Here is a 144,179-nt window from a genome sequence, read left to right as displayed (position 1 = left end):
GCAGTTTGCTGACAGTGACCACTAGTATATATAGCAGTACGGTACGGAAGGCCACTGCTGTACCTACCTTTCTGTCGTCAAGTATACTATCCATCTACATTCTATGCCTGTGGTGCATTTCACTTGTGCAGTTTGCTGACACAGTGACCACCATTATATATAGCAGTACGGTACGGAAGGCCACTGCTGTTCCTACCTCTGTGTCGTCAAGTATACTATCCATCTACATTCTATACCTGTGGTGCATTTTAGTTTTGCAGTTTGCTGACAGTGACCACCAGTACATATAGCAGTACGGTACGGAAGGCCACTGCTGTACCTACCTCTGTGTCGTTAAGTATACTATCCATCTACATTCTATACCTGTGGTGCATTTCAGTTGTGCAGTTTGCTGACACAGTGACCACCAGTATATATAGCAGTACGGTACGGAAGGCCACTGCTGTACCTACCTCTGTGTCGTCAAGTATACTATCCATCTACATTCTTTACCTGCGGTGCATTTTAGTTTTGCAGTTTACTGACAGTGACCACCAGTATATATAGCAGTACGTTACTGAAGGCCACTGCTGTACCTACCTCTGTGTCGTCAAGTATACTATCCATCTACATTCTATACATGTGGTGCATTTTAGTTTTGCAGTTTGCTGACAGTGACCACCAGTATATATAGCAGTACGGTACGGAAGGCCACTGCTGTACCTACCTCTGTGTCGTCAAGTATACTATCCATCTACATTCTATACCTGTGGTGCATTTTAGTTTTGCAGTTTGCTGACAGTGACCACCAGTATATATAGCAGTACGGTACGGAAGGCCACTGCTGTACCTACCTCTGTGTCGTCAAGTATACTATCCATCTACATTCTATACCTGTGGTGCATTTCAGTTGTGCAGTTTGCTTACAGTGACCACCAGTATATATAGCAGTACGGTACGGAAGGCCACTGCTGTACATACCTCTGTGTCGTCAAGTATACTATCCATCTACATTCTATACCTGTGGTGCATTTTAGTTTTGCAGTTTGCTGACACAGTGACCACCAGTATATATAGCAGTACGGTACGGAAGGCCACTACTGTACCTACCTCTGTGTCGTCAAGTATACTATCCATCTACATTCTATACCTGTGGTGCATTTTAGTTTTGCAGTTTGCTGACAGTGACCACCAGTATATATAGCAGTACGGTACGGAAGGCCACTGCTGTACCTACCTCTGTGTCGTCAAGTATACTATCCATCTACATTCTATACCTGTGGTGCATTTTAGTTTTGCAGTTTGCTGACAGTGACCACCAGTATATATAGCAGTACGGTACGGAAGGCCACTGCTGTACCTACCTCTGTGTCGTCAAGTATACTATCCATCTACATTCTATACCTGTGGTGCATTTTAGTTTTGCAGTTTGCTGACACAGTGACCACCAGTATATATAGCAGTACGGTACGGAAGGCCACTACTGTACCTACCTCTGTGTCGTCAAGTATACTATCCATCTACATTCTATACCTGTGGTGCATTTTAGTTTTGTAGTTTGCTGACAGTGACCACCAGTATATATAGCAGTACGGTACGGAAGGCCACTGCTGTACATACCTCTGTGTCGTCAAGTATACTATCCATCTACATTCTATACCTGTGGTGCATTTTAGTTTTGCAGTTTGCTGACACAGTGACCACCAGTATATATAGCAGTACGGTACGGAAGGCCACTACTGTTCCTACCTCTGTGTCGTCAAGTATACTATCCATCTACATTCTATACCTGTGGTGCATTTTAGTTTTGCAGTTTGCTGACAGTGACCACCAGTATATATAGCAGTACGGTACGGAAGGCCACTGCTGTACCTACCTCTGTGTTGTCAAGTATACTATCCATCTACATTCTATACCTGTGGTGCATTTTAGTTTTGCAGTTTGCTGACAGTGACCACCATTATATATAGCAGTACGGTACGGAAGGCCACTGCTGTACCTACCTCTGTGTCGTCAAGTATACTATCCATCTACATTCTATACCTGTGGTGCATTTCAGTTGTGCAGTTTGCTTACAGTGACCACCAGTATATATAGCAGTACGGTACGGAAGGCCACTGCTGTACATACCTCTGTGTCGTCAAGTATACTATCCATCTACATTCTATACCTGTGGTGCATTTTAGTTTTGCAGTTTGCTGACACAGTGACCACCAGTATATATAGCAGTATGGTATGGAAGGCCACTGCTGTACCTACCTCTGTGTCGTCAAGTATACTATCCATCTACATTCTATACCTGTGGTGCATTTCAGTTGTGCAGTTTGCTGACACAGCGACCACAAGTATATATAGCTGTACGGTACAGAAGGCCACTGCTGTACCTACCTCTGTGTCATCAAGTATACTATCCATCTACATTCTATACCTGTGGTGCATTTTAGTTTTGCATTTTGCTGACAGTGACCACCAGTATATATAGCAGTACGGTACGGAAGGCCACTGCTCTACCTACCTCTGTGTCATCAAGTATACTATCCATCTACATTCTATACCTGTGGTGCATTTCAGTTGTGCAGTTTGCTGACACCGTGACCACCAGTATATATAGCAGTACGGTATGGAAGGCCACTGCTCTACCTACCTCTGTGTTGTCAAGTATACTATCCATCTACATTCTATACCTGTGGTGCATTTTAGTTTTGCAGTTTGCTGACACAGTGACCACCAGTATATATAGCAGTACGGTACAGAAGGCCACTGCTGTACCTACCTTTGTGTCGTCAAGTATACTATCCATCTACATTCTATACCTGTGGTGCATTTTAGTTTTGCAGTTTGCTGACAGTGACCATTAGTATATATAGCAGTACGGTACGGAAGGTCACTGCTGTACCTACCTCTCTGTCGTCAAGTATACTATCCATCTACATTCTATGCCTGTGGTGCATTTCAGTTGTGCAGTTTGCTGACACAGTGACCACCAGTATATATAGCAGTACGGTACGGAAGGCCACTGCTGTACCTACCTCTGTGTCGTCAAGTATACTATCCATATACATTCTATACCTGTGGTGCATTTTAGTTTTGCAGTTTGCTGACAGTGACCACCAGTACATATAGCAGTACGGTACGGAAGGCCACTGCTGTACCTACCTCTGTGTCGTCAAGTATACTATCCATCTACATTCTATACCTGTGGTGCATTTCAGTTGTGCAGTTTGCTGACACAGTGACCACCAGTATATATAGCAGTACGGTACGGAAGGCCACTGCTGTACAAACCTCTGTGTCGTCAAGTATACTATCCATCTACATTCTTTACCTGTGGTGCATTTTAGTTTTGCAGTTTACTGACAGTGACCACCAGTAAATATAGCAGTACGTTACTGAAGGCCACTGCTGTTCCTACCTCTGTGTCGTCAAGTATACTATCCATCTACATTCTATACCTGTGGTGCATTTTAGTTTTGCAGTTTGCTGACACAGTGACCACCAGTATATATAGCAGTACGGTACGGAAGGCCACTACTGTACCTACCGCTGTGTCGTCAAGTATACTATCCATCTACATTCTATACCTGTGGTACATTTCAGTTGTGCAGTTTGCTGACACAGTGACCACCAGTACATATAGCAGTACGGTACGGAAGGCCACTGCTGTACCTACCTCTGTGTCATCAAGTATACTATCCATCTACATTCTATACCTGTGGTGCATTTTAGTTTTACAGTTTGCTGACAGTGACCACCAGTATATATAGCAGTATGGTACGGAAGGCCACTGCTCTACCTACCTCTGTGTCATCAAGTATACTATCCATCTACATTCTATACCTGTGGGGCATTTCAGTTGTGCGCAGTATATATAGTAGTAGGCCATTGCTATTGATACTGGCATATAATTCCACACATTAAAAAATGGAGAACAAAAATGAGGTTAAAATAGGGAAAGATCAAGATCCACTTCCACCTCGTGCTGAAGTTGCTGCCACTAGTCATGGCCGAGACGATGAAATGCCATCAACGTCGTCTGCCAAGGCCGATGCCCAATGTCATAGTAGAGAGCATGTTAAATCCAAAAAACAAAAGTTCAGTAAAATTACCCAAAAATCAAAATTAAAAGCGTCTGAGGAGAAGCGTAAACTTGCCAATATGCCATTTACGACACGGAGTGGCAAGGAACGGCTGAGGCCCTGGCCTATGTTCATGGCTAGTGGTTCAGATTCACATGAGGAAGGAAGCACTCATCCTCTCGCTAGAAAAATGAAAAGACTTAAGCTGGCAAAAGCACAGCAAAGAACTGTGCGTTCTTCTAAATAACAAATCCCCAAGGAGAGACCAATTGTGTCGGTTGCGATGCCTGACCTTCCCAATACTGGACGGGAAGAGCTTGCGCCTTCCACCATTTGCACACCCCCTACAAGTGCTGGAAGGAGCACCCACAGTCCAGGTCCTGATAGTCAAATTGAAGATGTCACTGTTGAAGTACACCAGGATGAGGATATGGGTGTTGCTGGCGCTGGGGAGGAAATTTACAAGGAGGATTCTGATGGTGAGGTGGTTTGTTTAAGTTAGGCACCCGGGGAGACACCTGTTGTCCGTGGGACGAATATGGCCATTGACATGCCTGGTCAAAATACAAAAAAAATCAGCTCTTCGGTGTGGAATTATTTCAACACAAATGCGGACAACAGGTGTCAAGCCATGTGTTGCCTTTGTCAAGCTGTAATAAGTAGGGGTAAGGACGTTAACCACCTAGGAACATCCTCCCTTATACGTCACCTGGACCGCATTCATTAGAAGTCAGTGACAAGTTCAAAAACTTTGGGTGACAGTGGAAGGAGTCCACTGACCACTAAATCCCTTCCTCTTGTAACCAAGCTCCTGCAAACCACACCACCAACTCCCTCAGTTTCAATTTCCTCCTTACACAGGAGAGCCAATAGTCCTGCAGGCCATGTCACTGGCAAGTCTGACGAGTCCTCTCCTGCCTGGGATTCCTCCGATGCATCCTTGAGTGTAACGCCTACTGCTGCTGGCGCTGCTGTTGTTGCTGCTGGGAGTCGATCATCATCCCAGAGGGGAAGTCGGAAGACCACTTGTACTACTTCCAGTAAGCAATTGACTGTCCAACAGTCCTTTGCGAGGAAGATGAAATATCACAGCAGTGATCCTGCTGCAAAGCGGATAACTCAGGCCTTGGCAGCCTGGGCGGTGAGAAACGTGGTTCCGGTATCCACCGTTAATTCAGAGGCAACTAGAGACTTGATTGAGGTACTGTGTCCCCGGTACCAAATACCATCTAGGTTCCATTACTCTAGGCAGGCGATACCGAAAATGTACACATACCTCAGAAAAAGAGTCACCAGTGTCCTAAAAAATGCAGTTGTACCCAATGTCCACTTAACCACGGACATGTGGACAAGTGGAGCAGGGCAGACTCAGTACTATATGACTGTGACACCCCACTGGGTAGATGTATTGCCTCCCGCAGCAAGAACAGCAGCGGCGGCACCAGTAGCAGCATCTCGCAAACGAAAACTCGTTCCTAGGCAGGCTACGCTTTGTATCACCGCTTTCCAGAAGAGGCACACAGCTGACAACCTCTTACGGAAACTGAGGAACATCATCGCAGAATGGCTTACCCCAATTGGACTCTCCTGGGGATTTGTGACATCGGACAACGCCACCAATATTGTGCGTGCATTACATCTGGGCAAATTCCAGCACGTCCCATGTTTTGCACATACATTAAATTTGGTGGTGCAGAATTATTTAAAAAACGACAGGGGCATGGAAGAGATGCTGTCGGTGGTCCGAAGAATTGCAAGCCACTTTCGGCATTCAGCCACCGCGTGTCGAAGACTGGAGCACCACCAAACATTCCTGAACCTGCCCTGCCATCATCTGAAGCAAGAGGTGGTAATGAGGTGGAATTCAACCCTCTATATGCTTCAGAGGAAGGAGGAGCAGCAAAAGGCCATTCAAGCCTATACATCTGCCCACGATATAGGCAAAGGAGGGGGAATGCACCTGACTCAAGTGCAGTGGAGAATGATTTCAATGTTGTGCAAGGTTCTGCAACCCTTTGAACTTGCCACACGTGAAGTCAGTTCAGACACTGCCAGCCTGAGTCAGGTCATTCCCCTCATCAGGCTTTTGCAGAAGAAGCTGGAGACATTGAAGGAGGAGCTAAAACAGAGCGATTCCGCTAGGCATGTGGGACTTGTGGATGGAGCCCTTAATTCGCTTAACCAGGATTCATGGGTGGTCAATCTGTTGAAATCAGAGCACTACATTTTGGCCACCGTGCTCGATCCTAGATTTAAAACCTACGTTGGATCTCTCTTTCCGGCAGACACAAGTCTGCAGAGGATCAAAGACCTGCTGGTGAGAAAATTGTCAAGTCAAGCGGAACGTGACCCGTCTACATCTCCTCCTTCACATTCTCCCGCAACTGGGGGTGCGAGGAAAAGGCTAAGAATTCCGAGCCCACCCGCTGGCGGTGATGCAGGGCAGTCTGGAGCGAGTGCTGACATCTGGTCCGGACTAAAGGACCTGTTAACGATTACTGACATGTCATCTACTGTCACTGCATATGATTCTCTCACCATTGAAAGAATGGTGGAGGATTATATGAGTGACCGCATCCAAGTAGGCACGTCAGACAGTCCGTACGTATACTGGCAGGAAAAAGAGGCAATTTGCAGGCCCTTGCACAAACTGGCTTTATTCTACCTAAGTTGCCCTCCCTCCAGTGTGTACTCCGAAAGAGTGTTTAGTGCAGCCGCTCACCTTGTCAGCAATCGGCGTATGAGGTTACTTCCAGAAAATGTGGAGAAGATGATGTTCATCAAAATTAATTATAATCAATTCCTCCGTGGAGACATTCACCAGCAGCAATTGCCTCCAGAAAGTACACAGGGATCTGAGATGGTGGATTCCAGTGGGGACGAATTAATAATCTGTGAGGAGGGGGATGTACACAGTGAAAGGTATGAGGAATCGGAGGATGATGATGAGGTGGACATCTTGCCTCTGTAGAGCCAGTTTGTGCAAGGAGAGATTGATTGCTTCTTTTTTTGGTGGGGGCCCAAACCAACCAGTCATTTCAGTCACAGTCGTGTGGCAGACCCTGTCGCTGAAATGATGGGTTCGTTAAAGTGTGCATGTCCTGTTTATACAACATAAGGGTGGATGGGAGGGCCCAAGGACAATTCCATCTTGCACCTCTTTTTTCTTTCATTTTTCTTTGCATCATGTGCTGTTTGGGGACAATTTTTTTGAAGTGCCATCCTGTCTGACACTGCAGTGCCACTCCTAGATGGGCCAGGTGTTTGTGTCGGCCACTTGTGTCGCTTAGCTTAGACATCCAGCGACCTCGGTGCAAATTTTAGGACTAAAAATAATATTGCGAGGTGTGAGGTGTTCAGAATAGACTGTAAATGAGTGGAAATTATGGTTATTGAGGTTAATAATACTATGGGATCAAAATGACCCCCAAATTCTATGATTTAAGCTGTTTTTTAGGGTTTTTTGAAAAAAAAAACCACCCGAATCCAAAACACACCCGAATCCGACAAAAAATGTTCAGTGAGGTTTTGCCAAAACGCGTCCGAATCCAAAACACGGCAGCGGAACCGAATCCAAAACCAAAACACAAAACCCGAAAAATGTCCAGTGCACATCACTAATTTTGATAATATGTTGCTGTTGGGCTGTCTGCCAATGCCTCCCAGCATGACCTTGGTGCTGTCTGCCTGCAGCTTAACAAACCCATCAGTTTTGCTTCCAGGGCACTAACTGAGACTGAGTTTCATTACGATCAGATTTAAAAAGAACTGTTAGCTGTAGTCTTTGCTTGTCAAAACTTTCACAAGTTCATCTATGGGAAATCTGTGCTGGTTTAGACAGATCACCCAACCATTACCATTCTCTGCCTCAGCACATATTTAGTTTTTCAAACTCAAGCTCAAAATGTTCCATCTGAAAATTAAGTGCAAACTCTAGTTTGCTGATGCCTTACATGCTTACATCCAGGACTCAGGTGTCTGATGCTGATGGTGACCTGGCTGTCATGGAGTTGGATGTTCACTTCTGTCAATGGTTTTCTCATTTTGTCCTGCATGATTGATTTTTTTCCTCCAGGGAATTATCTTGTGATCTCAAGTCTTTGTTCACCTGCTATGATTAACTAACCCTCCCAGCTGACATTCTCTTGTGTTGTCAGTGGTGCATGATACTTGATGCCCTTCAGGGTACCTATACACTGCAGGCCCGCTAGGGGCACACTGGGCATAAGGCCACCATATAGTGGGCTAAATATGCCCTGACATTGAGAAGGTTTTCTCTACCTGTGCTCCCTGCAATGCTTTATGGTCTCATCATGCCAAGGAACCTCTTATTTTCTATGAGTGTCCTGACCTACCTTTGTCCACCATTGCTGCAGATCTCTTTGAATGAAGAGGAATGAGCACCTTGTATTAGTGCATTCATAGTCTGGTTGGTTTGAGTTAGATTATCTTCCCAAATTGATGAGGGCCCACGGACTCCCACAAGTTTGAGCTTAGCTGTGCCAAATGTGCAGGTCACTCTCCCCTGACTGAGTCTCCCAGTACTGGTGCCAAAATAACATGGATGAATGGAATAGAAAGAACCAGGGTGGTACTGGATATCGGATTTGATCCAATGGTATTGGGTATCAGACTGCAACCAATGATAGAGGATATTGGACTGGAATTGGTGGTACAGGTTATCGGACTGGAACCAATGAGACATGATATCGGACTGGAACCAATGGTACACAATACTGGACTGGCACTGAAATCAATGATACAGGATATCGGACTGGAACTGTTTGTACAGGATATCTGACTGGAACCAAGGATTCAGGATACTGGACTGGAACTAATGATACAGTATATTAGACTGGAAACAATGATAAAGGATATTGGACTGGGACTGGGACCAATGATACAGGATATCAGACTGGGACCGAAGGTACAAGATAATGAACTGGAACTGATGAGGGAGCCAGAAGTACAGGGAGATGGTAATCTTCACTAGAAACACTGAATAGGATTAGTATCTGCGGAGCTCCCATAGAATCATGCAGTAAGGCTGTGGACAACATTGCAATGGCAGGTTCTGTGTGCAGAGATCTTCCTTATATACCCCTGGGAGAGCAGGAATTGGCTGCAAGTGTCAGCAAGCTGGTCTCCCATTGGTTGTTGAGCAGTCACCTGATTCAGACTGTCATGGCTGCACTCAGCAGCCAGTACTGAAGGGAATGCTGCTCATGGAAGTCAGCGAATATGACAGAAGCTGCACTGAGAGACTCATTCAGGTGCAGTTTCAAAGCTGCTATTGTACGCACATCGGTCAATGTTTTCTTACTATGCATGCATTTGAGCCACAGTGTTCACAAGCAGCAAGTGAATTGTGATTGCGGTCGCACAGAGAAATAAGTTGCAAAGTGAATTACAGGAAGACAGCATTTGCAGTGGTAACTGGGAGTGGTCGGCTAAACCCAGGCTTGTCATGGCCGTTCAGGTGCCATTTTGTGGCATGCATAAATAAGCAGTTGCGATCTTCTACTGGAGAGACATCTGCATCCTGGGAGTGTAGCTCAGTCGAAGTATCCTCAGAACCACTCAGGTCTCTTTAACATGTCCCAATTTGTGACGATGGTACCGATGTATAAGCATTTTACACCGTCGGGCGGAAATGATGCAATAGCAGTGGGTGTGCCAATGCTCAGGTTAGCTTCTGTCCATATTAGCATATAATCATAATTGCATACAGCAAAAGATAATAACGGCAGCAGCAAGAACAATCACACCTGCATAAGCCACTGAATACCAGGAGATCTGTCATGGAGCTGGATCAAGGAACAGGGAAACAAGTATGTAGGCCTTCGGATGCACAACATTGTGACAGACACTTTCAGCACATAATGGGGCAGATGAATGAAGATGAAGCCTGGAGAAGTGATAAAGCAGTGATAAAGAAGTAATGAGTGGAAGATGATAACGCACCAGCCAATCATTACAGGTTTGAAAAGTAGCAGTTAGGAGCTGATTAGCTGGTGCTTTATCCCGTTCCACTTATCACTTCTTTATTACTGCTTTATCACTTCTCCAGGCTTAATACATCTGCCCCAATGTAAAATGCAATTTACTTACTGACAATACCGTGCAGTTCATGAGTTGTGAAATAGAGTATCACCAGTGAATGGGACATCTCACAAATTGCCAGCAGTCCTCACTATCCACATCTCAATGGACCAGTAGAAAGGGCAGTACGTTCTGCAAAGCACTTGTTAGACAAATGTTATACAGATGGTCCTGGCATGTTTATGGCACTCCTCAATTTAAGAAATATTTTTTAAAGATGGACTTCCTCCACACCTTGCACCCATTATAGAAATGCCAGTGCAGTCATGATAAAACACCCCATCACTTAAGACCATTGTTCCCTGGCAGCAGGGTTTAAAGTGGTCCTAGAGAGGTGATGTAACTCATTTACCCTGCCACCTAACCCCCCTCCCCTTACCTTAAGCAGAACCAGGGCCAGTGCTAGTTTTTTTGGCACCCCCCTGCAATTTAGAAATTAGTGCCCTACTTCTCATACTTTATAAAGGGACATTGGTCTCATAAAGAAGCAGCATGGTCACACAATAGTACCCCTAATTCAAATTACACCACACAGTAGCACAATCTTTATTCACATTACACTGCATGATTCATATTACACCACATACTAATGTCCCTTATTCAGGTTATGTCACTCAGTAGTGCCCTTTATTCACATAGCACTACACATTGCACATAACTATACATGTTATGCCACACATTAGTAACTCTTATATACAGTGCCCACAGTAGTACCCCTTATACAATATTCCCACATAAATAGTGCCCCTTACACATAATGCCCACAGTTGTAGTGCTCCTTACACATAATGACCACAGTAGTGCCACTTATACACAAAATGCCCACAATAGTAGTGCCCCTTATATACAGAATGCCCACAGTAGCAGTGCCCCTTACACATAATGACCACAGTAGTGCCCCTTTTACACATCTCTGCCTTTGTCACTCCAGAAGCTCACTGCCTAATGACCACAGTAGTGCCCCTTATACACATCTCTGTCTTTGTCACTCCAGGAGCTCACTGCTAGTGTCCCTCCAGCAGCTCCATGCCCTGTGTCCCTCCAGCAGCTTCCCCACCTCCCTTGTCCCCACAGCCCCCTCTCATCTTGTCTTCAAGATACAAAGAGCCTGCTCCTTTCCACAAGGGCCTGAGGAAGGGTGGGGTAGCTGCAGCTAATTAGTAACACTAGCGCTGCCTGCATCATCTATTGATGTAGGTGATGGGTCAGGTTTTTCTGTTGGAATTACTGTGCAGGGCAATGGAGGTGGTGGAACTAGTTTCCCCTACCATTACAGGTGGTGGAACTCGGTTTCACCCCATTCCCCCTCACTTTAACCCCTGCCTGGCAGACTGCCCACATATAGCACCTGTAAGGTTTAAAAAAGTTGGGACTGCTGTGCCCCTGAAGAAGTACCTGTTGGGGTGTTGGACAGTTCCACTCTTTTACTTAATACCTTACCCAATTTGAGCCTATTCAGCTATTGGACACATTATTAGGCCCTTACTTTCTCACAAAGTTTGGGAGAATTTCAAGGCTTAATCCAAACATTCAGGACTATCCTCACATCAAAAAAATCACACTGTCTTACACCCACACACCTGTTTATTGTTCTTGATGTTAAAAAATCGGAATATATAGTCTGTATGTGGATGTCAGAAGTTTCATCATTGCCATCCACTTTGTCGTACAGTAAATGTTTGTAATACAGGAAGTGCCTCTGCAGCCATTGTTCAGCATGACTGTAGTGAACAAAGACACACGTATGCACTCTCCAGAGTCCTTTCTGTGGTAATTTACGCACAAACCACTTTACAGTCCAGTTATTGATTAGTCAGATATTTGAGCCACATGCTGCATCTTTTTCAAATGATTCTGCTTTTTTGTGTGTCTTCATGCTTGAAAACTCCCCATCAGTGTTAACTGAATTTTTACATTTTATAATGAGTCATTAATTCATTTGTTAAGACTGTGATTATGCTGACTATTGAAAGGTATAATTATACTGATGAAATATTAGTGAGATGTTAATATTGACCATAAAATAATTTAATAAAAAAAAACATATCTTCTCGAAAATTGATGTGGCAGCCGGTTAAGGAGAATGCTGATTTTTTTGGAATCCACTAGATAACTCCAAAAGGATATTATATATTTCTATAAATGGCCTGTTTGGATAGTAATGGAAAACTAAATTGTCATAGCTTTTGCATCAGCTTTGATGCACACATGAATTTCAATGGAGAGATTAGCATACCCTTTAATTTATTTGTTTGTACATTTGGTGATTTACTAAACTGATCATCAATTCATCTCTTCTGTATTTAACATGCGGAAATAGCTGATTTCTGTGATTTTGTGAGATCTGGAGAATATCTTATTGAAGTTTTGGAAAACTGAAGATTTATTTGATGTTTTATTCTAATAGAGTAGATGATCAGGCAACAGATTTGCAAATCACTACAGTTTTTTTCATAATTGTACACTATTTTCACAAATTCCCATTTACCATAGTAAACCACCCAAACACTGTCTTAACCCCACAATTGTTCAATAGAATAAAAGTCAGATTCACATAGAAGAAAACACTTCCCTAAAATGATGATATATTATTGACCTGTCCTGAGAATTGCAACACATATTTTACTAATTGAATCTGCTACCTGGTCTTACAGTGTGGAAGGTATATAGAAATGTATCTGAAAATATTGTACATATCTAAACAGGTACTATCATTGGAAGAACATAAATCAGTAGAAAACCTTTTGGAAAGGTTAAAAGAGCCATCTGTGTCTGTGTACTATTTCAGAGTTGTCTGAAACACAATGAGGAATTTCTTGGTTGATTAATGCAGTGAAAAGGGAAAGATAGGCTTGTGTAGATATCTTCACTTGCAGTGTTGTATATGTAACATGATTCTGTGTATCATACTAGAGAATATTATCTTGACCACAAAGCGCACATTTGTATTAGAAGAAAATTATTTATATACAAAATAAATAAATTAACTTTGATAAGCATTCAGTACCAAACATATTATACTGTTATTTCTAATGAAGGTATATATTACACATTATAAGTTAGCCAACAAAAATTAAGTTACACTTTCATTTCAACCTGGTAATTAGACTATTAATAGAAAAGTTACTGGTAATGTAACTGAACAAGCTAAATATTTTTTTCTATTTATTTAATTTGTATATCAGTGTACAAGCAGTTACTGTATTTCAATTCATACTGATCAATATTTATATCTATATATAAAATCAGGTGCTGGTGTAATGGTTAGCAATATTTTTGTAGCATTATGTTTCTGTAACCAAACCTTGGACACATTTTTGTGATTAAAATACACTTACTCTAGAGTATTATATGTGTTTCTTGTGGAACTCACAAGCCTGAGAGGCCAAAGCTGTGTACCTATGTGTAAGTAAGTGTGAAATATTAATATTTGGGAGGGAAATGTAAAGTCCATGTATGGTGGCAGAAGAGAGTTTGCATTTACCCTAAGTGACCAACGTGCAAAACCATCACAGCCTAGCTGTCTTAGATTGTGGTATATGAGGACAGGCTGGGAATCATGACAGGAACATCACTGAGAAAAGAAAAAAGCTGGGTGCATACTGTTACTATCACTCTGCTGATTGGGTTAATGCTCCAGATCAGCAGAGCAGTGTGTTCCCTGTCGGCCTCCTCACAGCAGGGATCAGGAGGTTGGTCAAATACTAAACAGTACATAAGATGTGACCTTATTGGCTAATGCTCCTGCAATGGTACAACCTACACACCTATACAAGCATCAGCCCGCTCATCCGATATATATGGTGATCAGGCCACGGATTGTTTAGGCGTGTAACCATCTTTAATAGGCTTAATTTGATAGCATGCTAGGAGACATTTAAGAAAAGAAAAGCTGTGCATTGATTTGTAGTTGTTGAGTAGTGTTATTATGTACATTAGAATCTATATACATTTTGGAAATCACCTTAGATGGCAATCTGCGATCTGACAAGCATCTGCAAGCTTCTGACATTTGGAATAACCTGGTGCTGGAAAAATTAAAAGGTGTATTGGAACCAGAGAGTCTTGGTGTAGATCACACTTTCTTTGCAAGGAAGCCCCAGTGTTATGGAAATAAGTACCTACAAATGGAATTGGTCTAAAAGTAGACGAGCTTCATCCAAATACTACCTTGTACCGTGGATGGTATTTGTATGACGGACCTCTGGAGCTTATTTGTCTCAGCATGGCTGAGAGACCGATAATGGTGGTGACTATTTGCAGAACTCTGGGGCCCTAACATTCTTGTGGGATTTGTTAACTGAGTAAATAGTTCAAAATGTTTAGAAGTTAATAGACTTACATATTTGCACGCTGTGATGAAGATGAGGTTGTGCAGTGATGTGAGATAATTATGCTATGATGTATAGTGCTGCCTCCATCTCCAGCTATGTAACTGTTGTGTACAGTTGTGAATTTATGTAACAATTTGAATACAAGCATTAGTGTCAGTTATTGGAAACTTCACAACTATAAATTGAAGTTAAACAAAATACTCTAATTCCCAGCATACTGCCACACTAGTATTTTCTGAGCTCAGCATATTTCAGCCACAGAATTAGGCACAAGAAGTTATCCATTCCATTTATTTGCACATCGCCTGCAAAGACAAACAGTTCTGTAATGTGTGCATTGCTGGCAATTGGTTTGTGAGCACAGCAGATCACATGATTGAATGACATACTTCATCACTCAGGGATTTATTAGTGAGTAGTTCCTTTACTGACTAATTCTCAAAAGAACTGTATTAAATGTTAGATTTCTAAGAAATATTGCTGTAAACTGGATTGATAATAACTGCAGTAAATTTTGTTTCTGTGATTCACATTATTTAATGTTTTATTGATACATTGTTTTGTTAGCTGTGCAAATATTTTTGTTATTTTATAGTATGCATGCATGCATGTTTTAGTTTAAATTGTTTTAGTAACTATGTTATAAAGTTAGTCTTGAGCATATTTTTCTTTATTAAATTATGAGTTTTATAATAAATTGATTTGTCTGTTGCAGAACCGTACCTTCAAGCCTGGCTTTGTAAATAGTCTAAATGCAGCAGGGTATTTTCCCACAAGATTTTCTAATTAACATTTTGAAAAGTAATAATGATATATTTATGGTACATACTACATTCTATAAACATATATGGATTTTAAGATTATTTACAATTACAACTACTGTCAATAACCATCCATTACTGACCACTCATACAGATGCTACTTGGAAAAAAAAAGATATTTAGCAAACTCGGGCAAATTTATTAAGCTCGGTGAAGTGATAAATTGGAAGGTGATAAAGGACCAGACAGTCAGCTCCTAACTGTCATTTTTCAAACCCAGCCTGTGACTTGGTAGTTAGGACCTGATTGGCTGGTCCTTTATCACCTTCCACTTTATCACTTCACTGAGCTTAATATATCTGCCCCTAAGGGCCTTATGGACTGATTTAGGTGATAGCTATCCGCGATCCAACTGCAAAAATTACTAAAAGGATGCAGGTGTATCCACTTGGCCCATCCTGCAAATGCGCCCGCATTTACTGCGGGGACCCAAAGAAAATGCGAACACCTCTGCCTGTCAATCAGGCAGAGGCACTCGTGGGGTGTGGGGGGACTCTTAATTTCTTAGGCGTAGACAGAGCATTGTGGAGATGTGGCTTCAAAATGGGGGCATGGTGGCATGAACGGGGGCATGATCGAGGCGGCTGCGTGATTGAGGCGGCTGCGTGACATAATCAAGACTGCTGCGATCAGAAAAATGGCGATGGACCTCCTGCGGGCACCAGCAGGCAGCTACCCCATCTTTTGCGATCAAGAAATTGCAGTGCGATTGCAATTTCTGCTTGGTCAAAGGGGTGCGGACTTGCCCTGCTATGAGTGGCCCCCAGCATGCGAACACAAGGGTTGCAAATTCTGCTATTAAGCATAATTTGCAATCCTTACTTAACTTGGACCTTATTCAGGTTTGTTAGCAAACCAAAAAAGTTATCAATTGGAGAAATCCACATTGCACTGCTGGGGAGACAGATGTAACAGGTGCAGAGATTAGATTTGGATGGGATGTGTTCAAACTAGTGATGTGCACCGGAAATTTTCGGGTTTTGTGTTTTGGTTTTGGATTCGGTTCCGCAGCCGTGTTTTGGATTCGGACTCGTTTTGGCAAAACCTCCCTGAAAATTTTTTGCCGGATTCGGGTGTGTTTTGGATTCTGTTTTATCCCATAGTATTATTAACCTCAATAACCATAATTTCCACTCATTTCCAGTCTATTCTGAACACCTCACACCTCACAATATTATTTTTAGTCCTAAAATTTGCACCGAGGTCGCTGGATGACTAAGCTAAGCGACCCAAGTGGCCGACACAAACACCTGGCCCATCTAGGAGTGGCACTGCAGTGTCAGACAGGAAGGCACTTCAAAAAAATCGTCCCCAAACAGCACATGATGCAAAGAAAAAAAGAGGTGCACCAAGGTCGCTGGATGGCTAAGCTAAGCGACCCAAGTGGCCGACACAAACACCTGGCCCATCTAGGTGTGACACTGCAGTGTTAGACAGGGTGGCTGATTTAAAAATAGTCCCCAAACAGCACATGATGCAAAGAAAAAAAGAGGTGCACCAAGGTCGCTGGATGGCTAAACTAAGCAACCCAAGTGGCTGACACAAACACCTGGCCCATCTAGGAGTGGCACTGCAGTGTCAGACAGGATGGCCGATTTAAAAAATAGTCCACAAACAGCACATGATGCAAAGAAAAAAAGAGGTGCACCAAGGTCGCTGGATGGCTAAGCTAAGCGACTCAAGTGGCCGACACAAACACCTGGCCCATCTAGGAGTGGCACTGCATTGTCAGACAGGATGGCTGATTTAAAAAATAGTCCCCAAACAGCAAATGATGCAAAGAAAAAAAGAGGTGCACCAAGGTCGCTGGATGGCTAAGCTAAGCGACCCAAGTGGCCGACACAAAGACCTGGCCCATCAAGGAGTGGCACTGCAGTGTCAGACAGGATGGCCGATTTAAAAAATAGTCCCCAAACAGCACATGATGCAAAGAAAAAAGAGGTGCACCAAGGTCGCTGGATGGCTAAGCTAAGCGACCCAAGTGGCCGACACAAACACCTGGCCCATCTAGGAGTGGCACTGCAGTGTCAGACAGGATGGCCAATTTAAAAAATAGTCCCCAAACAGCACATGATGCAAAGAAAAAAAGAGGTACACCAAGGTCGCTGTATGGCTAAGCTAAGTGACTCAAGTGGCCGACACAAACACCTGGCCCATCTAGGAGTGGCACTGCAGTGTCAGACAGGATGGCCGATTTAAAAAATGGTCCCCAAACAGCACATGATGCAAAGACAAAAAGAGGTGCACCAAGGTCGCTGGATGGCTAAGCTAAGCGACCCAAGTGGCCGACACAAAGACCTGGCCCATCAAGGAGTGGCACTGCAGTGTCAGACAGGATGGCCGATTTAAAAAATAGTCCCCAAACAGCACATGATGCAAAGAAAAAAGAGGTGCACCAAGGTCGCTGGATGGCTAAGCTAAGCGACCCAAGTGGCCGACACAAACACCTGGCCCATCTAGGAGTGGCACTGCAGTGTCAGACAGGATGGCCAATTTAAAAAATAGTCCCCAAACAGCACATGATGCAAAGAAAAAAAGAGGTACACCAAGGTCGCTGTATGGCTAAGCTAAGTGACTCAAGTGGCCGACACAAACACCTGGCCCATCTAGGAGTGGCACTGCAGTGTCAGACAGGATGGCCGATTTAAAAAATAGTCCCCAAACAGCACATGATGCAAAGACAAAAAGAGGTGCACCAAGGTCGCTGGATGGCTAAGCTTAGCGACCCAAGTGGCCGACACAAACACCTGGCCCATCTAGGAGTGGCACTGCAGTGTCAGACAGGATGGCCGATTTAAAAAATAGTCCCCAAACAGCACATGCAGCACACATATGGATAGTATACTTGACGAGGTAGAGCAATGGACTACTGTACCGTACTGCTATATATATACAGGTGGTCAGCAAAATTCTGCACTTTCCTCCCACTATATACTGCGCACAACTAAAATGCAGCACAGGTATGGATGCATAGTATACTTGACGACACAGAGGTAGAGCAGTGGACTACTGTACCGTACTGCTCAGGGACGTGCAGTCAGGGGAGGCAGTGCCTCCCCTGTCCTTAATGAGTAAGATAATGTAAAGAAGATACTTATGACACATATTCTGTGTCATAACTATCCGCTTTAGTCTTTACATTATTCTAATCTTTTAGATTTATGAAAAAACTGTCTATAATGTGATTCAGAGGCACTGCTGCCAGTGCCTCCCGCTAGCAATGATAAATGGCCGGAGGCTGGGGGCGGGGCTAAGCTTTGGGCAGTAAAAGCCCATTAAAAGAATCATCAAAAGCGGCACTTACTATAAGTGCCTCTGTGACAGGAGGCGTGCTTTCTGCCTAAATGAAAGCACGCCCCTGTCACTAACAGTGATGTCATTAGACAGTCGCCGGGATGGAGGGGGACGGATGGACGGACGTCTCGTGTATTTTAGTATACTTCTACACCACAAGTGCGGCCGCCTGTTATCTCCCCGCCCTCCCAGCCCCAGGTAATGCAGTCCGGCCAGAGGCAGAGAGACAAGAGCCGCCACTACGATACCCTTTTCATTCGGCTAACCCCCCCGCACGGCGTCCTGACTGCTCGTCTGCCTGGTGCGAGGCAGCCAGAGCAGAGGAGCCTCACACCAGGCAGACGAGGAGTCCGTGCGCCGTGCAGGGGGGGTGCGCCGTGCGGGGGATTGGTAGCCGAGTGGAAGGGGTATTGCAGTGGCGGCGGGGAGCTAATAGGCACATGTACATGAACTATGAAAAACGGCAAATAGGAGGGAGAGATCGCGGCCGGGACCGGGAGCTACAGGTGATGGGACATTGATGTTTAACTGCCTGCTCCTTCCCAGCAGTGCTTCCATCCTGTCCCCCCCCCACCCCAGCTCAGCCCCCCACCCCAGCTCAGCACCATTACTCCCTTCCTGCCCCCCCTGCTCCATACCACTACTCCCATCCTACCCCCCTGCTATGCACCACTACTCTCATCCTGCCCTCCCTGCTCCACACCACTACTCTCATCCTACCCCCCTGCTATGCACCACTACTCTCATCCTGCCCTCCCTGCTCCACACCACTACTCTCATCCTGCCCTCCCTGCTCCACACCACTACTCTCATCCTACCCCCCTGCTATGCACCACTACTCTCATCCTGCCCTCCCTGCTCCACACCACTACTCTCATCCTACCCCCCTGCTATGCACCACTACTCTCATCCTGCCCTCCCTGCTCCACACCACTACTCTCATCCTGCCCTCCCTGCTCCACACCACTACTCTCATCCTACCCCCCTGCTATGCACCACTACTCTCATCCTGCCCTCCCTGCTCCACACCACTACTCTCATCCTGCCCTCCCTGCTCCACACCACTACTCTCATCCTACCCCCCTGCTGTGCACCACTACTCTCATCCTGCCCTCCCTGCTCCACACCACTACTCTCATCCTGCCCTCCCTGCTCCACACCACTACTCTCATCCTACCCCCCTGCTATGCACCACTACTCTCATCCTGCCCTCCCTGCTCCGCACCACTACTCTCATCCTACCCCCCTGCAATTGCACCACTACTCTCATCCTGCCCTCCCTGCTCCGCACCACTACTCTCATCCTGCCCCCCTGCTATGCACCACTACTCTCATCCTGCCCTCCCTGCTCCACACCACTACTCTCATCCTACCCCCCTGCTCCGCACCACTATTCTCATCCTACCCCCCTGCAATTGCACCACTACTCTCATCCTGCCCTCCCTGCTCCGCACCACTACTCTCATCCTGCCCCCCTGCTATGCACCACTACTCTCATCCTGCCCTCCCTGCTCCACACCACTACTCTCATCCTACCCCCCTGCTATGCACCACTACTCTCATCCTGCCCTCCCTGCTCCACACCACTACTCTCATCCTGCCCTCCCTGCTCCACACCACTACTCTCATCCTGCCCTCCCTGCTCCGCACCACTACTCTCATCCTACCCCCCTGCAATTGCACCACTACTCTCATCCTGCCCTCCCTGCTCCGCACCACTACTCTCATCCTGCCCCCCTGCTATGCACCACTACTCTCATCCTGCCCTCCCTGCTCCACACCACTACTCTCATCCTACCCCCCTGCTATGCACCACTACTCTCATCCTGCCCTCTCTGCTCCACACCACTACTCTCATCCTACCCCCCTGCTATGCACCACTACTCTCATCCTGCCCTCCCTGCTCCACACCACTACTCTCATCCTACCCCCCTGCTATGCACCACTACTCTCATCCTGCCCCCCTGCTATGCACCACCACTCTCATCCTACCCCCTTGCTATGCACCGCTACTCCCATCCTACCCCTCTACTATACACCACTACTCCCATCCAACCCCCTGCTATGCACCACTACTCTCATCCTACCCTCCCTGCTCTGCACCACTACTCCCATCCTACCCCCCTGCTATGCACCACTACTCTCATCCTACCCTCCCTGCTCCGCACCACTACTCCCATCCTACCCCCCTGCTATGCACCACTACTCTCATCCTGCCCTCCCTGCTCCGCACCACTACTCCCATCCTACCCCCCTGTTATGCACCACTACTCTCATCCTGCCCTCCCTGCTCCACACAACTACTCTCATCCTACCCCCTTGCTATGCACCACTACTCCCATCCTACCCCTCTACTATACACCACTACTCCCATCCAACCCCCTGCTATGCACCACTACTCTCATCCTGCCCTACCTGCTCCGCGCCACTACTCCCATCCTACCCCCTGCTATGCACCACTACTCCCATCCTACCCCCTGCTATGCACCACTACTCCCATCCTACCCTCCCTGCTATGCACCACTACTCCCATCCTACCCTCCCTGCTATGCACCACTACTCCCATCCTACCCTCCCTGCTATGCACCACTACTCCCATCCTGCCCTCCCTGCTATGCACCACTACTCCCATCCTACCCCCCTGCTATGCACCACTACTCCCATCCTACCCTCCCTGCTATGCACCACTACTCCCATCCAGCCCGCTGCTCCACACTACTCCTCCGCCTCATCGTACTGTGTGATGTGACCCGATGACGTCACACCACTCGAACGGCCGCTCACCTGCCCGTGTTCTCCTGCTGGACCCACCACTGATGAGGCTGAGAGACAGTGAAGGGTGGGTGACTGAGAGGCATAGACAGAAGGGTGGGAGGCTCAGAGGCACAGAGTGAAGTGGGGAGAATGAGAGACAAAGTGAGGGGTATTGCGAGAGATTCAGATGGGAGATGATGGTGTGGCTGAGAGACGACGCAGGGAGGAGATGATGGTGTGGCTGAGAGACGACGCAGGGAGGAGATGATTGTGTGGCTGAGAGACGACGCAGGGAGGAGATGATGGTGTGGCTGAGAGACGACGCAGGAAGGAGATGATGGCGTGGCTGAGAGACAACGCAGGGAGGAGATGATGGCGTGGCTGAGAGACGACGCAGGGAGGAGATGATGGTGTGGCTGAGAGACGATGCAGGGCGGAGATGATGTTGTGGCTGAGAGATGCAGGGAAGGGGTAATGGTGTGGCTGAGAGATGCAGCGGGTAGGAGGTGACACGAGTCTGGGTGAATCTTTGTTGATTACATTGCTTATATTCCTACACAAACAGGCATCTTCCGGATCATGTGATCTCCTACATGAATAGTGATTACCGACTGAAGACGCCATCTGCCCAGGGAGGATACATTTCTTCAGAGGTTCCCCGTTATGAGAAGTCACCATATAGGTAAGGTGCATATCGAATAGAAAAGAATGGCAATAGGCGGTGCTAGACATGTCCGATAGGTGTTGCTAGATATGCCCAGTAGTTAGGTGGTACTATACACGCCTCTACAACGGTGTACCCCCTAATAAAATGTGCTGCGCACACCTATGTGCAGCGGGGGATGCGGTGAGGGAAGAGTGGCAGGTACTTTAGTTTGTAATGGGCTGAGCTCACCCATGCTTTATCAGGGACCCAAGGCTCAGGGCTGTACTCCTTCCGTTGTATTCTATATTGCTGGTAGAGTGGGACAGTAATGTGCTCTCCCTGGCGTCACCCTCTTCCTGTCACCCACAGCTGGCACAGACTGCTGGTATCCTCTCACTGTCACCCTCTCCCTGGCGTTGCCCCCTCGACATCACCCACAGCTGGCACTGACTGCTGTCACCCTCTTCCCGTCAGCCACAGCTGGCCCCGACTGCTGTCACACTCTCCCTGCCACCCTATCCCTGGCGTCATCCTCTTCCCGTTACCCACAGCTGGCACGGACTACTGTCACCCTCTCCCTTTCATGCTCTCCCTGTCGTCACCCTCTCTCCATTACCCACAGCTGGCACAGACTGCTCTACCCTCTCACTGTCACCCTCTGCCTGGCGTCAACCTCTCCTTACCACCCTCTCCTTGTTGCCCACAGCTGGCACTGACTGCTGTCACCCTCTACCTGGCGTTACCCTCTCTCCGTTACCCACAGCTGGCGCCAACTGCAGTCACCCTCTCCCCTCTTCCTGTCACCAACTCCCTGGCATCAACCTCTTCCTGTCATCATCTCCCTGTGACCCATAGCTGTCACAGACTGCTGTCACCCTCTCCCTGTGACCCTCTTGCTGTCACCAGCTCCCTGGCATCATCCTCTCCCTGGCATCACCCACTGCTGTCACCCTCTCCCTGTTACAAACTGCTGTCATCTTTTCCCTTGCGTCACCCACTGCTATCACCCTCTCACTGGCAACACCCTCTCCCTAGCATCACCCACTGCTCCCTGGAATCGCCCACTGCCTTTCTTTGTCTCCCACTGACCCAGGGACAGCGGTGGTAGCAGGCATTGGCTTGGGTGCGGTGGCAGGCATCGGCGGGACACAGCAGACATTATGGCTGCAGTGGGAATAGTGGTGGTGTGGACTAGATGGCGCTATCGCTCAAGCAGTGATGGTGAATGTGAGAGTGTTAGAACAAATACTTAGCTGGGTTGTCTCCAGACGAAAGATCGGGTACAATTTAGGTCCAGTTTCTGATGGGTACCTCAGCCATATTGAGAGAAAAAATAGAAAAACAATGTGTAGCGAAATCGCTTCAAATGGGAAAGATGTAAAGCTGTTAAAGCTGTGATTATTTCGTCAATAAGGACTGAGGATTTTAACTAGGTGATATGAATAATCGGAAGATTATATTCAAAGACAGTCTCCTCATATGAACACACCTGACTTACTCAAAGACAGGTGGTAACAGGTCCATAAAGGTATCTTTTAAAGATGTGATGTGCTCTTTATCAATAGATGGTTTAGGTGGGCGTACCTAACACTCACGTGAGGGACAGTAGATATCCTCATATAACGGTTTCTTTCTGTGACATCATTCCACAGGGATTATCATGGTAGTTGGATGTTCAATGACGGAATGCTCGATCATATATGGAATGTGAAACATAAACACACAATATGTAGCATGTTCAAAAAAAAGGGGGATATCCTAGATGCTAAATATAGGCGTACCTAAGTATCTTTCTAGGCTGGTAGTGCAAACATGGAATTCTTGTAAACACACCTGACTTACATAGAGACAAGTGCCTGCATGCCCATAACGGTATCTTTCGTGAAATATGCGGTTCTCTATCAGTCAATAGTGAGTACCAATTTCATAATGGTAAAAGAGGCGTACCTCACACTCACATGCAGTGCCTCACCAGCCACTGAGCTCACCGCACGCCACTGGTACTGCTATATATATACTGGTGGTCAGCAAAATTCTGCACTGTCCTCCTACTATATACTGCGCACAATTAAAATGCAGCACAGGTATGGATGCGTAGTATACTTGACGACACAGAGGTAGAGCAGTGGACTACTGTACCGTACTGCTATATATATACTGGTGGTCAGCAAAATTCTGCACTGTCCTCCTACTATATACTGCGCACAACTAAAATGCAGCACAGGTATGGATGCATAGTATACTTGACGACACAGAGGTAGAGCAGTGGACTACTGTACCGTACTGCTATATATATACTGGTGGTCAGCAAAATTCTGCACTGTCCTTCTACTATATACTGCACACAACTAAAATGCAGCACAGGTATGGATGCATAGTATACTTGACGACACAGAGGAAGAGCAGTGGACTACTGTACCATACTGCTATATATATACTGGTGGTCAGCAAAATTCTGCACTGTCCTCCTACAATGCAGCACAGATATGGAGCGTTTTCAGGCAGAGAACGTAGTTATTTGCCGCACACTGAGCACAGATATTTGCAGCACACTGAGCAGAGATATTTGCAGCACACTGAACACAGAAACTGAGAGAACGCAGCCACGTACTCTCGCTATCATCTCCAATGCATGAGTGAAAATGGCGGCGACGCACGGCTCCTTATATAGAATACGAATCTCGTGAGAATCCAACAGCGGGATGATGACGTTCGGGTGCGCTCGGGTTAACCGAGCAAGGCGGGAAGATCCTAGGCTGCCTCGGAACCGTGTAAAATGGGTGAAGTTTGGGGGGGGTACGGATCCCGAGGAACCGAACCCGCTCATCACTAGTTAAAACTGAAATCTAAATTGCAGCCAGTATTTACCCAGCACTGAAGCAATATAATCCACCCAAATCTAACTCTATCTGCCCCACCTGTAAATGCAACATGGTTTTGCCGAATTGATAACTTTTTTGGTTTGCTAACAAACTTGGTTAACCCCCTAAGTGTTGGGATGTTCTGCTCCTCCTTCCTGATATCTTGTAGATTCCCTTCCTGTTCCCTCCTCCTTATTTGCACCTCTTCTAATCTTCCCCTACTGTATCTCCATGCAAATTCTCTTGTTTCACAATTCTCCTTCCCTTCCCCATCATCCAAGCAGATATAGGATCAGAACTAGCTGCTGGGTTCTTGAGTGTGCAGTTATCATGCGAGAATGAGTCAGAGAAGTTAGACTTCCACAGCTATTAATAATATGTGCATCAGGATTCTAAATGTATGTGTGCCTATAGGTTAGCAATATAAGGTTTGTTGGCGCTGCGCAGGTGGGTATATATAAGTATATATGTATAAAAACTAGTGATTAGCGGGTTCGGTTCGTCGGAATCCGAACCCCCCCCGAACTTCACCCATTTTACACGGTTCCGAGGCAGATTCGAAATCTTCCCGCCTTGCTCGGTTAACCCGAGCGCGCCCGAACGTCATCATCCCGCTGTCAGATTCTCGCGAGATTCAGATTCTATATAAGGAGCCACGCATCGCCGCCATTTTTCACTCGTGCATTGGAAATGATAGTGAGAGGACGTGGCTGGCGTAAAACAGGTAACAGGAAGTTCGTCATCAGCGCGGAGATTGGCGCAAGTGACACAGCTGCCCGCAATTGGAGACCTCGCTATGGGAAATCTCATGGACACACCGGCCTGGACTTATGTATTGGGACTGTGCAATAGTTAGGATAGGCACTGAATAGTGGTTAGTTGTCTATGTCTGGAATTAGGATTTACCAAGGATAGGTATAAAAACCTGCCACCATTACAACCTCATTATGCTCTGAAAAAGATACTGGGAAGTATCGAAACGCGTCGCACTGAGGTTGAAGGCAGGAGTCTGGACTACCACCGCGTCGGATAAGAGCTTGCAGGGACGCCTGTTTGTGTACCATCTTATAACTGTTTGTCTACTTTTCGGAGTGGACCAATCCACAGGGTGAGAGTCTAGTACGACTGCCTTTCTTGCACATTTTTGTATGTTTTATTGTGATTAAATTTTATTATGCTATGGCGGCCTTTTTCTATTATTTTTGAGGAAATCCAGCCGAGCATCTATGGTGGGGAAAACCATCTAAATACAACTGCACATTTGTCTACTTGGACGGTAGACCAATATATAGGGTAGGAGTCCATCATAACACTGTTGATGCCCATATATTGGAAGTTGATTGCCCTATGATGTGTTTTTATTGTTTTTGAGGATACGCGGCTACCAATCCATGTGTCACAACTGAGGGCCTGAGCTGACGGGAGGCAGCCTCAGTTGTAGGGGCTGAGGTGTAAAGGAACCTGGGAGGTTGTATCAGACCCCTAGACATGTAAGTTACATGTAGAAGAATTGCCCAAAGGCGTGACCACGACAACCAAAGTAAAAGTCAATGATGTTTATTATGACATACTCCGTAACACAGTAGCAGTAAAAGAAAACATAAAATCAGCAGAGGATAAATACAGTTCCTGGGTACTACAGAGTGGCAAGGCCACAGGGCCCTGGTAGTGTGAGATAGTTCTTATAATCTTCTAGTTGGAAAGTCCTTTACCAGGCCCGACTGTAGCAATGGAAATAGCCCAGGATCGTACCAGCTGGTGTTCCAGGAAAAGCTGGGCTACTGTGGATAAAACGGCTGCTGTGGATACTGGCTGGAACCAGACTGATGTTGGCACGGAGTGGATACTGGCTGAAACCAGTTAAATAATAAATGTAGCTTGAGAGCGATGAAATATGAAATGATATATGGAGCTTGAGAGCGGTGAAATAATAATACCGGTGATAAATGGTAATCTGTAGAAAAGGGTACCGGTACTTTAAGAAGAGCTGATCTCTGCTGGAAGCTGATTGCTGTAAGCAGGTGGATCTGTAGCTGGAAGCAGATGAATCCAAATGGATAGGAGAGTCAGGCTACACCGCAGGTGGAATGCTGGTGCGGGTCTCTTTAGTGGAGGTTTGGAGATAGGAACTGGAACCTGGAAAACAACCACAGGAGAGAGACAAACTGGAACTAGGTTTGACAACCAAAGCACTGACGCCTTCCTTGCTCAGGCACAGAATACTTATACCTGCAGCAAGGAAGGGATTGGCTAGGCAATTATGCAGATTTACAATGGTAACAACAGATTGGTGGAAATGAACAGGTGACAGAATCCAAGATGGCTGCGCCCATGCAGACACTTGGAGGGAAGTTTGGTTTGTAATCCATGTGGGAATTAAAACAGTAATGGCGGCGCCGGCCACAGGAGACGCCAGACTGATAAGTGCACACTTAACCACGCGGGCACAGCGGAGGCCGCGGCTGACGTAATCACCACTCTGACACTCTGCATGCAGAAACTCAGGAACAGCGGCGGAGGCCGCGGGAGACGCCATTCCGGATGTTACAGGCGTTGCGGTGACCGCGTCTCAGAGTGACAGGAGAGGAGGCAGGAATGTGGACATCAGTATGACAGATGGGATCCGGTCCTGGAACGCTGAGCCAGCCTTAGAAGGCATCTGAAGGGTAAGTAATGGCGTCCAGATACCCGGATCGTGACAGCACCCCCCCCCCTTTAGGAGTGGCCCCAGGACACTTCTTTGGCTTTTGAGGAAACTTGGAATGGAATCTCCAGACCAAGGCAGGAGCATGGACATCAGAAGCATTGGTCCATGAGCGTTCCTCGGGGCCGTAACCCTTCCAGTCAATAAGATACTGTAGTTGACCGTAACGGTGACGTGAGTCCAGGATCTTGGCCACTTCATACTCAACGCCTCGTTGAGTTTGGACTTTCGGAGTTGGAGGAAGTGAGGAATGAAACTGATTCAGGATCAGCGGTTTCAACAGGGAAACATGGAATGTCCTGGGTATTTTTAAGAAGGGAGGTAACTGAAGTCTGTAAGCAACAGGATTGATGACTTGCTCAATTTTGAAAGGACCAATGTAGCGAGGTGCAAACTTCATACTGGGAACTCTTAACCTCAAATTCTTCGTGGATAACCATACCCGATCACCCACCTTGAGAGCAGGAACCGCTCTACGCTTCTTGTCCGCAAACTTCTTATACCTGAACGATGCCTTGAGCAGAGCTGCTCGTACACTCTTCCAGTTGTTTGCAAACTGATGCAAGGTGATATCCACTGCTGGAACAGAAGTTGCTGGGAGCGGTTGGAATTCAGGGACTTTAGGGTGGAATCCAAAGTTGGTGAAGAATGGTGTTGAAGAAGATGAGGAATGATACTGATTGTTATGACAGAACTCGGACCAGGGAAGTAATTGAACCCAGTCATCTTGAGAGGAAGACACATAGATGCGGAGGAAGGCCTCCAAGTCCTGATTCACCCTCTCAGTTTGACCATTGGTCTGAGGATGGTAAGCCATGGAAAACTTTAGTTTGACTTGGAGGACTTGACATAAACTTCGCCAGAATTTGGCTGTGAATTGAACTCCTCGATCTGAGATAATTTCTTCAGGCAGACCGTGGAGTCGGAAGATCTCTTTTTATGAACACTTGAGCCAACTTGGAAGCTGACGGAAGACCGGTGAGAGGAATGAAGTGTGCCATCTTGGTGAACCGGTCAACTACCACCCAGATGGTATTGAACTTGTTGCACATGGGTAAGTCTGTAATGAAATCCATCGACAAATGGGTCCATGGTCGACGGGGAACGGATAGTGGAACCAGTTGCCCCGCAGGCGACTGGCGGGATACTTTATGTTGGGCACACTTTGGGCAAGATGCAATAAACTCCATGACGTCCTTTCTCAGAGTTGGCCACCAATAGGACCTAGAGATAAACTCCAGGGTTTTTTGGTTACCTGTATGTCCGGCAAAACGGGAAGCATGGGCCCAATGCATGAGCTTCTTCCTCAGTACCGGCTTCACAAAACTTTTCCCTAGTGGGGGCGTAGAGTCCATCCCTACCGTGGAGAATGCCAACGGATTGATAATAGGATGCTTGTCTGAAGACTCTGACTCATTTTCTTGCTCCCATGAGCGGGAAAGGGCATCGGCCTTGCGATTCTGAGAGCCCGGACAGAACTGGAGTTTAAAGTCGAACCTGGAAAAGAAAAGTGCCCATCTGGCCTGACGAGGGTTGAGACATTGTGCGCCTTTCAGATATAAAAGGTTCTTGTGGTCTGTAAGTATGGTGATTGAATGAGAAGCTCCCTCCAACAGATGTCTCCACTCCTCTAGAGCGAGCTTGATGGCTAGCAACTCCTGGTCGCCAATGGCATAGTTGCGCTCCGCTGGGGAGAACTTCCGGGAGAAGAAACTGCAAGGATGTAAATGGCCATCTTTAGCCCTCTGAGATAACACCGCTCCTACTCCAACGGAGGAGGCATCCACCTCTAAGATGAAAGGAGAGTCGATGTCGGGCTGTTTCAGAACTGGTGCAGAGATGAACCGTTGTTTTAAGAGATGAAAAGCTTGCGTAGCTTCTTCAGACCACTTGGACGGGTTAGCACCCTTCTTAGTTAAAGCAGTAATAGGCGCCATAATGATGGAAAAGTCTCGTATAAACTTTCTGTAATAATTGGCGAACCCTATGAACCTCTGGACCCCTTTGAGGGTTAAGGGTATCGGCCAATTCTGGATTGCTTGTAGTTTCTCAGGATCCATCTCTAGTCCGGAACCGGACACAATGTAACCTAGAAACGGAATGGACTTGACTTCAAAGACGCATTTCTCTAATTTGCAATAGAGATGATTGACACGGAGACGGGACAGAACCTCTTTTACCCAAAAACGATGTTCCTCTAAATTGTTGGCAAAAATGAGGATATCATCTAGATAGACCACGACATGACGGTATAAAATGTCTCTGAAGATCTCATTGACAAAATACTGGAAGACAGATGGAACATTGCTCAATCCGAAGGGCATGACGAGGTACTCATAATGTCCGTCACGGGTGTTAAAGGCGGTCTTCCACTCATCACCCTCATGGATCCGGATGAGATTGTATTCACCTCTCAAGTCCAGCTTTGTGAAGATGGTAGCTCCGCTAACTCTATCAAAGAGCTCAGTAATCAGGGGTAGTGGATAGCGGTTCTTGATGGTAATGTCGTTCAGACCTCTGTAGTCAATGCACGGCCGCAGACCACCATCTTTTTTCTTTACGAAAAAGAAGCCTGCGCCGGCTGGAGAAGAGGAAGGTCGAATGAACCCTTTTGCTAGGTTCTCTTTAATGTATTCCTCCATAGAATGCGTCTCAGGCAGAGACAACGGGTAAGTTCGGCCTCGAGGTGGAACCTTCCCTGGAACGAGATCAATCGGGCAGTCCCATTCTCTATGAGGAGGAAGGATATCAGCAGAAGCCTTACTGAACACATCCGTGAAATCTTGATATGGAGGAGGTGGAACATCAGACGACCTGGGGGAGGAAGAACAGACAGGCAATACTTTAAACAAACATGTCTCAGCACAGGAGGGACCCCATGCCAGAATCTGCGTAGTCGTCCAATCAATAGATGGATTGTGAAGACGGAGCCATGGAAGGCCCAGGACCACAGGATGTGTGGCTCTTGGAATCACTAAAAAAGAAATAAATTCGGAATGAAGAACTCCCACTCTCAGACGAACTGGTAGAGTCCTTAGGGAAATAACTGCATCAAAAATCTTGCTGCCATCCATGGCAGTTAAGGAGATGGACGAAGGAAGTCTCTCGGTGGGTAGGGACCACCGTTTAACATAGGCTTCGGTAATAAAGTTCCCAGCTGCTCCGGAATCAAGGAGGGCAATGACGTTCCGATAACGTTGAGAAATTTGGAGCGACACTGGGAGATTACAATCATGAGGAGATGGAGAGGAGATCATTACTCCTAGCTGGCCCTCTCCTGGGCGAGCTAGGGTTTGGAGTTTTCCCGGACGTTCGGGACAGGCATTGATGGTGTGAGACGGAGCTGCACAGTAAAGACAAAGAGACTCAGAGAGACGTCTTCGGCGCTCAGCAGGAGTTCAACGGGAACGGCCAATTTGCATGGGCTTGTCTTTAGATGGTGACAGTTGGCGAGGAGGAGGAGCAGAAGATTTTGGAGCAGATGATCTTCCACGCTCAGTTGCTCTCTCTCTGAAACGTAAATCAACTTTCGTGCAGAGTGAGATTAGCTCATCTAGCTTGAAAGGTAAGTCTCTGGTAGCTAACTCATCTTTAATATGCTCAGATAAGCCATGCCAGAATGCAGCATACAGGGCCTCGTCGTTCCACGCCAGTTCGGATGCCAGGATCTGGAACTGTATCAGATATTGTCCTACAGTACGTGATCCCTGGCGTAAACGGAGAATCTCAGATGAAGCTGAAGTTACCCGGCCTGGCTCGTCGAAGATACGCCTGAATGTTGACACGAATGCAGTGTAGGAGGATAGCAGGGTGTCGGACCTCTCCCATAACGGTGATGCCCAATCGAGGGCTGAGCCACTGAGAAGAGAGATAATGTAGGCAATTTTTGTACGGTCACTGGGAAAATTGCCAGGTTGTAGCTCAAACTGAATCTCACACTGGTTGAGAAATCCCCTGCAGAATCTTGGAGATCCGTCAAATTTTGCTGGCGTTGGAAGATGAAGACGTGGAGCAGAAATGGGTAAGGTGGGTGGGGTTATAGCTGGAGTCACTGTGGTTGACGCACCGGACGCGTCTGATCCACGGAGGGTTGTCTGAATCCCATCCAGCCGAGTAGAGAGATCCTGGAGACAGCGGACAATGTGGCCCTGTGCAGCCTCCTGATTGTCACAACTGAGGGCCTGAGCTGACGGGAGGCAGCCTCAGTTGTAGGGGCTGAGATGTACCGGAACCTGGGAGGTTGTATCAGACCCCTGGACATGTAAGTAACATGAATAATAACTGCCCGAAGGCGTGACCACGACAACTTGGATAAAAGTCAATGATGTTTATTATGACAACTCCGCAACACAGCAGCAGTAAAAGAAAACGTAAAAGTCAGCAAAGAATAAATACAGTTCCTGGGTACTACAGGATGGCAGGAGCCACAGGGCACTGGTAGTGTGAGATAGTTCTTATGATCTTCTAGATGGAAAGTCCTTACCAGGCCCGACTGTAGCAATGGAGATAACCCAGGATTGTGCCAGCTGGTGTTCCAGGAAAAGCTGGGTTGCTGAAGATAAAACAGCTGCTGTGGATACTGGCTGGAACCAGACTGTTGTTAGCACGGAGTGGATACTGGCTGGAACCAGTTAAATAATAAATGAACTTGGGAGCGATGAAATATGAACTGAAATGTAGAACTTGAGAGCGGAGAAATAATAATACCGGTGGAGAGTGGTAAAGTGTAGAAAGGACACCGGCCCTTTAAGGGAAGCTGTACTCTGCTGGAAGCTGAGCTGGAAGCAGGTAATGTTGTAGCTGGAAACAGATGAATCCACAATGGATTGGAGAGTCAGGCTACACCGCAGGTGGAATGCTGGTGCGGGTCTCTATGGTGGAAGTCTTGAGACAGGAGCTGGAACCTGGAAGACCATCACAGGAGAGAGACACAAACAGGAACTAGGTTTGACAACCAAAGCACTGACGCCTTCCTTGCTCAGGCACAGTGTATTTATACCTGCAGCAAGGAAGGGATTGGCTAGGCAATTATGCAGATTATCAATACTGAGAACAGATTGGTGGAAATGATCAGCTGACAGAATCCAAGATGGCTGCGCCCATGCAGACACTTGGAGGGAAGTTTGGTTTGTAATCCATGTGGTAATGAAAACAGTAATGGCGGCGCCGGCCACCGGAGACAGGAGGCGCCAGGCTGACAGATGCACATCCAACCACGCGGACACAGCGGAGGCCGCGGCTGACGTAATCGCCACTCAGACACTCTGCATGCAGAAGTTCAGGGACGGCGACGGAGGCCGCGGGAGACGCCATGCCAGGTGTAATATGGCGTTTACTGTGACAGCGTCCCAGAGTGACAGGAGAGGATACAGGAATGTACACATCAGGATAACAGATGGGATCCGGTCCTGGAGCGCTGAGCCAGCCTTAGGAGGCATCTGATGGGTAAGAAATGGCGTCCAGATACCCGGATCGTGACAGCACCCCCCCCCTTTAGGAGTGGCCCCAGGACACTTCTTTGGCTTTTGAGGAAACTTGGAATGGAATCTCCGGACCAAGGCAGGAGCATGGACATCAGAAGCATTGGTCCATGAACGTTCCTCAGGACCATAACCCTTCCAGTCAATAAGATATTGTAGTTGACCGTAACGGTGACGTGAGTCCAGGATCTTGGCCACTTCATACTCAACGCCTCGTTGAGTTTGGACTTTCGGAGTTGGAGGAAGTGAGGAATGAAACCGATTCAAGATCAGCGGTTTCAACAGGGAAACATGGAATGTCCTGGGTATTTTTAAGAAGGGAGGCAACTGGAGTCTGTAAGCAACAGGATTGATGACTTGTTCAATCTTGAAAGGACCGATATAGCGAGGTGCAAACTTCATACTGGGAACTCTTAACCTCAAATTCTTCGTGGATAACCATACCCGATCACCCACCTTGAGAGCAGGAACTGCTCGACGCTTCTTATCCGCAAACTTCTTGTACCTGAACGATGCCTTGAGCAGAGCTGATCGTACGCTCTTCCAGATATTGGCAAACTGATGCAAGGTGATATCCACTGCGGGAACAGAAGTTGCTGGAAGCGGTTGGAACTCAGGGACTTTAGGGTGGAATCCAAAGTTAGTGAAGAATGGTGTTGAAGCAGATGAAGAATCATACTGGTTGTTATGACAGAACTCGGCCCAGGGAAGTAATTGAACCCAGTTATCTTGAGAGGAGGACACATAGATGCGGAGGAAGGCCTCCAAGTCCTGATTCACCCTCTCGGTTTGACCATTGGTCTGAGGATGGTAAGCCGTGGAAAACTTTAGCTTGACTTGGAGGACTTGACATAAACTTCGCCAGAATTTGGCTGTGAATTGAACTCCTCGATCTGAGATAATTTCTTCAGGAAGACCGTGGAGTCGGAAGATCTCTTGTATGAATACTTGAGCCAACTTGGAAGCTGATGGAAGACCGGTGAGAGGAATGAAGTGTGCCATCTTGGTGAACCGGTCAACTACCACCCAGATGGTATTGAACTTGTTGCACATGGGTAAGTCTGTAATGAAATCCATCGACAAGTGGGTCCATGGTCGACGGGGAACGGATAGTGGAACCAGTTGCCCCGCAGGCGACTGGCGGGATACTTTATGTTGGGCACACTTTGGGCAAGATGCAATAAACTCCAAGACGTCCTTTTTCAGAGTTGGCCACCAATAGGACCTAGAGATAAACTCCAGGGTTTTTTGGATACCTGTATGTCCAGCAAAACGGGAAGCATGGGCCCAATGCATGAGCTTCTTCCTTAGCATCGGCTTCACAAAACTTTTCCCTGATGGGGGCGTAGAGTCCATCCCTACCGTGGAGAATGCCAACGGATTTATAATAGGATGCTTGTCTGAAGACTCTGACTCATTCTCTTGCTCCCATGAGCGGGAACGGGCATCGGCCTTGCGATTCTGAGAGCCCGGACAGAACTGGAGTTTAAAGTCGAACCTGGAAAAGAAAAGTGCCCATCTGGCCTGACGAGGGTTGAGACATTGTGCGCCCTTCAGGTATAAAAGGTTCTTGTGGTCTGTAAGTATGGTGATTGAATGAGAAGCTCCCTCCAACAGATACCTCCACTCTTCTAGAGCGAGCTTGATGGCTAGCAACTCCTGGTCGCCAATGGCATAGTTGCGCTCAGCTGGGGAGAACTTCCGGGAGAAGAAACTGCAAGGGTGTAAATGGCCATCTTTAGCCCTCTGAGATAACACCGCTCCTACTCCAACGGAGGAGGCATCCACCTCTAAGATGAAAGGAGAGTCGATGTCAGGCTGTTTCAGAACAGGCGCAGAGATGAACCTTTGTTTTAAAAGATGAAATGCTTGCATGGCTTCTTCAGACCACTTGGACGGGTTAGCACCCTTCTTAGTGAAAGCAGTAATAGGCGCCACAATGGTGGAAAAGTCTCGTATAAACTTTCGGTAATAGTTGGCGAACCCTAAGAACCTCTGGACCCCTTTGAGGGTTAAGGGTACCGGCCAATTTTGGATTGCTTGTAGTTTCTCAGGATCCATCTCTAGTCCGGAACCGGACACAATGTACCCTAGAAACGGAATGGACTTGACTTCAAAGACGCATTTTTCTAATTTGCAATAGAGATGATTGACACGGAGACGGGACAGAACCTCTTTAACCCAAAAACGATGTTCCTCTAAATCGTTGGCAAAAATGAGGATATCGTCTAGATAGACCACGACATGACGGTATAGAATGTCTCTGAAGATCTCATTGACAAAATGCTGGAAGACAGCTGGAGCATTGCTCAATCCGAAGGGCATGACGAGGTACTCATAATGTCCGTCACGGGTGTTAAAGGCGGTCTTCCACTCGTCACCCTCACGGATCCGGATGAGATTGTATGCACCTCGCAAGTCCAGCTTTGTAAAGATGGTAGCTCCGCTAACTCTGTCAAAGAGCTCAGTAATCAGGGGTAAAGGATAACGGTTCTTGATGGTAATGTCGTTCAAATCTCTGTAGTCGATGCACGGCCGCAGACCACCATCTTTCTTTTTTACAAAAAAGAAGCCTGCGCTGGCTGGAGAAGAAGAAGGTCGAATGAACCCCTTTGCTAGGTTCTCTTTAATATATTCCTCCATAGAATGCGTCTCAGGCAGAGACAACGGATAAGTTCGGCCTCGAGGTGGAACCTTCCCTGGAACGAGATCAATCGGACAGTCCCATTCTCTATGAGGAGGAAGGATATCAGCAGAAGCTTTACTGAACACATCCGTGAAATCTTGATATGGAGGAGGTGGAACATCAGACGACCTGGGGGAGGAAGAACAGACAGGCAATACTTTAAACAAACATGTCTCAGCACAGGAGGAACCCCATGCCAGGATTTGCGTAGTCGTCCAATCAATTGTAGGATTGTGAAGACGGAGCCATGGAAGGCCCAGGACCACAGGATGTGTGGCTCTTGGAATCACTAAAAAAGAAATAAGTTCGGAATGAAGAACTCCCACTCTCAGACAAACTGGTAGAGTCCTTAAAGAAATAACTGCATCAAAAATTTTGCTGCCATCCACGGCAGTTAAAGAAATGGACGAAGGAAGTCTCTCGGTGGGTAGGGACCACCGTTTAACATAGGCTTCGGTAATAAAGTTCCCAGCTGCTCCGGAATCAAGGAGGGCAATGACGTTCCGATAACGTTGAGCAACTTGAAGCGAGACTGGGAGATTACAATCTTGAGGAGATGGAGAGGAGATCATTACTCCTAGCCGGCCCTCTCCTTGGCGAGCTAGGATTTGGAGTTTCCCGGACGTTTGGGACAGGCATTAATGGTGTGAGACGGAGCTGCACAATAGAGACAGAGAAACTCGGAGAGACGTCTTCGGCGCTCAGCAGGAGTTAAACGGGAACGGCCAAGTTGCATGGGCTCATCTTTAGATGGTGACAGTTGACGAGGAGGAGGAGCAGAAGATTTTGGAGCAGATGATCTTCCACGCTCAGTTGCTCTCTCTCTGAAACGTAAATCAACTTTCGTGCAGAGTGAGATTAGCTCATCTAACTTAGAAGGTAAGTCTCTGGTAGCTAACTCATCTTTAATACGCTCAGATAAGCTATGCCAGAGTGCAGCATACAGGGCCTCGTCGTTCCATGCCAGTTCGGATGCCAGGATCTGGAACTGTATCAGATATTGTCCTACAGTACGTGACCCCTGGCGTAAACGGAGAATCTCGGATGAAGCTGAGGTTACCCGGCCTGGCTCGTTGAAGATGCGCCTGAATGTTGACACGAAGGCAGTGTAGGAAGATAGCAGGGTGTCGGACCTCTCCCATAACGGTGATGCCCAATCAAGGGCTGAGCCAGTGAGAAGAGAAATAATGTAGGCAATTTTTGTACGGTCACTGGGAAAATTGCCAGGTTGTAGCTCAAACTGAATCTCACACTGGTTGAGAAATCCCCTGCAGAATCTTGGAGATCCGTCAAATTTTGCTGGCGTTGGAAGATGAAGACGTGGAGCAGAAATGGGTAAGGTGGGTGGGGTTATAGCTGGAGTCACTGTGGTTGACGCACCAGACGCGCCTGATCCACGGAGAGTTGTCTGAATCCCATCCAGCCGAGTAGAGAGATCCTGGAGACAGCGGATGATGTGGCCCTGTGCAGCCTCCTGATGTTCTAGTCGGGCTGCCAGTTCTTGCATCGGCCTGGCCGCTTGATCCTGGTCTCCGGCTGGATTCATTAGGTCAGTGCTTACTGTCACAACTGAGGGCCTGAGCTGACGGGAGGCAGCCTCAGTTGTAGGGGCTGAGATGTACCGGAACCTGGGAGGTTGTATCAGACCCCTGGACATGTAAGTAACATGAATAATAACTGCCCGAAGGCGTGACCACGACAACTTGGATAAAAGTCAATGATGTTTATTATGACAACTCCGCAACACAGCAGCAGTAAAAGAAAACGTAAAAGTCAGCAAAGAATAAATACAGTTCCTGGGTACTACAGGATGGCAGGAGCCACAGGGCACTGGTAGTGTGAGATAGTTCTTATGATCTTCTAGATGGAAAGTCCTTACCAGGCCCGACTGTAGCAATGGAGATAACCCAGGATTGTGCCAGCTGGTGTTCCAGGAAAAGCTGGGTTGCTGAAGATAAAACAGCTGCTGTGGATACTGGCTGGAACCAGACTGTTGTTAGCACGGAGTGGATACTGGCTGGAACCAGTTAAATAATAAATGAACTTGGGAGCGATGAAATATGAACTGAAATGTAGAACTTGAGAGCGGAGAAATAATAATACCGGTGGAGAGTGGTAAAGTGTAGAAAGGACACCGGCCCTTTAAGGGAAGCTGTACTCTGCTGGAAGCTGAGCTGGAAGCAGGTAATGTTGTAGCTGGAAACAGATGAATCCACAATGGATTGGAGAGTCAGGCTACACCGCAGGTGGAATGCTGGTGCGGGTCTCTATGGTGGAAGTCTTGAGACAGGAGCTGGAACCTGGAAGACCATCACAGGAGAGAGACACAAACAGGAACTAGGTTTGACAACCAAAGCACTGACGCCTTCCTTGCTCAGGCACAGTGTATTTATACCTGCAGCAAGGAAGGGATTGGCTAGGCAATTATGCAGATTATCAATACTGAGAACAGATTGGTGGAAATGATCAGCTGACAGAATCCAAGATGGCTGCGCCCATGCAGACACTTGGAGGGAAGTTTGGTTTGTAATCCATGTGGTAATGAAAACAGTAATGGCGGCGCCGGCCACCGGAGACAGGAGGCGCCAGGCTGACAGATGCACATCCAACCACGCGGACACAGCGGAGGCCGCGGCTGACGTAATCGCCACTCAGACACTCTGCATGCAGAAGTTCAGGGACGGCGGCGGAGGCCGCGGGAGACGCCATGCCAGGTGTAATATGGCGTTTACTGTGACAGCGTCCCAGAGTGACAGGAGAGGATACAGGAATGTACACACCAGGATAACAGATGGGATCCGGTCCTGGAGCGCTGAGCCAGCCTTAGGAGGCATCTGATGGGTAAGAAATGGCGTCCAGATACCCGGATCGTGACACTGATGTTCAAGTCGGGCTGCCAGTTCTTGCATCGGCCTGGCCGCTTGATCCTGGTCTCCGGCTGGATTCATATGGTCAGTGCTTACTGTCACAACTGAGGGCCTGAGCTGACGGGAGGCAGCCTCAGTTGTAGGGGCTGAGGTGTAAAGGAACCTGGGAGGTTGTATCAGACCCCTAGACATGTAAGTTACATGTAGAAGAATTGCCCAAAGGCGTGACCACGACAACCAAAGTAAAAGTCAATGATGTTTATTATGACATACTCCGTAACACAGTAGCAGTAAAAGAAAACATAAAATCAGCAGAGGATGAATACAGTTCCTGGGTACTACAGAGTGGCAAGGCCACAGGGCCCTGGTAGTGTGAGATAGTTCTTATAATCTTCTAGTTGGAAAGTCCTTACCAGGCCCGACTGTAGCAATGGAAATAGCCCAGGATCGTACCAGCTGGTGTTCCAGGAAAAGCTGGGCTGCTGTGGATAAAACGGCTGCTGTGGATACTGGCTGGAACCAGACTGATGTTGGCACGGAGTGGATACTGGCTGAAACCAGTTAAATAATAAATGTAGCTTGAGAGCGATGAAATATGAAATGATATATGGAGCTTGAGAGCGGTGAAATAATAATACCGGTGATAAATGGTAATCTGTAGAAAAGGGTACCGGCACTTTAAGAAGAGCTGATCTCTGCTGGAAGCTGATTGCTGTAAGCAGGTGGATCTGTAGCTGGAAGCAGATGAATCCAAATGGATAGGAGAGTCAGGCTACACCGCAGGTGGAATGCTGGTGCAGGTCTCTTTAGTGGAGGTTTGGAGATAGGAACTGGAACCTGGAAAACAACCACAGGAGAGAGACAAACTGGAACTAGGTTTGACAACCAAAGCACTGATGCCTTCCTTGCTCAGGCACAGAATACTTATACCTGCAGCAAGGAAGGGATTGGCTAGGCAATTATGCAGATTTACAATGGTAACAACAGATTGGTGGAAATGAACAGGTGACAGAATCCAAGATGGCTGCGCCCATGCAGACACTTGGAGGGAAGTTTGGTTTGTAATCCATGTGGGAATTAAAACAGTAATGGCGGCGCCGGCCACAGGAGTCAGGAGACGCCAGACTGATAAGTGCACACTTAACCACGCGGGCACAGCGGAGGCCGCGGCTGACGTAATCACCACTCTGACACTCTGCATGCAGAAACTCAGGAACAGCGGCGGAGGCCGCGGGAGACGCCATTCCGGATGTTACAGGCGTTGCGGTGACCGCGTCTCAGAGTGACAGGAGAGGAGGCAGGAATGTGGACATCAGTATGACAGATGGGATCCGGTCCTGGAACGCTGAGCCAGCCTTAGAAGGCATCTGAAGGGTAAGTAATGGCGTCCAGATACCCGGATTGTGACACCATGGTGGGAATACCCTCTCAATAAATCTGTTTATTTGTCTACTTTTACTGTAGACCAGCACATATGGTAGGAGTCCATCTTAATATGGAATATTTGGTCCTTTGAGAACAAACGGTTCTGCCCTATGAAGTGTTTTTTCTTCCTTAAAGGAAATACACAGGACAAAGTGAACACTTCTTTGGGATAAGAAATCTCATTCATCAGAGTTCTCTAGCGCCGAGGGATACAAGATTGGTGAAATTGTTGTACATTGTGTTTTGTTTTAGGAGTGTTGGTGACACTCTTCATCAATTGTATCACACAGGCTGCTTGTTGCGCAGGAGTGGGGCTCATAAAGTTTTTTTCACTAGAACAGTTACATCTTGCTTGCACTTTAAAGTCTTTTGTGAACTTACCATGATGCATGTCTGCTGTTGAAATAAAATATAATATTAGAAAAAGCTATGTAAGCCTAGGTGTGGTTCTGATGCTTGTACTAAACCAAACGCTAATTCTCAGACCATGCTAAAACCACTGCTTAAAGTGGTCCTAGAGAGGTGGTGGAACTCACCACCCCCCAGCCCCTCCCTTGTGGGTGTTACATCACAAGCCCCTCCCGATCTTGCCCACCTTGAAAACATTAATCTGCTGCCCCACTCTGTTAGTCCCTCCATTGGCTGCTTGTATTTCACCAATTTCCATATAAAATACTTCTGACACAATTCCATTAACAGAATTACACCAACATACATCTCTTTCCTTATCTTATAACTCTCACATCCGTTCTGCACAAGATCTGCGTATCTCACACACACATTACCTGCTCTCAGTCACAGTTACAGGACTTTTTTCATGCAGCACCCATGCTCTTCCATTCACAAGACTTTCTTCTAGACTTCAAACCTTTAACGTTCTGAGAATTCACATCTTCATGCAGTATATCATATTGGTGAGCCACCAGCATAACCTCCATAAACTATTCTACCCATATGACCTTCTACACAGTCCAGACATACCTTTTCATATTTTCTCTTTCTACACATCCCGCTGACCCCAGGCTGTGTAACAGCCCTCCAAAACCTCTAAATCTGGCTAGACTTCTGTCATGTGGAAGACGGATCTAGGCTGGAGCAACACCCAGCCAAAGGGACCTCCAATATACATAGCTTCATCAATTAATCTCTCAGTGGTATATTTAAACTGTAAAGTAGGTTACTAAGGCACCTGTCGTTTTTTCTCACTAATCCTTGTTACAGGAATTTCCTTTAGATAAAATTTTTAGGGACTACACTAGAAAAATCAGTCCTGGACCATTTTTCTAATCCCGGGATTGTAAAAATCTAAATCCCGGGATTGAAGAGCATGCTCTAAAAAAAAAGAAGATGGCTAGTACACAGACCCAGGAAAATGTGTCAGTTTATCCCTCACACACCTCATCCCCAACACTTATTATCCCTCACTAAACTCTCCCACCCCAGCATTTATAATCCCACACAAAGCTCCCCTACCCCAGCACATATAATCCCACACAAAGCTTCCCCACTACAGCACATATAATTCCACACAAAATTCCCCCACCCCAGCACATATAATCCCACACAAAGCTCCCCCACCCCAGCACATATAATCCCTCACACAGCTCTCCTAACCAGAACATGTGACCCCACATACAGCTTCCCCCCAGCACATGTAACCCCACATACAGCTCCCCCCAACACATGTAACCCCACATACAGCTCCCGCTCCAGCACATGTAACCCCACATACAGCTCCGCCTCCAGCACATGAAACCCCACATACAGCTCCCCCAGCGTAACACATATAATCCCTCACACAGCTCCCCCAACCCAGCACATGAAACCCCACATACAACTCCCCCCCGGCACATGTAACCCCACATACAGCTCCCCATCACATGTAACCCCACATAAAGCTCCCCTTCAGCACATGTAACCCCACATACAACTCCCCCAACACATGTAACCCCATTATACAGCTCCCCCTGGCACATATAACCCCACATACAGTTCCCCCAGCACATGTAACCCCATAAACAGTTCCCCCAGCACATGTAACCCCACATACAGCTCCCCTAGCACTTGTAACCCCACACACAGAGCCCCCCCCCAGCACATGTAACCCCACAGAAAGCTCCCCCAGCACATGTAACCCTGTATACAGCTCCCCCCAGCACATGTAACCCCTCACACAGCTCCCCCCAGCACATGTAACCCCATATACAGCTCCCCCAGCACATGTAACCCCACATACAGCTACTCCCCAGCACATGTAACCCCACATACATCTCCCCCAGCACATGTATCCCCACATACAGCTCACCCCTAGCACATGTAACCCCACTCACAGCTCCCCCACCGCAGCACATATAATCCCTCATACAGCTCCCCCACCCCAGCACATGTAAACCCACATACAGCTCCCCCAGCACATGTAACCCCACATAAATCTCCCCTCCGGCACATGTAATCCCACATACAGCTCCCCCCAGCACATGTAACCACGCTTACAGCTCCCCCCAGCACATGTAACCCCAGATACAGCTGCCCCCAGCACATGTAACCCCACATACAGCTCCACCCAGTACATGTAACCCCACATAAAGCTCCCCCCAGCACATGTAACCCCGCACATAGCTCCCCCACAGCACATGTAACCCCGCACATAGCTCCCCCACTCTAGCACATATAATCCCTTACACAGCTCCCCCACTCTAGCACATATAATCCCTCACACAGCTACCCCACCCCAGCACATGTAACCCTGCACACAGCTCCCCCCAGCACATGTAATCCGACACACATCATCTCCCCCAAGTGGCTCCCCCTTGCAGGTCTTTCCTAACTTTTTTGCCACTTGCCCATCATTGACAGGTTAACACTGTCCGCATGGGCCCTTGTTTTGTACAGCGCGCCAGCAGCTCCTCACCCTTACGCGGCAGGAGAATGGGAAGTGACGGCTCTGAGTCATCTCATTCCTGCTGCCAGCGCAAGGGGCACAAGTACAGGTGGGGTAAAGGAGAAACTGAAAGCCGCTGACCACCCTCCTCTATTAATGTGGGAGGCGCTGCACAGAACATTGACAGTGGGGATGACCAATTAATAAGATGGCACCGCCTGGCCCCATACAGAGTCCAGTGGCCAGGCAATAGGTGGGCTGGAAGTGGCAGAACTCGTTCCGCCTCCCAATACAAGTGACGGAATGCAGTTCTGCCCCATTCTGGCCCAGTTTAACCTCTGGCTAGAACTGTTCCTTCATCACTTTACTTAGTTCACATTTTAATTATACCATTAATAAATGGTACCACTCATTGTGGATCTATCTAATGTGTAATTTATGCTGACTTCCTAATATTTGACATGTTTGCCCAACAAAATGTGTTCCTTTGTCACTTTCAATCATATATGAAATGCAATAGCTACACACAAATTTATCAGTTGTTAATACAGCTACACATCTTGTAGCTAAAATTCCTACACTCCAGCTAGAACATTTACATATGAGAACATAGTGAAAATTGCAATGTTTTGGATATCGAATTAAGTCAATCTTTATTACCTGTAGTAGGAATGTGTGATGGTTCTGCTGATATTTCTTTACCTGAGTTTTACCTCAAACATGTAAAGGAAGAAGTTGCCTTTTTAGCTGATTGAAAAGAGTAGCCAGGCACACACCAGTAGGCCTGTATATGTTTACACATAATAGCCTTGACCAAATAAGTCAGCCTATTGGCTACCTCTGCTAGTGCTGGTAGATAAGATTACATGCCATGGGCTCATCATTTCCATCTCTCTACATACCAGTGACAACTATTGCATATCCATTTGACTTCCAGAAGGATATTTCTTGAGGAGAACAACATTTATTTATATTGGATTTTTTTATTGTTAGTAATCAACTGAAACAACATTAAGTATAAATGCTGTGAAAATAATTTAGCTTATAAGCATATATTTGCTATATCTTTGACTACCTCATTTGATCTTCTATTTTCACATATCAATTGGGTCATTGCTTGACATTTAATCACTGCTAATTTCTATAGTAACTGAATAGCCTTCAACATGTTCCTTACATGCTATAAAACTTTATGCTGTATTTAGAAAGACTCAATGCAATAATTGGCCAAAATCATGATCAACGCTATAAGTATACCTAAAACCAGGGTAGATATTTACTGTACTCTTTAACCCTGTGTGAACACATGCTTTTGTAAGTTCCACTAACTCAGGTATCTGGAAAGAATGAGGAGGACCTAAAGCCTGTACTTAACATTATCTGATATGACTGCATATCCAGTACACAATTATTCAGTCTCAGTTTGCATGTAACAGTTACCATCTATGTACAGAGTAAGATCTACTTCTGATAAAGATACATTTGTAATGTCATATCTAACATCAATCATAACTGGGCATCATAATTACAGAAATCATACACACAAATGGTAAAAAAATAGCAGTATTAAGTGTATAAGTGTTTTTGCCCCTTGTACCACCTGTATCCTTCTCCACTAGCCTGATACATCTCATCTTCTGTCTACCATCCTTGTCTCTGCTTCCCTTCTCCACATCTCCTGTAACCCCACTGTCATTCACTGTTTCCGCAAACCTAGCACTCTACCCCACCACTCAGTCCTGCTCTTTCCCAGTCACCTCACCACTCCTCCACCCATATCATACTGCAGTCCCTCCATGCCCCACTCTTGCAGTTTCTATTCCTAGCCCAGGACCCAGCACAAAACCTACAACCTCTATGTCCCTTCCAAATTAATCTCACCTCAATGCTACAGCAACCCTGATAATCTCATTCACATTTCTCCCACAAAATCACACCCCCTATCCTGTGCCCTAAGAAATTCCAGATTTGTTTGTAACAAAGTGGTTCCCACTCATGACCTTTTCATTTCCAAGTCCCTGCATCTCCTAGCCATCACTGAAACCTGGATTACCCCTTCTTACACTTCTTCTGCTGATCTATCTGCTGGGGGCCATACATTCTCACACACCATTGACCCAGGGATCACCATGGTTGTGTTGTTGGGGTCCTTTCACCCTCTAGCTACTCCTGCCAACTCATACCCCCAGAACAGTCCCTCACATTCTCAGGTTCATGCTATATGCTTCTAACAGACTATCTTTGAGTATCTGTCTATTACCATCCCCCTGGCATTTCCTCCAAATTCCTCGACAATGTTGCTTCCTGTGTTACCCACTTGCTTTCTTCCGACATTCCCTCCATTATTCTAGGTTATTTCAACATCCCCACAAAATCTCCTGCCTTTAAGCTCCTTAACCTCACCTTTTTACTAGGTCTCTCCCAATGGACCTCCTTAACTTTCCATTTAAATGGGTTTTCACTCACCGCTGTGATATTTCTGATTTCTCCAACTCCCCATTCCCCATCAATGACCACCTCTTGCTCTATTTTAACTTTTCTCTCTCTGCATCCCCATCTCTAAGTCTGCTTCTCCATCATCTTACCAATTACTAAGTGTAACATTGAGGCTATTGACATGGGGGGTCATTCCGAGTTGTTTGCTCGTTGCCGATTTTCACAACGGAGCAATTTAGTAAAAAATGCGCATGCGCATGGTTCGCAGTGCGCATGCGGTTAGTATTTTAGCTCAAACTTAGTAGATTTACTCACGTCCTAACAAAGACTTTTCATCGTTGAAGTGATCGGAGTGTGATTGACAGGAAGTGGGTGTTTCTGGGCGGAAACTGGCTGTTTTCTGGGAGTGTGCGGAAAAACGCAGGCGTATCAGGGAAAAACGCGGGAGTGTCTGGAGAAACGGGGGAGTGACTGGCCGAACGCTGGGCGTGTGTGTGATGTCAAACCAGGAACGAAACTGACTGAACTGATCGCTATTTGTGAGTAAGTCTCGAGCTACTCAGAAACTGCTAAGAAATTTCTATTTGCAATTCTGCTAATCTTTCATTCACAATTCTGTTAAGCTAAGATACACTCCCAGAGGGCGGCGGCTTAGCGTGTACAATGCTGCTAAAAGCAGCTAGCGAGCGAACAACTCGGAATCACCCACATTGTATCCCTATACTCCTTGTTCAACTCACTTCTCTCCTATTCTCTCTCTCTCTCTCTCATGCCCTGGACAAGCCACTTCCCTATACAATGCATCCCTTACTTTTGCTCTTAACTTTGTCGCTCCACTGACCATCTTTGCAGACTAAAACCTCATCTCTGGCACACCAAATGCAACAGATATCTGCAAATATCCTCACATACTGCTGAGAAACAGTGGAGGAAATCAGACTCTAAGGCAGACTTCCTCCATTTCAAACTTATGCTCTCATCCCACAGTGCGGCCTTTCTCTCGCTAAGCAGTCATTCTTCAAGAATCTTATCTCCTTCCAGTCTCTAAACTCCCAGCACCTCTTTACCAATGTCAATTCCCTCCTCTGCCCACCCCAACCTCATCTCCCCTATTCACTGTCTGCTCTGGACTTTGGCACTTATTTCACATCCAAGACTTTATACATCAGGATATCACATCCCACAAGACCATCAGCAACTACCCATCTCCTATCCCTTACCACTGTCCCATCTCTTTCACCAACTGTGACATCTTTTTACCATATATCTAGTGAGGAACTCATGGCCCTTATACCTTCCTTCCCCCTCCACCTCCCCACTTGACCCAATACCCTCTCTCCTTCTGGCTGTTCCAATTTTGCCATCTTCTTTCTAAATCCCTCCTTCTCATCAGGCACTGCGCCCTTTGCCTTCAAGCATGAACTTCTATTCTTAAAAACCTACCCATGATCCAAACACCCTCTCCAACTACTGACCCATCTCTCTCCTCTTTTTTGTCTCCAAACTCCTGAAGTGTATTGTCTACAACCACCTTACTGCCTTTCTTTCCTCCCACTCACTGCTTTTCCCATTCCAGTTTGGCTTCTATCATCTCTCATCCACTGAAACTGCCCTCACAAATGTTGGAAATGACCTCCATGCTACCAAATCTAAGGGCCACTACTCTTTACTTATTTTTCTTGACCCATCTGCTGCCACCCTCTCCTTCTGCAAATCCTTCGCTCCATTGGTCTGCATGATACTGCCCTCTCCTGGCTGTCCTCCTACCTCTCTGACCATTCCTTCTCTGTCTCCTCTAATGACTCCACCCCCTCACTTTCACTAACTGTAGTGTCCCTTAAGGATCTGTTCTTGGTCCTCTCCTTTTCTTTTTCTATAAGTCCTCCTCAGGTTCAACTCATTAGCTCATTAACTTCCAATATTATCTTATGCTGATGATACTCAAATCTACCTTTCCTCCCCTAACCTTTCCCCTTCTCTCCTCATTCATATCTCCAACTGTCTCTCTGCTATGTCTTCTTGGATGTCCCAGTGCTTTCTTAAACTCAACATGTCTAAGACTGAGCTGATCATCTCCCCACTCTCCCACACAACCTCATTGCCACAATTTAATTATCTATTGATGGTACTGCTATCTCCTACATTATGGCCCCCAAGTGCGCTGTTTTGGAGTAATCCTTGACTCCTCTCTCTCCTACAAACAACATATTCAGTAGCTCTCACAAACCTGTTGTTTTCAGCTCAAAAATATTTCCAGGATAGGACCCTCTCTCACCTAGGATGCTCACTTGTCATTTTCAGGCTGTACTATTGTAATCTCCTCCTAACTTGCATCCCTGACAAATGTCTATCTCTTTCTATCTTCAATGCTGCTGCATGCCTCATCTTCCTCACCAAGTCCACCTCCCCTCTCCAACAAGCCCTTCACTGGCTTCCCTTCCTTATCAGAATCCAATTCAAACTTCTCACACTTACTTGCAAAGCCCTCACCCATCTATAGCTCTGATTTTATCTCCCTTTAAACTCCCACCTGTCCTCTTCACTCCTGCCTACTGATTACTTCCTACCACTCCTACCTTCAAGAATTATCAGGTGCTGCTCCTTTCTCTAGAATTCTCTACCTCTCCCCTCAGACTCTCCTCCTCTCTACAAATCTTGAAATGGGCTCACAAGACCCTATTATTGACCAAACCCGGTCTGATCTCATCCTAACTCTCTGTTTCACACTCACTGTCTACCCAATCTGTGTCACCCATCTGTCTGCCCCTCCTCTTGAGAATGTAAGCTCTCACAAGCAGGTCCCTCAACCCTCATGTGCTTATCCTTCTCCAACTTAAACCATGTTTGATGCCACTAAATCCTGCGGGTTTCTTCCACCCTGATACTTATGTCAGTATCATCTGCTGATGTAGCTTTGTTTATTTATTCTGTACTTGTCCTATACTATCTTCACTATTTTCCTGTTTTGATTATTCGTTTATGTAATCTATAATTGTGTGCTGAAAATCCCTTGTAGCACCATGTAAATAAATAATAATAATAATAATAATAATAATAATTATTATTATTATTATTATATAATGGCAGCGGCAATTAAAGTCATCTTCCACTATGTAAAACTGGATGCAAAAACAAATTGCAAAGTTCCTAAATGATAAGACATAAAATCACATGACTGAACACTGTATCCTTAGCCGTACCCACTTGTAGCAGCATGGCTGGTACGGCACATAAAAAGGCTGCCAAAGAGAAAACACCAGCTTCTAATTGGGCACTATCATAACCAATGGGTCTTTTATGAGCACAATACAACATTCTGACAGCAACATCCATTGCAATCATCTCTGTAAGAGCTGATTGAGAAAAAAACAGCAATAAGTCTCAAATAAATTAAATGAATATAGAACTACATAGAACAGAAGGTTGTGTACTCAATACCCTGACATGTACTGGCAATGATTGAGTTAATGAAAGAGGACGCAGTGCACCAGAAATTCCCTTGGCAGATGTGAAATGTCCCTACAGTGGTGGACCCTGTATCCACTAAAAGCAAATGTTTTTCTTTTTTTTTTTATATCATAAAAAATCTTTAGTATATTATCTGCAGTGGTAGTAGCATTGAAACCCTGAAGTTATAAGTTTGATCTACCCAGAATTATTAGCAAAAATAATGCTATTATAGTACAGATATATGAATCTGTTTTGCATAACAAGCCTGTATTTTCTCATGCTGATTGATATTTGGAAAGACAAAAGGCTTGAGAGGGCAATTGACCATCCATAGTTTGCAACCATAGATAGTCTATGACTGGCAGCAATTCTTTTTGGCTAAACCCTTTGATGGCCATCACTACAAAAGGCATTGCATGAGGGATGTAGGGATGGGTGAGGGCCTATATAGCACCAAACTGAGAGTGATATTACTTTATATGCTGAAATTCACTTCATGGTAACTAGTCTTTCTCTTTTATATACATTTATGGATTTAATAGTGCTGTACAGCTGGTAACATGTACAACATGGGTAAAAATGTGAGTGAGCCTATTTATTTTTATTTCAAAATTTGGCATAGTGATATTATGGCTGCTTTCAGATAAGGCTAAAAAAGGACAGTTGGGTGTGGGTCACAAAATGTGACCCTCTCTATCTTGGAGGTGAGTGCATGTAACTGCAGTGTAATGATGTGCTGAGCATTTATGCTAGTATATGGATATGCATAGAATTGTGGTCCCTTGATAACTGTCTGCAAGCCTAAATGTTTTGATCAAAATATTTATAAAGTCCCCATGTTACAGTCACAGGCTGATCACAGATGCCTGCTCTAGCTCTTCTCTTCCTGTCAGATATTAGGAAGGGCAAAGCAAGACTACAGAAAATGAACCAATGTCTCCAATCATGTCATCTGAAGATGGAGTTACAGTATTTTAGAAGTGCTTGGCCCAAAAACATTTAAGGATGGAAGTGTTTTAATTCTGGGCTAATCAGAGGTTTGGCACACACAATCCACATGTAGAGATTATGCTCATTTTAGAGTATGTAGGAGATTTTTATGAAATCTGATTATAACACCCTACTGCACGTCCTCCCACAATTGGTATATACGCATAAAACAACATCTATTTGGAATTAAGTCATATTCACTGTAGATGACAATGTAGTCTTGTGACCCAGAAACCATTTAGTGTGAGGTGCTGTGTATAGTAATAACAGTGACTTGTCTGGTACCGAAACACATGACCTGCTCAACAAATAGAATGTCTCTTGTGCTGAATAAAGGAGACATGAAGTCACATGGCCCAGGTAACCAATCAGTTTAAGGCAGGAAGTCCACTGTGACTGTCCGGTTTCAGGCCATGTGACACATGCAGCCAACGACCCATCTCCTCTCTCGAATTTGGAAGCCAAACCACATAGTGTAAAAAGTCTTCACTTGACTGTACATAGCGGCTATAGTGGAATGGACCTGATTGAATTCATGTTAGATAAACTCACTTAAAAACTCATTTCTCAGCATCACTTCAGTCTACAGTATAAATTCCTTCTATAAAGTCTAAAAGTCTAAATAATGGTAGCAAAAACTGGTAAGAAGATAATTATATTAAAAAAAGTATAAAAAGTTTATTATATATAGAGCTTCTTACCAGTTTTTACCACTATGGCTACTATGTACAGTCACGAGAAGACATTGTGAAAGTACCTAAACCCATGAAAGAAGCATTATTTGTATTTAAAATCTGTGTAATACTTGGAGCGAAATAATGGAGAGCAATGCTTATATTTGATTTAGAGTCAGTGTAGGGACTGACTAGAAAGGGAGAACTTGAAATGGTTGGTCAGGTTGATAAATGATTGCTATATTTTGGATAGTGATGTGCACCGGACATTTTTTGGGTTTTGTGTTTTGGTTTTGGATTCGGTTCCGTGGCCGTGTTTTGGATTCGGACGCGTTTTGGCAAAACCTCACCGAAATTTTTTTGTCGGATTCGGGTGTGTTTTGGATTCGGGTGTTTTTTTCAAAAAACCCTAAAAAACAGCTTAAATCATAGAATTTGGGGGTCATTTTGATCCCATAGTATTATTAACCTCAATACCCATAATTTCCACTAATTTCCAGTCTATTCTGAAAACCTCACACCTCACAATATTATTTTTAGTCCTAAAATTTGCACCGAGGTCGCTGAATGGCTAAGCTAAGCGACACAAGTGGCCGACACAAACACCTGGCCCATCTAGGAGTGGCACTGCAGTGTCAGGCAGGATGGCACTTCAAACAAATAGTCCCCAAACAGCACATGATGCAAAGAAAAAAAGAGGCACACCAAGGTCGCTGTATGACTAAGCTAAGCGACACAAGTGGCCGACACAAACACCTGGCCCATCTAGGAGTGGCACTGCAGTGTCAGACAGGATGGCACTTCAAAAAAATTGTCCCCAAACAGCACATGATGCAAAGAAAAAAAGAGGCGCACCAAGGTCGCTGTGTGACTAAGCTAAGCGACACAAGTGGCCGACACAAACACCTGGCCCATCTAGGAGTGGCACTGCAGTGTCAGACAGGATGGCACTTCAAAAAAATTGTCCCCAAACAGCACATGATGCAAAGAAAAATGAAAGAAAAAAGAGGTGCAAGATGGAATTGTCCTTGGGCCCTCCCACCCACCCTTATGTTGTATAAACAGGACATGCACACTTTAACGAACCCATCATTTCAGCGACAGGGTCTGCCACACGACTGTGACTGAAATGACTGGTTGGTTTGGGCCCCCACCAAAAAAAGAAGTAATCAATCTCTCCTTGCACAAACTGGCTCTACAGAGGAAAGATGTTGACATCATCATCATCCTCCGATTCCTCACCCCTTTCACTGTGTACATCGCCCTCCTCACAGATTATTAATTCGTCCTCACTGGAATCCACCATCTCAGATCCCTGTGTACTTTCTGGAGGCAATTGCTGGTGAATGTCTCCACGGAGGAATTGATTATAATTCATTTTGATGAACATCATCTTCTCCACATTTTCTGGAAGTAACCTCGTACGCCGATTGCTGACAAGGTGAGCGGCTGCACTAAACACTCTTTCGGAGTACACACTGGAGGGAGGGCAACTTAGGTAGAATAAAGCCAGTTTGTGCAAGGGCCTCCAAATTGCCTCTTTTTCTTGCCAGTATACGTACGGACTGTCTGACGTGCCTACTTGGATGCGGTCACTCATATAATCCTCCACCATTCTTTCAATGGTGAGAGAATCATATGCAGTGACAGTAGACGACATGTCAGTAATCATTGGCAGGTCCTTCAGTCCGGACCAGATGTCAGACTGCCCTGCATCACCGCCAGCGGGTGGGCTCAGAATTCTTAGCCTTTTCCTCGCACCCCCAGTTGCGGGAGAATGTGAAGGAGGAGATGTTGACGGGTCACGTTCCGCTTGACTTGACAATTTTCTCACCAGCAGGTCTTTGAACCTCTGCAGACTTGTGTCTGCCGGAAAGAGAGATACAACGAAGGTTTTAAATCTAGGATCGAGCACGGTGGCCAAAATGTAGTGCTCTGATTTCAATAGATTGACCACCCGTGAATCCTGGTTAAGCGAATGAAGGGCTCCATCCACAAGTCCCACATGCCTAGCGGAATCGCTCTGTTTTAGCTCCTTCTTCAATGTCTCCAGCTTCTTCTGCAAATGCCTGATGAGGGGAATGGCCTGACTCAGGCTGGCAGTGTCTGAACTGACTTCACGTGTGGCAAGTTCAAAGGGTTGCAGAACCTTGCACAACGTTGAAATCATTCTCCACTGCGCTTGAGTCAGGTGCATTCCCCCTCCTTTGCCTATATCGTGGGCAGATGTATAGGCTTGAATGGCCTTTTGCTGCTCCTCCATCCTCTGAAGCATATAGAGGGTTGAATTCCACCTCGTTACCACCTCTTGCTTCAGATGATGGCAGGGCAGGTTCAGGACTGTTTGGTGGTGCTCCAGTCTTCTGTACGCGGTGGCTGAATGCCGAAAGTGGCCCGCAATTCTTCGGGCCACCGACAGCATCTCTTGCATGCCCCTGTCGTTTTTTAAATAATTCTGCACCACCAAATTCAATGTATGTGCAAAACATGGGACGTGCTGGAATTTGCCCAGATGTAATGCACGCACAATATTGCTGGCATTGTCCGATGTCACAAATCCCCAGGAGAGTCCAATTGGGGTAAGCAATTCTGCGATGATCTTCCTCAGTTTCCGTAAGAGGTTGTCAGCTGTGTGCCTCTTCTGGAAAGCGGTGATACAAAGCGTAGCCTGCCTAGGAACGAGTTGGCATTTGCGAGATGCTGCTACTGGTGCCGCCGCTGCTGTTCTTGCTGCGGGAGGGAATACATCTACCCAGTGGGCTGTCACAGTCATATAGTCCTGAGTCTGCCCTGCTCCACTTGTCCACATGTCCGTGGTTAAGTGGACATTAGGTACAACTGCATTTTTTAGGACACTGGTGACTCTTTTTCTGAGGTCTGTGTACATTTTCGGTATCGCCTGCCTAGAGAATTGGAACCTAGATGGTATTTGGTACCGGGGACACAGTACCTCAATCAAGTCTCTAGTTGCCTCTGAATTAACGGTGGATACCGGAACCACGTTTCTCACCGCCCAGGCTGCCAAGGCCTGAGTTATCTGCTTTGCAGCAGGATGACTGCTGTGATATTTCATCTTCCTCGCAAAGGACTGTTGGACAGTCAATTGCTTACTGGAAGTAGTGCAAGTGGTCTTCCGACTTCCCCTCTGGGATGACGATCGACTCCCAGCAGCAACAACAGCAGCGCTAGCAGCAGTAGGCGTTACACTCAAGGATGCATCGGAGGAATCCCAGGCAGGAGAGGACTCGTCAGACTTGCCAGTGACATGGCCTGCAGGACTATTGGCTTTCCTGGGTAAGGAGGAAATTGACACTGAGGGAGTTGGTGGTGTGGTTTGCAGGAGCTTGGTTACAAGAGGAAGGGATTTAGTGGTCAGTGGACTGCTTCCGCTGTCATCCAAAGTTTTTGAACTTGTCACTGACTTATGATGAATGCGCTGCAGGTGACGTATAAGGGAGGATGTTCCGAGGTGGTTAACGTCCTTACCCCTACTTATTACAGCTTGATAAAGGCAACACACGGCTTGACACCTGTTGTCCGCATTTGTGTTGAAATAATTCCACACCGAAGAGCTGATTTTTTTTTGTATTTTGACCAGGCATGTCAATGGCCATATTCGTCCCACAGACAACAGGTGTCTCCCCGGGTGCCTGACTTAAACAAACCACCTCACCATCAGAATCCTTCTTGTCAATTTCCTCCCCAGTGCCAGGAACACCCATATCCTCATCCTGGTATACTTCAACAGTGACATCTTCTATTTGACTATCAGGAACTGGACTGCGGGTGCTCCTTCCAGCACTTACAGGGGGTGTGCAAATGGTGGAAGGCGCAAGCTCTTCCCGTCCAGTGTTGGGAAGGTCAGGCATCGCAACCGACACAATTGGACTCTCCTTGGGGATTTGTGATTTAGAAGAACGCACAGTTCTTTGCTGTGCTTTTGCCAGCTTGTCTTTTTATTTTTCTAGCAAGAGGATGAGTGCTTCCATCCTCATGTGAATCTGAACCACTAGCCATGAACATAGGCCAGGGCCTCAGCCGTTCCTTGCCACTCCGTGTAATAAATGGCATATTGGCAAGTTTACGATTCTCCTCAGACGCTTTTAATTTTGATTTTTGGGTCATTTTACTGAACTTTTGTTTTTTGGATTTTACATGCTCTCTACTATGACATTGGGCATCGGCCTTGGCAGACGACGTTGATGGCATTTAATCGTCTCGGCCATGACTAGTGGCAGCAGCTTCAGCACGAGGTGGAAGTGGATATTGATCTTTCCCTATTTTAACCTCCACATTTTTGTTCTCCATTTTTTAATGTGTGGAATTATATGCCAGTATCAATAGCAATGGCCTACTACTATATATACTGCGCACAACTAAAATGCACCACAGGTATAGAATGTAGATGGATAGTATACTTGACGACAGAGAGGTAGGTACAGCAGTGGCCTTCCGTAACGTACTGCTATATATACTGGTGGTCACTGTGTCAGCAAACTGCAAAACTAAAATGCACCACAGGTATAGAATAAAGATGGATAGTATACTTAATGACGACACAGAGGTAGGTACAGCAGTGGCCTTCCGTACCGTACTGCTATATATACTGGTGGTCACTGTGTCAGCAAACTGCAAAACTAAAATGCACCACAGGTATAGAATGTAGATGGATAGTATACTTAATGACGACACAGAGGTAGGTACAGCAGTGGCCTTCCGTACCGTACTGCTATATATACTGGTGGTCACTGTGTCAGCAAACTGCAAAACTAAAATGCACCACAGGTATAGAATGTAGATGGATACTATACTTAATGACGACACAGAGGTAGGTACAGCAGTGGCCTTCCGTACCGTACTGCTATATATACTGGTGGTCACTGTGTCAGCAAACTGCACAACTGAAATGCACCACAGGTATAGAATCTAGATGGATAGTATACTTGATGACACAGAGGTAGGTACAGCAGTGGCCTACTGTACCGTAATGCTATATATTATATACTGGTGGTCACTGGTCAGCAAAACTCTGCACTGTACTCCTCCTATATAATATTATACTGGTGGTCCCCAGTCCCCACAATAAAGCAGCACACTGAGCACAGATATGGAGTGTTTTTCAGGCAGACAACGTATACTGGTGGTCACTGTCAGCAAAACTCTGCACTGTACTCCTGCTATATAATACAGCTGCTCCCCAGTCCCCACAATTAAGCAGTGTGAGCACAGATATATGCAGCACACTGAGCACAGATAAGGAGCGTTTTTTTTCAGGCAGAGAACGGATAAAACTGGTGGTCACTGATCAGCAAAACTCTGCACTGTACTCCTCCTATATTATACAGCTGCTCCCCAGTCCTCCCCACAATTAAGCAATAAAGCACAATCAAGTTCAACAATAACGGAGAGGACGCCAGCCACGTCCTCTCCCTAACATTTCCAATGCACGAGTGAAAATGGCGGCAACGCGCGGCTGCTTATATAGAATCCGAATCTCGCGAGAATCCGACAGCGGGATGATGACGTTCGGGCGCGCTCGGGTTAACCGAGCCATACGGGAGAATCCGAGTATAGCTCGGACCCGTGTAAAAGGGTGAAGTTCGGGGGGGTTCGGTTTCCGAGAAACCGAACCCGCTCATCACTAATTTTGGATACTTATATTCCTTGATTTTAGAAGAAATACAGTTTGGAATGTAATTAGTGCATGCTGAGTATGTATGATATATATATGAATTTGCCCACAGCTTCGCTCACATGGATATCTGTTATTGCTCAGCAGAACTTATTTTACAGACACAAGTGCTATCCAATATTGTGATGAATACTTCATATTGTACACTTTGATCACAAATTTCTTTGTATGCTATATTTGCAGTTTTTCCTTCAGGGATTAACACAAAAAGATGCTTGGGGCTACTAACTTGTGAGAAGGCCACATAAAGCTGTCCATGGGAGAAGCAGCTGGCCCTGAGATCTATACCTGCAGCCTTGAGTGTTTTTTGGGGTGTGCAATATATATAGTATATTTATATACATATAATAATTTTGGACTAGAGGAGCCTGCACACTGCACATGCCAAGTGTAAAGTATCTGTTTTTTCCTTTATTGCTCCTCTCCCTGATGTCACATCGAGATCATACATACTGTACCTTAGTGTCATTCTAGGTCACTAAGCTATACAATAGTGAAAACGCGATCAAAATTCATCCAGAATTATTTTTTCATCTCCATGCTACATAAACAGTCCCTGAAAGTACATTTCTCAAAATTGCTATGTACATACACAACCCTTACAGTTTTATTGTATCTGTACATATATATATATATATATATATATATATATATAATTTGAAAGATGACTGTGTCACTCAAAGGACTTTACTCGTCAGTACATACAGGCGCTGTACGCCACTGCAGGTTGACGTTTCAGTTTATTTTAAAACTTTCATCAGACGAAAGTGTTAAAATAAACTGAAACGTTAACCCGCAGTGGCATCCAGCACCTGTAAAGTCCTTTGAGTGCCACAGTCACCTTTCAAATTTTGCACAGCATTGCACTGGGGGCACCGAGGCATCATTTTCACCTTAAGGAGACGGAGTGCCGGTACAGCATCTACATATATATAAATAAAGAAGTTTGTAGACTGGCACTCTGGTAGTCAGCAGTTGCCATTCCCAATAGAAACAACTACTGGAAGAGACAATAGGGACGGCACTCCATGGGACTTCCAAAATAAAGAAACTAGACCAAGGGGTCAATTAACGTTTCAGTCTTTATCAACTTTCGTCAGAATTGGTCATACAAAAGTATAGTGCTTGACTAAATAGACTTTTTCCTTCCAGACCCTGCTGCCGGCATCCGTCACCCGGGGTCGGGGTTTGCTGACGTCATCACTGATGGCGCGCGTCTCTCATGCTCCCCTCCCACTTGGTGCGTTGCTTGGCAACCCGGTCTCTGGGAGAAGAAACAGACACAAAGTAAAGTAAATGGTGCATGTAACATACATTAAAGAACAACAACACAATATACAGCAGTATAATATTCAGAATAAGTTTAGAATATAGTGTAAAAATGTTATAGCAGAAAAACAATTATGGATGTAGACCCGCCTGGAGCTGCTCTATCTGTGTGGAGTTTGTAGAGACTCCCATGCTGCATATATCATAATAATACAGCAGAGAACTCATAAAGGCTGATACAATTAAACAAACTATGTGTCATACATTAGATCACAACAACCGATATATGCTACACTCTGAAGGTATATGCTACAAAAGAATGATGGATACATGTCATAATGATATGCTAAAGGAAATATGTCCGTCAAGATAATAATATGTTTATAAAAAGCAACTAAGACTCAAATGCTCATTCAAGCCGTGTGGAGACACTGTGTTGAGCCGATATGTCCAGCGCGGTTCACTTTGTAATAGTGCCTTGTTCCTATCACCGCCTCGAATATTTATGGGCTCCTGATCTATTATTTTATATCTCAAGGTTGCCATTAGATGGTTATGAATTTTGAAATGACGTGCCATGGGTTGGGGAGATGGATCCCCTTTGAGTGCCAAACATAATGCATATCGATGGAGGGCCATTCTCTCGCGGAAGGGCCTTACCGTCTTACCCACATACAGTAATCCACACGGACACCTCGGGATGTAGATAACATGTGTACTCGTGCAAGTTAGATTATGTTTTATGGGGATTTGTTTCCCTATATGAGGGTGTGAGACCGTATGCACTCAAGTGGGTGGGCTGTGGCTGTCCCCTTTAAGACCAGGACATATTACCACCTGGTGGCAGCCTTGATGAGAAAGGGAGTCTAGGCAGCAAGGTGTATCCATGTCTAGATGATGGCTGTGGTCACAGTGAATAATCACCCACTGAAAACAGCTTCATTGCTCTAATGGTTTAACTTCTCCATTCAGACTATATAAACAGGGTAATTTATTTTGGCTGGTAATTTTTTTAATGGATTTTATTAATCATTTTACACAGTATGTACCTAAAATTTAAAAATATATAATCTAGAGACATATATTTCTGGATTTCAATTGAAAGTCTATATTGCTTTACAGGTGCAGTTAAGATACTTTACAAGCAAAAAAAAAAAAAAGAGTCATGCAGAGTATCAATAATTGTTCTTGTTTTTACATTTTACTTATTCTGTTTCCTTTCAGTTTGAATTTAATTTGTGGGAATTTATGGGGTTTATCTAACTAGATTTTGCCTGAAATGTCCTCAGATCTACACTACTAATCGGAGACTTATAGATTTTCATCTATAGTAAAATAAAAGATTTTACAATTTCCCACAGAGCCACTGAGAAAACCAGCAGCCAGGTATTAAGATTGTATAAAATGTTCTCATTAACCATTACTGATTGACTATAATTGAGGCACAGAAATGTTGTATCTTTATGTCTCTTAGATTTTTATATTAATTATGAACCATTTAGCTAAACATGTGCAGGTGGCAAGTGGACATCTGCAACTGGAAGACTCTCATTTTCACATTTAGCACATAAAGAAGCTCTTCACTGTAAGTGTGGTAAGACTTACAGGGGACACTGGAGTGCTCTTAATAATGGGTATAGAGTGTGTGCAAACTGGGATCTGACACTTTAATAATTTAGAAGTGCAACTAGCTCCTCCCCCACTATACCCCTCCTACAAGCCAGTCTTAGTAAACCGTGCCCAAGGAGAGCTGGAAGAATAAACTTCAGAGGAGGAGTGAAACTAGTACACACGACGAACACAACACAACAGGTGTGAAACATAAGGAAACAGTCAAAAGAAGAACTGAAAACAGTTAAACACATATTGACAATAACCATGGCAGGAAGGAACAGCGCAGGGTGGGCGTCCAGTGTCCACTGTGGAATCGGAAAAAAGGAATTTACCGGTAAGTACCAAAATCCTGTTTTCTCCTTCATCCACTAGGGGATACTGGAGTGTTCTTTACAATGGGGAAATCCCAGAGCTCTCATCATGGAACCCTGCAAAACAGTGGCTGCTCGGCAAAGTTAATTCATGGAAACGCTGCGAGCATCCACCCAGGAGGGACCAACAGAGAGTGTAGAATGCATTATAATGGAAGCCAGAAGCTCCCTGGATAAGGCCTGTCAGATGGCCAGATGTATCCATAATGCGTCTGCTTTGGTGCAGGCCAACCAGGCCGGGCAGCATTATACAGGACAAACAATGAGTCTGATTTCCTCAGAGAAGCAGTCCTGTCCATATAGAGCCTGAGAACCCTGACAATGTCCAGAGATCTGGAAGCAGGAGAGTCTTCTGGAAGAACCGGTACCACAAGAGATGTGTGAGTAATATATGTGCGAGTGCAAGAGTGTGTAATAAACTTTTACTTTCTACGGTGTGTCCTGTAATTTTTTATATTTCTTTTACAGTAGGACTACAGGTACCAGTGGGCTCTTTAATGTCCCACATGCTCGTACTTGTGGTTCTCCAAGTACAAGCATGTGGGGGAGACTTGCTGGAACCTGTGTATTATTTCTAAGATTTACACTGGAAAACCATTATATTGAACCAAGTTTTGGGATAAACTTGCACATTAAAATTAGTGAAAAGGTGTGAGTTTGTCCTGGACCCTATTACATTTGGCCCATGGTTAACACACTTTTCCTAACAACTGAAATTATTAGCCATTGTTTTTACAGAATGCCATCTATAATGTCATTAAACACACTGGAACTCTGCCTCTGTTAGAGACACGTAACAATTACAGCAGAATTTTGAATGGGCAGGTTGGAAATGATACATAGTTGACAGAAGATCAAATTAGTGGCTATTATTTAAATAGCCAACAAGAATGTTAGATGTAACAAACTGACATTGTGTCTGCTTGGTTCAACAGTCAATGATCTGTCAAGCAACCATCCTATCTATGTACAGTAAAATTGGCCATTAGGATGACTGAATACGTAGTACTGTATGGTTACTTTTATGTTACTGTAGTAGTGGTTAATATATACAGTGTTTTGGGTAACTATATCTATCTTTATAAAACATACTTTTTTCAGCATTTTTCAAGATCACCCTACCTCCCTTCCCCAAGCTGTATCAGATAGGTTAAGCACAGGACATAGTACCCCCCTCTATTCTTTGCACTTTTCATTTAATGGTGTTGGTGACCTTACTTTAAAAGAGATAGAAGTAGCAGCGCTCATGAAATTAAAAATGTCTCCTGGCAGCTCGTGCTACAAGGTAATATTTAAGCCATAGTTTGTACTCTATTATAGAAACTATCAAAATGAATAACATTGGAGGGGAAAAGGGTGGTGGTGGGGGGAGTGGAGCAATCTGTGCATAAGCTAAACACCTAGCTGATTTATATGGGATTTGAAAATGTTATAATATATACACAATTTTAGTCGAATATAGAAAGTCACTGTTAATAGACAGAGGTCTCTCATGTGGAGGTGCACCCCAGAGAGTAATTGTATACAAAGTCGCAGGGGTAAAAAAGAAGAAAGGAAAGGTACTCTTGTTTTGGTTTTGGTTTGTTTGTTTATTTTTTTGGGGGGGCACTCTTAATTAATAAATTGAAACTTAACTTTTATTTTTACAATAATAAAATCAAAGTAATGCTCATTACATATTACAACACTATATGGGACAGAAATCAACAAAGAATTCTTTGTTGATTTGTTAATTTTTGTCCTGTATGTTGTTGTACTACGCAATGAGCATTACTTTGATTTTATTATTGTAAAAATAAAAGTTAAATTTTAATTTAATTTAGATTGTCTCCCATAAAAACAAGAGAACCTTTAAATTCTTCTTTTTTCCCCATGCTAATGGTATCAAAATTTGCAATGAGTCAAATGTCCAATATATTGCATCACATAAAATTGGTTTTAATTGCTTATGAAACTGACAAAACAATCAGAATATGCCATAATATGTTCTATATGCAAAGAGGTATATTCACAATATACAATAAAAGAAGTAGACCCAAATAGTGTGCTGTGGCTGTGTCACCTGAGCAAAATGAGTGGAATTGAGACTTGTATAGTAAAGCTATATAAAATGAGAAAGAATAGTACTAAAAAAGTCTCAGTATACCTTGGATGACTCCTTAGATCTCTTGACATCTGTACTTATGGTATTCGTCACATATGCAGACACAAGAAAATATAGTGCAAAAAGTCACAAATTTATTTTTTAAAGAAATAAAAAATATTAAATATCTAATAATAGTATAGAAACAATATTAATATGTCGGCAACAAAAGGCAAGTTGGAGGTTTGCCAAATTCCCATGTAAGATAGGTGTGTCAATATTAATAGAGGTTCAGGTTCCGGAACTGGTCTCTATGCCACCTTCCTCCACCGGAATTTGGATCCACTCTTCCTGGTGTCTACAGATAGCACTGCTGTCACTGCTGCAACGCGTTTCGGGAACAAGCTTCCCTTCCTCAAAGCAGTATTTACAATGTAGTTTCCAAGTTTAGGGAGTCATACAACCTGTCAGTGTAAACAAGACTGGGTAATAATGATGGGCCCTACTATACCTACACCTGTATATGCATGAAAGTTTGATTGATGACACACATATTCATACCATTTAGTTAACATGACTGTTTGGAGGGGGTCAATGTGTTGTTTGACACAATTACTGCATGTCCTCATTGTTATGCAATATGAAGAATTCTTGTACATTTTATAAACATTTGTTAAGGTAATTTAAAGCCAGTATATATGCTGTATATTAACTGCTCATAAATGACATGTTTCTATTCAAATAAAAAACATACTGTAGCCAATTAATATTTTTCATGAAGAAAATGGTAACAGCAAAACCAACATATATTCAGACATGAGAAAGTTGTCAGACAGTATCCCTGTCCATTAGCCTGCCATGTTTAATCAAAATACTTAACAATTCTATATAATACATGGAGCATAGGGGACATTATTGATACTCCATTAGCCTTTGTAAAGCATATTATCAATCGCATATTACGTAATTCTGCAGTTGATAATAAGTCAGAAATAAAATAGCAGGAACAATATACAATTATTTGTCTCATGGTGGTTGATGAGAGTCCAGGACCACTAATTTAGTATTGATGGATTGCTTCCATAGGTCATGTGTGGTGAATTCTACAGCATAACATGACCTATGTATAGCCTACAAGTACATCTCTAGCAGAACATGCTAATCTTACTATATTTAGATAAAATATACTGTTAAGATTATTTGCATATTTAGCTATGGTCAGTGTGACTCTCATATGCAAGGAATAGCAACCTCTGTGACATTAATGACATGCATATTCTCCTATGGCACATTGGGGAAAGGAAAGAAAATCTTAATTGGCTGCCTTTTCAATATCATCTAAAGGGTCTAGTTTCCTATAACTCTCCGGTGGAGAAGGTGTTGTGTCAAAGTCTATTACCTTGCTGGACGCCTATCCCTTAAGTTACAAAAAAAATGGAACCATCAGCGGAGGTTCTAAGAGGTCGATAAAGCTTTTAGATTTGGAGATGTTTTCAGGGGAGCCATTTCCTGCGGCTAAGAGTTGTTAATGGAGCTTAAGGAATTATCTTATGACTCGGGCTGTGAGAGCAGTTTATTTCTCCGCTGCTGTTCCCTTGTCGAGGCTGAATATGCTGCTGTCAGAGTCGCTTAATGAAAAGTAACGCGTCGCTGATTACAGTTTTATTTGGGCTCTATGTAAAAAGCGCTGTTAATTTAGCATCTTCTCCTCTGTGTATTTGAATTTGCCATGGCTGAGTGATTCAGAGTCTCTCGGTTTCAAACTCTGCTTCTTACCACCTTCGTCTTTCTTATTCTTTATTCAACTCTGAAAATCTTGTGCTATGAGCTGATATTTGCATACCAGCTCCACAGTTATATGGGTACTATACCATAGAGCCCTTCAAATCAGTGTCAGCACTGGCATCAGCAGAATGAGCAGCTATTGATTCTAAGTAATCTATGTCTTGGGTCATTTTGCACTTTATGCGTTGGGTCATTTTGCACTTATTAGATAGATAGATAGATAGATAGATAGATAGATAGATAGATAGATAGATAGATAGATAGATAGATAGATAGATAGATAGATAGATAGATAGATAGATAGATAGATAGAACTACATGAAACTATTCAAGTTTTAATTTGAGGCTATATATATCATTTAATTCTCAAGTTTGAATGTGCGAGTAAGACAGCAGCAACTTATTAATTGATGAGGGACAAGCTTATGGGCCGTAAGAGATAGTATATAAACCCAGAGCTCTATTTAGAAATCAATAAAATCCCACTGGTTTAATATGAGAAGTTTTTCTAAATGAAATTGCCCGATGTACAGTAGCTATGAGCTTTGCAGGGTTATGAGGGTGGGCGAAGAACTATATGTATAAATACATGTAAGTTTATTAACACGTAGCCTATAACTGAACGCATCTGTCAAATAATATTCTAGTAAGCATTCAGCTTACTTACTCTGGTTATTAAATGTTGTGCTTTATTTCCGTCTACTATCACATGGGGTTTAGAAAGTAATCTGTATATGAACATTGTATCACTGTTTAATATTGCTTTTTATATCCGAGGCGTTTTCATCTTGCAGTTATAATTGGGTAAAGCGGTTATGATAATATAACTGTAAAGACTCATTACCAAGAAAGATTGAGGACAATAGAAACATCTGCAAGGAATGAAGCAATTATACTCAGATGTTTCTTAGTGCCTTTCCGATTGGAACAGAGTAACTCTTGTGCGCTCCAAACATTATATAGGGAGCAACGTACTGCTTTTCTTCCATTTCTATGCAGCATATACATTTAGAGAATAAACAATGGATATTTGACACAACAGGCCGATGTACAGAATTTGTCATTTTTTTTGTATGAATATTTGGAGGGCAGGAAGCAGAAGGATTTACCAAGCATAAATACACACACACACACACACACACACACACACACACACACACACACACACACACACACACACACACACACACACACACATCTGTCTTTGGGAAACAAATTGATACATTATGTATGTATATACGTTAAAAATCTAAAGGGATTATACACACACCCACACCCACGCACACCACACACACGCAATTGTATATTCCAAAGGCAGCAGGCCTGGCACGAGTGAGTGGCCAAGCTGTGATTGGATTCTGTGCACTACTGACCAGGTTAGCATTAGGATTGTACTTGCCCAAGCAGCCTCCAGCAAGCCCTCTTCTCCCAGGAGAGTACACTTTTTGCTATTACTGTCAAGTACCCTTGACTCTCTTTTTGCCCTTTTATCTATTACAAGAAATTCGAGTTCTACTGCCCTTTTCACTTGAAGACGTGGCTTTCTGTAAAGCCTCCTCCTGCCACTGAGATCACAAGGTACAGATCCTTTAGAAATTGAGGGGTTTACTGTCAAAATGAAAATTTCACTTCAAATTATCTTGGCTGATGCACGTTTTCCAGGGCCGGGGGCTTCTCCCTCAGCCTTTTGACAGCTAGATCAGCGGAGAGGTTCAGTGATCTCGATAATATCATCCAGGGGAGCGAAAGTCAATACAATGACAGCTTATATGACTGCATACAATCCAATTACAGCTACCTGAACACAAGTGGAAAGAATCTGATCTACTGCTACCAGCTAGATTCTTTAATTGCCAGTCACAGATACATGGAAAAAAGTCTTCCCAAATCAATGTAGTTATGTGAGTAAGCATTGTCACTTGCAATTAAGTGTATATGCCCCTCAGTGTAGATGCAATGTCTGTCTGTCTATCTATCTATCTATCTATCTATCTATCTATCTATCTATCTATCTATCTATCTATCTATCCATCTACACACACACACACACACACACACACACACACACACACACACACACACACACACACACACACACACACATATCATAATGTTTCCTGAAATTAATTGTTCCAGACATTCTTAATAACATAATATAATATAGATCTATATTGTATCTACACCTTGACAATATAATGGTTGTCAATGTGTATATAACATCTATATGTGTACGATGCTTACTTGTATGTGTGCATTATACTTTACCATGCTTAAAAGGCTCAATGTGTTCTCAGATTATTAAGAAACTTGGTGATTATCTCCAGTCACTCGTAAAAAAAAAAAGTAGGAAAGGAACACCGCAGCCTTCCCCTCTCTCTTGGCTGCACTCTTATTTTAATGTCAGAAACGGTAAATCATCTATCCTGAAGTGTTGAAATATTCATGCAAGTTCATGGAAACCCCATATAAGCTTAGGGAGGCATTAGACTCAAAACGGTGGTAAAAACATCACTTTGGGAGATGCGAAGACATTGTCAGGCACATCTATAGAGAGACAGAACTGTGCGGGCACTCGTGAAAGATAAAAAGTATTCAGTTGCACTGCATATTTACACACTAAAATACATCTGAAAAGCGTTGGAATATTGTATGTTATACGTGTTTACAATACAAAACGTAACAATAAATAGTGTGTGTGTGTGTGTGTGTTTCTATCTATCTATCTATCTATCTATCTATCTATCTATCTATCTATCTATCTATCTATCTATCCACTTTTGTTTAAACATTTTCAGAAGCATGCACACACCACCATATGCTCGTCCATTCTCAGTCCCAGTAGCGCTGCTTTTCAACAATATCACACTGTTGCGCTATTGCTGATAGACAAACGTTGCCCTTTGTATCTCAGAAACAGACAATTTATTGGAGTGAACAAATAAAAATGCAATTCCTTGTACGCCCAACATGTGCATTTGTGTAAACTTGAAAGGAGTGCAGATTGTGAATCACTAATGACGAAAACCGGAAGAAAACGTCTTGATGATTAATTTACTAATCTAGCATGCTCTTCAAATGGTATGACCACTGGAATTTAATTTCTTTTTGCTATTGTAAACTTTTGAGTTGTAAACTGCAATTACTCCAATACATAGCATAGTCCATAGTTTTAGATATTAATATAATTGTCACAACAACGAGACTGTTTAAGAAAAGGATTTAAACAAAAAATAAGGGTTGAATGTAAATAGAAATAACAGTCAATTTGACGGGTTTACTTAATAACAATCCGATTTGATTGTAATGTTCTCTGCTAGAAAGTCTCATACAGTAGGTTCAACTTTTGTAGAAAGTTATGTATGTTATGAGCAAAACATTTTGCTTCCAGATTTGGGGAATGCGATAAATTCCTTGGTTGTGTCATGTCCTTTAGTCATATTACCAGGATTCCCAACAGAACGTCCTAAAGAACCAGCTTCAAGAATGGTTCCTTTGGTGGTTGCCCAAGAAACGGAGGTGTTGGTGAGTGCCTGGTTCAAAGTACTGTGTCTAAACAATGGGTCGTGAAAAACTCCATCAACCCAATTTCTGAGACTGGTTACAGGGGAATCCTGGCGTCTGTCAATAACACAAACTGGGGTGGAAACAGCCGAAGAAGAAGAGGAGGAGGATGAAGGAGAGGTCACTCCCTGGTGTTTTAGCATGCATGATGGATACTCAGTTTGATTTAAAGAAGTGGCTGTGTGAGCAAGGGACCATATTCTTGGTTTGGAATCCAGAAGTTGACTTTGTTGCTGAAAGCACAATTTGGTTTCACAACTTCTCTGTCTAGATCTCATTAAGTCTTGCTCACATTCATCAACAACACTTTTGAGGCAGTTTTTAGCCCTGTCAAGTTCTTGGTCTACTGAAGAAGCTGTTAAAGGCATCTTCAAAATAACATCTTTGCAATGGTCATTGGCACAATCTCTTGTCCTCATTTGGTGTCCTTCTTGAGATTGATGGTGAAATGGCAGCTTTAACTCACATTCAGAGCTTTCAGACTCAATTGTATCAAAGTCATCAAGGTCACTGATTTCTAGGTCCTTGTCTTCTCTACCAGCGCTTTCTTCTGCTTGAAAAGAAAACAGTTGCAATTACAGCTCCATTAATACTACTATTTTGCATTTAGAGCAAATCATCATTTTTATTACTTTGTTATAAGTTATGGTGTGCACATATTGAGAATAGTTAACCATTCACATAAATCCCTGCCCCAGTGGAGTTTGCAATCTATGTTTCCTACCACATGTACTGTATGCACACTACTACACAGGTTAATTTTTAATTGGGAGCCATTAAACATCTAATATATTTTTGGAGACTGAGAGGAAACCTGAGCACCCAGAGGAAACCCATGCAGGCATGAGGAGTATATACAAACTCCACACAGTTAGGGCCATGGTGAGAATAGAGCCCAAGTTCTCAGTACTATGAGGCAGTAATGCCAACCATTACACCCTTTGTGAATCATTACTTTATGTGGCACCACAAAACTCCACAGCACTGTACAGTTGGCATAGCAATCCATACAGAAACAAATTCTACATAAAACAGAGCAAATGATGGTGCAGACATGAGAGATGGCAAGATCTTCTCACTCATGAAAAATGTATAATCTGTAGCAATTTTACAGAGTCATTGTATGATATATAATTATGTGTTTGAATATACATTAATTACATTTTTATTAACCATACAATAATATAATTTTTTATTAACCATATTAAAATTTGGATGATGTAAGAGGAGTACACAGTGTAATGATAAAGTGGTTTGATGTACACACAAATAACAGATGTCATGTCTACTTTACATAGTATAAAAGGTACAAACCTTCTATCTTTTTCTCATTCTTTATGTTGTCCTTTGAAGGCTCATCTTCCTCATCTTCTTCTTCATCATCATCATAGGGTTTCTTCTCATCTGAGGACTTGTTTCTGGGTGGCCATGTCATCTTGTTCTCTTTCTTCAGCCTCCTTCTGGCATTGGCAAACCAGGTGGAGACCTGGGTGAGGGTCATCTTGGTGATAATTGCCAGCATAATCTTCTCGCCCTTGGTGGGGTATGGGTTCTTCCTGTGCTCCTGCAACCAGGCCTTCAACGTGCTGGTGGTTTCACGTGTGGCATTCTTCCTGCGAGTACCTCCATCAATTGTACCATACCTGTATAACACATTATCAATACGCATATTTAACATACAGCTTTCTCACTTTTTAGTCTATACTAGGTATGTGCTAGAAAACACAATGACAATATTGCATGAATTATTGCAATAAATCCATAAAAAAGTAATATACTGTATATAGCCTATTAAAATTTTGTGTAACAGTATGGTTAATATCTTAAAGAATGTATGTCACATTTCCTTGGATGTCTGAAGCCTGTTTTAAGAGGATAAATTTGAATGACCTCAGGGTATAACTGTTAATATAAATATTTTCCTTTGTGCTCCTTTATTAGCCATGTCTCAGGCTTTTGTTGATGAAATTGTAAAAACGTATAAAGACAGTGGATTGCAGCTGAATATTTAATGCACACCATACTGAAAGGTCACCGGCACTCATGTGGTCTTAAAAAAAAGGTTGAAATGGCTTAAGTGGTTTTGTGCTGCTTTAGGGATAATAGACGCAGCAAGGTAAAACTGTTTTATATCCCTTCAGGGGTAGCAGATGCAAAGCATTGCATAGCACTGAACATATAAGATTGCTGAATTATGATTCACCTAATACAAAGGCATTAGATGGAAGGTGAGAAGTGTTAAAGTGCCAAGCATTCATACTGTATTATGGTGTTCCCCAGCCATTAGGAGTTCTTACTGCGTGCTACGAGAGGTAGTCAATACCCTGTGAATTTCCAGGAATTAGTACTTTTTTTTTTTGGCAGCAAATGGAGCTATATTCGACATTCAATATAAATTTGTATAACATGAGATAAATATAGCAAATTTTGAACCTGCTAGCAAGATATAATAATTGTGGAAAAGCTGAAAAAAGAGATAGATAGATAGATAGATAGATAGATAGATAGATAGATAGATAGATGGATGGATGGATGGATGGATGGATGGATGGATGGATGGATGGATGGATAGATAGATAGATAGATAGATAGATAGATAGATAGATAGATAGATAGATAGGTTATGCATATAAAATTCCAAAATGTTTTTTTCGAGATCCTCTTGATGCCATTATACATATCACATGGATATACACGAGGTGTAAAAGTTTGCACCTGCTGATGGTAAGAGTTGAGCAGATTAGCGCACATCTTGCTAATACAGAACAGAAAACAGTGAAAATGCAGGTGCACGCTCTAAATACTAAATACTACTAATCAGAATAATTATAATAAACTCTGCAATACAAAAGTAAATTTGAAGTGCATAGCATAATTTTGGCCAAAATATGTTTTTGGTCAAAAGTATGCTTAGCACCTCAAATTAACTCTGTTATATTGCAGAGTTTATTATAATTATTCTAATTAGTAGTGTTTAGAGTGTACATCTGCATTTTTTCTCTTTTTTCTTTATGGAACTACAAGTCTCAGCATGGTAGCACCTCTCATTATGCTTAGAATTAGGGTGTGCAGTCCATGGACCCCCCAATATAAATACAGTACAGGCATGGAGTTTTACACAAAAGAAGAAGAAGAAAAAAGCTTTAGTTTTACAGGAGTGGGATATGTAAAGGACGTGTTGGAGATGAGAACACATATTAAATGCAACATTCCCTATTTGACTGGTGGACATACAGCATTTTCTTAATGCAGAATGATCCAATTTTTCCACCTGTTGAAGATGATGTTGTGAACCAGGCCTTGTTCCATATATTTTTGGACATAGTAAGAGTTACATATAGGTCATCTGAGTTGTATGCATCTATGCAATTGCAATATTCAGACCTACACACTTGCTGTTATAGGCCCTCATTCCGAGTTGATCGCTAGCTGCTGTTGTTCGCAGCACAGCGTTCAGGCAAAAAAATCGTCTGTTCTGCGCATGTGTATGGGCCGCAGTACGCACGCGTGAAGTACTTTCACACAAAATTATGCAGTTTTACACAAGGTCGAGCGACTCTTTTCAGTCGCTCTGTTGATCGGTGAGTGATTGACAGGAAGTGGGTGTTTCTGGGTGGTAACTCACCGTTTTCCGGGAGTGTGCTAATAAACGCAGGCATGTCAGGTAAAAATGCAGGCATGCCTGGGGAAAAGGGGGAGTGGCTGGCCGAACGCAGGGCATGTATGTGACGTCAAAACAGGAACTAAACTGTCTGCAGTGATCGCAAGGTAGGAGTAGGTTTGGAGCTGCTCAGAAACTGCATGAAAAGATTTTCGAGCAGTCTGCTAACCTTTCGTTCGCACTTCTGCTAAGCTAAGATACACTCCCAGAGGGAGGCGGCTTAGTGTTTGCACTGCTGCTAAAAGCAGCTAGCGAGGGATCAACTCGGAATGAGGACCATAGTCATCACCATTGTCAATGTGCACAAGCTCTGTACCTGTTGCAAGAGATCCATTTAAAAATGGTTCTCTGTGTATGTAATGTTTTTTCAAAGACATTCTCAATCAACTTAGTTTATGTAAACACACGCCCTGTTGCCCTGTTATGCCCCATCCTTCACAACTGGAGATTGTGTGAGTAACAGAATTGCAAACACAGCTTGATCACCAGTAGCTCTGGACCGTGGGGGTCATTCTGACCCATTCGCTCGCTGCTTTTTATCGCAGCAGAGCGAACAGGTACCCACTGTGCATGCACCGGCGCCATAGTGCGACGGCGCATGCCAGACGGCCGAAGGCTGTAGCTGGGCTGCGATCGCCTTTTTCTGATTGACAGGCAGAGGCAGTTACTGGGCAGGAGGGGGCGGTACGGCAGTGTTTGGCCGCCATTTCGTGGGCGCGGTCTGGCCAACGAAAGCGTGGCCGGACCATGCGGGGAGTGGCCCGCAGCAGCTGCATGACATCATACGCAGCCGCTGTGGGCCGCGGAGTGACGAGTAGCTCCCGGTCCAGCACATTAAAGCTGCGCTGGTCGGGAGCTACTCTTGAAGTGCAAAGGCATCGCCACTGTGTGATGCCTTTGCACTTCTTGGGGGGGGGGCGGCACTGACATGCGGGGCGGGATAGCCCTGTGCTGGGTGTCCCCACGCATGTCAGTGTGAATGATCGTAGCTGTGCTAAATTTAGCACAGCTACGATCATCTCGGAATGACCCCCCATGTGCAGTCTAAAAACACACAAGATCTTCCTTAAGTACGGACTTGCATGCAACTCTGCATCAGCCGCTTATTGGGATATATAATGCGCCTTTGATGAAAAGGTAATATCTAGGCTCACTTCAACAAAGGAAATATGACCCTTCAGTAAAGACAGTCAAAATGTCCACAGACTCATGGTTTATTTACGACATTACTGAGTTTAATTCAAGTAGCATGTTAAGAGAAAAATTTTACATTTTAAATTAATGTAGCACGTGGGCTTAAAGTGGGGGTGTACTGTGGTCATAATGATGACATTTACAATGTCAACATTCATAATCTCAACACCACAATTTCAACAGTTATGATGTTGATATTGTTGAAATGTTGACACTGAACAAGTTGGTATCTACAGAATGCTGACATGTTTACAATGAAGACATGTGAAATGTCGACATGTGAATAACAACATTCTGCAGGGAATGGAGGGTTGGTTTTAGGATGCGGCAGCGGAGGGTTAGGGTTAGGTTATGGGAGGGTTTGCTTAGGTTAGGCACTATGAGGAGAGTTATGGTTACTCCACAGGAGAGGGGATTAGGGTTGGGCACTAGTGGGAGGGTTAAAGTTATACCCCTTTTCCACTAGTGATGCGGGTTGCAGCTGGGAGCCTGACACGGGTGCTACTCGGCTGCGACCCACACCAGAGCCCCTTTCCCACTGCACTCACCAACCCTGCATATTGCCGGGTTGGTGACGCTGCTGGTAACGTGGAAGGGTCGGCGCTGGGAGATCACATGATCTCCCTGTGCCGCCCTTCCATACACTGTGAAAGAGAGCCATTTCGCATCGACACGGCTTCTGTTTACACTGCACAGCTTACTGGATTGAACTCGTGTTCAACCCGGTAAGCTACCCGGGTAGGATTCCCGGATCACTTGATCCGGGTTTTTGCAGAGGGAGCTGTTTCCACTAGCAAAAAACACGTGTAAATGTGCGCCCCCGTGCAATTACCCGTGTTTTTTGAGCTAGTGGAAAAGGGGTATTAGGGATTAGGGATATATTCACTCCTAGAATTAATGATGAAGGATCCACCGGAAGTCATCAGGATGTCACAGCTGGACTCAGAAGATACCATTAGATCCACCGGACCCGCTGTACCAGATAAGTCATCACTATACCACCAGAGATATTTTATTGACATTCTAATCATGTCGACTTTTCATTAGTTTTGACTTGATGAATGTCAACATGATCAATCCTACCATGCTGCATGTTGACATTATGACTATGTCAAAAACCTCATGTCAACATTATGAATGTTGACAGCTTGAGTCTTAAATATATATATATACGACACCCTTAAAGTGGTAGGAAGTTGGACTTTAATATAATTATATATATAATATATGAAGTAATCTCCAAGTGCCAGGACAGGAAAGACCCAGGTCCAGCCTTAAGTGTGAATATAATTTCAAGCTGCTGTAACACGTCTTGTAACTGTGTTCAGTCACCCAGGTCAGACCATGGGTTTTTTTTGGTTGTGAGGGGGGTTGGTAGAAAAGAGGTATTAGACAGCAACATGTGTGGCCATAGTAGAAACAAATCATTCACTGCTTAGGATGACCAACAGGATTGGCTCATGTGTGGTTAGTGTAATTGGTCAAAAAACAAAGGTATGGAGACAAAAGATGCCATATTTTGCACCCCAGTTGTGTCCATTAGGGAATAAATTAAAGGCCATTGCTTGTATTTTGGATTTCCTTTATTTTTTTACACCTGATTTAACATCACGATAACAGATTATAATTAGAGATGAGCGGATTCGGTTTTACTCGGTTTTACTCGGTTCTCAAAACCGAATCTTATTGGCTATCCAAAACACGTGACATCCGTGTAAGATGTCGTTTTGAGAACCGAGTAAAACCGAATCCGCTCATCTCTAATTATAATATCTGTAATTTATACAGTTGTTACAATGTCTCTCTCTGATGTAGCTCAGGATTTGTGTTCACAACTCCTTAGCTGGCAAGCAAAGAAAATATTATGTAGTATAAAATTTTGAAATAGTAAAATGTACATTTTGTACAACCCCCACAACACATCACATAGTGCAGCACATGTTGAAAATGCTCCACTTATTTCCACAAGAATGAAAATGTACTGAACATTTACCAACCTGTGGTATATTGTATATATTTACCAAATGATAAGAAGATATGAGGAGGTTATTTAATAAAGGACATAACGTGTGGATCCATGTTCATCTCCATCCTGACCAGTCATTTATATTTCCCAAATTTGTTCTAATAGTTTGGAAGTGAAGACAAACCCATATAAATGTATGTCTTTGAGAAAGAGCATGCCTAGTTGTTATAATATAACATTGTCAGATATGTTATATTACCCATCACACAGTATCTTGCAGACATTTGTAGACTATGAAAACTATAAAATATGGAAAACATATGAAGTAGAATATATATTGGGCTCCTTTGCGGGCTTTATTTGTACAACAGTTTATAAGGTGCAACCTAAATTGCACAGTTTCAGAACAAATATTTATTTCCAATCTTAATAATAAATCACTGAAAGAACTTTAGAAATCCTGACAATAACAAGGATTAATTGGTGAATTTGTAAGGATATAAATCAGCCTCAGCTTAGTACAGTGCTTGGTGTGGCCACAGACATGGAGTTATTTGTAAATATTTTGTCTAACTTGGACGCATTGTCTGACAAAACCACCATGCCAAAGTAATGGTTATCATTGCTCCATGTACACAAATGTGTTCTTTCTGCACATGTGCTTAGAAATAGAACTATGGCCCTCATTCCGAGTTGTTCGCTCGCTATCTGCTTTTAGCAGCATTGCAAATTCTAGGCTGCCGCCCTCTGGGAGTATATCTTATCTTAGCAGAATAGCGAACGAAAGAGTAGCAGAATTGCTACTAAATATTTTCTTGCAGTTTCTGAGTAGCTCCAGACTTACTCCTAGATTGCGATCAGCTCAGTCCGTTTAGTTCCTGGTTTGACGTCACAAACACGCCCAGCGTCCGGCCAGCCACTCCCCCGTTTCTCCAGAAACTCACGCGTTTTTCCCTGACACGCCTGCGTTTTTTAGCACACTCCCGGAAAACGCTCAGTTACCACCCAGAAACGCCCCTTTCCTGTCAATCACTCACCGATCAGCAGTGCGACTGAAAAGCGCCGCACAGACAACAGCAAAACTGCTAAGTTTTTAGTTAAATAACTAAGCGCATGCGCATTTAGCAACAAATCGCAGCATAGCGAAAATTGTCAACGAGCGAACAACTCGGAATGACCACCTATGTGCACTCTCACATATTCACACTACAGAATAAATAATGTTTTCCATTGTTAAAGTGATAGGTGCATATCTACTATGAGCATAAACCCAAGGCCTCTATCCACCTCTCTTACTACCCCTCCCCCACTCCCATGCGCTCCCAATGCCTGGCAGCTGTCACTGTCCTCTCCAACATTGTCTGCACGAGCAAGCATATAATGGGCCTGATTCTGAGGTGGGAGTTCAGCGAAAAAGGAACTGTGCATCTGGACAATTCATTTTACAATGGCAGAGGTTCAAATACATTATTTCTTGCAGGGTAAATGCTGGCTGTTTTTGTATGCAGCCCACAAACAGAGGGCAGCTTTATTTTTACACTGCAATTTAAATTTGAGTTTGGATTCTCAAATCTGAATCTCTGCACATTTTAATCTGACCAACCTACAGTGCAACATGGTTTTTACCGAGATGCACAGTTACCTTCTCTGTCTTGCATTCCTCCCAACTCAGAATCACACCTAGAGTCACTGTATGAGGAGTACAGTGATACAGTATGTGTCACCATGTGCTTACTCCTGTTCCAGTAGCAATTACTGGGGTAAGCAATGTGATGTGGGGCAGCTGTAGTACAGGGCCAAATAAGTCACCCCACTGTTATAAGTTATTCATTTAACCCAATTTGCAGACCACTAAATTATAAAGTTTAAGAGGTTTACTGTTAATGTGCTAAGGGTTTCTCTGCTAGTTAGTAATACTCCAATAATTCTCTAAGTAGTAGTTGAGGTTGTGTTTGATTGCTTCACATAGCTTTAACTATGACAGTAATTTGAAAAACAGTAAATGTTGATGTACCCACTGCTAAAGGCTGTGAAATTACACTTTAGTGCCTGACTAGACTACACAACTCAAGGAGTGTGACAAATAACCAAATATATTGGGCAGCACAGATTGTGTAATGGTTAGTATTACAGCCTCACAGCACTGAGGTCATGGGTTCAGATCCCACCATGGCCCTAACTGTGTGGAGTTTGTATAGTCTCCCCATACTTGTGTGGGTTTCCTCTGGGTATATGAATGTGTCTGTGTGTACATGTGATAGGGGCAGGGATTGATGGGAATGGACAAATATTCTCTGTAAAGCACTGTGGAATATGTCTGTGCTATGTAAATAACTGGTAATACATAAATAAATATTGGTGTGTTGGTCATGACTAAAGGTGGGTACACACTAATAGATATATCTGCAGATCAATTGATCTGCAGATATATCTATGGACGGATCGGGCAGTGTGCTGTGCATACACACTGCCCGATCCGTCAGGGACTGACGTCATGAACTGGGCGGGCGTGTACACACGCCCGCCCAGTTCAGCTGCCAATCACCACCGGCCGCCGCAGCATGTGCACGGGCAGTCGGCCGACCGCCCCGTACACACACTTCGACGCGCCAATATATCGGTAGATATATTGACCTTCGGCTGTGCTGTGCGGCTGACGCGATACGTCTGTGAACGATGGAGTTCACAGACGTATCGGCCGTACACACTGGCCGACGGTCCCGTGATATATTGGCCATTCAAGAGAACGGCCGATATATCGACCAGGCATCACAAACATACAAATGCATACAGATGCACCAGTGCACTAACAAAAAGTGTGTAGTGCTATTGTCTAGTGTCACAGATAACATTTCACTGGGATATAAAACACATATTTCTGAGTCTAAAAGAAGTCACGTGTCCCTTAAATACATGTGTTAAATTATTTCTCTGCCAAGCTTATTCTCTGTAACAGAAAAAAATAATATATGTTTGCATGATTTATTTGCCTAATATAATGGTTCTTAATATCTGAGAACTGTTTTGTTCAAAGCTGATTGTTTTGTGAAAACAATATCAGCTTTCCAGTATTTTACATGGTAATCTGGCCACTGGGTGGTTCAATTCTCTTGAATGGGGTTTCATTTTAATTGGCAGTAAGCAGCCCCACACTGGGAAAGCTGTTTATTTTCTGAATATAAGCTTGGACTATATGTTTAATTCAACATTTATAAAATAACTTAGGTGACAATACTATTTATAAAAAAATAATAATAATAATATATATATATATATATATATATATATATATATATATATATATTTATTTTATTTTTTTCCAACCTGGTTTCATTATGTAATTCACCTAAATTGCCTTAAATAGTGCATAATAATCATCTAGATAATAATATACTGTATACATGTAAACACTGGTAATACTAATCTGTGCAATCTGCAGCCTATAGAATTGGATGCAAAATCTGGGAACATGTTCTAAAGTTTCTGACATTTTCACTTTCACTTTCTAATTTGACTTCTTGTTCTTAATTTGAAACAAAATTATATAATTTATAGAACAATTAGATACTACTGTAAAATGAAAACTCATGAAGTGGGTGAATGTCATGGGCCAGTCATGTACGCAGTCAAATAACTGTTTGTTACATTATGTTCAAATGATTAATTGGAAGCAGTGTGATCAGCAGTAGGGAAGTGAAAGCGACCTAATGAGGTATATATATATATATATATATATATATATATATATATACACGCACACACATATATTACACAGGGGAGGGGGTCGTGTGTGTGTGTATATATATATTCACACACACACACACACACACACACACACACACACACACACACACACACACACACACACACACACACACTGTATACACAAACACAGATCCTCCAGGCTGGGGAAAATAATCTCTGAGTAAATCATAAATCACCACAGTATATTTAGTTTTGGTAATTGCATGGCAGATAATGGTGTATTCAGTCACAGTATGATGAGTGCATTGTTTCACATGATATAGTGCAATAAGTAATAGAATATATAAGTGAATGGTTTACCTGTCATACTGGTACTGGCTGAGGGTGTGATCATAAGGATAGTAAGCAGCAGTCTGGGCAATACCCGCATGTGCAGATCCGGTGCCATCTTTTGAATCCAATGTGTTCTGTAACATTAGTTCAGGTATTCTTTATATGACAGTATACATACACAGGGTATACACTCTGTTTATTTACCTAGCAGTAGCAGTTATCATCTACTTTTCTATTCAGTTTTCACTGTTATCAGACCAACACAGACACTGTTTAATAATGTTAATATAACACATGCTGCTAAATACATGACAAATTAGCTCATTTTTGTGACACAATTGTATATTGCTTACTGCTCCTGTGGATATATAATAAATAGATGCATTATACATCCTCTTCCAAAACTCATTCTATTGTTAATATGTTTATAGATAAGAGAAACAATTCATACACATTTAATACATATTCTGCACTACAAAAAAGATAAAAGAGCTGACAACATCCATCTCATGCTGTCATTTTGTGTTTATCTTTTGAGAATAGAGAAGATAAATACTCTATGCTAATCTGCAGAATAGCTGTAATACCAGCAGATAAACATAAGAGCAGACGGGGTGTTCTTATTGTTAGATCTGCTCTGCAATAACTGCAAACGTACTTGTATGTCTGCTCGCTCTCTCTCTCTCTCACACACACACACACACACACACACACACACACACACACACACACACACACACACAGTCTCTCACAAACACTCTTACACACACACACACACACACACACACACACACACACACACACACACACACACACACACACACACACACACACTTAATGTCTATCTTTCAATAAAAGAACAACAAAAAAGTTCTATTGACCTTACCAGTGAGTAAAAAGCAGATGCATCTGCCCCATATGTGACATAGTTTCCATAGCCCTGAGAGCCTGTATAGGGGTTCCCGTAGACTCCTAATGCAGCTGCAGAGTTCAGTTCATGCCTAGCCGTGGCCAGTAACCTGCTCTCATACACAGGACAATAGACTGGAGTCTGGGCAGAGGCTGCAGCAGCTGTATCTGAGAGAGTTCTTCCACTGGATTCACAGCAGGTAGACAATGAATTGGTGGTCATCAGTAACTACAGAGAAATGCAGGCAAAATCAAAACGAGGGGAAAAAACCAGCTCTAGCCACGAACAAATCTCATGTAATCTTTCTCTTTTACAAGAGCAAAAATAAAATTCTGTAAATCTAAATAAAGTGATGTGTTATGATTTACAAATGATGGCAAATATATTAAAATGATAGAATAAAATAAAAAAGTTGCATCTCCTCGCAATGTATTTCTCCTCTTAGATTTGCATAGCATTGACATAGCATGGCATAGTGTAGTACTGTATAATATACTATTGTAGATTAAAGTCTTGATAAAGAATTGTATATGCGTCTTTACAAAATGGATGTACTCCCTTGTAGGACATGAAATACTTCCTAATGCAGACACGACAGCATTGTCCCACAGTACATAATCACTCTTTTCCCTATCTCATCTCTATAACCATAGATAGCTCTATCTCACTACCAGTGCTCTACTACAGCTGCTGTGCAATATTTCAGCCTACACAGTCCAGCAACGGGTCTTACCTGTGGCGTGGAGGAGTACGGATACCCAAACTGAGGATATGACATGATACATAAACTCCCGAATCCTTGGAAAGACAAGAGAAGTGGATTCTGTGGCTTAGCTGTGCTCTCTTCTGTAACAATTGATTGGTGACCACAGGTTCCCAGATGCTTATAGGAGGAAGAAGAATACCATCTTTAATTTTTTTTAACCCCTTTAATTCAACAGCCTGCACAATGTGCGCCTAAATATTTCTTCTGACGTCTTGAATTAAACTGTTACTGTATTTATTAAAAAGTCAGGTATATTGCAACAACACGATATGATGTAAATAAAGCAAGAAAACATACATACAAAAACCTTCAAAGGAAATGCAAGAAGCTTTAAAGAGTGCTAGTAGTGACGTCATAAAACCCTTTACTTCCCAGAACTCTTTTTTCTTATATACTTGGACGCTGTGCATCCAAGGGTGCAAAATACTGATATACAACGATTGCTTTTATGGATTGCTCAAGTAATCTTACAAGCTAATTATAGGTGTTCCTACAGCACTTGTGCAACTTGAGAAAATGAATGATTTGATTTAAACAATCACTGAAACACACATTAATGATTTTTTCCCTTACTCACTGAAGGGTGGTAAGCACTTTTAATTAGAAATTAATTAATGAGCATCTGTTTCTTTCCACTTCACACTAATAATTAGTCTCAATTACAAATGAGAGCAATGTTGGGGCATAAGTGTGATTTTTCACTAAACTCCAAGGGCTGCAAAACTGAACTCTGTAGACACTTGGCATCTGACGCATTCAACACACTCTGTGTGTGTGGCAAATGCGCTCCTCTTTCATTTATTCACTGATTGATTCAAATTTAAATCCACCTAATGAAACTGAATTCCAAATTCTAGAACATTAATCATTTTCATCTGTTTGATCAGTGTATTTGAATACTGAAAAAGAAAGGGAACCTATATTTGCAGGCGAGAATAACCTAAATTTAAGCAACTTTATGGTTTGACATTAATGCATTGGAATATAGGGGACTTTATAACGCTGCTTAAGAAGTAATATCTGATTTATGCGTTTGTTTTCTATTGCATAAACTGCTTACACTACACTGTTCTAATTTATTTGCAAAAAGTTACATGTTAAATTCATGATTTGGGTCTGACATAATGGTTATTGGATAGTTTTCAAAGTCCACTATAGAAAAGCCTCTACTGTAAAACGTTATCACACGATATAATAATAATAATAATAATAATAATAATAATAATAATAATAATAATAATAATAATAATACAACATTTGGAAATAGCACATGCAATATTACTTTTAATACTATGTAGGCGAATGTAAAAATAACACTTGCTATGCGATTGCTACAGTATATGGAAACTTTACTGCACAGCCATGGCAAACTATAAGATAAGCATGTAAAAGATTTGATTGAACTTAAGCGTGCAATGCCTTGCAGTGAGATCTGTCGGGGAAAGGGTTACCCATGACGCAAAACAGACAAATCAAAAAGTCAGCATAATTAGTGAAAGTCATGTATGCCCTGACAGGATGGACCAGTACAGTGGAGGTACAATTCTTCTATCCAGAGTGTGCTGACTTGCTCAGATAGCTTCCTGGGTTCAGACATGTGGATAGCCCCAGGGTCACACTCTAATTAATGACGGTGTTCTCTTCTTTTCCCCAGCTGGAAGACTGCCTCCTAGAAACGAATCTGCCCACTCTTGACAGCTCGATTGAGGGTGATTGATGACTATCTGGAGACCACTGTACACCTAATATAATATATACTTCTTAATTGCTTTAATTTACAGGCTAAAATACTTGTCCCCCGATTACATTTAACTATATAGCAACATGAAAGGATATCAATTATATTAGTAATGCAATTAATAAACATGTACTTTAACAAGTTCAATGGTCGTAGCTATGTAGCTAGTCAAGTTGAAAGTTCAGCTATAGGAATACATTATTCACTATACTCTAATATATAACTGAAAATGTCCATCCATTATTCCATAAAAATTGCACACATACTATGTTTACATAAATGAACAACCTTATACGTATGTTTGTATATAGTGTGTGTGTGTGTGTGTGTGTGTGTGTGTGTGTGTGTGTATGTGTATATATATATATATATATATATACATACATACAGTATATATGTAATGTTGGTAGTAGTGGATCAGAAAATATTTAGCATAATTTATGTCTGTATTACACTTGATTCAACCAAAGCAGCAGGGTCATTAACATTTAAAGTGACGATACGATAAGAGATCCTATTCTGAGACCCCTAATACAATTGACTCCTGATAATAGCATATGTAATCAACACAGCTGACAAGCATGGCATTTTAATAAGTGTCTTGCCAGGCTACAAACAATCTGATCTACATAACAAACCCTGTCAAATAAAAATTCATTGAGAGGCTACAAACACTGAAATAAATACTGAGTGCTAGTATAGCACTAGTATAACATATTCACATTAGATTTTTCAAGCTCAATGTTAAGTTGACACTCAAGATTATCAGTGATAAATACACTTTATCAATATGGGTGGTCCCATAATCATTGCATGGTAACTTATGTTAGGAAAGAAACTTTATATAAAGATGTCTGATACTGTTTCCAGGGAACGATCATGACAAAAACTAGACCAAGTTGCCATTTAGCCTTTCATTTTACAAACATATGGCACATTAGAGCATGTCAATGGCACAAAGGCATTTGGCTAAGGCCTTTGAAAACTTGTTACCCAGAATCACACTAAACAAATGTTGTATTGGATACTTGTATTTAAGGCACTTTAGTTCTGTAAACACACATCTTAACCTTTCCTCTGTACACTTATCTTGATAACACATTTTAAGGTACTGAGTGTCCGTAATGACATGTGACTGCACCTTGCAGTGTGGACAGTCCATTTACAGTTGAATACGATGTGAAAGTGTGGCTACTTCTTATCGGAGTACAGAACACAGCACATACATAATCTCATATGCCGACAAATATGTAAATTCCAGTGTTCATTCCAAGATCAGGCTGCAAATACTTGTACCCACTAGTACGTACAAGCAATAATCGCTGCTTATACTCTGTCTTGAGGTTTCACTTTGACAAACATTTGCTCACTTAGCTGAGACTAGTAAAGTTGCTTCAGGGTGCTGACAGTATGCATTTTCAGACTGCATATTCATTTATATAAAATACATAAAGAATAGGCATTATCATGGCATAAACATATACAAGTAGACTAGATATTGAATGTTTCTTTCATTACTCCATAGCCTAGTGTGAAGTATTAATTACGTGAACATCATCAAAGTCTTATAAAGTTTCCACGTGAATAAATGACAGACTGGAGTATAGTCACTTTAGTAAATTATCTATCTTTATATCTGTTTTCACCAAACAATAGTCTTTCGATCACAATAAAATATACGCATAGCCCTTAAATTCCATGAATGAGACTGAAGTGTAATCTATATCTTCTTCACAGTCACTGACACTAATATTTGCATTTTCCATAAGAGTAAATAGGTAAAGAGCTTCATTAAGGTTACAGTACTGTAGCAAGATATATAAGAGATAATCTGGTGTCATGTGTCTGATTACACTAGATTGCTGATTTGAATCTTCAGCTCTATAATCACTTTTGCTATTTTAAAGTAGCGCATGCATTTCACTTTACCTTTGATTGCTGCAGATTGTATCTAAATCCTCCTCCTTGCTTGCTTTCCGAAGACTACAGCTTTCTTCTCGCCTGCACCGTCTCACTTGGTAGGGAGCTGCATGGGAGTAATGTAGACATTTCTGTGTGTATCATACCTGACTAGAGTGGAGTAGTGCTCTCAGTCCCCAGGCACCGCAATCACTTCACTAACCCTCTGTACTGGAGTGACGTTAAACTGAACAGCTCCACTGAGCACAGTCTCCTCACTGATTAACGCTTCTCAGCACCAGCACAACATCACAGTTCCTGGGCAAATATTCAGCTACAGTATAAAACTTTTCTGTCTTTTAGAAGATCAGCAAAGTCGCTTAATGCACTATATTGAACAATCAATATATCTATCATTTATTTCCAATGTAATAGTCTACTTACTGTACACAGTACTTGCGCTCCAAAATGTGCATATTTACAATGTACTGACATATTATGCAGCATCACCATTTAAGTTTACTAAAAACTAAGCTCATTAACCACCATTAGTAAGGGAATATAAATGATGTGCTGTTTTCAAAACTCCAGAAAGCCACATTGCACCATTGTCAGCAGAAGTATTACTATATCAAGTTACATCCATATTCATATTATTCATATGGCATCAAGTTAGTAGATGAGCAGATCCAACCTTTTCTTCCTAGCTGACTGCAGCAACATATGGTTGAAATATTGGATTCACCAAGACTAGTGAACTCAAGTCATTACGTGTGTGTGTGTGTGTGTGTGTGTGTGTGTGTGTGTTTGTGTGTGTGTGTGTATACACACATTATTATTTTGTGTAGATTTACAGTGTCGTCAAGGTTCACGATGGCAATGTGTCAGTATCGAACTGGTCATTCCATTTTAATTCTATAACTTTTATATGCACCATAGAAAGTTATAAAACTGGTATTTATAGAAGGATTCGGATAGAACTTTGTACAGGAGACGAAATGTGGATATAGTAAGCCTGCCCAGCTACCCAAATATTGCATAAAAATGATGATTTGCTGTGTTACGCATGCTACCCATTCATCTTTTCTGTGCAGTTATATTACTAGCTGTTTACATTCTGAAGGGACATTTCCTTATTTGTTTGTACTTACCAGTGTAACAAAATATGCATTTAGCCTATGTACTCATCATCCCTGCCAGTCCACTTTCAGAAGTTCAGAGCAGATTTGTGACACAGATCAAGGTGTTTATTTCATATTTACAGGAAGCAGGCAATAAGCGTCCTGAGAACACTAGAGAACTATTCACATAACATAGCTTTCGACAAGGTAAAGGAAAACAAAAGCTACAGTGCAATACACTGGAATGCAAGCTACAACACAGCACAGCCGGATTGGTTTTAAAATTACACTTTCCTCCAGAGTTTACATTACTGAGCCTAGGGTGAACCCCATCACATTTGAAACCGTGTTGAGAACCCTTATGTAATCTCTGAACAGAAATTCTGATGTATCTACAAAGGCTGAGCCTTTATAGCTGAGCCCACATCATCTATCACCATCACAAACACAAATGATGACAGGCTGACAAATAAATGAAAGCTACTGCTGGCATGTTATACTTGGAGCACTGTATATTTTTATTTCTCCATGTACAGGTTCATGCAGTGATCACACAAATGCGCACCTGGTAAAATAAATCTGACAAAGTTTTTTTTTTAATAATGTTCATTCTACCCATGCACTTCAATTTGTTGTGTTGTCCATAACACGTACCAGCCGCAAGGTAAACTTCATCAGAATCACCATTCAGTTTGCTTGGGGTTTCTATGGCAGTCCCATGTGTTCTTCTTATATTGCGAGGCTTATGTCTACCACTGACAACTCCCAGCTCCCCTGCCTTAGATATAGTAATTTTACTGTATTAGAAAGATCTCCACTTGATGTATTTCTCAACATGCCGTGCACTGCGCTTACTTATGTATTTTACTAATATAAAAGAAGTAGCAAGGAGATCTAATTATTTAGCGCTATCAGATCGGTTGTGACCAAAGTGCAAAGATCAGTCAGTCAGAGACCCGCAGAGATGACTGATTCTGTTTGGCTGTATACGCGGTATCAGCTGTATGGAAAAGGTCATGTTGGATGTTATTTATCAAGAGTACACAGCGGGGTGCAAACAGCAAATCGATTGGAGGGGTTGCCCAGGCTGCACTATATACTGTATTAGAAGGCATTCTCTATATCTCGCTTCCCAGTGTCACATTATTATGCTATATTGCTTAGATGATTGCAGTTCATCCAGGTTCTAGTGGTATGAAGCACTTGTAAGGATGAGCTTGTCTAATAATAATGTGCTACAAAAGCTAATATTGCAAAGCTTCCCATGCACTGCCTGAAGTAAAAGGATTCACAGTGACTTGTTCAAGGTCACCCTCTAATGACCCATATCTAATACACAGGTTGTTAAGACTTCAGTCATTGTCTTCTAACTAAACTGAACCTGAAAAAAACATGACCTTCTCTATTGTATACCACTTGTACTCGCAACTTTGCAAATGTATCCAGGAATGGAAAAGTTAAATCTCTACCTTCGGGTTAACTTTGCTTTGCTTTAAAGATGGAGCCTCTAGTAATTAGCTATTCATTGTAAATAGCAGCTCTATGGAAATATAATCAAAGTACCTAAAATGTGTATATACCTTAATACTGAAATAAATAGTCTGAATGAAGAAACTCCATTCGAAACTGCAATCTAAAATTCCCTTAATATTTTTAGTACACAAAATATGCAGACTACGTATTTGGAGCTTAAAACAGACAGACAGACAGACAGACAGATAGACAGACCGACCGACCGACCGACCGACCGACCATACATACATACATACATACATACATACATACATACATACATAGAAAATAAAACATTGAGTACAAAAAAGATAGAAAGGTAGCATCTGACGGGCACCCCATATGCAAAAGATAAGTATTGATAAAACACAAACTTCTTATGCAGCCGGGGCTGTGATACTAAAACAGTGGCTGAGTTTCTTATTGATACTTTTAATTGTATAAAACAATGTAACGTAAGTGAAATTATGTACTGGAGATTACTGAGATAAAAAAGAACTATTCTCTGTGCGGAAAACGCCGCTGATCTTGGACTTGACCGCATTACAAAAATACCTCATTGTGATTTACATCAAACTGCAGCCTCATTTTACACCCAGTGATTCTACTCATCCTTCTAGAACTATTTGATAATCTTCTTTCCCCCAACCAGTCAGAGTAAGGACATAAGAAATCTACAGCGATACACAATACACATCTCTTACACCACATTCACGTGTTTATGGCTTCATTATCCTCAGCACAACTTCACCAGTCTTGTACTAAGGAGAAAACATTTCCAAAACATAAATTAATGACAGCTTTACTTCATATCTGATATCCTAGCATGTAAACTACAGTTAATTAACCAATTAATAGACATCGCTTTTGCATTCATTCTGCTTGTCCTTGTAAAATATAACACAGAACATATAATAAAATAAAAGATCTTACCGTCCTTTACAAGTGTTGAAGTCTCAAGAACAATGTATGATTTTATTTAAACAATAGCTAGAGGCTGACAGTACTGCTTGCATTGACCAAGACATGACGCGTTTAATTATTGCTACAGTAAATCACTCTACACTATGCTACAAGAATTAGTTTCCTTAAAAAAAATAATCTTTTTTTTTTTTTTTCCACCATATTCAATTAATTGAAAGAAGCAGATAAAAGGCGCATGTACTTAATGACTGAAATGAAACCCTAAGGGTTTTCTTTCTGGTGGAACACAAAAAGTATCACTTCAAACAGCATCGCGCTTTCATTGATACCTACACACATCCCCCACGACCTATTTTAATGACCTGGGTGCATTTATATTTATACTCTTTTCTTTTTTACCTTACTTAGAACAAATACATGAAATGTCTAATTTTGCACGGTGTCAGACCGCACAGACATTTTAATCACTGGGAGTCTGCAGTGCAAATTGCATGGAGGTAATTTTTGACTTACAATAGATGTAGCTAAAATGCTGAGACAGACATTTATTTTATTTTCTATAAAAAGAAAAAAGGTCATGTCATTCTTTACTGCTTCTTACAGCTTCTTTCACCCTGAATAAAAGAGCACATGCCCTGTACACAAGACTTAATAAACATCAACAAAACTCAATTAAAGCAACAGTTACTGACCATCCACTAAATCACCTGTTAGGATTGACCTGTGTTCCCTAAGAATGAGAAAATGAAAAGCACACATCAGGTTTATTCAGAACACTGAAGACTATATTCAATGTTTTTTTGTATTACTCATTCAGATATATAAAATCCATATGATATAAAATGATAATGTGGGGAGTACACGGGTAATGATTATAAGATCTGTTTTTATATTGCACAATGAGTTATTGATTTAAATATCAGTGTTTCCTCTCATGCATGAGACAGGTGTTGGGTAGTATCACTTCTCTTGTTCTGTGTAGGGAATGTGCTTATTAGCACCCTTTATCTATACATATAGATAACTTCACTTTGTTTTTAGGCATCAACCTACACAGTATGTTATTTTTCTGAATTTATGAACAACTGCTACTTCTGCAGTCCCACTTTTCTTGTTCATTATGCTGGTCACAGGTAGCTGTACTAAATGGGCAGAAGAATTTATACAGATTGCTTCATCTGTCTTTTCACATCTTCAACCTTCATCCACAGGGATGGTATTCCCTTCCCATGCCTGCTGCTTTGCTTCCCTTACCCAAACCTGCTGCATGCAAGGGAAAATGTGGAGGAAGGAGACTCATGAGGACTAGGGTTGCCTTTCACTGAAGGAACAAGGAACAAGGGGATGTTCTGCACAAGGAGAAAATATGGAGACTTTATGGTGCAGTTTGCATGCTCCTTCACTGATTTTAATTGGAATGATAAAAACACTCTACTTTTATAGCCTTTCCCTGCTCCTCAAATAATGAGGTACAAAAGAGTACTGAAAGATGGTTTAACAACATGTATGCAGTATATTTATAAGTTCCTTATTAAATAACTGGGGGATGTTAGACAGTATGATAAATGTGCCTGTCCTTTGCTCCAGGTACTGAGAACCCAATAACAACCCTAAATGGCTGCCTAGCTGAGCTCCAGCAGCAGATTAGTGACAGTTGGCTACAACTGAATCCTGATAAAACAGTGGTATTTATGCTTGGACCTCAACATCAAAGGACAAGGCTTCAGCATTGCCAACCAACTGAACTTACACCATAAGAATTAAAAATCCTGACTTGGTGTTGCCCTAGCTAGTGGCTTGACACTTAAACATCAGATATCAGCCACAATGAAATCTCCACCCTTTCATCTGAGGAGCATAGCCAAAATCAATAGCTCTATCCCCCCTTTAAATCTGCCAAAAGTCTTACATGCATGTCTATCATCATGATTAGACTACTGCAACGCCCTCTATCCTGGTCTACCAGAAAAAGTTTTGGTACAAAATGCAGCTACCAACAAGCCCCATTCCAGCCACATAACACCCATTCTCTACTCCCTCCACTGGCTGCCGGTAAGATGGAGAATCGTTTTCTAAATTGGCTTGCTGACTTTCAAAGCCCTGCATGGCCAGTGCCCAAGTACGTGAAGCAGCTTCTGATTCCAAATTGTGCCACTCGGTTACTACGATCTGTAGATGAAAGACTTTGAGCAGTACCTAGAATTTCATGGAATTCATTTGGGGGTCAAGCTTTTAGTCATGTGGCTCCGACTCTATGGAACTCACTTCCCTGCACAGTTCATGAGGTCCCCACTCTAGACTCCTTCAAAAACATCCACAAGACTTTCCTGTTTACTCATGCATTTCCGTAATGTCTCTTCAGTATCTCCATGAGCTCTGTATTTTATGAAAAGCTTTCTGTAATTCAATGTTTTTGAACTGTATTATGCTCATTCCATCTGTTAAGCGTCTTGAGTCCTATTGGAGAGCTCTATATAAATAAAAGTATTATTATTATTATTATTATTATTATTATTATTATATAATGTGTTTAGTATTGGGAATCAGGGTATCCATAGAGGCTGCTCTGCTGAAATATATTAAAAAATTTGTGAGATAGTATTGTGTATCGGTCAGCTACCCCATGAGCCCCCTTGCTAAACCACCAAACAGCTAGATCTGAAATGCTTAACAAGCAATCATTTACCCAATGAGGCAGGTATTGTTTTCTGAGGTGATGTCTCCTGACTGGTGGGCACAGACAGGAGATGAGAAACTTTGATGGACAAAATCAGTTACTTTCCAGGACAATATTTTGAAATACCAAATCAGTGACCCCTGGTTGCTGGTGATTATCATGGAAGATACTTGGTGTTGAAGCTGTGGCTTCAGATTAAAAGACCACTGAGCAAGATAACTGAAACAAGTAGCGGCAAGTCGCTAATTTATTTATTTCATTAACTTATTATTCTTATTATTATTACTGCCAGTTATTTATATAGTGCATCCATATTCAGCAGCACTTTACATGTCATATTTGACCATTAACATCAGTTCCTGCTCCAGTGGAGCTTACAATATATGTTCCATATTACATGTACCCACACGCAGTAGGGTATTTCTTTTTTATAAGTAGTCAATTAACCTACCAGTTGTCAAAGTCGAAAAATATTGCAGTACACACATCACGTACAAACAACACACAGATGGCCTCCGCGCGTGTACTTGTTCTGCTCTGCGTGCACATATTCGCAATTTGCGTATGGTCGCTCCCGCGGTCGTGCGCATCAGCGCGTGGTATGGGTATTTACGGTAGGGTTTGTGAACGCATGGAGAGCTATCAAAACACATTACATATTTAATCCAAATAGTGCACATTGTACACATAGTCCCCCTGCACCACACCAGAAAATAACAACAGTTTAAATGATTCCAGAACAAAGGGATTCATTTTACAGGATAAGAGGGGACAGACTAAGGTTATAAGGTGGTGTTTGGTATCCAGCTGTAGGGTATTTTAAGGGTAACATTCCGGTGTTGGTCTGCGGAAGATCGCATGTTCCTGCGGATAGTTATGTGCAGAAGAAGAATATAGATATAAATTGTATTTACTGTATATTATGTATGCGGCGGGAATCCAGAGGAGACCACCCACAAGAGCAGTTGGGAAAGACATCGCCCACCTATTCAAATCGACCTATGACCTCTCCTGTACTGTAAAAGTGCATTCCTGTGTCCAATGGACAAAGGGATTACAGTATCCATTGTATTGCTTTTGGAAGAATTGTATAAATAAAGCCTGCTGCAGCCTGGCCTGACACAAGACTCACAACGTTATCTATCAGATGACCGGGGACCGGCCGGGTTGCGCAAGCGATTCCAATCACGTATGTACATTGACTGTAGCCATTATTCTGTTATATTGTCTTGTATTGTAGTGTATGATTTGTATTGTAAACCCCCTTTCAGCAAATATTACGCTGTGGTGTCGGAACCCAGTGGTTTAACTACAAATTGGTGTTGTGTCTTCCTTTTCCTGCAAAGGTTTAAGAGTGTATTAGTAACGCATCGCATTGTTGTATAAGGTTTAAAGTGTATCTCTGGGTGTGTGCGCGCTGTGTGTACTTTGTACCCCCAGCGCGGCGTTTGTATGCTAAGTCCGTACAGTGATACGGGACTCCGTACGCAAACAGTGTATAAAGTACGTAGCGTGTGTATTAAGTATAGCGGCCGCAGCGGCCAAAGGTTTAAAGTGCATTTAAGGTGTGTTTAAGGTATAGCTTTCTTTCCTGTAAGATAATCGACATTATCAATTGGGGGCTCTCCGGTCTGCCACATTCTTACGGCCTAACAGGTCACAGCACACTTTATCTATCAGCATAAGGGTGGACAGGTATCCTACGTATCCTTTTCTTGGTCGGTGGAGGCACTGAAAACCCTACTTAATTGCTGATTAGATGGTGTCTGCTCTGTATGGTTTGTAGAGATGCTGGTAGAACTCGTAAGATAAACAGAAAAAAAGCTATTTAAAATCTGTGAATTTATTTTTTGGCACCAAATGCGTACACAACAAAAGCGTACACCCATACTCTTTGTACACCCGCTCACATTGTTGCCATAGGACTGATTGCTAAATTCATAATATAAATATTAAGGAAGTAAGTGTAAAACACAAACACAGTCTGGCCTAGTTATAAGGGTTTATACAGAAAAGAAACTGTGTGGCGTGTTAAGTGAGCGATTATAGTTAATATTGCTCACATTTATAGAAATTGTGTGAGTTGTTTTATTGCGTCCGCACATAAGTACACGTGTTACGGAACGTGAGGACAGCGTACACAAAACGTGCACGTGGGGCAAGGCCGCACACGTGGCATAGAGGTACGCACGGTTTCGTAATTATGCAAGCTTGCGTAGAGTTGTGTGCACATAATAAAACCACACGATAGTTTGTTTAGTTTAAAGGTGGGACAGTAGCCACGCTACAATAGCACAAGATTGCCCAGTTTCCAAAGTTTAGTATAAAACTCTTATTTACTGTATTGCCTCTGGGAGTAAAACTGCTTGTCTGAATGAATGATAATTTTCTGTACAGAAAAAACAAAGTGTATGTGAGTGAGCGAACGAACGTAGGAGCGAGTGGAAATTTGAACCCCGGAATTCGGAATCTCGTCGTGTGGTACTTCAAGTGAGAGGAGACTTGGTGGCGTGAGGCGGCTGACTCATGTTAGTATAAGGTTTAAAACGCAAATCGTGAGGTGATTTGTAGCGGAGCGTGATAGTGCATTGTATTGCGAAGTATTTGAAATAAAAAGTTTTTTTTGGTATTACGCTCCGGACTGAGGGTCCCAGTTTGTACAACGACCCATGATCGTACGGCAGATAGGTAACAAGTACCTATACGCTGTGCGATTGGACCGCGCATTTGTGGATGCGATATATATAGCGCAACTGGATACCCCTTTACGTGCATTGCGTAAAATCGCGGTACCATTAGCACTGTATAGAGCATAAGCAATTGTGATTTGTGTATAAGGTTATAGGGAGTTTTCGCTGGTCTCTCTCAGGAAAATCTCCAGCGGTGTATATTCACTGGAATAGGTAAGTCACTCCTAAACACTTCAAGTGAATAGAAATCAGATAGGGATCTCACTGGGTACGCGGTGGTCATTCTTGGAGTGAGTCGTGGTACCCGGCAGAGAAGGAGTTGGTGAAAGCACTCTAAGAACTTTCACTGTCTATTCGGTGTGCATTGGGGATTGCGTAATAAGGAAAAAGTCCGCGATGGGATCCAATTGCACAAGCGGTGGACGTTTAGCCAGGGTTCAGGTTGAGGTGCCGCGGCCCAAGGGGTCAGCGAGGTTTGTTATGTGTGGTAAATATGGATCACACACTGAAGACTTTTTGTCTGAATGGGTACGTATGACTGACAAAGATAGGGTACCATTCCCTAAAGTGGGCAGTTTTGAACCAGAGGTATTGCAGAATTTAAGGATAAGGATATGTTTAATAAAATCCAGAAAACAAAGGATTAGACATACAGATTGTTTAAATTTATGGCAACAGGAGCGGGATATACAAAGAGAATTAGTTCGCGCAGCAGGTTCCAAACCTAGCGGGAAAATAATGGCGACAGCACCACCACCACCGTATATTGTGGGGGAGAAAGTGGCTACAGACAATGGCACATTGGTACAAGATAAGAGTGTAATTGATAAATGTACTAATGCTAACCCTTGCCAGTTGTATCCCATTTTATATTTTCCCCAGGACTGCGAGCAGGAAGATGAGCCCAGTGCGATATCGGCACTCTCTCTAGCAGCCACTATACAAGACACTCAGGTGGGCATGGCCAAACCAACAAGAGCAGTAGTCATGCCCCCTAGGGGAGGGATAAGTGAGGTCGTGTCCACAGGTAAGTACGGTACCGTACATTATGCAGAGACAATAGCACCTCACATTGTAGAATCAAACCAGAATGATGTAATTGAATTAAATCCTGTCAGCGTGATTGCAGTCCCCAATGGGAAGACTGACGCTCAGGGAGTCACTCTTATCAGGAACATTGCCATGCATTGTCCCTGGTCCCGAACAGAATTAAGGTCAATTATGTCAGAATTTCCTGATCCCAGAAAAGATCTAGTCACATGCCAGAGGTTCATTAAAGAGTTAGGTAATGCCACCGAACCCACCAACAAAGATTGCCAAACAGTGCTACGGGTATGCTTACCCTCCAATATTGACCCCGCGAAGTTCATAACTGATTGTAAGTTAGACGCAGAGGTACCTCTCACTGAGGAGTACACTCAGGAGAATGTGCGGCAAATAAATCTGCAATTAGGAGTATATTTCCCTACTGTTGTCAAATGGAATAAAATCTTTTCCATAAGACAAAAGGAAGGTGAAACGGCATCTGAATATTTCCATAGTGCACTGCAGGAAATGGCTAGATATACTGGGATCGAGGACATTAGGGAAAACGCACACCACAGGCCGGTAGCCATTTCTGTATTAATGGACGGGTTGAAGGACACACTGAGGACAAGGGTACAGACCTCTCTACCAAACTGGAGAGGTATCTCAGTGGCTGCATTGAGAGAGTCCGCTATCGAGCATGATAGGAACATCGTTAAACACAGGGAGTCACATGGGGAGAAACTGATGACTGTAAGTATAGGTGCCCTTACCACAAAGCGACATCAGCCGAAACCCCAGACCGCTGATGGTAAGTCACGTGAAGCAACATGCTATAATTGTCACAAGGTAGGACATTACGCAAGGGAATGTAGGAATAAAGGTTCACATAATGTATACCGACCCCCTAGACCAGGATATGAACCACACTACAATACACATAATTGGGATCAGGGACCGCATAGGAGAAGCTACGAGCCACACGCAGGGGAAACAAGGAGGTACCCACCTAGGAGGGACTGGCAGACCTCTGAAAATTCTCAGCTACCCCCCTCACATATTGTAGCTGCCAGCGCGCTGCGGGAGGGTCTCACCACACTATAGGGGTTGGGCCACACCTGTAGTCTGCAGCCAGTGAAGTTGATTGCTAGCCTTGGTAGTGAATCTGAGGTTACGGTTGATGTAGCTGGTATACCATTACCTTTTCTTGTAGACACAGGGGCGGCCAGGTCAGTGTTAAATTCGACTGTAGGTATAAAAACCACAGGTAAAACAATTGCAGCAATGGGAGTAACAGGAACAGTGCAACACTACCCTTTGAGTAGACCTGCAGAGATTACGATAGGGCCCTTGCAAACCAAGCATTCTTTTTTGCTGGTTGCAGCGGCTCCAAATAACCTGCTTGGAAGAGATTTATTGTGTAAAATGAGGTGTGTCATATACTGTACTCCTGAGGGTGTCTTCTTGGATATACCTGAGAATCACGTTCAGGAAGTACAAGATATATTAGACACCCCTCAAAGGCTTATGTCGCATTCTGCTGTTATAGACAAGTGTCCAGCAAAGGTAGAGGAAATGATCTCACAAATACCAGGTTCCCTTTGGACCAAAGATGGACAAGACACTGGATTGATGGCGAATGTAGCTCCGGTAGTAGTGCAAGTAAAAGACGGTAGGATAGCTCCAAAAATCCCTCAGTATCCTCTGAAGCCAGAGGTAGAATTAGAAGTGTACCCCATCATAGAGCGGTTGCTACAACAGGGCATACTAGTCAGGACGTCCACCACTGCCAATAGTCCCATCTTCCCTGTGAAAAAGAGTTGGGGGAGGGGTTACAGACTAGTGCAGGATCTAAGGGGGATAAACAAGATAGTTGAGAGCCAATTCCCCGTAGTGCCCAATCCAGCTGTCATCCTCATGCAAATTCCCCCTACTGCAAAATTTTTCACTGTCATTGACCTCTGTTCTGCCTTCTTTTCTGTCCCTCTGCACCCTGACAGCCAATACCTCTTTGCATTTACATACAGGGGAGTACAGTACACCTGGACTCGGCTTCCCCAAGGTTTCATTGACAGCCCAAGTATTTTTTCCAAGGCTTTGCATGACTGTTTACAATCCTTTCAACCTGAGAGTGGATCAGTATTAATACAGTATGTCGATGACTTATTGCTGTGTTCTGATTCACTCGAATCGTCCTTGAAAAACACGAAACAGCTTTTGTTTCATCTTTCCCATATGGGACACAAGGTATCAAAGGATAAGTTACAGCTGTGCCAGACCAGGGTAAAATATTTGGGACATTGCTTGACTCAAGGACTTAGACATCTCACCGCTGATAGAATACAGGTGATTCGCGACATGACTCTGCCACAAACCCAGCAACAGATCCGCACTTTCCTTGGAATGTGTGGGTACTGCCGAAACTGGATCCCAGGATTCTCCATACTGGCTTTACCTTTGCAAGAAATGGTCTCCTCGAACAAACCAGATCGGATCTCGCACACAGATGAGTCCGAACTGGCCTTTGAGAGACTCAAACAGTGCCTATCACAGGCACCTGCATTAGGTATGACAGATTATGGGAAGCCCTTTGAATTATACGGTACAGAAAGTGCAGGTTGCACAGCAGGTGTCTTAACCCAGAGACATGGTGATGCCAGCAGGCCGGTAGCTTACTACAGTGCACAGTTGGACACCGTAGCACGGTCTCTCCCCACATGCTTGCGAAGTGTTGCAGCGATAGCTTTGCTAGTAAGTAAAAGTGAAGACGTAGTGTTAGGACACAACCTGACCATCCATACACCTCATGCTGTATCAGCATTACTGAACTCTGCCCAAACCAGACATGTCTCATCGGCTCGATTTACAAAGTGGGACTTAGCACTAATGGCCCCTGTAAACATCACCATAAAGAGATGCAGCGCACTAAATCCTGCAACTTATCTGCCAAGTGTGCCTGGACAGGCACAAAGGGTGGAGGATGAGAATGATGGTGAAGGAGAATTCAGTGCAGATACTGATACGCATGATTGTATGGAATACCTGAATTAGACTTTCACTGCGAGACCTGACATCAGTGACAACCCACTGGAAGGCGTAAACTTTACCTTTTACACTGACGGTAGTTGCCACAGACAGATGGACTCAGGAGACTTGTGTACTGGATACGCAGTTGTAGATGACAGAGGTATCATAGAAGCTGAACCCCTTGGTCCACCGCACTCAGCACAAGTTGCTGAGCTGGTCGCCCTAACCAGAGCGTGTGAATTGGCCAAGGGTAAGTCAGCTAATATATACACAGATTCTAGGTATGCCTTTGGAGTAGTGCATGATTTCGGGGCCCTATGGCGCCTCAGAAATTTCATGACGGCAGCTGGCACACCTGTAGCGCATGCATCCCACATAAAAAGGCTTCTAACAGCGATACAAGAACCAGACAGAGTGGCTGTTATCAAGTGCAAAGCACACACTTACAACCAAGACCCAATTTCACTTGGTAACAGCCGGGCAGACGAAGCTGATAAATCAGCAGCCAGCACCCCCATACAAACGAACATCACATCACTGATGACATTCAACACAATCAACACATGAAAATTAATTGAAATGCAAAATTTGTGTTCTCCACAGGAAAAAGCGGTCTGGAGGTTAAAGGGGTATGACCAGTAGTCCTCAGGACTCTGGACAGGTGGACATGGTAAGCTAGTGGCCCCCAGAGCATATCTTCCAAGCTTAGCTGAGGCGGCACATGGTCTGACTCATCTGGGTAAAGAGGGTATGTCACTGGGGGTCCCTAATACTAGGTATGGGCCGGGGGTGCAGGACCCCACGATGTCGGCACAGGTCGGCCACCCCAGGTCAGCACACAGGTGAGAATTAATAGGGGTTAATAAGAAGCACAGAAGTGCTATGTAAGTGGTGTGATTAAAATAATATATACAAAGTGATAGGAAAAATAATAAGTGTTAATAAAGTGTTAGGGTGTGCCGACCTGAAGCAGCTCAGCCATACCGACACAGGGGCCACCGCACCCCACACCCACCCCATAAATAATTACAAATATATCTGGGTTAAATTCCCAGTGTAAGGCCACATGGTAATGGCACCTACAGCATCTGAGAGCCAGCTTACCTGGGGATACCCCTGGCTTCCCCTATGGCACTTCTGGAGTCAGCAATCCCTCCTAATGCTGACCCATTTATGCCTCTCTATATACAATACACAAAGTGGAAAGCTGCTCAATCAGATTGTAATGTCACTCAGGTGCTAAAAGGGGAGGGGTAATTCTGTGTAGGAAAAAAACTGTGTTCCCTAATGCACACCGAGTGAATAATATTTCTACATAATAATAGTCAGATAATACGGAGATCTTAGTTGCGTATATCTGCAGATATAGGGTTAAGCCCCCAGGCCGATCGACAAGGCTTCTCCGTCACTGGGGGTCCCTAATACTAGGTATGGGCCGGGGGTGCAGGACCCCACGATGTTGGCACAGGTCGGCCACCCCAGGTCAGCACACAGGTGAGAATTAATAGGGGTTAATAAGAAGCACAGAAGTGCTATGTAAGTGGTGTGATTAAAATAATATATACAAAGTGATAGGAAAAATAATAAGTGTTAATAAAGTGTTAGGGTGTGCCGACCTGAAGCAGCCCAGCCATACCGACACAGGGGCCACCGCACCCCACACCCACCCCATAAATAATTACAAATATATCTGGGTTAAATTCCCAGTGTAAGGCCACATGGTAATGGCACCTACAGCATCTGAGAGCCAGCTTACCTGGGGATACCCCTGGCTTCCCCTATGGCACTTCTGGAGTCAGCAATCCCTCCTAATGCTGACCCATTTATGCCTCTCTATATACAATACACAAAGTGGAAAGCTGCTCAATCAGATTGTAATGTCACTCAGGTGCTAAAAGGGGAGGGGTAATTCTGTGTAGGAAAAAAACTGTGTTCCCTAATGTCACAACTGAGGGCCTGAGCTGACGGGAGGCAGCCTCAGTTGTAGGGGCTGAGATGTAACGGAACCTGGGAGGTTGTATCAGACCCCTGGACATGTAAGTAACATGAATAATAACTGCCCGAAGGCGTGACCACGACAACTTGGATAAAAGTCAATGATGTTTATTATGACAACTCCGCAACACAGCAGCAGTAAAAGAAAACGTAAAAGTCAGCAAAGAATAAATACAGTTCCTGGGTACTACAGGATGGCAGGAGCCACAGGGCACTGGTAGTGTGAGATAGTTCTTATGATCTTCTAGATGGAAAGTCTTTACCAGGCCCGACTGTAGCAATGGAGATAACCCAGGATTGTGCCAGCTGGTGTTCCAGGAAAAGCTGGGTTGCTGAAGATAAAACAGCTGCTGTGGATACTGGCTGGAACCAGACTGTTGTTAGCACGGAGTGGATACTGGCTGGAACCAGTTAAATAATAAATGAACTTGGGAGCGATGAAATATGAACTGAAATGTAGAACTTGAGAGCGGAGAAATAATAATACCGGTGGAGAGTGGTAAAGTGTAGAAAGGACACCGGCCCTTTAAGGGAAGCTGTACTCTGCTGGAAGCTGAGCTGGAAGCAGGTAATGTTGTAGCTGGAAACAGATGAATCCACAATGGATTGGAGAGTCAGGCTACACCGCAGGTGGAATGCTGGTGCGGGTCTCTATGGTGGAAGTCTTGAGACAGGAGCTGGAACCTGGAAGACAATCACAGGAGAGAGACAAACAGGAACTAGGTTTGACAACCAAAGCACTGACGCCTTCCTTGCTCAGGCACAGTGTATTTATACCTGCAGCAAGGAAGGAATTGGCTAGGCAATTATGCAGATTATCAATACTGAGAACAGATTGGTGGAAATGATCAGCTGACAGAATCCAAGATGGCTGCGCCCATGCAGACACTTGGAGGGAAGTTTGGTTTGTAATCCATGTGGTAATGAAAACAGTAATGGCGGCGCCGGCCACCGGAGACAGGAGGCGCCAGGCTGACAGATGCACATCCAACCACGCGGACACAGCGGAGGCCGCGGCTGACGTAATCGCCACTCAGACACTCTGCATGCAGAAGTTCAGGGACGGCGGCGGAGGCCGCGGGAGACGCCATGCCAGGTGTAATATGGCGTTTACTGTGACAGCGTCCCAGAGTGACAGGAGAGGATACAGGAATGTACACATCAGGATAACAGATGGGATCCGGTCCTGGAGCGCTGAGCCAGCCTTAGGAGGCATCTGATGGGTAAGAAATGGCGTCCAGATACCCGGATCGTGACAGCACCCCCCCCTTTAGGAGTGGCCCCAGGACACTTCTTTGGCTTTTGAGGAAACTTGGAATGGAATCTCCGGACCAAGGCAGGAGCATGGACATCAGAAGCATTGGTCCATGAACGTTCCTCAGGACCATAACCCTTCCAGTCAATAAGATATTGTAGTTGACCGTAACGGTGACGTGAGTCCAGGATCTTGGCCACTTCATACTCAACGCCTCGTTGAGTTTGGACTTTCGGAGTTGGAGGAAGTGAGGAATGAAACCGATTCAAGATCAGCGGTTTCAACAGGGAAACATGGAATGTCCTGGGTATTTTTAAGAAGGGAGGCAACTGGAGTCTGTAAGCAACAGGATTGATGACTTGTTCAATCTTGAAAGGACCGATATAGCGAGGTGCAAACTTCATACTGGGAACTCTTAACCTCAAATTCTTCGTGGATAACCATACCCGATCACCCACCTTGAGAGCAGGAACTGCTCGACGCTTCTTATCCGCAAACTTCTTGTACCTGAACGATGCCTTGAGCAGAGCTGATCGTACGCTCTTCCAGATATTGGCAAACTGATGCAAGGTGATATCCACTGCGGGAACAGAAGTTGCTGGAAGCGGTTGGAACTCAGGGACTTTAGGGTGGAATCCAAAGTTAGTGAAGAATGGTGTTGAAGCAGATGAAGAATGATACTGGTTGTTATGACAGAACTCGGCCCAGGGAAGTAATTGAACCCAGTCATCTTGAGAGGAGGACACATAGATGCGGAGGAAGGCCTCCAAGTCCTGATTCACCCTCTCGGTTTGACCATTGGTCTGAGGATGGTAAGCCGTGGAAAACTTTAGCTTGACTTGGAGGACTTGACATAAGCTTCGCCAAAATTTGGCTGTGAATTGAACTCCTCGATCTGAGATAATTTCTTCAGGAAGACCGTGGAGTCGGAAGATCTCTTGTATGAATACTTGAGCCAACTTGGAAGCTGACGGAAGACCGGTGAGAGGAATGAAGTGTGCCATCTTGGTGAACCGGTCAACTACCACCCAGATGGTATTGAACTTGTTGCACATGGGTAAGTCTGTAATGAAATCCATCGACAAGTGGGTCCATGGTCGACGGGGAACGGATAGTGGAACCAGTTGCCCCGCAGGCGACTGGCGGGATACTTTATGTTGGGCACACTTTGGGCAAGATGCAATAAACTCCAAGACGTCCTTTTTCAGAGTTGGACACCAATAGGACCTAGAAATAAACTCCAGGGTTTTTTGGATACCTGTATGTCCGGCAAAACGGGAAGCATGGGCCCAATGCATGAGCTTCTTCCTTAGCATCGGCTTCACAAAACTTTTCCCTGATGGGGGCGTAGAGTCCATCCCTACCGTGGAGAATGCCAACGGATTTATAATAGGATGCTTGTCTGAAGACTCTGACTCATTTTCTTGCTCCCATGAGCGGGAAAGGGCATCGGCCTTGCGATTCTGAGAGCCCGGACAGAACTGGAGTTTAAAGTCGAACCTGGAAAAGAAAAGTGCCCATCTGGCCTGACGAGGGTTGAGACATTGTGCGCCCTTCAGGTATAAAAGGTTCTTGTGGTCTGTAAGTATGGTGATTGAATGAGAAGCTCCCTCCAACAGATACCTCCACTCTTCTAGAGCGAGCTTGATGGCTAGCAACTCCTGGTCGCCAATGGCATAGTTGCGCTCAGCTGGGGAGAACTTCCGGGAGAAGAAACTGCAAGGGTGTAAATGGCCATCTTTAGCCCTCTGAGATAACACCGCTCCTACTCCAACGGAGGAGGCATCCACCTCTAAGATGAAAGGAGAGTCGATGTCAGGCTGTTTCAGAACAGGCGCAGAGATGAACCTTTGTTTTAAAAGATGAAATGCTTGCATGGCTTCTTCAGACCACTTGGATGGGTTAGCACCCTTCCTAGTGAAAGCAGTAATAGGCGCCACAATGGTGGAAAAGTCTCGTATAAACTTTCGGTAATAGTTGGCGAACCCTAAGAACCTCTGGACCCCTTTGAGGGTTAAGGGTACCGGCCAATTTTGGATTGCTTGTAGTTTCTCAGGATCCATCTCTAGTCCGGAACCGGACACAATGTACCCTAGAAACGGAATGGACTTGACTTCAAAGATGCATTTTTCTAATTTGCAATAGAGATGATTGACACGGAGACGGGACAGAACCTCTTTAACCCAAAAACGATGTTCCTCTAAATCGTTGGCAAAAATGAGGATATCGTCTAGATAGACCACGACATGACGGTATAGAATGTCTCTGAAGATCTCATTGACAAAATGCTGGAAGACAGCTGGAGCATTGCTCAATCCGAAGGGCATGACGAGGTACTCATAATGTCCGTCACGGGTGTTAAAGGCGGTCTTCCACTCGTCACCCTCACGGATCCGGATGAGATTGTATGCACCTCGCAAGTCCAGCTTTGTAAAGATGGTAGCTCCGCTAACTCTGTCAAAGAGCTCAGTAATCAGGGGTAAAGGATAACGGTTCTTGATGGTAATGTCGTTCAAACCTCTGTAGTCGATGCACGGCCGCAGACCACCATCTTTCTTTTTTACAAAAAAGAAGCCTGCGCCGGCTGGAGAAGAAGAAGGTCGAATGAACCCCTTTGCTAGGTTCTCTTTAATATATTCCTCCATAGAATGCGTCTCAGGCAGAGACAACGGATAAGTTCGGCCTCGAGGTGGAACCTTCCCTGGAACGAGATCAATCGGACAGTCCCATTCTCTATGAGGAGGAAGGATATCAGCAGAAGCTTTACTGAACACATCCGTGAAATCTTGATATGGAGGAGGTGGAACATCAGACGACCTGGGGGAGGAAGAACAGACAGGCAATACTTTAAACAAACATGTCTCAGCACAGGAGGAACCCCATGCCAGGATTTGCGTAGTCGTCCAATCAATTGTAGGATTGTGGAGACGGAGCCATGGAAGGCCCAGGACCACAGGATGTGTGGCTCTTGGAATCACTAAAAAAGAAATAAGTTCGGAATGAAGAACTCCCACTCTCAGACGAACTGGTAGAGTCCTTAAAGAAATAACTGCATCAAAAATTTTGCTGCCATCCACGGCAGTTAAAGAAATGGACGAAGGAAGTCTCTCGGTGGGTAGGGACCACCGTTTAACATAGGCTTCGGTAATAAAGTTCCCAGCTGCTCCGGAATCAAGGAGGGCAATGACGTTCCGATAACGTTGAGCAACTTGAAGCGAGACTGGGAGATTACAATCTTGAGGAGATGGAGAGGAGATCATTACTCCTAGCCGGCCCTCTCCTTGGCGAGCTAGGATTTGGAGTTTCCCGGACGTTGTTTGGGACAGGCATTAATGGTGTGAGACGGAGCTGCACAATAGAGACAGAGAAACTCGGAGAGACGTCTTCGGCGCTCAGCAGGAGTTAAACGGGAACGGCCAAGTTGCATGGGCTCATCTTTAGATGGTGACAGTTGACGAGGAGGAGGAGCAGAAGATTTTGGAGCAGATGATCTTCCACGCTCAGTTGCTCTCTCTCTGAAACGTAAATCAACTTTCGTGCAGAGTGAGATTAGCTCATCTAACTTAGAAGGTAAGTCTCTGGTAGCTAACTCATCTTTAATACGCTCAGATAAGCCATGCCAGAATGCAGCATACAGGGCCTCGTCGTTCCATGCCAGTTCGGATGCCAGGATCTGGAACTGTATCAGATATTGTCCTACAGTACGTGACCCCTGGCGTAAACGGAGAATCTCGGATGAAGCTGAGGTTACCCGGCCTGGCTCGTCGAAGATGCGCCTGAATGTTGACACGAAGGCAGTGTAGGAAGATAGCAGGGTGTCGGACCTCTCCCATAACGGTGATGCCCAATCAAGGGCTGAGCCACTGAGAAGAGAAATAATGTAGGCAATTTTTGTACGGTCACTGGGAAAATTGCCAGGTTGTAGCTCAAACTGAATCTCACACTGGTTGAGAAATCCCCTGCAGAATCTTGGAGATCCGTCAAATTTTGCTGGCGTTGGAAGATGAAGACGTGGAGCAGAAATGGGTAAGGTGGGTGGGGTTATAGCTGGAGTCACTGTGGTTGACGCACCAGACGCGCCTGATCCACGGAGAGTTGTCTGAATCCCATCCAGCCGAGTAGAGAGATCCTGGAGACAGCGGATGATGTGGCCCTGTGCAGCCTCCTGATGTTCTAGTCGGGCTGCCAGTTCTTGCATCGGCCTGGCCGCTTGATCCTGGTCTCCGGCTGGATTCATTAGGTCAGAGCTTACTGTCACAACTGAGGGCCTGAGCTGACGGGAGGCAGCCTCAGTTGTAGGGGCTGAGATGTAACGGAACCTGGGAGGTTGTATCAGACCCCTGGACATGTAAGTAACATGAATAATAACTGCCCGAAGGCGTGACCACGACAACTTGGATAAAAGTCAATGATGTTTATTATGACAACTCCGCAACACAGCAGCAGTAAAAGAAAACGTAAAAGTCAGCAAAGAATAAATACAGTTCCTGGGTACTACAGGATGGCAGGAGCCACAGGGCACTGGTAGTGTGAGATAGTTCTTATGATCTTCTAGATGGAAAGTCCTTACCAGGCCCGACTGTAGCAATGGAGATAACCCAGGATTGTGCCAGCTGGTGTTCCAGGAAAAGCTGGGTTGCTGAAGATAAAACAGCTGCTGTGGATACTGGCTGGAACCAGACTGTTGTTAGCACGGAGTGGATACTGGCTGGAACCAGTTAAATAATAAATGAACTTGGGAGCGATGAAATATGAACTGAAATGTAGAACTTGAGAGCGGAGAAATAATAATACCGGTGGAGAGTGGTAAAGTGTAGAAAGGACACCGGCCCTTTAAGGGAAGCTGTACTCTGCTGGAAGCTGAGCTGGAAGCAGGTAATGTTGTAGCTGGAAACAGATGAATCCACAATGGATTGGAGAGTCAGGCTACACCGCAGGTGGAATGCTGGTGCGGGTCTCTATGGTGGAAGTCTTGAGACAGGAGCTGGAACCTGGAAGACAATCACAGGAGAGAGACAAACAGGAACTAGGTTTGACAACCAAAGCACTGACGCCTTCCTTGCTCAGGCACAGTGTATTTATACCTGCAGCAAGGAAGGAATTGGCTAGGCAATTATGCAGATTATCAATACTGAGAACAGATTGGTGGAAATGATCAGCTGACAGAATCCAAGATGGCTGCGCCCATGCAGACACTTGGAGGGAAGTTTGGTTTGTAATCCATGTGGTAATGAAAACAGTAATGGCGGCGCCGGCCACCGGAGACAGGAGGCGCCAGGCTGACAGACGCACATCCAACCACGCGGACACAGCGGAGGCCGCGGCTGACGTAATCGCCACTCAGACACTCTGCATGCAGAAGTTCAGGGACGGCGGCGGAGGCCGCGGGAGACGCCATGCCAGGTGTAATATGGCGTTTACTGTGACAGCGTCCCAGAGTGACAGGAGAGGATACAGGAATGTACACATCAGGATAACAGATGGGATCCGGTCCAGGAGCGCTGAGCCAGCCTTAGGAGGCATCTGATGGGTAAGAAATGGCGTCCAGATACCCGGATCGTGACACCTAATGCACACCGAGTGAATAATATTTCTACATAATAATAGTCAGATAATACGGAGATCTTAGTTGTGTATATCTGCAGATATAGGGTTAAGCCCCCAGGCCGATCGACAAGGCTTCTCCGTCACTGGGGGTCCCTAATACTAGGTATGGGCCGGGGGTGCAGGACCCCACGATGTCGGCACAGGTCGGCCACCCCAGGTCAGCACACAGGTGAGAATTAATAGGGGTTAATAAGAAGCACAGAAGTGCTATGTAAGTGGTGTGATTAAAATAATATATACAAAGTGATAGGAAAAATAATAAGTGTTAATAAAGTGTTAGGGTGTGCCGACCTGAAGCAGCCCAGCCATACCGACACAGGGGCCACCGCACCCCACACCCACCCCATAAATAATTACAAATATATCTGGGTTAAATTCCCAGTGTAAGGCCACATGGTAATGGCACCTACAGCATCTGAGAGCCAGCTTACGTGGGGATACCCCTGGCTTCCCCTATGGCACTTCAGGAGTCAGCAATCCCTCCTAATGCTGACCCATTTATGCCTCTCTATATACAATACACAAAGTGGAAGCTGCTCAATCAGATTGTAATGTCACTCAGGTGCTAAAAGGGGAGGGGTAATTCTGTGTAGGAAAAAAACTGTGTTCCCTAATGCACACCGAGTGAATAATATTTCTACATAATAATAGTCAGATAATACGGAGATCTTAGTTGCGTATATCTGCAGATATAGGGTTAAGCCCCCAGGCCGATCGACAAGGCTTCTCCGTCACTTGGGGTCCCTAATACTAGGTATGGGCCGGGGGTGCAGGACCCCACGATGTCGGCACAGGTCGGCCACCCCAGGTCAGCACACAGGTGAGAATTAATAGGGGTTAATAAGCACAGAAGTGCTATGTAAGTTGTGTGATTAAAATAATATATACAAAGTGATAGGAAAAATAATAAGTGTTAATAAAGTGTTAGGGTGTGCCGACCTGAAGCAGCCCAGCCATACCGACACAGGGGCCACCGCACCCCACACCCACCCCATAAATAATTACAAATATATCTGGGTTAAATTCCCAGTGTAAGGCCACATGGTAATGGCACCTACAGCATCTGAGAGCCAGCTTACCTGGGGATACCCCTGGCTTCCCCTATGGCACTTCTGGAGTCAGCAATCCCATCTAATGCTGACCCATTTATCCCTCTCTATATACAATACACAAAGTGGAAAGCTGCTCAATCAGATTGTAATGTCACTCAGGTGCTAAAAGGGGAGGGGTAATTCTGTGTAGGAAAAAAACTGTGTTCCCTAATGCACACCGAGTGAATAATATTTCTACATAATAATAGTCAGATAATACGGAGATCTTAGTTGCGTATATCTGCAGATATAGGGTTAAGCCCCCAGGCCGATCGACAAGGCTTCTCCGTCACTGGGGGTCCCTAATACTAGGTATGGGCCGGGGGTGCAGGACCCCACGATGTCGGCACAAGTCGGCCACCCCAGGTCAGCACACAGGTGAGAATTAATAGGGGTTAATAAGAAGCACAGAAGTGCTATGTAAGTGGTGTGATTAAAATAATATATACAAAGTGATAGGAAAAATAATAAGTGTTAATAAAGTGTTAGGGTGTGCCGACCTGAAGCAGCCCAGCCATACCGACACAGGGGCCACCGCACCCCACACCCACCCCATAAATAATTACAAATATATCTGGGTTAAATCCCAGTGTAAGGCCTGTGTGCTGACCTGGGGTGGCCGACCTGTGCCGACATTGTGGGGTCCTGCACCCCCAGCCCATACCTAGTATTAGGGACCCCCAGTGACGGAGAATCCTTGTCGATCGGCCTGGGGGCTTAACCCTATATCTGCAGATATACGCAACTAAGATCTCCGTATTATCTGACTATTATTATGTAGAAATATTATTCACTCGGTGTGCATTAGGGAACACAGTTTTTTTCCTACACAGAATTACCCCTCCCCTTTTAGCACCTGAGTGACATTACAATCTGATTGAGCAGCTTTCCACTTTGTGTATTGTATATAGAGAGGCATAAATGGGTCAGCATTAGGAGGGATTGCTGACTCCAGAAGTGCCATAGGGGAAGCCAGGGGTATCCCCACGTAAGCTGGCTCTCAGATGCTGTAGGTGCCATTACCATGTGGCCTTACACTGGGAATTTAACCCAGATATATTTGTAATTATTTATGGGGTGGGTGTGGGGTGCGGTGGCCCCTGTGTCGGTATGGCTGGGCTGCTTCAGGTCGGCACACCCTAACACTTTATTAACACTTATTATTTTTCCTATCACTTTGTATATATTATTTTAATCACACCACTTACATAGCACTTCTGTGCTTCTTATTAACCCCTATTAATTCTCACCTGTGTGCTGACCTGGGGTGGCCGACCTGTGCCGACATCGTGGGGTCCTGCACCCCCGGCCCATACCTAGTATTAGGGACCCCCAGTGACGGAGAAGCCTTGTCGATCGGCCTGGGGGCTTAACCCTATATCTGCAGATATACGCAACTAAGATCTCCGTATTATCTGACTATTATTATGTAGAAATATTATTCACTCGGTGTGCATTAGGGAACACAGTTTTTTTCCTACACAGAATTACCCCTCCCCTTTTAGCACCTGAGTGACATTACAATCTGATTGAGCAGCTTTCCACTTTGTGTATTGTATAAAGAGGGTATGTGTAAGCTGGGGAGAGCCTACTGGTGTGCGCCATGATTCTCTTCTCATGCAGGTAAGAGAGCAATGACATGTTTTACTTGCTTGAGGAAGAATATTGGAAAGTCAATACCAACAGAGCCATCCCATATCCCTCCGACAGACGGCCCTTTTCAGGTAATACAAATTTATTTCATACAGTTACCACCCTGTAGGAATTTAAAATATGTGTTAGTCTGTATTGATGTATTTTCCAATTGGGTAGAAGCGTTCCCTGCCGCCACAAATACTGCTACGTTCACTGCAAAGAAAATTGTGCATGAATTTGTGTGTAGATATGCTATCCATAGAATAATTGAAAGCGATAGGGGTACCCATTTTACAAGTGAAGTCTTTCAGGTAATGTGCAAACTGATGGGAATTAATAGCAAGCTGCATACTCCGTACCGACCACAGGCGAGTGCGAAGGTGAAGAGAATGAACAGCACTATTAAGAACAAGCTGAGAAAAGTGATGGCTGAGACTGGATTGTTGTAGCCAGAAGCTTTGCCACTAGTATTGTACAGCATCAGAACCACTCCCAGGTCCCCCCTTAACCTATCACCCTTTGAGATTCTTTTTGGCCGACAACCTCATGTAATGATAGACCCCAGGATGATTTGAAATGCAATAACGAAGTGACTGTAAAATATTTGGTTAGGATGAGCCAGCAGCTGAGGAATCAAAATAGAAATCTAAAGCTGGTGATTCCTGACCTACCGAACAGTAATTGTCATGACATTGAACCTGGGGATTATGTAATGATTCAAAATTTTCTACGCTCAGATTGCCTCATTGACAGGTGGGAAGGACCGTACCAAGTCTTGCTAACCAGCACGACAGCATTAAAGGTTGCCGAAAGAGAGACTTGGGTCCACTCGTCCCACTGTAAGAAGGTCGCTGGCCCGGAGAGAACCTGTGACAAAGAGCAGAGTGTAGAGAACATCGTATCACTGGAGTGTCTGTTCCGGGAAGGTTGAGAGGCAGGACTGTTGAGACGGCACCTGAGCGCGGAGAACAACAAGACCAGAGGCGGTGTTCGCACCAGTTTTTATTTTTTTATTTTCTCCATCTCCCACTACCTTCCTTCTCTCCTTCTCTTTCTCTCCCTTCTTGTTTCCATTCTCTTCCCTTAACAAGATGGACTTACCCCAAGAGACTGCGTTCCGGGTTTTCCTGTTAATCCTGTTGTTGACCAGGACAGTCTGTTTCGGTGAGGGTCCCAGAGAGGTCGAGAAAGGATCTGGAATGGGTTCTGATGGCGAGGATGGATTTGTAGAATCTCAAGAGCAACACATCACTCGAGCAAAGGCGAGTATCAGAAAGCGCTCTGGTAGTCAGGGAGCTCGGAGGCACTGTGAAGGGTTATTGTCTGAGGAAAATTGCATTTGTAGGAATTGTGAGAACATAGTCGAGGATGGGTGCATCCAGAGATGTCAGTCCAGCCTTAATATCGACATGGACCGTCATCCATTGAGTGATTGCCACTCACAAGTGGGTAAGGTCTTAAACCAGACAGAATGCTGGGTGTGCTCACAAGTACCTCAAGATCAGAGCAGGTCAGGATTAGTACCGTACCATTTAGCAATAGATGAGGTACTCGAATTAGGGGGTGGGAGACCGGTGGACAAGAAATTCAATATTTCTAGGCCCCCTAGCTTGAAGCTCCACCAGTTTCATGTAGATAGATCCTTGTTATGTTTCAATATTTCCAAATACCGAAAACTGGGAAATTGGGAAGTGACGTGGAATAACCAGACAATGACCTTTTCGCACAGAGCTGATAGGATACCCATAGACTCTGAACTTGTACGCCAAATAGCCAACTGTGGGAGGTACTTCCGGTATAGGTATACTCGAGGAAGCAAGACCATGTGGGTTGGAAAAGTATCACCAGGGTACTGTGCTCATATCATCCAGCCCGATACTTGTACTGAGCAGATGGGAGAACTAGGGATTGGGTTTTTCACTTGGAAAGTTTGTAATATGGTAATGTCATATTCTGTCCCCTATGTTCTCCCTGATGATGCCTATTTCATATGTGGGAGGAAGGCGTACAAGTGGCTTGCCCCGAGCTCAGAGGGATTGTGTTATATTGGAAAAGTGTTGCCAGAGGTCATGACCATAACCCATGATAAGATGAAAGATGTTCACCGCAGTGCTCAGGCTCCTTACACTCATACTCACTATGAACACATCGTCAAGAGACACCTCATAGAGAGGACAGAGCACGTAGCCTCTGATTTGATCCACGAATCCACCGGGATTCAATTCCTTCTCGCAGTAGACATCACCCGTACTGCCAGAGGAATTATAAATTATAGGTATATCCATGCGCTAGCGAACTTGATAGATAATATCACTGAGATGTCTGATGACACCTTCAGGTATACGGGAAGGGAGTTACAAGCTTACAAGAAGAAACTGATTCAGCACAGGATGGTCCTAAATTATATCACAGCCGTGACGGGTGGGTACTGTGTTACTCTGGCAACTCAATATGGTGTGAAGTGCTGTACATATATCACGAACAGCACTGATGACCCCACGGAGATCATCGATCAAAAGATGGACGATATCTTGCAGTTGAAGTGGGAGTTCCAGAGGAGGCACAACCTTACCCTGACGGCTGTGGGTAATCAGCTGACCGGCTGGGTCTCATGGTTGAACCCACGAAATTGGTTCTCAGGATTAGGAGAGTGGGCTCAAAATGTTATTATGAGTGTGGGGAAGTTTCTCCTTTGTATTCTGGGAGTCGTCATAATTATTGGCTTGATATTTAGGTGTGTTCGAATTCTGATGCGGCGCAAGCACGGCACAAATTTGATGAGTCTAAGGAGCGGGGGCATTGTTATAGCAGCAGATTTAATTTAAGACCTATCCATAGAGACAGTGTTATGATAAGGATTGCAAATGAATTCCATGGCCTGTTTCTTTCACCTGTTTTTCCTTTGTCTCCCCCTCTGCCCAGATACACCCATCCGGAAAAGACATCAGCCCTACCCAAAGAATGTTTATGAAAATGTTATGTGAATGTATTTTAGATATGTGTCTTATCTTCATCTCTACAACCTTCAGTTAATGACACACATAGTCGACAGGTGATATCCACATATACTAGCACTCACATATGTTCCCCCTCCAGGGCCAGTATTTACTAAAAATCAGAGTTTGGCCGATTTGTGTTTTTCGGGAATTCACAAAGCAGAAAACTCGGCAGTGTCTGGTCTATTCATAATGGTTTTATTGGCAAAGTTCTGAAATACGAATGAATAGACCATCGGTCAAATGCGGCTGTTATTTCATACAATACGGGCATTCACTATTCATTCGTATTTGGGTGTTAGTCTCTGAGTGCTCAAGTGCAGGTCTATTTTTTTTCGATTCGTTAAAAAAAGCAGCAAAAAAATAGACCTCCTTTTTCCAGTCGAGTTTGGATAACCATGCACGGATCAGTGAGATCTGTGCATGGTTATCTATGGGAAAGGGTCTGTTTAGTGTAAAAACAGAAAAAAAATTGCGTGGGGTCCCGCCTCCTAAGCACAACCAGCCTCGGGCTCTTTGAGCCGATCCTGGTTGAAAAAATATGGGGAAAAAATGACAGGGGTTCCCCCATATTTAATCAACCAGCACCGGGCTTTGCGCCTGGTCCTGGTTCCAAAAATACAGGGGACAAAAAGCGTAGGGGTCCCCCGTATTTTTGAAACCAGCACCGGGCTCCACTAGCCAGGTACATAATGCCACAGCCCGGGGACACTTTTATAGTGGTCCCTGTGGCCCTGGCATTACATACCCAACTAGTCACCCCTGGCCGGGGCACCCTGGAGGAGTGGGAACCTCTTAAATCAAGGGGTCCCCCCCTCCAGCCACCCAAGGGCCAGGGGTGAAGCCCGAGGCTGTCCCCCCCATCCAAGGGCGGAGTTCAGTAAAATGACCCAAAAATCTAAATTAAAAGCGTCTGAGAAGAAGTGTAAACTTGCCAATATGCCATTTACGACACGGAGTGGCAAGGAACGGCTGAGGCCATGGCCTATGTTCATGGCTAGTGGTTAAGCTTCACATGAGGATGGAAGCACTCATCCTCCCGCTAGAAAACTGAAAAGACTTAAGCTGGCAAACGCACAGCAAAGAACTGTGTGTTCTTCTAAATCACAAATCCCCAAGGAGAGTCCAATTGTGTCGGTTGCAATGCCTGACCTTCCCACAGTCCAGTTCCTGATAGTCAAATTGAAGATGTCACTGTAGAAGTACACCAGGATGAGGATATGGGTGTTGCTGGCACTGAGGAGGAAATTGACAAGGAGGATTCTGATGGTGAGGTGGTTTGTTTAAGTCAGGCACCCGGGGAGACACCTGTTGTCCGTGGGATGAATATGGCCATTGACATGCCTGGTCAAATTACAAAAAAAATCACCTCTTCGGTGTGGAATTATTTTAACAGAAATGCGGACAACAGGTGTCAAGCCGTGTGTTGCCTTTGTCAAGCTGTAATAAGTAGGGGTAAGGATGTTAACCACCTAGGAACATCCTCCCTTATACGTCACCTGGAGCACATTTATCAGAAGTCATTGACAAGTTCAAAAACTTTGGGTGACAGCGGAAGCAGTCCACTGACAACTAAATCCCTTCCTCTTGTACCCAAGCTCCTTCAAACCACACCACCAACTCCCTCAGTGTCAATTTCCTCCTTAGACAGGAACACCAATAGTCCTGCAGGCCATGTCACTGGCAAGTCTGACGAGTCCTCTCCTAACTGGGATTCCTCCGATGGATCCTTGAGTGTAACGCCTACTGCTGCTGTTGCTGCTGTTGTTGCTGCTGGGAGTCGATCGTCATCCCAGAGGGGAATTCGGAAGACCACTTGTACTACTTCCAGTAAGCAATTGACTGTCCAACAGTCCTTTGCGTGGAAGATGAAATATCACAGCAGTCATCCTGCTGCAAAGCGGATAACTCAGGCCTTGGCAGCTGTGTTGGTTTTTAACGTGTGTCCGGTATCCACCGTTAATTCACAGGAATTATAGCATTTCTTGAGGTAGTGTGTCCCCGGTACCAAATACCATCTAGGTTCCACTTCTTTAATCAAGCAATACCGAGAATGTACACAGACGTCAGAAAAAAAGTCACCAGTGTCCTAAAAAATGCAGTTGTACCCAATGTCCACTTAACCACGGACATGTGGACAAGTGGAGTAGGGCAGACTCAGGACTATATGACTGTGACATCCCACCGGGCAGATGTATTGCCTCCCGCAGCAAGAACAGCAGCGGCAGCACCAGTAGCAGCATCTCGCAAATGCCAACTCGTTCCTAGGCAGGCTACACTTTGTATCACCATTTTCCATAAGAGGCACACAGCTGACAACCTCTTACGGAAACTGAGGAACATCATCGCAGAATGGCTTACCCCAATTGGACTCTCCTGGGGATTTGTGACATTGGACAACGCCACTAATAATGTGCGTGCGTTACATATGGGCAAATTCCAGCACGTCCCATGTTTTGCACATACATTGAATTTGGTGGTGCAGAATTTTTTTAAAAATGACAGGGGCGTGCAAGAGATGCTGTCGGTGGCCCGAAGAATTGCGGGCCACTTTCGGCATTCAGCCACCGCGTGCCGAAGACTGGAGCACCAGCAAACACTCCTGAACCTGCCCCTCCATCAGCTGAAGCAAGAGGTGGTAACGAGGTGGAATTCAACCCTCTATATGCTTCAGAGGATGGAGGAGCAGCAAAAGGCCATTCAAGCCTATACATCTGCCCATGATATAGGCAAAGGAGGGGGAATGCACCTGACTCAAGCGCAGTGGAGAATGATTTCAATGTTGTGCAAGGTTCTGCAACCCTTTGAACTTGCCACACGTGAAGTCAGTTCAGACACTGCCAGCCTGAGTCAGGTCATTCCCCTCATCAGGCTTTTGCAGAAGCAGCTGGAGAGATTGAAGGAGGAGCAAAAATGGAGCGATTCCGCTAGGCATGTGGGACTTGTGGATGGAGCCCTTCATTTGCTTAACCAAGATTCATGGGTGGTCAATCTGTTGAAATCAGAGCACTACATTTTGGCCACCGTGCTCGATCCTAGATTTAAAGCCTACATTGTATCTCTCTTTCCGGCAGACACAAGTCTGCGGAGGTTCAAAGACCTGCTGGTGAGACACTTGTCAACTCAAACGGAACGTGACCCATCAACAGCTCCTCCTTCACATTCTCCCGCAACTTTGGCTGCGAGGAAAAGGCTAAGATTTCTGAGCCCACCCGCTGGCAGTGATGCAGGGCAGTCAGGAGCGAATACTGACATCTGGTCCGGACTGAAGGACCTGCCAACGATTACTGACATGCAGAGGCGTATCTAGCACGGGGCGAGCAGGGCACGTGCCCTGGGCGCCATGGCAGCCCCAACAGAGGGGGGCGCCACCGGCACCTGCACGGCCCACTCGCCCCATGCTTCAGGGATTCCGCCGGCGCTACCCGCGGCGCTTTCCCTGTCTCCCCGGCTGCTGTGCCTGTCACAATAGACAGGCAGCGGCAGCCAGGAGCCTCCCCCTACTCCCCCCTGCAAAGTGACTGTGTGTACGCGATCGCATGCGCGATCGCGACCGCGGAGGTGCGCGCATGCGCGTGCGCGACCTCGGGGGGGCGTGCGGCCCCTGCCCTGAACAGCAGTGAGTGCAGGTGAGCGGGAAGGGGGTGCGGGACATTTTTTGTGTGTGTGTGTGTCGGACAGTGTGCGTGTGTGTTGTCTGTGGGACATTGTGTGTGGGACAGTGTGAGTGTGTTAATTGTGTGTGTGGGACAGTTTGAGTGTGTGTAAATTGTGTGTGTGACTGTTTGTGTGTGTGGGACAGTGTGCGTGTGTTAATTGTGTGTGTGTGGGACAGTGTGTGTGTGTTAATTGTGTGTGTGTTTGGGACAGTGTGAGTGTGTTAATTGTGTGTGTGGGACAGTGCGTGTTTGTTAATTGTGTGTGTGTGACAGTGTGTGTGTGTTAATTGTGTGTGTGTGTGGGACAGTGTGAGTGTGTTAATTGTGTGTGTGGGACAGTGCGTGTTTGTTAATTGTGTGTGTGTGACAGTGTGAGTGTGTTAATTGTGTGTGTGGGACAGTTTTGAGTGCGTGTTAATTGTGTGTGTGTGGGACAGTGTGCGTGTGTGTTCATTGTGTATGTGTGGGACAGTGTGAGTGTGTTAATTGTGTGTGTGTGGGACAGTGTGAATGTGTTAATTGTGTGTGTGTGGGACAGTTTGAGTGTGTGTTAATTGTGTGTGTGTGGGACAGTGTGCGTGAGTGTTAATTGTGTGTGTGTGGGACAGTGTGCGTGTGTATCAATTGTGTGTGGGACAGTGTGTGTTAATTGTGTGTGTGTGGGACAGTGTGCGTGTGTGTTAATTGTGTGTGTGTGGGACAGTGTGAGTGTGTTGTGTGTGTGTGGGACAGTGCGTGTTTGTTAATTGTGTGTGGGACAGTGTGTGTGTGTGTGTTATTTGTGTGTGTGGGACAGTGTGCGTGCGTGTGTGTTAATTGTGTGTGTGTGTGTTAATTGTCCCGGCGGTTATTGGCGTCTGTAGTGTGCGCCCCATCCTCCTCCGCTGCCGCTGACAGGAGCGGCGGTGTGCGGCTCTCCCCCCTCCTCCGCCGGCTCCGTCCTCCCGTCGTGGCCCTGCAGTGTGTGCCGGTCTCCCCAGCAGCAGGTTAGTCTCTCCCCCCCCCCCCCCCCTCTCTCTCTCTCTCTCTCTCTCTCCTCCTGTGGATTGCAGTTTGTAAGTATCATTTTAATTTTTACAGGTACCCCTATTGAATTCTACTGGACAAGTGGACGTGATCGGCGTGGGATGTAGGTAAGTAATCTGTCTCTTATTTTTACAGGTACCCCTATTGGATTCTACTGGACAAGTGGACGTGACCGGCGTGGGATGTAGGTAAGTAATCTCTCTCATTTTTACAGGTACCCCTATTGGATTCTACTGGACAAGTGGACGCGACCGGCGTGGGATGTAGGTAAGTAATCTGTCTCTCATTTTTACAGGTACCCCTATTGGATTCTACTGGACAAGTGGACGTGACCGGCGTGGGATGTAGGTAAGTAATCTGTCTCTCATTTTTACAGATTCCCCTACTGGATTCTACTGGACAAGTGGACGTGACCAGCGTGGGATGTAGGTAAGTAATCTGTCTCTCATTTTTACAGGTACCCCTATTGAATTCTACTGGACAAGTGGACGTGACCAGCGTGGGATGTAGGTAAGTAATCTGTCTCTCATTTTTACAGGTACCCCTATTGGATTCTACTGGACAAGTGGACGTGATCGGCGTGGGATGTAGGTAAGTAATCTGTCTCTCATTTTTACAGGTACCCCTATTGGATTCTACTGGACAAGTGGACGTGACCGGCGTGGGATGTAGGTAAGTAATCTGTCTCTCATTTTTACAGATTCCCCTACTGGATTCTACTGGACAAGTGGATGTGACCAGCGTGGGATGTAGGTAAGTAATCTGTCTCTCATTTTTACAGGTACCCCTATTGGATTCTACTGGACAAGTGGACGTGATCGGCGTGGGATGTAGGTAAGTAATCTGTCTCTCATTTTTACAGGTAACGCTATTGGATTCTACTGGACAAGTGGACGTGACCGGCGTGGGATGTAGGTAAGTAATCTGTCTCTCATTTTTACAGGTACCCCTATTGGATTCTACTGGACAAGTGGACGTGACTGGCGTGGGATGTAGGTAAGTAATCTGTCTCTCATGTTTACAGATTCCCCTACTTGATTCTACTGGACAAGTGGACGTGACCGGCGTGGGATGTAGGTAAGTAATCTGTCTCTCATTTTTACAGGTAACGCTATTGGATTCTACTGGACAAGTGGACGTGACCGGCATGGGATGTAGGTAAGTAATCTGTCTCTCATTTTTACAGGTACCTCTATTGGATTCTACTGGACAAGTGGACGTGATCGGCGTGGGATGTAGGTAAGTAATCTGTCTCTCATTTTACAGATTCCCCTACTGGATTCTACTGGACAAGTGGACGTGACCGGCGTGGGATGTAGGTAAGTAATGTGTCTCTCATTTTTACAGCTACCCCTATTGGATTCTACTGGACAAGTGGACGTGACCGGCGTGGGATATAGATAAGTATGTGTGAGTGTGTCAGTGTGCTTTAATAAATTTTTACTGTCACGGTGTGTGAGTTGTGTTTTTATTTGGGTATTTTTTCTGTTGTAGAACTACAGGTACCGGCGGGCCCGTTATTTCCCTGCATGTTGGTACTTGAGGTTCTCCAAGTACCAGCAAGCGGGGGAGGCTTTCTGGGCCTTGTAGTTCCACAACAAAAAACAATATTCTTTTTTTACTTGCATGGCTATCAGCCTCCCATCCACAGCCCACGGATGGGGGGGACAGCCTCGGGCTTCACCCCTGGCCCTTGGGTGCCTGGAGGGGAGGTGACCCCTTGATTTAAGGGGTCCCCACTCCTCCAGGGAACCCCGGCCAGTGGTGACTAGTTGGGGGGGTAATGCCACGGCCGCAGGGACCTACATAAATGTGTCCCCCGGCTGTGGCATTATGTCCCTGGCTAGTGGAGCCCGGTGCTGGTTTTAAAAATACGGGGGGACCCCTACATCTTTTGTCCCCCGTATTTTTGGAACCAGGACCGGACTAAGAGCCCGATGCTGGTTGTCTAAATACGGGGAACCCCTGTCCAATTTTTTCCCAGTATTTAAACAACCAGGACCGGCTCAAAGGGCCCGAGGCTGGTTATACTTAGGAGGGGGACCTCACGCAGTTTTTTTTTACATTTTTAACCCATTCAGACCCTTCTCCATTAAGTTAATGGAAACCCTGGACAACAAAATTGCATTCATGTCCTCCTCCCACTCCCTTCCCAGTCCCAAACACTGATTATTATTTTTTTCTATAAAAATGTACAATATATCATAAGTATGATGAGCAGGCATGCAGCGGGCATTGGCGACTTTGGACTGAGTTGCAAATTAGTGGCGGAGGGCAGGGTCAGTTGATGGTGGGCGAGTTTGTAAGCCATTGGTGGTGGCAGCGGGCATCGGCTCAGAGGCAGTGGCGGGCATTGGCTCGGTGGCGGTAGGGTTCATCGACAGGATTCAGCAGACATTATGGCTGTAGTGCCTCACCGCACGCCACTGACCTCACCGCACGCCACTGGTGTGTGGGACAGTGTGCGTGTGTGTTAATTGTGTGTGTGGGACAGTGTGAGTGTGTGTTAATTGTGTGTGTGTGGAACAGTGTCAGTGTGTGTAAATTTTTGCAGTCCAGTGTGTGTGTGGGGGAGAGGAAAGTATGAGAATGTGTGTGTGTGTGTAGTCTGAGTGGGTGTGTGTAGGATTTGGGGGTGGCCAGTCTGTGTGTGTGTAATCAGTGTGTGTGGGATGTACTAATGGCCATTTACCGAAGAGAGATATGTATTTAACCACGGGCACTGAGATGCCCTTCTCACTCACCATCCAGCTGGGTGGGCGAGCCGGGCGGGTGGAAAGCCAGCAGCAGGGGCAGCATGCCGGATATCAGCAGCCGAGGGTGGGGGCTGTAATGCACATGCGGAGCCCAAAGCCGGAGATCAGCAGCATGCTGACCGGCAATAAGCAGCTTCTGCTTCCGCGTTCAACATGCTGCTGATCTCCGGCTTTGGGCTACGCAGGGTTCGGGGGATGGGTGTCCTTTGCCGGTGTACTGCAGCTCCGGGGGTGCGGGCTCCGGAGGCTTTCAGCACTGTTGAATATCCAGCTGCCTCAAGTATGTACAGCCCGCACCCTCTGCTGCTGATATCCGGCATGCTGCTGCTGGCTGTCCCCCCGCCCGGCTCGGCCACACAGCTGTATGGTGAGAAGGGCATCTCAGTTCCTGAGGTTTAACACATATGCCTCAGAAAATGGCCTCTGCGGTAAACGATACTAATGCTTACCGTGACAGTAACAGCGGAGAGGAAGGCGCACATCGGGATCCTGCAGCATGAAACAAGAACCCCTTCGGAGCGCAGCAGGCCACACTGAAAAGGGTGCATACCCGGTGCGGTGCTCTGCATCCCGGGTGGTGCCGAAGATGTGGAGTGTCGGAGGTGGCAGAAGCGCCGCAGCTTGGGGTGAGAAACCGCTGCAGCCCTTCCGCTGCTAAACTATGCAATTAGTCTATTAAGGGGGTGGGCTCCCCTCATCATAGTGCCCCACAGGCCATGTTAATTCTGGGGGTAGGATCCCCTAACTCTATAATGGGAATTTTGGCTCATATCATGTGCTGTAACGTGAATTTTGGCTAATACCGTGTGCTATAATGTGAATTTCGGCTCATACTATGTGGGGTAATGTGAATTTTGGCTCATTCCGTGTGCTGTAATGTGAATTTCGGCTCATACCGTGTGCTGTAATGTGAATTTCTGCTCATACCATGTGGGGAAATGTGAATTTTGGCTCATACCATGTGGAGTAATGTGAATTTTGGCTCATACCGTGTGCTATAATGTGAATTTCGGCTCATACCGTGTGCTATAATGTGAATTTTGGCTCATACCATGTGGGGTAATGTGAATTTCGGCTCATACTGTGTGCTATAATGTGAATTTCGGCTCATGCCGTGTGGGGCAATGTGAATTTTCGGCTCATACTGTGTGCTATAATGTGAATTTCGGCTCATACCGTGTGCTATAATGTGAAAGGGGCACCAGTACTAGATAGTATAAGGGGTCCTACTACACTGAAGGACACGCCCCTTTTGAGTGACCACGCCCCTTTTCCGGAGCGCGCGCGCCTTCGGCGCGCGCATAAGTGCTATCTGCACTCTTTCATTCCACCTTCAAAAATTCAACTTCGACCACTGCACCTACATACACATACATACACACCCTGACATCTTTATATGCAGTGACACCGGTGGCGTCTGCACATACTTTCCTTTTGTATTTTTTTTTATTATCATTTTATTAATTTATTATTTTTATTAAGAAAAAAATATTATTATTTTTTTTTGGGGGGGGGGGGCGCCATTATTGATCTTGCCCTGGGCTCCAAAAACCCTAGTTACGCCTCTGCTGACATGTCGTCTACTGTCACTGCATATGATTCTGTCACCATTGAAAGAATGGTGGAGGATTATATGAGTGACAGCATCCAAGTAGGCACGTCAGACAGTCCGTACATATACTGGCAGGAAAAAGAGGCAATTTGGAGGCCCTTGCACAAACTGGCTTTATTTGACCTAAGTTGACCCCCTTCCAGTGTGTACTCCGAAAGAGTGTTTAGTGCAGCCGGGCACCTTGTCATCGATTGGCATACGAGGTTACTTCCACAAAATGTGGAGAAGATGATGTTCATCAAAATAAATTATAATCAATTCCTCTGTGGAGACATTCCCCAGCAATTGCCTCCAGAAAATACACAGGGTCCTGAGATGGTGGATTCCAGTGGGGACGAGTTAATACTCTGTGAGGAGGGGGATGTACACAGTGAAAGGGGTGAGAAATCGGAAGATGATGATGATGTCGACATCTTGCCTCTGTAGAGCCAGTTTGAGCAAGGAGAGATTGATTGCTTCTTTTTATGGTGGGGGCCCAAACCAACCAGTCATTTCAGCCACAGTCGTGTGGCAGACCCTGTCGCTGAAATGATGGGTTTGTTAAAGTGTGCATGTCCTGTTTATACAACATAAGGGTGGGTGGGAGGGCCCAAGGACAATTCCATCTTGCACCTCCTTTTTTTTTAATTTATCTTTGCATCATGTGATGTTTGGGGTCAATTTTTTTAAGTGCCATCCTGTTTGACACTGCAGTGCCACTCCTAGATGGGCCAGTGACCTCGGTGCAAATTTTAGGACTAAAAATAATATTGTGAGGTGTGAGGTGTTCAGAATAGACTGGAAATGAGTGTAAATTATGGTTATTGAGGTTAATAATACTATAGGATCAAAATTACCCCCAAATTCTATGATTTAAGCTGTTTTTGAGGGGGTTTTGAAAAAAAACACCCGAATCCAAAACACACCCGAATCCGACAAAAATTTTTCTGGGAGGTTTTGCGAAAATGCGTCCGAATCTAAAACACAGCCGCGGAACCGAATCCAAACACAAAACCCGAAAAATGTCCAGTGCACATCTCTAATTCCAATATATCTATAATAAATTCTAAACAAAATGCCAGGTTATACAAAGTAAGCTCAAATGATATAGAACAATATGACTTGCCTTAAATAAACCTCAAAACTTCTTCAATGGCAACTTGTTATTATAATATTTTAATAAATGCCTAAAACAATTTTAAGTTACACCTTTATCTGAAACAAATTACAAAAATAGGTGCATCCTGCCACCTTCTTGATACCCTGAGTTAATTTTCACTGAATTATTTCAAAAAGCTACTAAAATATTCACCTGCTTTAAAATAATAACTATTTCCCTAACAAAAAAATACTCAGATATACTATGCTAACACTTAAGACTCCCAAATAGCTCTCAAGAATGCAGTATAAAGCAGGCCGTGCTATACACTGACTGTGAGTGCCGTTTTAAATTTTCACTTCCAACCCACTGAGAAGTTTCGGAAATAAATCCCAAAGCATCAGACAAAACTTTAATGACTCCTGGAATACACTTTCTCCTGCATCAAATATTTCCTTAATTATGATTTTAATGCCTTTAACAAAGATAATCTGTCAATGGAATATTCCGAGATGTTATTTATTGCTTGATATTTCCCAAATTATTGTAATTCAAAAGCATTCCTCTATTCATGAATTTCCTCTTAAAAATAATTGCTGCAATAGTTATAGGACATAACTCTTATTGGGACATTTGCTAAAGGTCGATTTTCATCAATTTAACATTGACGAAAATCTATAAAAGCCAGTCTCAATTGATGTAGGGTTTCATGTGCTAAAATATACATTTGCTAACAGGTGATTTTTCTATATTACTACATTTTTAAATATTGATAAATGTGTGTTTTGGCCCTTGAAGTTTCAATCAAAATCTATCAAAATTGTAATTTAGTAAAAGTCCATCTAAAACTCCAATATTGTTAGTTACCATATGCCTGCATTCGATTCCCACAAATAATTTCCAATTCACTGTATATATTTCAAAAATGTTAGATACTTTTGACCGAATTGCATCTGTAAACAACCTTATCTGATTATTTGATAAATTCAGCCAAATATTTAACCCAGGTTTTCACATCATAATAACTTCCAAAAAAAAAGACAATTACAAGTTTTTAATGCCTGATAATATCCCTGGCAAGTAGTACATTAATTGAAGACTCAGGGGCAGATGTATTAACCTGTAGAAGGCATAAGGAAGTAATAAACCAGTGATATGTGCAAGGTGATAAAGGCACCAGCCAAGCAGCTCCAATATGTAAATTAACAGTTAGGATCTGGCTGGTGCCTTTATCACCTTGCACATATCACTGGTTTATCACTTCCTTATGCCGTCTCCAGGTTAATGCATCTGCCCCTCAGGGCTATATGCGTCATCGCTTGGATAGTGATAAAATGGAGAGTGAAAAAGCACCAGCCAAACAGCTCGTAACTGCCATGTTACAGGTTGTGTTTGAAAAATGACAGGAGCTGGTTGGCTGGAGATTTTTCACTCTCCATTTTATCACTCTCCAAGCGATGATGGATCTAGCCCTAAGGGGGTTATTCAGGTTTGAGTGGGCTATATTGTTTCTGTGTGTGTCATGGGCCACTCTAACAACCCCTCCTGCCTGGGAGTGATCTGGTGAATACACAATGAATACAATAACATCCCCAGAACTGAGTGTGGGAGCAGATGGTTCAAACATGGCACTGGGCATGTGTATCCCTTTGCAGGCTGGTCACAACACTGCTTAACCACTGTTTGGTGGCACAACTGTGTACTATCCGTCAGACAGGCTTGCAATTGGCTCCAGTGCTGGTCGAGAAGTCAGACTAATTAGCTTTGGCTGGCAGATGTGCATGTTGTTAGTAGGTCAGAGGCTACCTTTGTCAGTCCCCTGCTGGGAGGTTCTTGCCAATTGCGAGAGCATGCCTGGATAGGGATATTACTGTGCTTTTAGTTGTGGCTCAGACAATCAATGTGGGCTTTAGGCATGATAGACCTAGTAGGGCACATTCACAGGTGTCTCCCCCCAAGTCTTATGGTCCAGTTGTAGTGACAGAGACTGATAGCAATATGCAGCAGAATTTTTCTATGGTTGAGGTGCTCACAGCATAGCAGCTAGATCCCCTGTGGTGGTCCTGGCTGCTTTGGCAGGCGCCATTTTGTTAGCTTTGACCTTAGTGCTTGTCAACAATTGCAACCAGGCCCGGCGACAGGGGGGGGTCAAAGGGGACAACCCTCCTGGGCCCGAGCTTCAGGGGGGCCCCATCACTTGCTTGGTCTGGTTGGTCTTCGCTTTGTTGCCTTCATTATGCTTGCGGCATGCCTCTCTGCCGCCCCGTCCCTGTCTGACGATCTGCTGCCGCTGCCGCTGAAGAGCCGGGCAGCAGAGCAGCAAACACAGGCTACACTGACTGTGTGAGTCAGGGCTCCTTATAGCAGCTGCCCGCAGCACTACCTCTGTCCAACCCTGCTCCCTACGTGCCTGGATGGCACCCTCACAGCCTGTCATACTGTATACTATGTCAAGGTACTGCCATATTATTCTATATAAATGTGTGTATGGTGAGTTGTGTGTGTGTGTGTGTGTGTGTGTGTGTGTGTGTGTGTGTGTGTGTGTATATATATGCAAAAAATGTCCCTGGCACTCCGGACTTCCGTTCACCTTGCTCCGGTGCCCTCCCCTCAGATCTGCATCTGTGTATATGGTCCTTGTATGCCGCCCATACAAGGACCATATATATATATATGTGTGTGTATATATATATATATGTATAAATTATAATATATATACTGTATATTTTATATATATATATATATATATATATATATATATATATACAGTATATGTGTGTGTGTGTGTGTGTGTGTGTATATATATATATATATATATATATATATATATAATTTTTTTACAGCGACTTTGTACTTTATAAGGGGGGGGGGAGTCAAGGCAGGGTGGGGGGCCCCAGAGAAATTGGTGTACCGGGCCCCAAGATTTCTCTTGCCGGCCCTGATTGCAACCACAATTGGCTCAACTCACAGCACATTTTATGCAGATGGTTGGGCAGTCCAGGAACAGTAGTCTGTGGGTGAATCTGATTCCATGGCAGCATCCCTTTGGTTAATATTGGACTTGTGGCTTTGGGAATGTAGACCTCTCCTTCTGCTCAGTGTGTGGCTGTGATTACCAGGGATTTGCATGTGGTTTCTTTTGCAGATGTTCAGAATGGGTACAGTGTGGTGTGACTAAGAGACTAGTGATTCCCCTGCTTCATGAGAGTCTGTGTGTCTTTCTCAAAGGAACTAATACAAGAAATTATCCTCTTTTGAGGTTTAGGCAGATTAAAGTTCATGTTTTTTTGCAAGTTTGTGATGGGGATCAGTCTTGAGATACTTGTATTAGGTGGGACCTCAGTGGTCAGTCTCTTAGATTCAGAGTTAAGTGGTCTGCAAATCATGCTTGCTCTTTATTATATTATAATAGTACTCAATTGAAGTGATAGGCAAGACAAAGGTCTAGATCAGAGGTTCCCAAACTCAGTTCTCAAGGACCCCAACAGTTCATGTTTTTGAGGTCACCTAGCTGGTACACAGGTGTATTCATTAATCACTGACAAATTTTAAAAGATTCACAGGTGAAGCTAATTATTTCACTTGGAGTCTGTGAGGAGACCAGGAAAATGTTAACTGTTGGGGGTCCTTGAGGACAGAGTTTGGGAACCACTGGTCTAGAAGTATATCCCTTTATTGACCTAGATAGCAGCAAGGCATCACTGAATAAGAGCTCTACTGGTGCAGAAGTGTGCTTTCGACGCATTTCAAACTGTAGGTAGCTCTTTCTCAAGGCAAGACCTACAGCTCAAAATCCTTGAAAGATCTGTGCATGCTGAAATTCTGCTGTGGACTTCCTGTACTCATCTTGATCACTTAGGAGCCATAAGCAGGGTATTTCCCAGGATACTCTACCTTAACACATGCTAACTTGTTGAATCATTGAATATAATGCTCTTGCTATGAGCCAATAACTTATCTGTCTTCACACTTTTAGACATCATGTTTGGTTTGAGCAGTTGACATTTCAATGATTTAATATTAATCACCCTTCCTGTCATATATGTATATACCACATATTTTACCTGCTATCTATACTTTAAATAGTGCTATGAGCCTATAGCATCTGTTTTCAGTTTTTGACCACACCTTTTCAGGGCTGAAAGTAGGATCCCCACCCCATCACAATACAATAATCAAATTAGAAATATATAGAAAAAATGGGATACTATTGGACAATATTTCCCTCAGTGTGCCTCAAATACCCTAAACTTCTCTGTCACATAAACTCCAAGCTGCATGTTTGACTACATGCCACCGCAAGTGTGTCTGCATACATTGCTCTACTTTACTGCACTACATCATTACGCTACACGCCGCTATACACTGCACTACTTCACTAAACTACATCCCCCTATACGCCGCACTACATTACTACACTATATCCCCCTAAAAGCTGTACAACATCACTACACTACATCCGCCTACATGCTGCACTGTATTCACTACATTACATGCCCCTATACACTGCACTACACCCCAACACTACATAAAAAATATGCTACACTACATTACTACACTACATCCCCTTATATGTGCACTTTACCATTACACTGTAATATATTCCCCACATATTAGTGCTTCCCCCCACAAGATCTGCAGGGCTTAATCCCTCCTTGCTTCCCCCACCTGATGCAGCTGTGGGGAGAGCCATTAGGATCCAATGGAGTTCAGCAGCTGTGGCTCCACACGCTCAGGTGGGAAACTTTTGGGAACTCAGCCCAACAGCTTAAATACAAGGGAAGCTGACTGACCATTGTAGTCTTTAGGTGCCAGTGTAAGCCACTGAGGTGGTGCTGCAGGGAAGCGCTGTCTGCCAGGCACTCTGTGAGTCCGAAAGCAGCTGTGTGCAGGCAGATCATGGCAGCCGGGAGAGGTAAAGCCGTAGGCAGACCGGGGCAGGACTGTGGACTAAGTGCCACATACCCCTCTGTGCCTGTCTGGTAGGAAGGCAAGAACGGGAGGTGTAGCTAAGGTGGGATACACATGTTTGGGCTCTAATAGTGTGGAGGCAGAGAGTTGTACTACAGTCCAGCCCCTGAGCCAGCCCCTCAGTCTTCAGAGAGCCAGGAGCCGCAGCACCTCCGGGCATCTTCCATGTAAGAGACTGCTCTCAGCGCCCCCTCAAATCCAACACCCTGGACACGTGCCCCAAACACAATATCTCCTAGTTGTGGCCCTGACCTTTTAGATGCTGTCATGTTATGTCATTTTGAACCTTTGATGTGTATATAGAATATAATATCCCTTTTTTCACCTTCATATTAGTTTTGAAGGTGTGACTTGTTAAGATAAAACTTAGTGCCAGAGGTCTCTACTACCTCTAAACCTTTCTGAATTATCTTTTGGGTGATTGGGACACCCACAGTACAGGCTTGCTGTATATGTGCTTTTAGGGTTTTGTCCCATTTTCTCCCACCAGAATTCTATGTAGAAATTAAGTTGATGTATTTGTTCTTACCCATCACAGAAAGCTATGAAAGCTGACAAAAAGTTGGAGGAATAGGTGAAGATGAGTACAAATTATAGCCTAATTGGCTTAGTAGCATGTATATATTTGCTGCCGCCTATTTGAAGACTCATCCATAAGAATGGTATATTCATTAAATACGTTGCTCTGTTCAATTCAGCAATGGGTTTTAAAGGGAGAGATTTTGATGAAGACTTCAGGAAAAAAAAAACATACAGTAGTGTGACTATTATGGATTTGAGTTGTAAGGATGTCGGGGTATGGTTTGGCAAACTTACCCCCTAAAAGCCAACTCAGAGCATTTTTTAGTCTTATTGTGCTAAGTTGCCTTTTTTGTCAGTTGTTAACAATACCCCTTGGGATAAGTGTTTTCCACTAGGCTACAGCACAGTCCAAAATTAAAATAGTGGAGTCACACCAAACGCCAGTGAGTTAGTTTGGAATGGCAGTTGATGTGGTTCCCCTGTTTTAATTTTGAACTGTGCTGCAGCCTCACCTCTTAAACCACCACTGTTGTTTTCTATTCAATAATGGACAGTGTGCATAGCAGTGGTTTTGTCTTTGACATATAACACCTTACCCAGTTATGGACTGACAGCAATAAGGACTTACCAAAGTAAGGCGCACAAATTGTTATTGGTAAATACTGGCCATCCTAGGAACATTAAATCTTCTTTTGACTTGCCACTTGAGGTCAAAGAGAAAGTTAAGAAGAAGGTGTGGTTAGAGCACAGGGTTGGACCTTATTTGGATCTTACTTTACCTTGTTTAGTATTTTGGGTGGTTCCTAAAAAATCCATGGGAAGATTAACTTTTATTCACCATCTGTCTTATCCTCCTGGTTCTTTTGTTAATGGTGCAAACACTGAGGCTTTTGCCAGGTGCTTTATCAATCATTTCATAGCTCTGGTGACCTTTTAGAAAAGGTCAATGGGGGTCATTCGAGTTGATCGCTAGCTGCCGTTGTTTGCTGCGCAGCGATCAGTGGAAAAAATGGCTAATCTGCGCATGCGTAGGCACCGCAATGCGCACGCGTGTCGTACGGGTACAAAGTCCATTGTGGTTTTGCACTGGTTCTAGCGACGATTCCAATCGCACAGCCGGCCGCAAGGTGATTGACAGAAAGAGGGCGTTTTTGGGTGTCAACTGACCGTTTTCAGGGAGTGTTTGGAAAAACGCAGGCGTGCCGTAGAAAACGCAGGCGTGGTTGGGTGAATGCTGGGCGGGTGTGTGACGTCAAAAGACAACCCCCCAACGTTAGAATCAACGCACACAAAGAGTAAGTTCAGGGCTGGTCTTGTTTTGCACAAAATGTTTTTGCAGGTGCTCTGCTGCACAGGCGTTCGCACTTCTGCAAAGCGAAAATACACTCCCCGGTGGGCGGCGACAATGCATTTGCACGGCTGCTAAAAACTACTAGCGAGCAATCAACTTAGAATGACCCCCAATGTCAAGTCAGCCTTCGGCCGGTTCCCTTACACCCAAATTCCTTTTGCTTCAATGGATTTAATTTGGAGGATGGTTATTTGAAAGACAGATCTTTGCACATGGAATACTCCATCAGAACATTTCTGATGCTTTTGTGTGGCAATGGTGTAAACTGGGGTAACACACTTCCTCAATGATTTCCTTGCCATGAGTCCTCTGGATGCATTGCAATGCAGAGATTTACTTTTTCCAGTCAAAAATTTGTTTGTGGAGTTTGGTGTTCCCGTCACTTATGACAAGATGGTCCTACAAAAATCAAAACTTTGGCAGCCTGCTGTCACATTTCATGTGCCAAGGTGATGAAGCTGTGTGATGCTATTGTGTTTTATTTGTCCACTGCACACAAGCACAGTAGGTTCAACTGAATTAAGTTAAGAGCGTTAGATGCAGATGCTGCATTCAGTGGTGGATTTAAGGAGGAGGGGATGTGACCCCCTATCATTTAGGAATTTTATTTATTTATATTGCACTCAGGCTGCCGCTGGTTCCCTTGCACTCTGTAAAGTGTGCTGTTGCATGATTTCTGGATGCATTACACCGCTCTTCTGGGAACTGGATCAGGGGCACAGTGCTGCATCTTGGAGGAGCCGGGGGTCACACTGTGTGGCTAGTAGTGGGAGGTAGTCGCAGTCACGGGGGAAGTGTTATAGTCACATGGGGGGGGGAGTCAGGGTCTTGGGAGAGTGTCTTCACAGTGCTTGCACAACTACACCTCCAATGCCACAGTATATCCCCACTGTAAGTACACGGTAATATGGCACAGATTACATAGGAAGCAGTGGTGTGCATACCTGCACTGCTAACTTTGCTGCATACCTTCACTGTGGAGGCAGCACCAGGATTGTGGACAAGGTACAGAAAGACCAGCAGGTAGTGCCAAAGTTCTGGGAGATACAACTATGCTAGTTGTTCTCTAGCTCAGGGGGAGTAGATGAGAAATGACTGAATCCCATGCTTTTCATAATTACCAGCAAATCTGCATTTATCAGCTACCAATCACCCACTGCCTCTACTCGTTGCCCTCTGCCACCCATTGCCTACTGTGGTCACCTATTGCCTTTCTGACCCCAATTGCCTCCTGCTATCACCCTCAGCCAGTCACTGTCTCTCCCAGCCACCTACTACCTCCCCTATCACCCTCGGCCTCTACCTGAAGTCACCATTTCCCCATTACCCTCTCCTGTCACCCTCTCCCGGTCACCCACTATGTCACCCACTACCTGTTACCTGTTCCCTTGTGTCACCCACTGCCTTTCCATGGTGGCATCCACTACCTCCACTTGTCACCACCCACTACCTCCCCCAGTCCCTGGTGTTACCCACTGCCCTTCACTGTCACCCTCTTCCTCTCCCTGTCACCCACTGCCTCTCCATCTCCCACTATCTCTCTCCATCATCCACTGCCTCTCCTTTTGCCTCTCCCCTGCATCACTATCTCCCCAAAACCCTCTCTCTCCTGTCAACCCCTGCCTCTCCAAAGCATCACCCTCTCACAGTCATGCAAATATGGTATTCCTTTTGAGACCATGCCCTTTGTTTTGTGAGGCTACACACACTATTCCAGGAGAGTAAATATCACCCCCTGTCATAGTGCCCCCACTGTCATTTTGTTCTAGATCTGCCCTTGGCTGCACTGGTTGCTGAGGCTTGCCCATCTTTGTAGATCATCATACCAGCATGGAGGTCTTAGCTTGCCTGTCCATTGCACCCCAGAATTTTGTTTGAATTGGGAGCAGTTCTGGAACCAACATACATTGGGAGGCACGAGCTGTACTCAGTTATTGTTGCAATTTGTTTGGAGCTTCTATGTTAGTGGTGGATCGAGATTCATCATTGAAAGGATGGGGGCCAGAGTCTCATATTTTTTACAGCTCAAAGAGCAATGGAATTTCACCAAATATTTTTTTTTTATTTCTAAGGCGTTGAAGAGCTGGTTAATGATTGTGCTCACACTTCCCGATTCATGTAGACCTATCAGTTCTATCAGTCCTCATTTACCGTAATATGTTTGTGATTTCAGAAGTTTGCACATCACATTTTAAGGTTATTATTTTTTCATATAGCTTTTGTTATGGTCTTTCATGAAGCTTTTTGTGTGGGTGAGTTAATTGCACCTTTGAATACTTCACCATTGGCATTGTGGTTTGCTATTTGGTAATGCTAAGGCTCTTTTATGTTGGATTACATGTTCCAAGATGGATCAGCCTGCAGGGGTCTGTGGATGCTATTGGAGAGGTGCTTGGATGATTCTGGTGTCTTATATCAGGAAATTTTTGAATATAAGTCTTCATCCTCAAGGAAAGAACGTGGCAATATTTATAAAGTTGTTCCAGCATTCCTGAACCACTACCCATTTGCTATATACACTCACTGGCTGGTAAATTGTATGAATACCTACTCAACAAGCTATGCACCATCTACCAGTGTGCATAACAGTGAGTATGACCGTACCTTACATTCTCTGCACAAATACTAATATTTCACACTTAATTACATATAGGTATGTAGTATTGACATAACAGGATCTCCAGGCAAACAAGAAATTCAGATAACATGCTAGATTAAATGTATTATACCAAACAATGGCCCTCATTCCGAGTTGTTCGCTCGCAAGGCGATTTTAGCAGAGTTACACACGCTAAGCCGCCGCCTACTGGGAGTGAATCTTAGCTTCTTAAAATTGCGAACGATGTATTCGCAATATTGCGATTACAAACTACTTAGCAGTTTCAGAGTAGCTTCAGACTTACTCGGCATCTGCGATCAGTTCAGTGCTTGTCGTTCCTGGTTTGACGTCACAAACACACCCAGCGTTCGCCCAGACACTCCCCCGTTTCTCCAGCCACTCCTGCGTTTTTTCTGGAAACGGTAGCGTTTTCATCCACACGCCCATAAACGCCGTGTTTCCGCCCAGTAACACCCATTTCCTGTCAATCACATTACGTTCGCCGGAGCGAAGAAAAAGCCGTGAGTAAAAATACTATCTTCATAGCAAATTTACTTGGCGCAGTCGCAGTGCGAACATTGCGCATGCGTACTAAGCAGAAAAACGCTGCGATGCAATGAAATTTACCGAGCGAACAACTCGGAATGAGGGCCAATGTTTCCAATATTTGGTAACATAAAGATTTTATAAACATTGACATACAGATTTTATTGCAATGAAATTCAGCAATAAAAGAAAAAAAATCAGAAATCTAGGTTGCTTACATACAAGATTTATTTATTTTTTTGCTGTGGAAGAGATCACATAATAGATTGGTACACCCCTCAGTCATGAGACTTCTCCTCAGGTAATGGACAAATCCACTAGCTTCAACAGACATTTTTTCTTTGCAAGAGGCTTCTCCTGGGCCCCCACCTTTGGCATTAACTCTCTAAGTACCAAAATTAATTAATTAATTAATTGATGCTGCCTTGCTTAGAGGTGTGCAGAGCCCTTTTCTTCTTTCAACACAGGGTCTACTTGTCAAGCTAGCAGGGCCTAAGATCAACAGGGGGCTTCTGGGTCTTCCATAATGGGTCAGCTTAATAAAATAACAGGGTCTACTTAGAAGTTGCAACATATCTGTTAGAAGCGGTAACATGCTCTGAGGAATGTAAAACACCCTTAGATCCTGTTATCTGCATCTTCTTTTGACTTAAAATGGACTCGTCACCTTTGTCAACTTAGTGTCTCTTGAGTGGAGATTGCAAAGAGAACAGGGCCCTCTACACATGACCTCTTGCTGTGTACAGTACACACAGATTCTTTTACAACCAAACCAATTGTGCAGAATATACATTGATCGGTTATACATAATACATTAGCATTTCATGGTCCCTAGGTCCTCACTGATGAAGCAACTGGGCTGTTCATAGTTTGAGTCATCCACTCGTGTGTGCCTATATAACTCTGCAATGTCTACACCTGCACAGAAATTGTTTCCTACAGTTTGACAGAAATCCACAAATTATAACCAGTTATTAGTACTTGAAGATATTATTTGAGATTCCATTGTTTATACTGTAATTGTGTGCAAATCAAAACAGGGCTCTGGAAAACTTCAGAAGTATAACTTTACTAGCTGCAAGTCGTGCTAAACAAACACGTTCTATATTACAAACACTTCATCAGTAGCGGCTCCATAGATGGGACTGCAGAGCGGTCCAAAATTCTAATAGGGGAGCCACACCCTAAAACATTGTTTGCAGACCATCATATTACATTAATGATTTAACAATTGCAGTGTAATTTTAGTACTGTATGTTACATTTGTTTAGGGGTTTAAATGTATTATTTTTCCATCTCTGCTGCTTTTGACACTCTGGACCACCCTCCCCTTCTGCAAATCCTTCACTCTCTTGGTCTGCATGATACTGCCCTCTCCTGGCTGTCCTCTTACCTCTCTGATCATTCCTTCTCTGTCTCCTTTCATAACACTACCTCCCCCTTACTTCCACTAACTGTTGGTGTCCCCCAAGGTTCTGTTCTTGGTCCTCTCCTTTTCTCTCTCTATATGTTCTTTTTAGGTGAACTCATTAGCTCTTTTAACTTCCAAAATCACATCTATGCTGATGATACTCAATTCTACCGTTCCTCCACCGATCTCTCCCTGGCACTCCTCACTTATACCTCCAACTGTCTCGTTGCTATCTCTTCCTGGATGTCCCAGTGCTTTCTCAAACTCAACATGTCCAAGACTGAGCTGATCATCTTCCCACCCTCCCACACAACCTCACCTCCCACAATCTCATTACCCATTGATGGCATGACTATCTCCTCTAGCCCCCAAGTACGCTGTCTTTGCCTAATCCTTGACTCCTCCCTCTCCTTCAAACCACACATTCAGCACCTCTCACAAACTTGTCATTTTCATCTCAAAAAACATTTCCAGGATCAGACCCTTTCTCCCCCAGGATGCTACTAAGACCATTATTCACTCACTGATTATTTCCAGACTGGATTACTATAATCTCCTCCTAACTTGCCTTCCTGACAATTACCTCTCTCCACTCCAATCTATCCTCAATGCTGCAGCTCGGCTCATCTTCCTCACCAAATGCACTACGTCCACCTCCCCTCTCCTACAAGCCCTTCACTGGCTTCCCTTCCCTTTCAGAATCCAATTCAAACTTCTCACACTCACTTTCAAAGCACTCACCCTCTCCTCTCCCATTTACATCTCTGACCTTATCTCCCTTTACTCTCCCAACCGTCTTCTTCACTCTGCTAATGCACGCCGACTCTTCTGTCTTCTGATTACTTCCTCCCACTCCTACCTCCAAGATTTCTCACGTGCTGCTCCCTTACTCTGGAGTTCTCTACCTCTCCCCCTCAGACTATCCACCTCTCTACAGAACTTCAAACAGGCTCTCTACACCCACTTCTTTACCAAACCCAGCCAAATTTCATCCTATCCCCCTGTCCCATGCTCGGTCTACCCCATCTGTGTCACCCCTGTCTGTCTGCCCCTACCCTTTAGAATGTAAGCTCTCACGAGTAGGGCCCTCTTCCTTCATGTGCTTATTCTTTTCTTATTTTAATAATCCTCAACTGCCCAAATCCTGCAGTTCTCGGCCACCTTGATACTCAGTGTCGTCTACTGATGTAATTATGCTTAGTTACCCTGTACTTGTCCAATATTGTCTTTAACTGAAAGTCACTGTTTTCCTGTTTTGATTATGTGCATATGTACTCTGTAATTGGGCGCTGTATAACACTTGTGGCGCCATATTAATAAAGGATAATATAATAATAATAATGATTGATACATTTTTCCAAATGTTTTTTTGCTCTTTTTCCCAATAAATTGAACCATAAGTTGTTGTTTTTTAAGGGAAGCATATACTTTTATCCAGTCATGTTACTATTTATGATCATGAAATCATGATTCTATTTAAAAAAAACTTTTAATTTACTTTTCAATAACTTATTTTTTAATGAAAGTTTTTTGTTATTTTGAAAAAATTAAAACATGTTAATCAAAGCAAGTCAAAAGGTACTCATTATTTAAAAAACAAACAAAAAAACTATATTCATTTCTAATATTTTTGAGAACCAGTGCCAATGTTTCCTTTGTCACTTTATATTTGTTGCAAAGTGTCCTGTGTAGTGGGAGGTGCAGAGTTAGATGGTGAGGTTTCTGCAGCTTCATTTTTTTTTCGAGGGACAGCCCAAGCATATGACAGCTGTTCACACCTTTTCTTGACCACTGTGAGACCATGGTTTTTTTTTTTGCAGCACTGCGATCAGGTCAGAACTGCGCATGCGTATGCACTGCAATGTGCAGACGCGTCGCACAGTTACAAAGCGGATTGCCACTCAGAGACTGCACAAGGGGCCTAATTCAGACCTGATCGCTCGATAGGGTTTTTTTGTACTGCTGTGAACAGAAAGTCATCGCCCATAGGGGAGTGTATTTTCACTTTTCAAGTGTGCGAATGCATGTGTAGCAGAGCTGTACAAACAGATCTTGTGCAGTCTCTGAGTAGCCCAGGACTTACTCAGCCGCTTCGATCACTTCAACCTGTCCAGGACCGGAATTGACGCCAGGATCCCTCCCTGCAAATGCTTGAACACGTTTGCGTTTTTCCAACCACTCCCAGAAAATGGTCAGTTGCCACCCACAAACGGCTTCTTCCTGTCAATCTCCTTTCGATCGCCCGTGCGAATGGATCCTTTGCATAAACCCATCGCTGAGTGGCGATCCGCTTTGTATCTGTGCGACATGCCTGCGCATTGCGGTGCATACGCATGCGCAGTTCTGACCTGATCGCAGTGCTGCAAAAAACGCTAGCGAGCGATCAGGTCTGAATTACCCCCAAGATCTGTTTGTACAGCTCTGCTACACATGCATTCGCACACTTGAAAAGCGAAAATACAATCCCCTATGCGCGGTGTCTATCTGTTCGCAGCGGTGCAAAAAACCCCTTACGAGCGATCAGGTCTGAATTAGGCCCCATGATGGGTTGATGCTCTATCTGTCTAGCTCCAACCATAATCTATAAAACAAAAGCAGCATTATTTGTATGTCAAAATAAATGTCAGATGGATTGTAAGAAAAGTGCAAAAACAATATTAATAAAAGATGAACAATAGAAAATGACAATGAAGGACAGAGACTCCTGCATGGATTACCACCCCTACCACCTGCCCTTAAGGTGATTTTAATTAGTATAGATTCTTCCATTGCTGTGTACATATTAGAGTGAGCACTATGATAGGTAAGACCTGTATCAATGTTAGGGTACCACATGATGAGGTTCACTTTGAATTGGAAGGTGAGCATACTTTTGTGGGCAAACAGGTGCTAAGAATCTTAATTATACTCCATGTAAAATTTTAGAATTTATTATAATTGTTTTTATTATCAGTATTCTTAGTGCTTAGAATATGCATCTGCATTTTATATTTTTCTGAATGGCACTACAAGCCTTAGTATGGTAGTATCTCTTATTATGTTTAAAATTAGTTTGCAGTCCAACCCCTCCCCTTTTGTTTGATAACAGTGCCATTGGGAAGTTATCTGTTATATATCACATGTGCTTTAATTAATCAATTCCACCTACTGTGTGTGTACGCCAGGAGCATACCAATGACTATGAAAGATGAGTTGATTGCTGAACTAAATCATATAACTGCACTTGGTGTCATTGCTCCTATAGTAGAAACTACCCAGATGATGTCTGCCATTGTGACTGCTGTGACGAAGGACGGGTCTGCCCAAATCTGCAATGACCCAATGCACCGTAACAAAACTCTCATGTGGCCCCACTGCCCCTCAAAACAGTTATGAAAGCTATTGCAGACATTCCTGATGCCAGGATATTCATGCTTAGTCTTCAGTGTTTCATGGGCAAAAAGAACTAGCTCTTCAGATCTTTGCAACACTACAGAAGAGTCACTGCTCTACACCATCAGCTTCTAGGAGGACATTTTGCTGCTGTTGCTCAATTGACGTCCACCTTGACCTTTAGTCCTGTTCTGTGTTTCTATCAACTGGTCTTCATTTTAAGCTGATGCCTATCAGGATGGCCTTGGTGCTGTTTGTATGCAAAAGAATGAGCTGGTTGCTTATGTTTCTTTTGCTCTCACTGATACTGAGTCAAGGTATGCACAAATACAAAAATATCTGTTGGCTTTGGTGTTTGCTCACTAGAAATTTCAGCTTTGTTCAACTCTGTCTGACCTTTTGTGGTGGAGATTTACTATAACCGCCACATCACTATCCTCTGAAAGCTTCTCGTCAACAGCTCTGCCAGGATCCATTCCCTAGTATTGTGGTTGAATATCTGGATGTAATTTCTAAATGGGGTTGTGAGCTCCACCTTTCTCATTCTCCTGCTTCTGTTGGTGATGCTGCTGTTGATGTTATGGAGATGGATATCTTGTCTTCCAGGCAATGTGAGGCATTCCATGATGCTGCTTCTCAAAGATGAACTCTGCTGTAGACTTTCTCTGGTTGTTCTGGAATTCAGGGCATCCTCCTCTCATGAGTTTTCACAGGACCTGCATTCTTTCTTCACCATGCGTGATGAGCTTACTCTGTATGATGGAATCCTGATGAGGAATCAGCAGCATGTAACTCCTTATGCATTGCTGGGATTCCATGCTGCTCTGGTTCATCAATCACCTTGGTTGTATGGCAAACAAGCAAAAGAAGCACTCTTGTGGTGGCCTGCTCACCTTGTAATAGTCTTCATGCCAAGGAGTCACTCACACAGCATGACCTTGCAATGGTCCATTGTGGCAACTGACATCTTCATTTGGTGGGGGAAGGAAAATATTGTCCTGGTCAACTGTTATGCAGGGTGGTTTGAATTGGACTAACTGCCCAACATCACAAGCAGTTCTGTAATAAACAAATGAAAAGACAATTCTCAGTCCATGACATTCCCCAGCAATGTATCACTGACAATGCTATGCAGTTTATGAGCAGTGAACTCAAAGCCTTCAAAAGAATGTGGGACATTCACCACAAGATGGTAGTCCCAATTACCCACAGAACAATGGCCTTGCTGAAAGAGCAGTTTGCTGTATCAAATGTATTTGAAAAGAGATCAATGGATAGCATGGATGTGTTTTTGGGACTACTCATCCCCATTAACACCCAAGGGATGAACTTCCCTTTTCAGCTCAGTGTCTCTTCTTCACAGGCACATCAGCTGAGACACTAATCTCCAACTGACAACTACAACCTTTGTAACATACGTAATGCTTTGGCACAATCCAGGCGCAGGTGAAGGTGACTGATGGCAGGTGAACACATCATTTGAGCAGTTCCAGGTCAGGCTATGCATATTCAAACATCCAACCATAGTGGTTCACAAAATGACACTGCCCCCCTTGCCCCTTTCTACATTATCCTATCTGGGGATGCGTATTTTGCTGCAGCCACATCAGTGACTTGCTAAAGCTGCAATTAAACCCTTTTCTGATGTACATTAGTGCAGAGGTTCTCACGGCACCCCAACTGTCCAGGTTTTAAGTATATCCATGCTTGGCCACAGGTGACTGAACTAGTACCTAAGTCAGTTGGATTTTACTATCTGTGCTGAGTGATGTATATACTTAAAGCGTGGACATTGGGGTGCTTTGAGGACCACATTTGAGAACCTCTGCATTAGTGCATCCGAATGTGCAAGGTTTGAGACATCCACTAGTAGGTGCTATAGATGCTCCATTAAGGAGTCTGTCTATCTATCTATCTATCTATCTATCTATCTATCTATCTATCTATCTATCTATCTATCTTTCTATCTATCTTTATCCAGTTTAAATAGACAGGTCATGCAGCACTTGTGGAAAAACATTTAACATAAGTGATTTGAAGGAAATATCTGAATGGCACATCTTTATCTGAATCTCTGCAGATCACTGGAGAGATTCAAACAGTTGGCTATATTAAAACCCATGAGATGTAAAGTCAAATCAATGCTTTAAGGCAAGACTTTAAATTCTTTCTACCTTCTACCCTGAGATAACTTATGAGAATGGTAAGGCTTTGGGAGGGTCTCTAGGAAATCTCCAAGTTGGTCACTTACTAAACCTAAACCTAACATTATCCTCCAATAATATCCAATATCAATAAACTCTATCTGCTTTTGCCAATAATCATTATAGATTCCATAGAAATGAATGACATTATTCACAAATAACAATTATTAATTAATTCCATTGACAGACAATAATAACTGGGTCACAGAAAGAAATGTATAAAGTTAATTTTAACAGGGTGTTCCCAATGATAGTATATTGAAATAAAACCTAAACAAATGATAACCTAGAGAAGTTTAACTTTGTTGAGGCCAACAATGATTAATTCATATTGACAGCCAACAATTACTATCCCAAGTTTGCCAAAACCAGAGGTAACAGTCATGCATGTTAACTGTGGATTCATTTATAGCTGAATGCACTTACTGTTTGTATATAGCTAAGGTCAAAAGTTCGACAGTCAAAAGGTCGACAGGGTCAAAAGGTCCACACTTGTTTTTTTAGGGTTTATTCATGTTTTTCAAACTTTTTTTTCATTTATTAACCATGTTACAAATTAACCTTGTGGTGAGCAAAGCGAAGTGAGCCACCAAGCCCGAAGTGTGGTGAGCGGATGAATTTAAACAATTAAAAAAAAAAAAAAAAACAACAACAAAGTAACACATAGAAAAAATATTTTGTGTCGACCTTTTGACCCTGTTGACCTTTTGACTGCCGGACTTTTGATCCTGTAAGACTTTTGCCTGTTGACCTTTTGACCCTTTTGGACATTTGACTGTCGATCATATGGTGTCAACCTAATGACTGTCTAGCTTTTAAATGTCTAACTGGTGTACCACACCCATCACTTTACAGTGTCAATCCCTTATCAATAATTAACTCTACCTCAAGTAATATTAACTACTTCAACATATGGATGGCCATGATCATTGATATTTAAAAAGAAATGAAAGGGGGAAAAATATTGATATTCATGCCCGATACATAACAATATTTGGATAGTTTCTGGATTTAATAATGTATTCAATCCAAAAATCTGCATGTTGCAGCAGCATTATACTTATCTGTTCTCTGACGTCTTCTGCTCTGCTGTGCATGCAACAACTTTGATTTTTTTTCTTTTTTAACTAACCATGTACAATTTTAATAACCCTGCTAACTGCACATACAAAAAAAGAATAATTTTGATCTCCGAGAAGATCAATATTATTTTACTTATAATTTTCTAAATTAAATACAGATATTGTGATCCTCTATTATTATTACATTTTATTTCTAAGGCGCCACATGTGTTTCGCAGCGCCGTACAAAGGACAGTACAGGGAGACAAACATAGCATTATAGTAAATAAATAACAGGAAGAGAGTACAGGTAAAATAGAGCACCACACGTTCTGAAGACATAATACAGCTAAGATGTAAGTATTGATGGAGTGCTCATCGTACTACTAGAGGCTGATGGCCATAGATAGAGATGAGCCTTTACTAGCAGGATAAAGATGGTCGTTGAGTAGGGGAGAGCTGCGAGTGAAATGTGTCGAGACGAGGGCTTAGATAACAAGAGGAAAGAGGGCCCTGCTCTGAAGAGCTAACAATCTAGTGGGCAGGGGCGACAGACAGATGACAAGAGGTGCAGGCAAGTGGGAGGTAGCCTGATGGCAGTATGCAAGCAATGCTGAGATGTTCACGGCATGAGGCAGGGGGGTGGAGGCGCGGCTTCAGCACTGGGTTATGCATCGGGAGGGTATGCTTTGATGAATAGGTGGGTTTTTAGTGTCCGTTTGAAGCTTTGCAAGGTCGGGGAGAGTCTAATGGAGCGGGGGAGTGCGTTCCACTGAAGGGGTGCAGCACGGGCAAAATCCTGAACTCGTGCATGGGAAGCAGTAACCAGGGCGGTGGAGAGGCGACGGTCATTGGTCGACCGTAGGGGGCGGGAGGGAGTATGAAGGGAAAGGAGGTTGGAGATGTAGGGAGCAGTGGAATTAGAGATGGCCTTGTATGTGAGGGTGAGGAGTTTGAAGAGGATTCTGTAGGGGAATGGGAGCCAGTGTAGATTTTGTCGAAGGGGAGTGGCAGATGTGGTGCGGCGGGAGAGGAAGATAAGCCTAGCTGCGGAGTTCAGGACAGATTGGAGGGGAGCAAGATGGGAGCAAGCGAGGCCAGTGAGGAGAACATTGCAGTAATCAAGTCGTAAGATGACCAGTGAGTGGATGATGAGTTTAGTTGCACTCTGGGAGAGGTATGGCCGGATACGAGCAATGTTGCGTAGCTGGAAACGCCAGGATTGTGCCAAAGCTTGGATGTGGGGTGCAAAGGAGAGGGAGGAGTCAAGAGTGACGCCCAAGCAGCGGAGTCGGGGAACGGGGGAGATGGTGGTGTTTAATAAAAAAAGAAGAAAAAGAGGTAGCATTATGGTGCACCCAGTCAAAAAGTAGCTATATGTTAGTAAATTAAAACGTAACTTTTATTATAATAGTTCAAATAAACTCCCCACCTTACTAAAAAGCGAAATATAAAAAAAATATAGAAGATAGTAAGAAATGAAATATTAAAATCTGGCGCTATGGCACCTGATATGGCTCCTATAAGTACTTAACAATCGATCCAAATATCAATATGAGTATTGTGTAGTGGTATATAGATTATCACCACTATATGTATTATGTAGTGATCCACTGATCGACACCACCACAGACTGAAACGAGAAACACTCTTCATAAATTTAATTCATATTATTATATGGTAGGAGAGTGGTTTATAAATGGGGATAGGTTTCAGAATGTGTATTTATCACTATATGATAAAATAAGATACTGCGTCTCCCCAGACACTGTTGCGAAAAATTTTTGTTGCAAAAAATGTATTCTGCTGGATTCTCCACTATCAGGGAGTAGCAGACCAGGTCATTGTAACAATAATGTAACAAACAAACTGTACATTCTTGTATCCATAAGCTGCTGTGGTGCAGAACATAATCTGCAATGTAATTGTTCACGATGTCTGGATAAATTTACCTAATACACGTCTTACAATATAAACTAATGTTAGATTCCGGAGATTATATCCTTGGAATATAGAAGTGACCAAAATAATTGATTGGGATAATAGTGACTTAGCTATTTATACTATTCTCTCTGTGCTGTTTGAATTTATAATAAGATTACAGAGTGAAAGCTCCACACGTCTCACTGAAGTGATAGTGGTATTCTTCCAGATGGATGCAAGGGATTGACATTTCATTCATATACAACCCGTGAGGTTATATTAATTTATGAATGCTCTTAATTGATCAGATATGATTACTCTTCACGGTGTATAATAAACCATGTGGTTTGGTCACAATTTTAACATGATTATATATCTGGCGTGTTGTAAGTCTTGCGCCCGTCAGTCAATAAACTCTATGAGCAATGATCAGTCACTAATATCTCCTTGTATGTTATACTAACAGTAATCTATTAGATTCACATTGATTAAACTCGGTGAAAGGTGCTCGTCTGCACAGTATTGTAAGTCGTTATTATTTCACAGCCAGCAGGATTGAGAATGACATATATTTCATATGGGAAACAATATTAAGTTACATAAGCAATTGTACCCGCAATTGGACAGTGTTTCTTTGTGTATTACATAAACAGCAGTCTGCTGGGTTCACACTAGTCGTACTAAATAGAACGGCATTAAGCAGTCCAGGTCTGCCCGGTGTCTCGGACAGCTATAAATCTCTCACAATGAAAGAGACTCAGAATATCATATGTCTCGTGTTCAGGGGGCAGTGTTATATTTCATTAACACTCGCACCGTCGATCGAATCACTTTAATTACATTAACACGTATTATTTACACAATAACATTAGGAACATATCTAGGGCCGTCAGCGCCTCACTCCAATGCGCATTTCGCCCGTAGCTTAATCATGGAGCTGACCCGACTATTGGGTCAGCTGGGTTTATATAGAGGTATGTGTGTCCGTTAAAAATTTAAATTGACCAATCTAAACCGCTCTGAGTGCAATCACAGCTCTTGCATCTTGTACTAATCGCTCGTCGAGTTACCGAGCAGGACTGAGCAATAGAGCTCCTATCTCTCTTAGTACGTGCCAAATACTATTTAAATTAGCCTGTGCGCATTATGTATCTATCTCCTCGTATTTGATGGTACGTGCAAAGCAATGGAATAAATCAGAGAGCAACAGTGGGAGTATCTTCATTATTAAATTCATATTCATAAGCAGCCTGATGCTGTTCGTCTCATTAATGTTAGCCTGTGCGAATTGTCCATATGTGTCCTCATATCTAATGGTACGTCCTAAAGCAGTGGGATAGATCAGGGAAGTATCTTCATTATGGAGTTCATATTCATAAGCGACCTGGGATTAATGTCACAGTGTGATCATGTATAAATCAATTATATAATAATACTAATATTAAATCCAACACATCGTGTTGTTGAACAATATTAAAATCAATTAATCAACCATTCTATACTATCAATAATTGACTGGTGCCAAAAGACACCTCCTAATTACCCATGCTTATATCAATAAGTATGTTAAATTATCCTATTGAGGCTGATATGCCTCGTCTTCAGCGTGCAAATATCTACCTAATGTGATGAAATCATAATAAAACTTGTATATCTCTTTCTTAAACTCAAGTGAAATGTGGCCAAAAAGTAAAAAGATGTAGTGATAAAGAAGTGATAAAAACATAATGTAAGGGAGAGATATTAATGGTCTGTCTAAGACCCTCCAGGAGAAATAAATATGTGAAAAAATATATGTGAAAAAATAATAAAATGTAAGGGAGAGACAATCTATTTAAAACCCCCCAGATAATAAGTGTGTAGAAAAAGAATAGCGAAAAAAATGTGAAATTATTGATAGATGCTTACAGTAGCTCTCTTTAATCTGACGGATATAATTAATATGTACATAATCTTAATTCCAAGGTCACAAAATGTTATATTGGTTAGGCCTAATGGGACTAAAAAACAAAAATTAGACGATGCCTATAAATATAGACTATCTATGCAATTGACCTGTTTTATCTTTATTGATAAATCATGAATCTATCTGGAATAAATGTATTATATTATTCCCAGATATGTCTGTTTTCATAAAAAGACAGAATAGCTGATGTTCTCGTTCAATCCATTAGATTGGATGCTTCCCATCAGGAAGATGAGACGTGCTTCTCTCCTCAGCAATTGGTTAGTTATGTTTCCTCCTCTGTTATCTGATTTAACTCTTTCCATCACGAAGGCCTTCAGATGTCGTGCATTGCTTTGGTGATGGATCATGAAGTGTCTGGCTACTGTAGAAAGGATCTTACATTTCGATTGATCTTCTTTCGCTCTCCGAATATTTCCTGCATGCTCAAGTAGTCGCTGCTTAAAAGGTCTGCTTGTCATGCCCACGTAGTGATGATTGCATGGACATGTCAGACAGTAGATGACGTTCTGTGAGTTGCAATTGAGAAATTCTTGAATCTGCCATGTGTGACCGTATTTATCTTTAAATTGCTGCATCTTCACGGTATATTGGCATGCTTTGCAATGTCCGCAACTGTAGAATCCTATGAGCTGTGTTTTTAAAGATGATTCTGATTGGAAATGGCTCTGTACGAGGGAGTCTCTAAGATTTCTTGCTCTTCTCCAGCACATTTGGACTTTATCTCCCAAAATTTTAGAGAGATCCGGATCTGCTTTTAGTACATGCCAATGTTTCTGAATGGATTGTCTAATTAATTGGTTTTCCTGACAGAAAGTACCAATAAATCTGATGGGTTGCTGATATACATCTTGTTTCGCATGTTCTTTCTGAGGAAATATTAACGTGCTCCTGGGTTTCCTACTTGCTAGGTTGTATGCTTTCCGTGTGGATCTTTTACTATAGCCCCTTGCAGTAAGTCTGTTCTCCAATTCCTTGGCTCTTTGTTCAAAGACTTTTTCACTTGTGCAGTTCCTGCGTGTCCTGAGATATTCTCCCTTGGGAACTCCCCTGATTACTGCCTCTGGATGAAAACTAGTAGCGTGTAAAATGCTATTAGTTGCTGTTTCTTTCCTAAACAAGTCTGATGTTAATCGTCCATCTTCTTCCACTGAAATTGTCAAGTCTAGGAAGTTGACAGCTTTCTGACTCATCTCCGTTGTCAATGTCAGGTTAAAGGGGTTGATATTCAGGATCCGAATAAATTCTTGGAATTGTTCTTTCTCTCCTTCCCAAATGATGAACAAGTCATCTATGTAGCGGAGCCATAAGAGGACATGTTGTGTATAGATCTCATGGGTTTCCGTAAAAACGTGTTCCCTTTCCCACCAACCCATGTACAAATTCGCATAGGTTGGTGCACACGCTGTCCCCATAGCCGATCCTCTCTGCTGCAGGTAAAAACTGCAGTTGAAGATGAAACAAATTTTAGTAAGTACGAACTCAAGAAGTTGGAGTAGGAAGTTATTGAAATCCTTGCGGGCTTCCATATTAAGAAAAAATTCCGTTGTGTATAAGCC

The 144,179-nt window shown here is 43.9% G+C and overlaps 1 protein-coding gene across 1 annotated transcript; it reads right to left on the bottom strand.

Annotated features, from left to right (window-relative positions):
• Positions 1 to 66,515: 66,515 nt before the first annotated feature.
• Positions 66,516 to 135,942, bottom strand: IRX4 (iroquois homeobox 4). The gene is made up of 5 exons (XM_063925198.1): positions 135,883 to 135,942; positions 78,581 to 78,832; positions 77,722 to 77,828; positions 68,150 to 68,478; positions 66,516 to 67,388 (listed from the first exon to the last, which is right to left on the bottom strand). Exons 1-5 carry the CDS (start codon positions 135,940 to 135,942, stop codon positions 66,637 to 66,639), a joined length of 1,500 nt encoding a protein of 499 aa, XP_063781268.1. The 3' UTR covers positions 66,516 to 66,636.
• Between the last annotated feature and the right edge of the window lie 8,237 nt (positions 135,943 to 144,179).

Source organism: Pseudophryne corroboree, chromosome 5 (assembly GCF_028390025.1).
Source record: "Pseudophryne corroboree isolate aPseCor3 chromosome 5, aPseCor3.hap2, whole genome shotgun sequence".
NCBI lineage: Eukaryota > Metazoa > Chordata > Amphibia > Anura > Myobatrachidae > Pseudophryne > Pseudophryne corroboree.
This window is presented reverse-complemented; position numbering and strand designations above follow the sequence as displayed.

Coding starts and splice junctions, on each gene's coding strand:
- IRX4 (XM_063925198.1), bottom strand. CDS start 135,942: ATGGATCCTGGCAGAGCTGTTGACGAGAAGCTTTCAGAGGATAGTGAT. Junction 77,829..78,580: donor CATCTGCTTTTTACTCACTG/GTAAGGTCAATA, acceptor CTAATGTTACAG/AACACATTGGATTCAAAAGA. Junction 68,479..77,721: donor AGCCAGTACCAGTATGACAG/GTAAACCATTCA, acceptor TGTGTTATACAG/GTATGGTACAATTGATGGAG.